This window comes from Ranitomeya variabilis, chromosome 5, assembly GCF_051348905.1.
Source record: "Ranitomeya variabilis isolate aRanVar5 chromosome 5, aRanVar5.hap1, whole genome shotgun sequence".
Taxonomy (NCBI): Eukaryota; Metazoa; Chordata; class Amphibia; order Anura; family Dendrobatidae; genus Ranitomeya; species Ranitomeya variabilis.
In genome coordinates, this window is record NC_135236.1 from 681,344,530 (window position 1) to 681,488,708 (window position 144,179).

Consider the following 144,179-nt stretch of genomic DNA (forward strand, 5'->3'; position numbering starts at 1 on the left):
ATATTGTGGGAGTTAATGGTGTCGGGATGTACACCACCACCAATGTCATCAATAACTCAGTCTGTCCTCTGCTCACACCTCGTCCCCCACCTGGGTGTTCACTTTCTGTTACCGCACCCTTCCGAATTTGCGACGTTTTCGCTCTTTCTTTAGTCTGTATTCTTCTGTTGTCAGATAACGACACAATATCCGGATGGTTCTAAATGAGATATTTTATTGCTACAATGAATCAGTTGTATTTTCCGTTTTTCTATGATACACAACGCAGAAGTCTAGGAACATTTATACATTTCCCTCAGTGTCTCCTGATCCCCAGGTGATGTGTTTCCATCATTAATCCCCTTGTTGTCCGGTAGCTGCGGATATTTCCCGGAGGTCGCACATCTCCTTTATTAATGATTGTCCCATCGTTTACACCTTGTGTAGCTGCATTAATCTGCCCGGAATCACAATCATCGGGACCTCGATCCATCTCTGAACGCTTCATGTCCTATACAGGTCCTTCTCAAAAAATTAGCATATAGTGTTAAATGTCATTATTTACCATAATGTAATGATTACAATTAAACTTTCATATATTATAGATTCATTATCCACCAACTGAAATTTGTCAGGTCTTTTATTGTTTTAATACTGATGATTTTGGCATACAACTCCTGATAACCCAAAAAACCTGTCTCAATAAATTAGCATATTTCACCCGTCCAATCAAATAAAAGTGTTTTTTAATAACAAACAAAAAAACATCAAATAATAATGTTCAGTTATGCACTCAATACTTGGTCGGGAATCCTTTGGCAGAAATGACTGCTTCAATGCGGCGTGGCATGGAGGCAATCAGCCTGTGACACTGCTGAGATGTTATGGAGGCCCAGGATGCTTCAATAGCGGCCTTAAGCTCATCCAGAGTGTTGGGTCTTGCGTCTCTCAACTTTCTCTTCACAATATCCCACAGATTCTCTATGGGGTTCAGGTCAGGAGAGTTGGCAGGCCAATTGAGCACAGTAATACCATGGTCAGTAAACCATTTACCAGTGGTTTTGGCACTGTGAGCAGGTGCCAGGTCGTGCTGAAAAATGAAATCTTCATCTCCATAAAGCATTTCAGCCGAGGGAAGCATGAAGTGCTCCAAAATCTCCTGATAGCTAGCTGCATTGACCCTGCCCTTGATGAAACACAGTGGACCAACACCAGCAGCTGACATGGCACCCCACACCATCACTGACTGTGGGTACTTGACACTGGACTTCAGGCATTTTGGCATTTCCTTCTCCCCAGTCTTCCTCCAGACTCTGGCACCTTGATTTCCGAATGACATGCAAAATTTGCTTTCATCAGAAGAAAGTACTTGGGACCACTTAGCAACAGTCCAGTGCTGCTTCTCTGTAGCCCAGGTCAGGCGCTTCTGCCGCTGTTTACCTGGGGAATGCGGCACCTGTAGCCCATTTCCTGCACACGCCTGTGCACGGTGGCTCTGGATGTTTCCACACCAGACTCAGTCCACTGCTTCCTCAGGTTCCCCAAGGTCTGGAATCGGTCCTTCTCCACAATCTTCCTCAGGGTCCGGTCACCTCTTCTCGTTGTACAGCGTTTTCTGCCACATTGTTTCCTTCCAACAGACTAACCATTGAGGTGCCTTGATACAGCACTCTGGGAACAGCCTATTTGTTGAGAAATTTCTTTCTGGGTCTTACCCTCTTGCTTGAGGGTGTCAATGATGGCCTTCTTGACATCTGTCAGGTCGCTAGTCTTACCCATGATGGGGGTTTTGAGTAATGAACCAGGCAGGGAGTTTTTAAAAGCCTCAGGTATCTTTTGCATGTGTTTAGAGTTAATTAGTTGATTCAGAAGATTAGGGTAATAGGTCATTTAGAGAACCTTTTCTTGATATGCTAATTTATTGAGACAGGTTTTTTGGGTTATCAGGAGTTGTAGGCCAAAATCATCAGTATTAAAACAATAAAAGACCTGACAAATTTCAGTTGGTGGATAATGAATCTATAATATATGAAAGTTTAATTGTAATCATTACATTATGGTAAATAATGAAATTTAACACTATATGCTAATTTTTTGAGAAGGACCTGTATATAATGGAAAACTAAGGGCAGAACCAGACACAGTGTAATAATGTTTGCTCCATCATCACTCAGCGCTCATTATTCTTTTATTATTGGTGGATTTTACTGATAATTTGCTGCTCGTGTGACGGTCAGCGGCGCCCGGTGGATTCTCGTTGTTTCGGATCTCCGGAGTTACAAGTCGCCTTCCGCGTTCCGTCCGTTTTAGTGTCTCTGATGCTCAATGATTGGAAACCGGATACGATTCTATAACTGATGTGTGATTGATTCTTTATACCTGATGGATCCGAGATAAAGCCCGGACACCGCAAGGACGGGTCACAGCGACGTGTGAACAGCGACGTGCACAATCAGCTTCATAGACTTGTTCTGGTGGAAACATCGATTCCATCATTTCCCTCAGATCTGGGCAGAGATTAACACCTTAATGCCCTTCCCTATTTCTTTCCCTTTTTGTTCTTTTTTCCCTTTCCATAGATACAATATTACACAAATACATATACAACACATACTATTAATACGGCTACAGTCGCCCCCGGATACTGAAGCCCCTCGTCCGCACCAGAGGGGGATCCGTTTTTATTTGCGGTTTTCTTCGTGATCCTTTGTGATTGCTGCTTTGTAACGATCGGATTTTGCTGTTTTTCGGAGACCCCCGGTGACATTTTCCATCTTAATGAGGGAAATTCTACAGAAAAGATTTTGCTTCTATTTATTTTTTTTAATTCACTTCTGACGTAACATAAATAAATACATAACAGTCATCTACTCCCCCCCCCCCGAGGGTCCGCATGTGTCTGCTCGTACCCCCGGACTTCGCGTCTCAACTTTATTTTGCACTTTCCAATGTTTTTTTCACATCTGAACGGCGACTCGAGAGAAGTGACGGAAGGTGAAACCTTTATTCACACTAATAATGACACAAACGATAAATACAATGTAAACATCCGTTATAAGTCGCGGCTATAATACTGCGGACAGGGGACCGCTGCGGGGGCCGTTCTACACCATGATCCTCCAGCTGGAGAAGGGGGTGCAAGGCTCCGTTATAATCAGGCCGGACCCCACTGTGAGACTGAGCCCCCCACACCCACGGACTGTGCTGTTATCCCCCATAAAATCCCAGAGATTCCACCTTTCATCCAGATAGATACAACGTAGACTGACGGTTCGTTACAATGTGTCAGTGCAGTGCACAGAATCTCAATCTCTTACCCGCACTGATACATTGTAACAAACCCTCAGCTGCGAGCAGGATAAAGTTAGGGCAGGTTTTAGCCTCAATAGACGCTGACAGCAAGCAGAGATCTTGTGATAGAAAGTGGCGGAACGTTTCTATAAACATTTGTTATCCGGACCCTCCTTACTCCATCCTCCTCCTTCTCACCTTCAGGCCTCCTCTCGCGCTGCCCCTGTTCTCTGGGATCTGCTACCTCACTGCCGCAGACTCATACTGGCACCGTGTGACGGGCCTAAGCTGCAGACCGTGGTTTTACGATATCGCTTCCGTGTGCGCTGATAACATTTGGCACAATATTGAAATACCGCCACATAGTGACATTCACCCTAATACGTCCTATGGCCGCACATCTGACTGTAGCGCAGTCCCCCAGTAATGGGCTAGATGACCCCCAGTAATGGGCTAGATGTTACCATAGTACTGCCGTGCTCCTGCAGCGCTGCTTGTGGCTGATGTGCTAATTACTGCTGCTCGTACTGTCTGCAGATAGATATGTAATTACAAGGTAAATCAGAAATAATAATAATAATAATAATAATATTATAAGTCATATAATAATATCAGGTGACACCGATCCTATAAGTTATTAATGACTGACCCCCCCACCCAAATCCTAAGGATGAGCCAGTCCTGTAAGTGTGCAAATATCTGAGTGACCACTGCTCCACCTGCTGGTGATAAGGTGGAACTGCTACACCAAGACATTGGAGCGGAGAACGCCCCAAATTACAGTAAAATTGTGCAAAACCGCACAGCCATATCCTCTAGTCACATCCAAAGCTGCGCATAAAAGTCTGTAAGATCCCCGGGCCTGAAGTTTCACTGCTGGATAATGGGAAATGTAGTGATTCCCCTTATAAACACCCCTTCACTCCCACATCAGGTGCACACGGTGTATGCGATAACGGATTGGGATTATGGCGGAGCCCCGGAGCCCGAGGTCACAGGGTCCACGTCTGAATGCACATAAATGAGCAGGCTGGCCGTGCTCCCCCTGAAATACAAGAACGGTGGCACAATCCAGAATGGCTTCATAACACGCAATCAGCTGCTGCAGAACCTCTTTACATCAGTTCCTCACAGCCCTAGATACTCACCAGTGAAAAGCTGTGTTTCCGTATGTAGATTTTACATCATCCCAGGACACCTAGAATACAGAGATCACATGTAATACTGCCACACAGTGCACACGGAAGATACGGAGGAAAGGCTGCTGGGCACAGCTCACCTTACACACATAATACCGCCACATAGTGCACAGTGATGATACGGAGGACAGGCTGCGGGCAGAGCTCACCTTACACACATAATACCGCCACATAGTGCACACTGATGATACGGAGGACTGGCTGCTGGCACAGCTCACCTTACACACATAATACCGCTAAATAGTGCACAGTGATGATACAGAGGACAGGCTGCGGGCACAGCTCACCTTACACACATAACACCACCACATAGTGCACACTGATGATACGGAGGACAGGCTGCTGGGCACAGCTCACCTTACACACATAATACCACCACATAGTGCACACTGATGATACGGAGGACAGGCTGCGGGCAGAGCTCACCTTACACACATAATACCACCACATAGTGCACAGTGATGATACAGAGGACAGGCTGCTGGGCACAGCTCACTTTACACACATAATACCGCTACATAGTGCACAGTGATGATACAGAGGACTGGCTGCGGGCACAGCTCACCTTACACACATAATATCAACACATAGTGCACACGGAAGATATGGAGGACAGGCTGCTGGGCACAGCTCATTTTACACACATAATACCACCACATAGTGCACAGTGATGATATAGAGGACAGGCTGCAGGAACAGCTCACCTTACACACATAATACCGCCACATAGTGCACACTGATGATATGGAGGACAGGCTGCGGGCAGAACTCACCTTACACACATAATACCACCACATAGTGCACACGGAAGATACGGAGGACAGGCTGCGGGCAGAACTCACCTTACACACATAATACCACCACATAGTGCACACTGATGATACGGAGGACAGGCTGCTGGGCACAGCTCACCTTACACACATAATACCGCCACATAGTGCACAGTGATGATATGGAGGACAGGCTGCGGGCAGAACTCACCTTACACACATAATACCGCCACATAGTGCACACTGATGATATGGAGGACTGGCTGCTGGGCACAGCTCACCTTACACACATAATACCAAGACATAGTGCACACTGATGATATGGAGGACAGGCTGCGGGCAAAGCTCACCTTACACACATAATACCGCCACATAGTGCACACTGATGATACGGAGGACAGGCTGCGGGAACAGCTCACCTTACACACATAATACTGCCACATAGTGCACACTGATGATACGGAGGAAGGCTGCGGGCAGAGCTCACCTTACACACATAATACCGCCACATAGTGCACACTGATGATATGGAGGACAGGCTGCGGGCAGAGCTCACCTTACACGCATAATACCGCCGCATAGTGCACACTGATGATACGGAGGACAGGCTGCGGGAACAGCTCACCTTACACACATAATACCGCCACATAGTGCACAGTGATGATATGGAGGACAGGCTGCGGGAACAGCTCACCTTACACACACAATACCGCCACATAGTGCACAGTGATGATATGGAGGACAGGCTGCGGGCACAGCTCACCTTACCCACATAATACCGCCACATAGTGCACACTGATGATATGGAGGACAGGCTGCGGGAACAGCTCACCTTACACACATAATACTGCCACATAGTGCACACTGATGATATGGAGGACAGGCTGCGGGAACAGCTCACCTTACACACATAATACCGCCACATAGTGCACACTGATGATATGGAGGACAGGCTGCAGGAACAGCTCACCTTACACACACAATACCGCCACATAGTGCACAGTGATGATATGGAGGACAGGCTGCGGGCACAGCTCACCTTACCCACATAATACCGCCACATAGTGCACACTGATGATATGGAGGACAGGCTGCGGGAACAGCTCACCTTACACACATAATACTGCCACATAGTGCACACTGATGATATGGAGGACAGGCTGCGGGAACAGCTCACCTTACACACATAATACCGCCACATAGTGCACACTGATGATATGGAGGACAGGCTGCAGGAACAGCTCACCTTACACACATAATACCGCCACATAGTGCACACTAATGATACGGAGGACAGGCTGCGGGAACAGCTCACCTTACACACACAGGAATCATTGAAGAAATACCATCCTCCGTCCCTGCAGCTCCGAATGTAAGAACTGAAGTGACCGAAAGTCGCCGTCCCGGAGTGTGAGATCACCGCGAAGAGGCGATAGGTATAGTGTGTCTGCGAGAGGAAACCGGAGAGTAGGTATCACACAGGAGGGGATTAGATACCACGGCTCAGCAGTCAGTATCACACAGGAGGGGATTAGATACACGGCTCAGCAGTCAGTATCACACAGGAGAGGATTAGATACACGGCTCAGCAGTCAGTATCACACAGGATAGGATTAGATACATGGCTCAGCAGAGAGTATCACACAGGATAGGATTAGATACACGGCTCAGCAGACAGTATCACACAGGAGACGATTAGATACACGGCTCAGCAGTCAGTATCACACAGGAGAGGATTAGATACACGGCTCAGCAGTCAGTATCACACAGGATAGGATTAGATACATGGCTCAGCAGAGAGTATCACACAGGATAGGATTAGATACACGGCTCAGCAGACAGTATCACACAGGAGAGGATTAGATACACGGCTCAGCAGACAGTATCACACAGGAGAGGATTAGATACACGGCTCAGCAGTCAGTATCACACAGGAGAGGATTAGATACACGGCTCAGCAGACAGTATCACACAGGAGAGGATTAGATACACGGCTCTGCAGTCAGTATCACACAGGATAGGATTAGATACACGGCTCAGCAGACAGTATCACACAGGAGAAGATTAGATACACGGCTCAGCAGACAGTATCACACAGGAGAGGATTAGATACACGGCTTTGCAGTCAGTATCACACAGGATAGGATTAGATACATGGCTCAGCAGACAGTATCACACAGGAGAGGATTAGATACACGGCTCAGCAGTCAGTATCACACAGGAGAGGATTAGATACATGGCTCAGCAGTCAGTATCACACAGGATAGGATTAGATACACGGCTCAGCAGACAGTGTCACACGGGATAGGATTAGATACACGGCTCAGCAGTATCACATAGGAGAGGATTAGATACACGGCTCAACAGTCAGTATCACACAGGAGAGGATTAGATACATGGCTCAGCAGTCAGTATCACACAGGATAGGATTAGATACACGGCTCAGCAGACAGTATCACACAGGAGGGGATTAGATACACGGCTCAACAGACAGTATCACACAGGAGAGGATTAGATACACGGCTCAGCAGACAGTATCACACAGGAGAGGATTAGATACACGGCTCTGCAGTCAGTATCACACAGGATAGGATTAGATACACGGCTCAGCAGACAGTATCACACAGGAGAAGATTAGATACACGGCTCAGCAGTATCACATAGGAGAGGATTAGATACACGGCTCAACAGTCAGTATCACACAGGAGAGGATTAGATACATGGCTCAGCAGTCAGTATCACACAGGATAGGATTAGATACACGGCTCAGCAGACAGTATCACACAGGAGGGGATTAGATACACGGCTCAACAGACAGTATCACACAGGATTAGATAAAGTTGAGCGCAGTCAGTATTACACAGGATTAGATACAGCTCAGCAGTCAGTATCACACAGGATTAGATACAGCTGAGCAGTCAGTATCACACATGATTAGAAACAGATCAGCAGTCATTATCACACAGGATTAGATACAGCTCAGCAGCCAGTATCATACTTAGATTAGATACAGCTCAGCAGTCAGCATCACACAGGATTAGATACAGCTCAGCAGTTAGTATCACAGTTAGATTAGATACAGCTCAGCAGTCAGTATCACACAGGATTATATACAGCTCAGCAGTCAGTATCACACTGGATTAGATACAGCTCAACAGTCAGTATCACACTGAGATTAGATACACGGCTCAGCAGTCAGTATCACACATGATTAGATACAGCTCAGCAGTCAGTATCACACAGGATTAGATACAGCTCAGCAGTTAGTATCACAGTTAGATTAGATACAGCTCAGCAGTCAGTATCACACAGGATTAGATACAGCTCAGCAGTTAGTATCACACTTAGATTAGATACAGCTCAGCAGTCAGTATCACACAGGATTAGATACAGCTCAGCAGTTAGTATCACACTTAGATTAGATACAGCTCAGCAGTCAGTATCACACTGGATTAGATACAGCTCAACAGTCAGTATCACACTTAGATTAGATACACGGCTCAGCAGTCGGTATCACACATGATTAGATACAGCTCAGCAGTCAGTATCACACAGGATTAGATACAGCTCAGCAGCCAGTATCACACAGTATTAGATACAGCTCAGCAGTTAGTATCACAGTTAGATTAAATACAGCTCAGCAGTCAGTATCACACAGGATTAGATACAGCTCAGCAGTCAGTATCACACAGGATTAGATACAGCTCAGCAGTCAGTATCACACTGGATTAGATACAGCTCAACAGTCAGTATCACACTGAGATTAGATACACGGCTCAGCAGTCAGTATCACACAGGATTAGATACAGCTCAGCAGTCAGTATCACACTTAGATTAGATACATGGCTCAGCAGTCAGTATCACACTGAGATTAGATATACAGCTCAGCAGTCAGTATCACACAGGATTAGATACAGCTCAGCAGTCAGTATCACACAGGATAGGATTAGATACCGCTGAGCAGTCAGTATCACACAGGATAGGATTAGATGCAGCTCAGCAGTCAGTATCACACTTAGATTAGATACACGGCTCAGCAGTCAGTATCACAGAGGATTAGATACAGCTCAGCAGTCAGTATCACACTTAGATTAGATACACGGCTCAGCAGACAGTATCACAGAGGATTAGATACAGCTCAGCAGTCAGTATCACACTTAGATTAGATACACGGCTCAGCAGACAGTATCACATAGGATAGGATTAGATACCGCTGAGCAGTCAGTATCACACTTAGATTAGATACATGGCTCAGCAGACAGTATCACATAGGATAGGATTAGATGCCGCTCAGCAGTCAGTATCACATTGGATTAGATACAGCTCAGCAGTCAGTATCACACTTAGATTAGATACACGGCTCAGCAGTCAGTATCACAGAGGATTAGATACAGCTGAGCAGTCAGTATCACACTTAGATTAGATACACGGCTCAGCAGACAGTATCACATAGGATAATATTAGATACCGCTGAGCAGTCAGTATCACAGTTAGATTAGATACAGCTCAGCAGTCAGTAACACACTTAGATTAGATACACGGCTCAGCAGTCAGTATCACAGAGGATTAGATACAGCTCAGCAGTCAGTATCACACTTAGATTAGACACACGGCTCAGAAGACAGTATCACATAGGATAGGATTAGATACGGCTGAGCAGTCAGTATCATACTGGATTAGATGCCACTCAGCAGTCAGTATCACACTTAGATTAGATACACGGCTCAGCAGTCAGTATCACACTGGATTAGATGCCGATCAGCAGTCAGTATCACACTGGATTAGATACCGCTCAGCAGTCAGTATCACACTGGATTAGATGCTGATCAGCAGTCAGTATCACACTGGATTAGATACCGCTCAGCAGTCAGTATCACACTTAGATTAGATACAGCTGAGCAGTCAGTATCACACTTAGATTAGATACACGGCTCAGCAGACAGTATCACACTGGATTAGATACAGCTGAGCAGTCAGTATCACACTGGATTAGATACAGCTGAGCAGTCAGTATCACACTTAGATTAGATACAGCTGAGCAGTCAGTATCACACGTAGATTAGATACACTGGTGTGTCGCCGTCCGGCTGTACTATGGCTGTCTGCTGGCGGTCGCTGTGGCCCCTCACCGTTGGCTGCTCATCTTCGGGGAGATGTTCGGGGCCCAGGATCTCCATCAGATCTAGTGTCGGGGGGAAGGTGACCGTCCTGTTGATCTTCTGGATCCGGGATCTGGTCTTACAGAGCCGCGTCAGGTGGACGGTGAAGGTGCGCGGCAGAGAGCGGAGGAGGGTGACCTGCCGAACAATGAGACAATTGTCGTGGCACTACAACTCCCAGCACGTCCTGACAGCTGCAGACATCTCGCGGTTACCTTTGTCGCCCGGCTGTCCTTTCCGCACTTCGGGCAGACGTTCTCTTCTTCATACGAGTCCTGGTAGCGGAAATATCTCCAGAGCGCTCGCTCCTGACAACACGGAGACAGAAGGACGGGGAGAGCGTCACTGTCACACAGCGGGGGCCACAGTGCCAACCCCGAAGACGGCAGGGGCTTATAGGTTGCTATTGGCAACTGCTCCACTTCTGTCCGGCGCCATTTACAGCGGATTTTACGTCTCACTCACCAGAGTCAACGTTCTGTGACATTTGGAGTGAGAAACTCGGAGTGGGAGGGACAAGAGGTCGCGGTGGGCGGAGCTTCGGCGGTGGCACCTGTCACAGGTGAGACGCTCCTCCAGCGAGATGGTAAACAGCGAGCGCAGCGCCTCCTCCTGGACAAACACCGAAGGACAGAAGTGAACACATCTAGTCACAAGGCGCGAGGATGTGGGGGGATCGGGCTGGTTTGGGGGGGACTGATTATGTGAAATTATCAGGGTATGATTACACACTTTAGTTCATCACAAATGTCTCTGCTGCTGGTAACAACCAATCACTGCGCAGCTTTCATTTCACCAGAGCGGTTTTAAAAATGAAAGCTGCGTTCTGATTGGTTGCTACGGACAACCAAGACTGTTGTGGGAAATGAGGCCTAGTGTGTGTGAGTTCTGGGGTGTCTGTGATCTCGGGGGGCTGCAATGAGGAGACGTGGCTGGATATAGGGGGGCTCATGTTATGGGGAAGCAATGGAGCATCTAATGGGATTCAGTCCACAGACCCCCATATCAAAGCCGCAGCCCAAAACTGAGGGTTTACCAGGGGACGATCCGGCATGTTCTGGAGAAGATGGTTCCAGACGGAGGAGAAGACGTCGGCCACATCGACCTCGGCGAATACTGAGGAGACAAAACCACAGCGTATAACCCTAAACTGTGCACCTCCCGTACCCCTCTATAGTGCTGTGTACTCCCCTGTAATACAGGGACCCCTCTATAGTGCTGTGTACTCCCCTATAATACAGGGACCCCTCTATAGTGCTGTGTACTCCCCTATAATACAGGGACCCCTCTATAGTGCTGTGCACTCCCCTATAATACAGGGACCCCTCTATAGTGCTGTGTACTCCCCTGTAATACAGGGACCCCTCTATAGTGCTGTGTACTCCCCTGTAATACAGGGACCCCTCTATAGTGCTGTGTACTCCCCTATAATACAGGGACCCCTCTATAGTGCTGTGTACTCCCCTATAATACAGGGACCCCTCTATAGTGCTGTGTACTCCCCTATAATACAGGGGCCCCTCTATAGTGCTGTGTACTCCCCTATAATACAGGGACCCCTCTATAGTGCTGTGTACTCCCCTGTAATACAGGGACCCCTCTATAGTGCTGTGTACTCCCCTATAATACAGGGACCCCTCTATAGTGCTGTGTACTCCCCTATAATACAGGGACCCCTCTATAGTGCTGTGCACTCCCCCATAATACAAGGACTGCTCTATAGTGCTGTGCACTCCCCTATAATACAGGGACCCCTCTATAGTGCTGTGTACTCCCCTATAATACAGGGACCCCTCTATAGTGCTGTGTACTCCCCTGTAATACAGGGACCCCTCTATAGTGCTGTGTACTCCCCTATAATACAGGGACCCCTCTATAGTGCTGTGTACTCCCCTATAATACATGGACCCCTCTATAGTGCTGTGTACTCCCCTGTAATACAGGGACCCCTCTATAGTGCTGTGTACTCCCCTATAATACAGGGACCCCTCTATAGTGCTGTGTACTCCTCTATAATACAGGGACCCCTCTATAGTGCTGTGTACTCCCTTATAATACAGGGACCCCTCTATAGTGCTGTGTACTCCCATAATACAGGGACCCCTCTATAGTAATGTGTACTCCCCTGTAATACAGGGACCCCTCTATAGTGCTGTGTACTCCCCTGTAATACAGGGACCCCTCTATAGTGCTGTGTACTCCCCTGTAATACAGGGACCCCTCTATAGTGCTGTGTACTCCCCTATAATACAGGGACCCCTCTATAGTGCTGTGTACTCCCCTGTAATACAGGGACCCCTCTATAGTGCTGTGTACTCCCCTATAATACAGGGACCCCTCTATAGTGCTGTGTACTCCCCTGTAATACAGGGACCCCTCTATAGTGCTGTGTACTCCCCTATAATACAGGGACCCCTCTATAGTGCTGTGTACTCCCCTGTAATACAGGGACCCCTCTATAGTGCTGTGTACTCCCCTATAATACAGGGACCCCTCTATAGTGCTGTGTACTCCTCTATAATACAGGGACCCCTCTATAGTGCTGTGTACTCCCCTATAATACAGGGACCCCTCTATAGTGCTGTGTACTCCCATAATACAGGGACCCCTATATAGTAATGTGTACTCCCCTGTAATACAGGGACCCCTCTATAGTGCTGTGTACTCCCCTGTAATACAGGGACCCCTCTATAGTGCTGTGTACTCCCCTGTAATACAGGGACCCCTCTATAGTGCTGTGTACTCCCCTATAATAAAGGGACCCCTCTATAGTGCTGTGTACCCCCTATAATACAGGGACCCCTCTATAGTGCTGTGTACTCCCCTATAATACAGGGACCCCTCTATAGTGCTGTGTACTCCCCTATAATACAGGGACCCCTCTATAGTGCTGTGTACTCCCATAATACAGGGACCCCTCTATAGTGCTGTGTACCCAAATAATACAGGGACCCCTCTATAGTGCTGTGTACCCCCATAATACAGAGACCCCTCTATAGTGCTGTGTACCCCCATAATACAGGGACCCCTCTATAGTAATGTGTACCCCCCATAATACAGGGACCCCTCTATAGTGCTGTGTACCCCCATAATACAGGGACCCCTCTAAAGTAATGTGTACCCCCATAATACAGGGACCCCTCTATAGTGCTGTGTACAACATGGGTGTCTTGAGAACACGGATTCTGTTAACAACGTAGCAGACAAGGTAGCCCACGACCAGAGAGGCCCTTCTGGCATTTGCCAGAATTGTCAGATGGCCAGTCCGGCTCTGCCCATAATACAGGGACCCCTCTATAGTGCTGTGTACTCCCCTATAATACAGGGACCCCTCTATAGTGCTGTGTACTCCCCTATAATACAGGGACCCCTCTATAGTGCTGTGTACTCCCCTATAATACAGGGACCCCTCTATAGTGCTGTGTACTCCCATGATACAGGGACCCCTCTATAGTGCTGTGTACTCCCCTATAATACAGGGACCCCCCCCCCTCTATAGTGCTGTGTACCTCATTTTTAGCCCAATTGTTATTTTTATTAATTTTCTCTAAATTTCTGTTACCAGAACACTCACAGGTCAGTTTGGCCATCAGGAGACATCGGAGGAGGCGGTGAGGGGGCACAGCGTCACCTCTGCTGTCCTGCATGTCCATAAAGAGAGCAACAAGCTCATAGGGAAACTTCCTCTCTGTGGGAACATTGTCATCTGCCTCCCCGATCCTGCAGGAGACATGAGGTCATCATCCTGTACCCTGAGCATCAGTGTCATCATCCTGTACCCCGAGTATCAGTGTCACCATCCTGTACCCCGAGCATCAGTGTCATCATCCTGTACCCCGAGTATCAGTGTCACCATCCTGTACCCCGAGCATCATGTCATCATCCTGTACCCCGAGTATCAGTGTCACCATCCTGTACCCCGAGCATCAGTGTCATCATCCTGTATCCCAAGCTTCAGTGTCATCATCCTGTATCCCAAGCTTCAGTGTCATCATCCTGTACCCCCAAGCTTCAGTGTCATCATCCTGTACCCCGAGCATCAGTGTCATCATCCTATACCCCGAGCATCAGTGTCATCATCCTGTACCCCGAGCATCAGTGTCATCATCCTGTACCCCGAGCATCAGTGTCATTATCCTGTACGAGCGTCAGTGTCATCATCCTGTACCCTGAGCATCAGTGCCATCATCCTGTACCCTGAGCATCAGTCACCAGCCTGTACCCCGAGCATCAGTGTCATCATCCTGTACCCCGAGCATCATTGTCACCATCCTGTACCCTGAGCATCAGTGTCATCATCCTGTACCCCGAGCGTCAGTGTCACCATCCTGTACCCCGAGCATCAGTGTCATTTTTATTATTATTATTATAGATTATTATAGCGCCATTTATTCCATGGCGCTTTACATGTGAATACGGGGCAAATATAGACAAATACACTAAACATGAGCAAAAAAAACAAGGCACGCGGGTACATAAGGATCGAGGACCCTGCCCGCGAGGGCTCATCAGCGTAGAGATGGTACTGCATACCGTGGGATTCTATGAGCTGTCCCAGACCGAAGGTGTAGATGGAGAAGAGAAGGGGTCCTAGAACAGAGCCTTGAGGAACACCGACTGACAAGGGTCGAGGTGAGGAGGTGGTGTGGGGGAGGGAGACACTGAATGTCCGGTCTGTTAGATATGATGAGATCCAGGATAGGGCCAAGTCTGTGATGCCAAGGGATGAGAGGGTCTGTAATAATAGGGAATGGTCCACTGTGTCAAAGGCAGCCGACAGGTCCAGGAGAAGGAGGACAGAGTAGTGTTGCTTGCTCCTGGCAGTTAGTAGGTCATTGGTGACCTTAGTTAGGGCAGTTTCAGTTGAGTGATGGGAACGGAAGCCAGATTGTAACCAATCAAAGAGGGAGCAGGAGGAGAGATGGGAGGACAGTTCAAGATGGACGTGTTGCTCCAGCAATTTGGAGGCATAAGGAAGAAGAGATATCGGGCGATAGCTAGACACAGAGGATGGGTCGAGGGAGGGCTTTTTGAGGATGGGTGTGATCTTGGCATGCTTGAAGGATGAGGGGAAGACACCTGTTGTGAGTGAGAGGTTGAAGAGGTGTGTTAGGGTTGGGATGAAGACCGTGGAAAGGTTAGGGATGAGGTGGGATGGGAGCGGGTCGAGCGTGCAGGTGGTGAGGTGTGATCTTGACAGGAGGGTGGAGAGCTGATCTTCTGTCATGGTGGAGAAGCTGGTTTTGGAGGAGCAGGGCTGAGCAGCTAACAAGGGCAGTGGGCGCTGTGGGCCAAAGCTTTCGTCATCATCCTATACCCTGAGCATCAGTGTCACCATCCTGTACCCCGAGTGTCAGTGTCATTCTCCTGTACCCCGAGCATCAGTGTCATCATCCTGTACCCCGAGTATCAGTGTCATTATCCTGTACCCCCAGTGTCAGTGTCATTATCCTGTACCCCGAGCGTCAGTGTCATCATCCTGTACCCCGAGCATCAGTGTCATCATCCTGTACCCCGAGCATCAGTGTCATCATCCTGTACCCTGAGCGTCAGTGTCATCATCCTGTACCTCGAGCGTCAGTGTCATCATCCTGTACCCCGAGCGTCAGTGTCATCATCCTGTACCCCGAGCATCAGTGTCATCATCCTGTACCCCGAGCATCAGTGTCATCATCCTGTACCCCGAGCATCAGTGTCATCATCCTGTACCCCGAACGTCAGTGTCACCATCCTGTACCCTGAGTGTCAGTGTCATTCTCCTGAGTTTTTTCTATGTTAGCTGTTTTTTTATATTAGTGGTAGGACCCGCAATATAATGAGGACCCTTGACGTTGGGTTGCGGGCTTACTTTATTTTGGCCAAAATATTAAACCAATACCTCATATAGTGTATGTGTTTATCATATGCATACATTTTTTTGCACTATATCTCATATCCTTTTTTGCAGGATGTGGCCAGGCCTCTTTATGTTGGTTAGGTTTTTCTGGGGCGTCTGTCACTGTGTGCTGCATATTATAGTGCTGGGCAGCCCGCCTGTTAATACAAAGGGCATCATTAATAGGTTGCATACCAGACACTGTGCACCACACTTATCAGTGTGACTGGCGTCCTATGTGAGTTATATCAATGTGCATTTTTTTCTACTAGGCAGGCAACCCCTGCAATGTTTGGAGGGTGGGGGTGGTTGTTTTCATCAAGTACGGTAGTTTGCACCTGTGCCGCTCCTAGCCTTTATCAGTGGAGGCCTGCTGCATCCTGCTAAGTGTGCATTTGTCATCAGACAGGGTTTTGGGAAGGCCGTGTCTCACTGTATGTATTTTTTGTCATTCTCCTGAATCCCAAGCATCAGTGTCATCATCCTGTACCCCGAGCATCAGTGTCATCATCCTGTACCCCGAGCGTCAGTGCCATCATCCTGTACCCCCAGTGTCAGTGTCATTATCCTGTACCCCCAGTGTGTGTCATTATCCTGTACCCCCAGTGTCAGTGTCATTATCCTGTACCCCCAGTGTCAGTGTCATTATCCTGTACCCCGAGCGTCAGTGTCATCATCCTGTACCCCGAGCATCAGTGTCATTATCCTGTACCCCGAGCGTCAGTGTCATCATCCTGTACCCCGAGTGCCAGTGTCATTATCCTGTACCCCGAGCGTCAGTGTCATCATCCTGTACCCCGAGCATCAGTGTCATTATCCTGTACCCCGAGTATCAGTGTCCTCATCCCATCTTGACTCATAAAAAAAGAAATGTAGACATTTTTGCAAATATATTAAAAAAGAAGAACCGAAATATCACATGGTCCCAAGTCTTCAGATCCTTTGCTCAGATGCTCATATGTAAGTCCCATGCTGTCCATTTCCTTGTGATCCTCCTTGAGATGGTTCTACTCTTTCACTGGAGTCCAGCTGTGTGTAATTATACTGATAGGACTAGATTTGGAAAGGCGCACACCTGTCTATATAAGACCTCACAGCTCACAGTGCATGTCAGACCAAACGAGAATCATGAGGCCAAAGGAACTGGCCAAGGAGCTCAGAGACAGAATTGTGGCACAGATCTGGCCAAGGTTACAGCAGAATTTCTGCAGGACTCAAGGTTCCTAAGAGCACAATGGTCTCCATAATCCTTAAATGAAAGAAGTTTGGGACCACCAGAAGTCTTCCTAGACCTGGCCATCCAGCCAAACTGAGCAAGCGTGGGAGAAGAGCCTTGGTAAGAGGTAAAGAAGAACCCCAAGATCACTGTGGCTGAGCTCCAGAGATGCAGTAGGGAGATGGGAGAAAGTTCCACAAAGTCAACTATCACTGCAGCCTCCACCAGTCAGGCCTTTATGGCAGAGTGGCCCGACGGAAGCCTCTGCTCAGTGCAAGACATATGAAAGCCGCATAGAGTTTGTTATAAAAACACATGAAGGACTCCCAGACTATGAGAAATAAGATTCTCTGGTCTGATGAGATGAAGATAGACCTTTCCGGTGATAATTCTAAGCGGTATGTGTGGAGAAAACCAGGCACTGCTCATCACCTGCCCAATACAATCCCCACAGTCAAACATGGTGGTGGCAGCATCATGCTGTGGGGTATTCTTCAGCTGCAGGGACAGGACGACTGAGTACAGAGATATCCTGGATGAAAACCTCTTCCAGAGTGCTCTGGACCTCAGACTTGGCCGAAGGTTCACCTTCCAACAAGACAATGACCCTAAGCACACAGCTAAAATAACAAAGGCTTCAGAACAACTCTGTGACCATTCCTGACCGGCCCAGCTAGAGCCCTGACCTAAACCCAATGGAGCATCTCTGGAGAGACCTGAAGATGACGTCCACCAACGTTCACCGTCCAACCTGACGGAACTGGAGAGGATCTGCAAAGAAGAATGGCCGAGGATCCCCAAATCCAGGGGGGAAAAACTTGTTCCATCATTCCTAAGAAGACTCATGGCTGTACGAGCTCACAGGGGCTTCTCCTCAATACTGAGCAAAGGGACTGAAGACTTATGACCATGGGAGATTTCAGTTTTTCTTTAATAAATTTGCAAAAATTACTACATTTCTGTTTTTTTCAGTCACGATGTGGTGCAGAGTGCACATTAATGAGAAAAAATGAACTTTTCTGAATTTACCAGATGGCTGGAAACAAACAAAGAGTGAAAAATGTAAAGGGGTCTGAATACTTTCCGCACCCACTGTATATAGTGTATGCACAGTAATACGCGCTGTTCTCGCCTGTGGTTCGATAAGGGATCTGGGGGCGCACGACAATGATCCCTTCATTGCTAGAATAATGGGGGAGCAGGAAGTGGGGGGTAAGAATGTATCCGAGCGGAGGAGACATTCCTGAACATCGCTCTCTAGAAACCGTTCTCCTATAATACAGGGGGGCACATACTTTCCTGCATGCTGTGCCTGATATATAGGAGATATGTAGGTGAGCACGCTCCGTGCAGACACTGAACAAGCAGGGAACACTGGGGGACTTTAGTTGCAGAACTGTCAGCACTTGTTTCTCACCGGCACAGTAAGTCAGTGAATTCCTTGTACATGTAAAGTGTCTGTAGCAGCGGATTCAGGCAGCTCGTCACTCCGACACTACAGAGTCCAACCGCCCCTGAGGAACAGAGAACAACAGAAAATGTCAGGCAGAGAACAGACGACTCAGAAGAAGGAAAAGTGTTCATGTTCACAGTCACAACACACGTGAGCAACAAAGATGGAGACTTCACCTGCATGTAAAGTGGCACCATAAAGGATATATATCTGCCCTATGTAATAACACATCTCATTCAATCCTCTCCTAAGTGAGATGTGAAGTCTGAGCCAAGAAAAACCTGGAGAAATTGTGAATGCAGCTCTGAAGGTAAAGAAAAGACCAAAGGCAGCAAAATATGGTAAATTGTTTTTAGTATACCAACATTAAATGTAAAGATAAAATTGTAAAATGGAATTTAAGGGTTAATATATTAGATCATTAAAAATCAAAGAAACCTAAAAAAGAGCAAAAATATCACCAGGACTAAAACTCACCATTTTTAAATTTTCCTGTGGAGTACGATAAACTTTTTAGGGGCTGAGCCGCACTGACACCCGGAGAAGCATCACCTTCCAGTAGTTGTATATCTGCATAACCGTCATCGAACATCCTGCCTCAAAAGTCATTGTAAGAGCAACCTACAACATATAACACGACATCAAAACACCCCCTGTATACAATAATTACTATAATACTGCCCCTATGTACAAGAATATAACTACTATAATACTGCCCCTATGTACAAGAATATAACTACTATAATACTGCCCCTATGTACAAGAATATAACTACTATAATACTGCTCCTATGTACAGGAATATAACTACTATAATACTGCTCCTATGTACAAGAATATAACTACTATAATACTGCCCCTATGTACAAGAATATAACTACTATAATACTGCTCCTATGTACAAGAATATAACTACTATAATACTGCCCCTATGTACAAGAATATAACTACTATAATACTGCTCCTATGTACAAGAATATAACTACTATAATACTGCCCCTATGTACAAGAATATAACTACTATAATACTGCTCCTATGTACAAGAATATAACTACTATAATACTGCCCCCTATGTACAAGAATATAACTACTATAATACTGCCCCTATGTACAAGAATATAACTACTATAATACTGCTCCTATGTACAGGAATATAACTACTATAATACTGCCCCTATGTACAAGAATATAACTACTATAATACTGCCCCCTATGTACAAGAACATAACTACTATAATACTGTCCCTATATACAAGAATATAACTACTATAATACTGCCCCTATGTACAAGAATATAATTACTATAATACTGCTCCTATGTACAAGAATATAACTACTATAATACTGCCCCCTATGTACAAGAATATAACTACTATAATACTGCCCCTATGTACAAGAATATAACTACTATAATACTGCCCCCTATGTACAAGAATATAACTACTATAATACTGCCCCTATGTACAAGAATATAACTACTATAATACTGCTCCTATGTACAGGAATATAACTACTATAATACTGCCCCTATGTACAAGAATATAACTACTATAATACTGCCCCCTATGTACAAGAACATAACTACTATAATACTGTCCCTATATACAAGAATATAACTACTATAATACTGCCCCTATGTACAAGAATATAATTACTATAATACTGCTCCTATGTACAAGAATATAACTACTATAATACTGCCCCTATGTACAGGAATATAACTACTATAATACTGCTCCTATATACAAGAATATAACTACTATAATACTGCCACTATGTACAAGAATATAACTACTATAATACTGCCCCTATGTACAGGAATATAACTACTATAATACTGCCCCTATGTACAGGAATATAACTACTATAATACTGCTCCTATATACAAGAACATAACTACTATAATACTGTCCCTATATACAAGAATATAACTACTATAATACTGCCACTATGTACAAGAATATAACTACTATAATACTGCCCCCTATGTACAAGAACATAACTACTATAATACTGTCCCTATATACAAGAATATAACTACTATAATACTGCCCCTATGTACAAGAATATAATTACTATAATACTGCTCCTATGTACAAGAATATAACTACTATAATACTGCTCCTATGTACAAGAATATAACTACTATAATACTGCCCCTATGTACAAGAATATAACTACTATAATACTGCTCCTATGTACAAGAATATAACTACTATAATACTGCTCCTATGTACAAGAATATAACTACTATAATACTGCTCCTATGTAAAAGAATATAACTACTATAATACTGCCCCCTATGTACAAGAATATAACTACTATAATACTGCTCCTATGTACAAGAATATAACTACTATAATACTGCTCCTATATACAGGAATATAACCACTTAAATACTGCTCCCTATGTACAAGAATATAACTACTATAATAATGCCCCTATGTACAAGAATATAACTACTATAATACTGCTCCTATGTACAAGAATATAACTACTATAATACTGCCCCTATGTACAAGAACATAACTACTATAATACTGCCCCCTATGTACAAGTATATAACTACTATAATACTGCTCCTATGTACATGAATATAACTACTATAATACTGCTCCTATGTACAAGAATATAACTACTATAATATTGCTCCTATGTACAAGAATATAACTACTATAATACTTCCCCTATGTAGAAGAATATAACTACTATAATACTGCTCCTATGTACAAGAATATATCTACTATAATACTGCCCCTATGTAGAAGAATATAACTACTATAATACTGCCCCTATGTACAAGAATATAACTACTATAATACTGCCCCTATGTACAAGACTATAACTACTATAATACTGCTCCTATGTACAAGAATATAACTACTATAATACTGCTCCTATATACAAGAATATAACTACTATAATACTTCCCCTATGTACAAGAATATAACTACTATAATACTGCCCCCTATGTACAAGAATATAACTACTATAATACTGCTCCTATGTACAAGAATATAACTACTATAATACTTCCCCTATGTACAAGAATATAACTACTATAATACTGCCCCCTATGTACAAGAATATAACTACTATAATACTGCTCCTATGTACAAGAATATAACTACTATAATACTGCTCCTATATACAAGAATATAACTACTATAATACTGCCCTTATGTACAAGAATATAACTACTATAATACTGCCCCTATGTACAAGAATATAACTGCTATAATACTGCTCCTATGTACAAGAATATATCTACTATAATACTGCCCCTATGTACAAGAATATAACTACTATAATACTGCCCCTATGTACAAGAATATAACTACTATAATACTGCCCCTATGTACAAGAATATAACTACTATAATACTGCTCCTGTATACAAGAATATACCTACTATAATACTGCCCCTATATACAAGAATATAACTACTATAATACTGCTCCTATGTACAAGAATATAACTACTATAATACTGCTCCTATGTACAAGAATATAACTACTATAATACTGCCACTATGTACAAGAATATAACTACTATAATACTGCTCCCTGTGAGCAAGAATATAACTACTATAATACTGCTCCTATGTACAAGAATATAACTACTATAATACTGCCCCCTATGTACAAGAATATACCTACTATAATACTGCCCCTATGTACAAGAATATAACTACTATAATACTGCCCCTATGTACAAGAATATAACTACTATAATACTGCCCCTATGTACAAGAATATAACTACTATAATACTGCTCCTATGTACAAGAATATAACTACTATAATACTGCTCCTATATACAAGAGTATACCTACTATAATACTGCCCCTATGTACAAGAATATAACTACTATAATACTGCTCCTATATACAAGAATATAACTACTATACTGCTCCTATGTACAAGAATATAACTACTATAATACTGCCCCTATGTACAAGAATATAACTACTATAATACTGCCCCTATGTACAAGAATATAACTACTATAATACTGCCCCTATGTACAAGAATATAACTACTATAATACTGCTCCTGTATACAAGAATATACCTACTATAATACTGCCCCTATGTACAAGAATATAACTACTATAATACTGCTCCTATATACAAGAATATAACTACTATAATACTACCCCCTATGTACAAGAATATAACTACTATAATACTGCTCCTATGTACAAGAATATAACTACTATAATACTGCTCCTATGTACAAGAATATAACTACTATAATACTGCTCCTATGTACAAGAATATAACTACTATAATACTGCCCCCTATGTACAAGAATATAACTACTATAATACTGCCACTATGTACAAGAATATAACTACTATAATACTGCCCCTATGTACAAGAATATAACTACTATAATACTGCTCCTATGTACAAGAATATAACTACTATAATACTGCCCCCATGTACAAGAATATACCTACTATAATACTGCCCCTATGTACAAGAATATAACTACTATAATACTGCCCCCTATGTACAAGAATATAACTACTATAATACTGCTCCTATGTACAAGAATATAACTACTATAATACTTCCCCTATGTACAAGAATATAACTACTATAATACTGCCCCCTATGTACAAGAATATAACTACTATAATACTGCTCCTATGTACAAGAATATAACTACTATAATACTGCTCCTATATACAAGAATATAACTACTATAATACTGCCCTTATGTACAAGAATATAACTACTATAATACTGCCCCTATGTACAAGAATATAACTGCTATAATACTGCTCCTATGTACAAGAATATAACTACTATAATACTGCCACTATGTACAAGAATATAACTGCTATAATACTGCTCCTATGTACAAGAATATAATTACTATACTACTGCCCCTATGTACAACAATATAACTACTATAATACTGCTCCTATGTACAAGAATATAACTATTATAATACTGCCCCTATGTACAAGAATATAACTACTATAATACTGCTCCTATGTACAAGAATATAACTACTATAATACTGCCCCTATGTACAAGAATATAACTACTATAATACTGCCCCTATGTACAAGAATATAACTACTATAATACTGCCCCTATGTACAAGAATATAACTACTATAATACTGCTCCTGTATACAAGAATATACCTACTATAATACTGCCCCTATATACAAGAATATAACTACTATAATACTGCTCCTATGTACAAGAATATAACTACTATAATACTGCTCCTATGTACAAGAATATAACTACTATAATACTGCCACTATGTACAAGAATATAACTACTATAATACTGCTCCCTGTGAGCAAGAATATAACTACTATAATACTGCTCCTATGTACAAGAATATAACTACTATAATACTGCCCCCTATGTACAAGAATATACCTACTATAATACTGCCCCTATGTACAAGAATATAACTACTATAATACTGCCCCTATGTACAAGAATATAACTACTATAATACTGCCCCTATGTACAAGAATATAACTACTATAATACTGCTCCTATGTACAAGAATATAACTACTATAATACTGCTCCTATATACAAGAGTATACCTACTATAATACTGCCCCTATGTACAAGAATATAACTACTATAATACTGCTCCTATATACAAGAATATAACTACTATAATACTGCTCCTATGTACAAGAATATAACTACTATAATACTGCCCCTATGTACAAGAATATAACTACTATAATACTGCCCCTATGTACAAGAATATAACTACTATAATACTGGCCCTATGTACAAGAATATAACTACTATAATACTGCTCCTGTATACAAGAATATACCTACTATAATACTGCCCCTATGTACAAGAATATAACTACTATAATACTGCTCCTATATACAAGAATATAACTACTATAATACTGCCCCCTATGTACAAGAATATAACTACTATAATACTGCTCCTATGTACAAGAATATAACTACTATAATACTGCTCCTATGTACAAGAATATAACTACTATAATACTGCTCCTATGTACAAGAATATAACTACTATAATACTGCCCCCTATGTACAAGAATATAACTACTATAATACTGCCACTATGTACAAGAATATAACTACTATAATACTGCCCCTATGTACAAGAATATAACTACTATAATACTGCTCCTATGTACAAGAATATAACTACTATAATACTGCCCCCATGTACAAGAATATACCTACTATAATACTGCCCCTATGTACAAGAATATAACTACTATAATACTGCCCCTATGTACAAGAATATAACTACTATAATACTGCCCCTATGTACAAGAATATAACTACTATAATACTGCTCCTATGTACAAGAATATAACTACTATAATACTGCTCCTATATACAAGAATATACCTACTATAATACTGCCCCTATGTACAAGAATATAACTACTATAATACTGCTCCTATATACAAGAATATAACTACTATAATACTGCTCCTATGTACAAGAATATAACTACTATAATACTGCCCCTATGTACAAGAATATAACTACTATAATACTGCCCCTATGTACAAGAATATAACTACTATAATACTGCTCCTATGTACAAGAATATAACTACTATAATACTGCTCCTGTATACAAGAATATACCTACTATAATACTGCCCCTATGTACAAGAATATAACTACTATAATACTGCTCCTATATACAAGAATATAACTACTATAATACTGCCCCTATGTACAAGAATATAACTACTATAATACTGCTCCTATGTACAAGAATATAACTACTATAATACTGCTCCTATGTACAAGAATATAACTACTATAATACTGCCCCCTATGTACAAGAATATAACTACTATAATACTGCCACTATGTACAAGAATATAACTACTATAATACTGCTCCTATGTACAAGAATATAACTACTATAATACTGCTCCCTATGTACAAGAATATAACTACTATAATACTGCCCCTATGTACAGGAATATACCTACTATAATACTGCTCCTATATACAAGAATATAACTACTATAATACTGCCCCCTATGTACAAGAATATAACTACTATAATACTGCTCCTATGTACAAGAATATAACTACTATAATACTGCTCCTATGTACAAGAATATAACTACTATAATACTGCTCCTATGTACAAGAATATAACTACTATAATACTGCCCCCTATGTACAAGAATATAACTACTATAATACTGCCACTATGTACAAGAATATAACTACTATAATACTGCTCCCTGTGTGCAAGAATATAACTACTATAATAATGCCCCTATGTACAAGAATATAACTACTATAATACTGCTCCTATTTACAAGAATATAACTACTATAATATTGCTCCTATATACAAGAATATAACTACTATAATACTGCCCCTATGTACAAGAATATAACTGCTATAATACTGCTCCTATGTACAAGAATATAACTGTCATGGTTCTCAATGGCAAGAGAACGTAATAAAGCATACAAAAGGACTAGCTCTTGGAAGATGGGAACTCGAGCTGACCATGAGCTAAACCTACCGCACAACTAACAGTGGCCGGGTAGCGTGCCTACGTTTTATCCCTAGACGCCCAGCGCCAGCCGGAGAACTGACTGACCCTAGCAGAGGAAAATACAGACCTGGCTTACCTCTAGAGAAATTTTCCCCAAAAGGCAGACAGTAGCCCCCACATATATTGGCGGTGATTTTAGAGGAAATTGACATACGAAGTATGAAGATAGGTTTAGCAAATTGAGGTCCGCTTACTAGATAGTAGGAAGACAGAAAAGGGAACTTCACGGTCAGCTGAAAACCCTTTCAAAATACCATCCTGAAATTACTTTAAGACTCTAATATCAACTCATGACACCAGAGTGGCAATTTCAGCTCACAAGAGCTTCCAGCCTCAGAAATATTCAATCACAGAGAACTGGAACAAAAATGCAAAACAAACTTAGGACAACAAGTCCAACTTAGCTGATAGTTGTCTAGGAGCAGGAACATGCAACAGAAAGGCTTCTGGTAACATTGTTGGCCGGCATAGAAATGACTGAGGAGCAAGGCTAAATAGAAAACTCCCACATCCAGATGGAAAACAGGTGAACAGAGGAGATGAAGCACACAAGTGCAGTACCACCAGAAACCACCGGGGGAGCCCAGAAACCAAATTCACAACAGTACCCCCCCCTCAAGGAGGGGGCACCGAACCCTCACCAGAACCACCAGGGCGATCAGGATGAGCCCTATGAAAGGCACGGACCAAATCGGAGGCATGAACATCAGAGGCTGTCACCCAAGAGTTATCCTCCTGACCGTAGCCCTTCCACTTGACCAGATACTGAAGTCTCCGTCTGGAAACACGGGAGTCCAAGATCTTCTCGACAACGTACTCCAACTCACCCTCAACCAACACCGGAGCAGGAGGCTCCACGGAAGGCACAACCGGTACCTCATACCTGCGCAACAATGACCGATGGAAGACATTATGAATAGAAAAAGATGCAGGGAGGTCCAAACGAAAGGACACAGGGTTAAGAATCTCCAATATCTTGTACGGGCCGATGAACCGAGGCTTAAACTTAGGAGAAGAAACCTTCATAGGGACAAAACGAGAAGATAACCACACCAAGTCCCCAACACAAAGACGAGGACCAACACGACGACGGCGGATGGCAAACTGCTGAGTCTTCTCCTGGGACAACTTCAAATTGTCCACCACATGCCCCCAAATCTGATGCAACCTCTCCACCACAGCATCCACTCCAGGACAATCCGAAGACTCCACCTGACCGGAAGAGAAACGAGGATGAAACCCCGAATTACAGAAGAAAGGAGAAACCAAGGTGGCAGAACTAGCCCGATTATTGAGGGCAAACTCCGCCAAGGGCAAAAAGGCAACCCAATCATCCTGATCCGCAGACACAAAACACCTCAAATAAGTCTCCAAGGTCTGATTAGTTCACTCGGTCTGGCCATTAGTCTGAGGATGGAAAGCAGACGAAAAAGACAAATCAATGCCCATCCTAGCACAGAACGCTCGCCAAAATCTAGACACGAATTGGGTTCCCCTGTCAGAAACGATATTCTCCGGAATACCATGCAAGCGCACCACATTTTGAAAAAACAGAGGAACCAGCTCGGATGAGGAAGGCAATTTGGGCAAGGGAACCAAATGGACCATCTTAGAGAAACGGTCACACACCACCCAGATGACAGACATCTTCTGAGAAACAGGGAGATCAGAAATAAAATCCATGGAGATGTGAGTCCAAGGCCTCTTCGGAATAGGCAAGGGTAACAACAATCCACTAGCCCGAGAACAACAAGGCTTGGCCCGAGCACAAACATCACAAGACTGCACAAAACCTCGCACATCTCGCGACAGGGAAGGCCACCAGAAGGACCTAGCCACCAAATCCCTGGTACCAAAGATTCCAGGATGACCTGCTAACGCAGAAGAATGGACCTCCGAGATGACTCTACTGGTCCAATCATCAGGAACAAACATTCTACCAGGCGGGCAACGATCAGGTCTATTCGCCTGAAACTCCTGCAAGACCCGTCGCAAGTCTGGGGAAACAGCAGATAATATCACTCCATCCTTAAGGATACCTGTAGGTTCAGAATTACCAGGGGAATCAGGCTCAAAACTCCTAGAAAGGGCATCCGCCTTCACATTTTTAGAACCTGGTAGGTAAGAAACCACAAAATTAAACCGAGAGAAAAATAACGACCAGCGCGCCTGTCTAGGATTCAGGCGCCTGGCAGACTCAAGATAAATCAAATTCTTGTGGTCGGTCAATACCACCACCTGATGTCTAGCCCCCTCAAGCCAATGACGCCACTCCTCAAAAGCCCACTTCATAGCCAAGAGCTCCCGATTACCAACATCATAATTTCGCTCAGCGGGCGAAAATTTACGAGAAAAGAACGCACAAGGTCTCATCACGGAGCAGTCGGAACTTTTCTGCGACAAAACCGCCCCAGCTCCGATTTCTGAAGCGTCAACCTCAACCTGAAAAGGAAGAGTAACATCAGGCTGACGCAATACAGGGGCGGAAGAAAAGCGGCGCTTAAGCTCCCGAAAGGCCTCCACAGCAGCAGGGGACCAATCAGCAACATCAGCACCCTTCTTAGTCAAATCAGTCAACGGTTTAGCAACATCAGAAAAACCAGTTATAAATCGACGATAAAAATTAGCAAAGCCCAAAAACTTCTGAAGACTGTTAAGAGAAGAGGGTTGCGTCCAATCGCAAATAGCCTGAACCTTGACAGGGTCCATCTCAATGGAAGAGGGGGAAAAAATGTACCCCAAAAACGAAATCTTTTGAACCCCAAAAACGCACTTAGAACCCTTTACACACAAGGAATTAGAGCGCAAAACCTGAAAAACCCTCCTGACCTGTTGGACATGAGAGTCCCAGTCATCCGAAAAAATCAAAATATCATCAAGATACACAATCAAAAAATTATCCAAATAATCACGGAAAATGTCATGCATAAAGGACTGAAAGACTGAAGGGGCATTTGAAAGACCAAAAGGCATTACTAAATACTCAAAATGGCCCTCAGGCGTATTAAATGCGGTTTTCCACTCATCCCCCTGCTTAATTCGCACCAAGTTATACGCCCCACGGAGATCTATCTTAGAGAACCACTTGGCCCCCTTTATGCGAGCAAACAAATCAGTAAGCAGTGGCAAAGGATACTGATATTTAACCGTGATTTTATTCAAAAGCCGATAATCAATACACGGCCTCAAAGAGCCATCTTTTTTAGCTACAAAGAAAAAACCGGCTCCTAAGGGAGATGACGAAGGACGAATATGTCCCTTTTCCAAGGACTCCTTAATGTATTCCCGCATAGCAGCATGTTCAGGCACAGATAGATTAAATAAACGACCCTTTGGAAACTTACTGCCCGGAATCAGATCTATTGTACAATCGCAATCTCTGTGCGGAGGTAGTGAACCAAGTTTAGGCTCCTCAAAAACGTCACGATAATCAGATAAAAATTCCGGAATCTCAGAGGGAATAGATGACGAAATGGAAACCAAAGGTACGTCCCCATGAGTCCCCTGACATCCCCAGCTTAACACAGACATTGCTTTCCAGTCGAGGACTGGGTTATGAGATTGCAGCCATGGCAATCCAAGCACCAACACATCATGTAGATTATACAACACAAGGAAGCGAATAATCTCCTGGTGATCCGGATTAATACGCATATTTACTTGTGTCCAGTATTGTGGTTTGTTACTAGCCAATGGCGTGGAGTCAATACCCTTCAGAGGTATAGGAACTTCCAGAGGCTCTAAATCAAACCCACAGCGTTTGGCAAAGGACCAATCCATAAGACTCAAAGCGTCGCCAGAGTCGACATAGGCGTCCGCGGTAATAGACGATAAAGAGCAAATCAGGGTCACAGATAGAATAAACTTAGACTGTAAAATGCCAATTGAAACAGACTTATCAACCTTCTTAGTACGTTTAGAGCATGCTGATATAACATGAGTTGAATCACCACAATAGAAGCATAACCCATTTTTTCGCCTAAAATTCTGTCGTTCGCTTCTGGACAGAATTCTATCACATTGCATAATCTCTGGCGTCTTCTCAGTAGACACCGCCAAATGGTGCACAGGTTTGCGCTCCCGCAAACGCCGATCAATCTGAATAGCCATTGTCATGGACTCATTCAGACCTGTAGGCACAGGGAACCCCACCATAACATCTTTAATGGCATCAGAGAGACCCTCTCTGAATTTCGCCGCCAGGGCGCACTCATTCCACTGAGTAAGCACAGACCACTTACGAAATTTTTGGCAGTATATTTCAGCCTCATCTTGCCCTTGAGACAGGGCCATTAAGGCTTTTTCAGCCTGAATTTCTAAATGAGGTTCCTCATAAAGCAACCCCAAAGCCAGGAAAAACGCATCCACACTGAGCAACGCAGGATCCCCTGGTGCCAAAGCAAATGCCCAATCCTGAGGGTCGCCCCGGAGCAAGGAAATTACAATCCTGACCTGCTGTGCAGGATCTCCAGCGGAGCGAGATCTCAGAGACAAAAATAATTTACAATTATGTTTGAAATTCTGGAAGCGAGATCTATCCCCAGAGAAAAATTCAGGTAAAGGAATTCTAGGTTCAGATGTAGGAACATGAATAACGAAATCCTGTAAGCTTTGAACCTTCATAGCGAGATTATTCAAACCTGTAGCTAAACTCTGAGGATCCATCTTAATCAGGTGAAATCAGAACCATTCAAGGATTAGAAGGAGAGAGAGACGAAGGCTGCAGTAAGCAGAGATGCTAGTGAATCAACTAATGAGCAAACTCAGGAAAAAAAAAAAAAAAAAATCTCTGCAGACTTCTTTTCTCTCCTTTCTTCTGCCAATTATTTTAACTCTTGGCCGGCCAAACTGTCATGGTTCTCAATGGCAAGAGAACGTAATAAAGCATACAAAAGGACTAGCTCTTGGAAGATGGGAACTCGAGCTGACCATGAGCTAAACCTACCGCACAACTAACAGTGGCCGGGTAGCGTGCCTACGTTTTATCCCTAGACGCCCAGCGCCAGCCGGAGAACTGACTGACCCTAGCAGAGGAAAATACAGACCTGGCTTACCTCTAGAGAAATTTTCCCCAAAAGGCAGACAGTAGCCCCCACATATATTGGCGGTGATTTTAGAGGAAATTGACATACGAAGTATGAAGATAGGTTTAGCAAATTGAGGTCCGCTTACTAGATAGTAGGAAGACAGAAAAGGGAACTTCACGGTCAGCTGAAAACCCTTTCAAAATACCATCCTGAAATTACTTTAAGACTCTAATATCAACTCATGACACCAGAGTGGCAATTTCAGCTCACAAGAGCTTCCAGCCTCAGAAATATTCAATCACAGAGAACTGGAACAAAAATGCAAAACAAACTTAGGACAACAAGTCCAACTTAGCTGATAGTTGTCTAGGAGCAGGAACATGCAACAGAAAGGCTTCTGGTAACATTGTTGGCCGGCATAGAAATGACTGAGGAGCAAGGCTAAATAGAAAACTCCCACATCCAGATGGAAAACAGGTGAACAGAGGAGATGAAGCACACAAGTGCAGTACCACCAGTGACCACCGGGGGAGCCCAGAAACCAAATTCACAACATATAACTACTATAATACTGCCACTATGTACAAGAATATAACTGCTATAATACTGCTCCTATGTACAAGAATATAATTACTATAATACTGCCCCTATGTACAACAATATAACTACTATAATACTGCTCCTATGTACAAGAATATAACTACTATAATACTGCCCCTATGTACAAGAATATAACTACTATAATACTGCTCCTATATACAAGAATATAACTACTATAATACTGCCACTATGTACAAGAATATAACTACTATAATACTGCCACTATGTACAAGAATATAACTACTATAATACTGCTCCTATGTACAAGAATATAACTACTATAATACTGCCACTATGTACAAGAATATAACTACTATAATACTGCTCCTATGTACAAGAATATAACTACTATAATACTGCCACTATGTACAAGAATATAACTACTATAATACTGCTCCCTGTGTGCAAGAATATAACTACTATAATACTGCTCCTATGTACAAGAATATAACTACTATAATACTGCCCCCTATGTACAAGAATATACCTACTATAATACTGCCCCTATGTACAAGAATATAACTACTATAATACTGCCCCTATGTACAATAATATAACTACTATAATACTGCCCCTATGTACAAGAATATAACTACTATAATACTGCTCCTATGTACAAGAATATAACTACTATAATACTGCTCCTATGTACAAGAATATAACTACTATAATACTGCTCCTATGTACAATATAACTACTATAATACTGCCCCTATGTACAAGAATATAACTACTATAATACTGCTCCTATGTACAAGAATATAACTACTATAATACTGCTCCTATATACAAGAGTATACCTACTATAATACTGCCCCTATGTACAAGAATATAACTACTATAATACTGCCCCCTATGTACAAGAATATAACTACTATAATACTGCTCCTATGTACAAGAATATAAGTACTATAATACTGCTCCCTATGTACAAGAATATAACTACTATAATACTGTTCCTATGTACAAGAATATAACTACTATAATACTGCCCCTATGTACAAGAATATAACTACTATAATACTGCCCCTATGTACAAGAATATAACTACTATAATACTGCTCCTATGTACAAGAATATAACTACTATAATACTGCCCCTATGTACAAGAATATAACTACTATAATACTGCTCCTATATACAAGAATATAACTACTATATTACTGCTCCTATGTACAAGAATATAACTACTATAATACTCCTCCTATGTACAAGAATATAACTACTATAATACTGCTCCTATGTACAAGAATATAACTACTATAATACTGCCCCTATGTACAAGAATATAACTATTATAATACTGCCCCTATGTACAAGAATATAACTACTATAATATTGCCCCTATGTACAAGAATATAACTACTATAATACTGCCCCTATGTACAAGAATATAACTACTATAATACTGCCCCTATGTACAAGAATATAACTACTATAATACTGCCCCCTATGTACAAGAATATAACTACTATAATACTGCTCCTATATACAAGAATATAACTACTATAATACTGCCCCTATGTACAAGAATATAACTACTATAATACTGCCCCTATGTACAAGAATATAACTACTATAATACTGCCCCTATGTACAAGAATATAACTACTATAATACTGCCCCTATGTACAAGAATATAACTACTATAATACAGCAGGGACACTATGTGATGGCTCTTGCAGTGTCCTGAGTGCAGGCAGTGCTGTCAATTTAGAAATTACAGTAATCAGTATGCAAATTAAGGCAGTGTGAGAAAAGTCTTCCTTATTTGCATATCAAATAAATTGTTTTTTGCTGCTTTGATGGAGGATAGAGCAGTGACGTGTAGTACAGGTGATTTCCTGGCATCCTTAGTGACTGGATTGCAGGGCTGGAGGGGACACACATTTCTCTGAGATTTGCTACTTTAGTTTGCACAGATGATGGGAGTGATAGTGAGAACCTGTTTATTTGCCGTCTGATAGACTCTGTACATATAGAAATATTTCGGTGTTTTCCACTCTGGGTTCCTGAGTGACGAGAGCAGGTCACACCGGTGGGAGCGGTAGAATCTGACGCCCGTCCCTGGGTCGTGTGTCCGTCTATATATTCATCTGTCGTCAGCAGAACTATAGATACTTTATTCTTTAATACTTTGGTGGAAATTTACTCGTCTCAAATTTTCTTGGTGTCTAATATCTGATGTCTTGTTGTGTCAAAGGACGCAAATATCTACACTGGAAAAATAGGAGCAGCACAAGCGAAGAGTGTTGGGTGCTGAGCAAGAAGCAATCTATTATCTATCTATTATCTACAGTATGTATTATATATCTATTATCTATTAATCAACTATTATCTATCTATTATCTAAATGTATCTATTATCTATCTAGTATCTATATATTATCTATGTATTATATATCTATCTATTATCTATTAATCATCTATTATCTATCATCTATCTATTATTTATATATCTAGTATCTATCTATTATCTACATGGATCTATCATCTATCTAATATCTATCTATTATCTATCTAATATCTATCTATTATCTATCTATTATCTATCATCTATTACACAGGCCAACAAAAAACAACTTTTTTTATGTTTCTTTGATGAAAATAGGCAAATATTACTAATTTTGGGTCGAGAAACTCAAATATACCCACAGAATTGTTTAATTAGCTCTCGTTTTTTAGATACACGCCATGGAAGTATGTGCTGTAGGTAGCGAGAAGAATTCATTACAAGAGTATAAATTGCACAGTACAGTACACATATTTAGTATCGCCGCGTCCGTAACGACCCAACCTATAAAACTGTCCCACTAGTTAACCCCTTCAGTAAACACCGTAAGAAAAAAAAAAAAAAAACGAGGCAAAAAACAACGCTTTATTACCATACCGCCGAACAAAAAGTGGAATAACACGCGATCAAAAAGATGGATATAAATAACCATGGTACCGCTGAAAACGTCATCTTGTCCCGCAAAAAACAAGCCGCCATACAGCATCATCAGCAAAAAAATAAAAAAGTTATAGTCCTCAGAATAAAGCGATGCCAAAATAATTATTTTTTCTATAAAATAGTTTTTATCGTATAAAAGCGCCAAAACATTAAAAAATGATATAAATGAGGTATCGCTGTAATCGTACTGACCCGACGAATAAAACTGCTTTATCAATTTTACCAAACGCAGAACGGTATAAAGAAATTCATGAATAGCTGGTTTTTGGTTATTCTGCCTCACAAAAAACGGAATAAAAAGTGATAAAAAATGGTCACGTGTCCGAAAATGTTACCAATAAAAACGTCAACTCGTCCCGCAAAAAACAAGACCTCACATGACTCTGTGGACCAAAATGTGGAAAAATTATAGGTCTCAAAATGCCACGTATATAAGTGCCACGTATTTAAGTGCCACGTATAAGTGCCACGTATTTAAGTGCCACGTATAAGCAAAGTAATGATGGTAAGCAGTCTTCACAAGTGGAGTAATTGGTCTTCTTTGGTTGGCAAATGTCACATAACCACACACGTAACAAAAATTGTTAACAATATTTGCACATTTACGAGGCATTTTCAAAGTGTAAATTCTCTCCACAAAATTACTGCAACAAGAGAAAGAGACTTCAATTAGTACAAACTATGCAGACACAATGAATAAAATGGCTGACATTGGTTCAACAGGTCTGTAATCAGGTTTACCAATACACATTTGTTGAAAATTCAAAATTTCCCTATTTTCCTGCATAATAATCTTAAATGACCTGTATCTCAGCAACAAGAGCTAATAATGATTTTTAAGTAACATATTCGTTTTTAGGATGCTAAAATTATTACAAACCAGCTATTTTCATTTCAGAAACATTTTCACTGTTGGCCAGTGTTATCTATCTATTATGTATTATCTACAGTATGTATTATATATCTATTATCTATTAATCAACTATTATCTATCTATTATTTATATATCTATCATCTATCTATTATCTACATGTATCTATCATCTATTATCTATCTATCTATCTATTATCTATCTATCTATTATCTATCTATCTATTATCTATTAATCATCTATTATCTGTCTATTATCTATCATCTATAATCTATTATCTATTATCTATATATCATCTAATATCTATTATGTATCTATTATCTATCATCTGTATATCTATTATGTATCTATTATCTATCTATTTATCATCTATCTATCTATCTATCTATCTATCTATCTATCTATCTATCTATCTGTTTCTCCGTCTGACTTTTGTCTGCTTTCTCTGCCCGGTCTCCAGGTCATGCTCCAGTTTAAAAGGGAAAAGAGCAAAAACTATGAGGTGAAAAATTTTCAGCTGTACAAAGTTCTATATATTTGTATATGTAAAGAATCTCTCCAGTCTACAGTATACGGTGCACAGAGACGTATAGAGCTGCAGTGTCGTCCGCCGTCCTGTGTGACTGATGGGATTCTGCCTATTCTGTGTCCTGTGTATAATTCTATACATCGCTCTCACTTCTCCTCACACTGATATCGTTCATTTCCTCCAATAAAGAATTAAAGTGAAACCATTGTAGAGAGAAAAGAAGGGAAATGTGTAAGAAGAAGAGTCCGCGGTGACCCCGAGATATACACACTATATACACAGACACACATATATATACTATATATACACATATATATCTATATACACACTATATACACAGACTATACACACATATATATATATATATATACACATAGACACTATATACACACTATATACACACACGTATATCTATATACACACTATATACACAGACTATATACACACATATATATATACACATAGACACTATATACACACACATATATATATACACATACACTATATGCACACACACACATATATACACTATATATACACATATATATATCTATATACACACTATATACACAGACTATACACACACATATATATATATACACACAGACACTATAGACACTATATACACACACTATAGACACACATATACACTATATATACACATATATATCTATATACACACTATATACACAGATATATACATATATATGTGTGATCCCTCGCGGGCAGGGTCCTCGCTCCTCCTGGACCAGCGGTGACTTGTATTGTTGATGATTACGGTCCTGGTTATTTATTATGTACTCCCCTCCTCACATGTAAAGTGCTATGGAATAAATGGCGCTATAACAATAAATAATAATAATAATAATAATAATAATATACACACACACAGCTATAGACAGATACTTACCGAGCAGGGTCTGTGCACAGGACCGCGCCGTGCGCCCGGCCTCCTATATAGCCGCCGTGGCCCTCATGCACGCTCTCACCCCCTCACGTGCACGCTCTCACCCCCTCACGTGCACGCTCGCTCACATCCAGGCTCCGCTCCCTCTAGTTTCATTTCTCTGTCTTCAGTCAGGAAAATGAAACTAGAAAACTGCAGCTGAGAGAGAGGGGCCCTGAGGAAACCGGGAGCCTTAACCCCTGCCTGCCCGGGGGCCCTGAGGAAACCGGGAGCCTTACCCCCTGCCTGCCCGGGGGCCCTGAGGAAACCGGGAGCCTTAACCCCTGCCTGCCCGGGGGCCCTGAGGAAACCGGGAGCCTTAACCCCTGCCTGCCCGGGGGCCCTGAGGAAACCGGGAGCCTTAACCCCTGCCTGCCCAGGGGCCCTGAGGAAACCGGGAGCCTTAACCCCTGCCTGCCCGGGGGCCCTGAGGAAACCGGGAGCCTTAACCCCTGCCTGCCCGGGGGCCCTGAGGAAACCGGGAGCCTTACCCCCTGCCTGCCCGGGGGCCCTGAGGAAACCGGGAGCCTTAACCCCTGCCTGCCCGGGGGCCCTGAGGAAACCGGGAGCCTTAACCCCTGCCTGCCCGGGGGCCCTGAGGAAACCGGGAGCCTTAACCCCTGCCTGCCCAGGGGCCCTGAGGAAACCGGGAGCCTTAACCCCTGCCTGCCCGGGGGCCCTGAGGAAACCGGGAGCCTTAACCCCTGCCTGCCCAGGGGCCCTGAGGAAACCGGGAGCCTTAACCCCTGCCTGCCCGGGGGCCCTGAGGAAACCGGGAGCCTTAACCCCTGCCTGCCCGGGGGCCCTGAGGAAACCGGGAGCCTTAACCCCTGCCTGCCCGGGGGCCCTGAGGAAACCGGGAGCCTTAACCCCTGCCTGCCCGGGGGCCCTGAGGAAACCGGGAGCCTTAACCCCTGCCTGCCCGGGGGCCCTGAGGAAACCGGGAGCCTTAACCCCTGCCTGCCCGGGGGCCCTGAGGAAACCGGGAGCCTTAACCCCTGCCTGCCCGGGGGCCCTGAGGAAACCGGGAGCCTTAACCCCTGCCTGCCCGGGGGCCCTGAGGAAACCGGGAGCCTTAACCCCTGCCTGCCCGGGGGCCCTGAGGAAACCGGGAGCCTTAACCCCTGCCTGCCCGGGGGCCCTGAGGAAACCGGGAGCCTTAACCCCTGCCTGCCCGGGGGCCCTGAGGAAACCGGGAGCCTTAACCCCTGCCTGCCCGGGGGCCCTGAGGAAACCGGGAGCCTTAACCCCTGCCTGCCCGGGGGCCCTGAGGAAACCGGGAGCCTTAACCCCTGCCTGCCCGGGGGCCCTGAGGAAACCGGGAGCCTTAACCCCTGCCTGCCCGGGGGCCCTGAGGAAACCGGGAGCCTTAACCCCTGCCTGCCCGGGGGCCCTGAGGAAACCGGGAGCCTTAACCCCTGCCTGCCCGGGGGCCCTGAGGAAACCGGGAGCCTTAACCCCTGCCTGCCCGGGGGCCCTGAGGAAACCGGGAGCCTTAACCCCTGCCTGCCCGGGGGCCCTGAGGAAACCGGGAGCCTTAACCCCTGCCTGCCCGGGGGCCCTGAGGAAACCGGGAGCCTTAACCCCTGCCTGCCCGGGGGCCCTGAGGAAACCGGGAGCCTTAACCCCTGCCTGCCCGGGGGCCCTGAGGAAACCGGGAGCCTTAACCCCTGCCTGCCCGGGGGCCCTGAGGAAACCGGGAGCCTTAACCCCTGCCTGCCCGGGGGCCCTGAGGAAACCGGGAGCCTTAACCCCTGCCTGCCCGGGGGCCCTGAGGAAACCGGGAGCCTTAACCCCTGCCTGCCCGGGGGCCCTGAGGAAACCGGGAGCCTTAACCGCTGCCTGCCCGGGGGCCCTGAGGAAACCGGGAGCCTTAACCCCTGCCTGCCCGGGGGCCCTGAGGAAACCGGGAGCCTTAACCCCTGCCTGCCCGGGGGCCCTGAGGAAACCGGGAGCCTTAACCCCTGCCTGCCCGGGGGCCCTGAGGAAACCGGGAGCCTTAACCCCTGCCTGCCCGGGGGCCCTGAGGAAACCGGGAGCCTTAACCCCTGCCTGCCCGGGGGCCCTGAGGAAACCGGGAGCCTTAACCCCTGCCTGCCCAGGGGCCCTGAGGAAACCGGGAGCCTTAACCCCTGCCTGCCCAGGGGCCCTGAGGAAACCGGGAGCCTTAACCCCTGCCTGCCCAGGGGCCCTGAGGAAACCGGGAGCCTTAACCCCTGCCTGCCCAGGGGCCCTGAGGAAACCGGGAGCCTTAACCCCTGCCTGCCCAGTGGCACTGTTAACCCCTGCCTGCCCAGGAGCCCGGTGGCGCTGTTAACCCCTGCCAGCCCAGGAGCTCGGCCCGGGCGGGCAGTAACCCCCTGCCTTCTTGCGCCCCTCTGCGGCTGCACAGGTTGCACCAATGATATTTCTGCCCCTGATTTAACCCCTTAATGAGGCGCCCTCCATCTTCGGCACGTCACGCAGTTTTATGTCGCTGAGATGAGGGAGAAATTGCACAGGATTCACAGATTCAGCAATGAAGAATAACTGTGTGTCAGGGGTCCGTGTCGTCAGGGCAGCTGGATGGACGGAGGGATGGTGGGATTATTGCCGGGGGCAAAGTGGAGGGCATCGTCCTCTTCCATGCTATTTGCAGGGTGACGTTACGTTATCTGGACGCCCGACATCTGCGCTGCTGGGAGGAGAGCGATGGAGAAGCCGCAGATCACTGGTTTCTTTTCTTCATATCAGTGACTCTTTTTTTTTTTTTTGTTGTGATGATCATTTATTTATTCAGGTCATCCAGCCACAAAGTGGAGACCCCGTAACGTTACAGAGCGGGGGGCCGAGTGCTGAGGGCAGAAATATCCCCACCACTCTACTGACCCCATAACTGCAGAGTCCGCACCATAAACACTGCGCTGCCGTACATCACCAAGCACATTGCCAAGTGTCGGATGGAGTGGTGTAAAGCCGCCACCTCTGGACTCTGGAGGAGACGCGTTCCGTGCAGTGACCGATCGCCAGAGGGTGCGACTAACTGGGCAGGAAGGGACCCGCTGACCCCTGTGCTTCCTGCAGCTGCGGGTGCGTCTGAGGACCCACATTCAGCTGAAGTGTATTCCTGTGCAGGAGCCTGCAATTCACACCACCAGTCAATCAGAGGCCGGCAGGTTACGTCAGCGTGCCAGGCATTGGCGTCTCATGGCAGGACATTAGGCATCACCATAGCAGGCACAACAAGGTCAGCTGCCTCTGATTGGCCGAAGGTGGCGATTGCCAGATGGTCCCTGCACCGCAATATACTGCAGCTCAATGGACCCAGGATGGTGTACATATATACCAGGATGGGGACATATACAGTGGGGCAAAAAAGTATTTAGTCAGTCAGCAATAGTGCAAGTTCCACCACTTAAAAGATGAGAGGCGTCTGTAATTAACATCATAGGTAGACCTCAACTATGGGAGACAAACTGAGAAAAAAAAATCCAGAAAATCACATTTTCTGTTTTTTTTATCATTTTATTTGCATATTATGGTGGAAAATAAGTATTTGGTCAGAAAAAAACAATCAAGATTTCTGGCTCTCGCAGACCTGTAACTTCTTCTTTAAGAGTCTCCTCTTTCCTCCACTCATTACCTGTAGTAATGGCTCCTGTTTAAACTTGTTATCAGTATAAAAAGACACCTGTGCACACCCTCAAACAGTCTGACTCCAAACTCCACTATGGTGAAGACCAAAGAGCTGTCAAAGGACACCAGAAACAAAATTGTAGCCCTGCACCAGGCTGGGAAGACTGAATCTGCAATAGCCAACCAGCTTGGAGTGAAGAAATCAACAGTGGGAGCAATAATTAGAAAATGGAAGACATTCAAGACCACTGATAATCTCCCTCGATCTGGGGCTCCACGCAAAATCCCACCCCGTGGGGTCAGAATGATCACAAGAACGGTGAGCAAAAATCCCAGAACCACGCGGGGGGACCTAGTGAATGAACTGCAGAGAGCTGGGACCAATGTAACAAGGCCTACCATAAGTAACACACTACGCCACCATGGACTCAGATCCTGCAGTGCCAGACGTGTCCCACTGCTTAAGCCAGTACATGTCCGGGCCCGTCTGAAGTTTGCTAGAGAGCATTTGGATGATCCAGAGGAGTTTTGGGAGAATGTCCTATGGTCTGATGAAACCAAACTGGAACTGTTTGGTAGAAACACAACTTGTCGTGTTTGGAGGAAAAAGAATACTGAGTTGCATCCATCCAACACCATACCTACTGTAAAGCATGGTGGTGGAAACATCATGCTTTGGGTCTGTTTCTCTGCAAAGGGGCCAGGACGACTGATCCGGGTACATGAAAGAATGAATGGGGCCATGTATCGTGAGATTTTGAGTGCAAACCTCCTTTCATCAGCAAGGGCATTGAAGATGAAACGTGGCTGGGTCTTTCAACATGACAATGATCCAAAGCACACCACCAGGGCAACGAAGGAGTGGCTTCGTAAGAAGCATTTCAAGGTCCTGGAGTGGCCTAGCCAGTCTCCAGATCTCAACCCTATAGAAAACCTTTTGAGGGAGTTGAAAGTCCATGTTGCCAAGCGAAAAGCCAAAAACATCACTGCTCTAGAGGAGATCTGCATGGAGGAATGGGCCAACATACCAACAACAGTGTGTGGCAACCTTGTGAAGACTTACAGAAAACGTCTGACCTCTGTCATTGCCAACAAAGGATATATTACAAAGTATTGAGATGAAATTTTGTTTCTGACCAAATACTTATTTTCCACCATAATATGCAAATAAAATGATAAAAAAACAGAAAATGTGATTTTCTGGATTTTTTTTTCTCAGTTTGTCTCCCATAGTTGAGGTCTACCTATGATGTAAATTACAGACGCCTCTCATCTTTTTAAGTGGTGGAACTTGCACTATTGCTGACTGACTAAATACTTTTTTGCCCCACTGTATACCAGGATGAGCTACATACATACCAGGATGGGGGACATATATACCAGGATGAGCTACATATACAGTATACCAGGATGGGGGACGTATATGTAGCGCCCCCCACTGCCGCAGGGCCGAGGGGTACCCGGTACCGGGCCTCTGAGTCTCTGCTCTGGGGTTGTCACGGTGGCTAGGCCCGGTCCGTGACCCTGCTGAGGGGCGTACAGTGAAAGATAGGATGGATGATGATGATGATGGTGACGCTGTAGTGGTGCGGTGCAGTAAATAACGAGGACACCAGGTTGCAGTCTCTTTACCTCTTTACTGAAGAGTGAAGATCTCTGGGTCCTCAGTCCGGATAACCAGGCTGCGCAAGTCCGGCCGGTCCAATGGCACCTCCAGAGTTCTCTTAGCGCTAGAAGGAAGGCACAGATTTCCACCTGCTATGTGTTGCGGTCCTTCCCTGCTGTGCTTACAGAAAGTCCCCACAACTGTTGTGTCTGTTTCTTAAGTTCCCTCACAACTCAATTAGATGATGTTCTCCGTCCCTCCCTGATGTTGCGGTTAGAACGGCACCCGTTTGACGGGTAGGCTCGGAGCTCTTCCGGGACCCTAGAGTCGCCCCTCTCCACAAGTTGCCCCCCAAGACTGCATAGGTGATTTAAGTGAGACAGCCCGCCTTAGACTGACTGTCCTGCCGCTGTTTAGAGTATTGCTTGAAGCTGAATATTGTAATACTCCCTCGGCGTTCCGGCCGCCGGTTGTGCGCCTCAGTAGAATGTTGCCTCGATCTTGCAGCACGACCCCTACTGGTATTCTCCTTGTCGCTTTGATCTCGTTTCTCACTCAGCACAATCTATCTCGCCTCCAATCCCCTCTTGGGCACCGCCGCTATACTGAGCAGGCACGGTCCCGTTGCTTTCTCTCTAGTTACCAAGTCTCCGTCAGGATCCCACTCCTGACAGCGACCCTACCGAATCTTCTCCCGCAACACCCTCTGCCACAAGGTGTTGCCTGGTTCCAACCCAGTCAGCTTTCTGACTAACTTCCTGCCTGACCCCCAGTTTTACCAGTGTGTGAGGAGTGGCCTAATGAATAGAACCCTTAGCTCCCCCTGGAGGCCCGGCGGTGAAATGTATTGGTGTCTGTGATACCTGATCAGATGAACTCCTTCAGTTCCATCAGACGTACCATAGCTCCCCTTAGTGGCGGAGCCACAGTACTGCAACGACCAGGACTCTGGGGCGCTGCACTCCCCCCTGGTTAAATCCAGTACTCCGGGACTGGGAAGAAAACAACAATACAAGTTAGCAAAAAGACATACAGTTTTGTTGAGTGCAATAACAATAAGTATATTTGAACAGAGCTTCCCTTTATGGGAGGTGAGGACACTTGAACGTTACAAACATGGTTAAATATCATAGCAACATGCTATAAGTAACTTTTCTTACCCAACCGGGTATTCTACTTAGTACAAATTCTTGAACAATAATTTAACATTGCCTTTAAGGACGTACACTCTGAATCCGCTAAAGACCTTCTCATAATCACATTATAAGGCAATTTAACTTTTACATTCTCCTTCTTTAAATCTGCAGGACCGCCTGTCCTAACGGCACCAGACCTACTGCCTCTCCTTTCTTACAGGACCTTCTGTCTTTTCAACTACTATACACAGTATAGAACATAACATTACTTTCAGTTTAAGAGCACTGAGCCATCTCTATATGGCTCCCAGGAGGACTCAGGGTTCACCTTCTGTCCTCGTTGTCTATCAACACTATCAAACATTTTCTGTATAACATTAAACCTTCTCATTATTTTCTTACTGACATGTATGCTGGACACTACGTCTACCCCTACGGGCCCACTGCATCCCTCTTCTAGCTTTCACTTTCTTTCAGGGAACATTATCAGCATTTCTTCACAATTAACTAGTTGGATACACATAACTTTCTCATGCAAGCATTATCATCACTTTCTTTCGTCAAAACATTATTGCTACCTGTCTTAAAGCAATATCACCATTTAAGTGCAACAAATGAACATCCCCTTTAAGAGGGGACCAAGTCTCTATGAGGTAGAATATCTTCGCAAGCTACCAGTCCATACTCAGCAAAGGTTCCAGTGTGGTATCTTCACAAAGAGTCCTTTTTGAAGTAAAACCAGTAGGGAGCACCTTTAAGAAGGTGCAAACTATTTACAAAAAGTTTGTATCATGCACTGTTCATGATTGCGGCAGTTCTGGAAACTTTGTGCAAAAACTTAGAAAAACAAACAAAACAATAGGGATCCCGGGTCAACAAAGGGATCCCTTTAAGAGTTTACCCTGAACGGGTTTAGCAGCAAAACAGGAGAACAGTAACTATATACATACTCATGGTATCGAGGTTTATCCTCATAGTAAATCGCAAGACATCAGCCGAAAGTGGGCACCTTCCGACTGTGCAGACTTTGATCCTAGGTCAGCAGCTGATGCCGCACCAGTATCACTGGTGGATTTCCCTGGTGCAGTCAGACCACCCGATGTCTGGACCCGAAGGCGGACTCTAGCCGCCAGCTCAGTTGCTGCAATGAGACGTACGGCGGCAATATTGGTCAGATCTGTCACGTCTGGTTCCATCATGGTTGAAGTAGCAGATGACGTTCCCCCAAGCTCACAGCGACGCACATCCCGGGCATACCACCCGTATGCATTCCGATGACGGGTGTAAGTCACCGGATCCCCCCTCTGCAATGGATCACCACTTCGGCCGCAGCAGGGAGTCTTCACGTTGCAACTGGCAACAAAGACGTCGGTTAGTAGCCCCGGTTCCTGTATGGAGCCCCATCCTCTCCTCGGGTGGAAAGCCAACACAGTGCCCCGCTTTACCATGTCCCTGTCATCACATGCAAGAGGTGGTTGTTGCACCCTTGGTGGGTCAGTCAGCTCTGCCTCTTTTTGCCGTTTCCAATGTAGGATCAAGCATTGTTTGTATTGTTCCCAAGTAAGTACAGCAAGAGTGAATCCTTCTTCCCGAACTCCATCTGGCCCAACACGGGGGGTATCCCACTGGAGGGTCACCCCATCTGGGCCCACGTCTACGGGTTCCCCCATCCTAGTCGGCAGCGGTGGTACCAGCTTCCCCATTGCATCGGGGGGTAACACCACTAGCTCTGCCGAGAGGAGACGGCTTTTACTGGGGTGAGGGCCGGTTGCGGGAGCGGGATCGAGCAGGGGAGCAGGGGCGTCTTCCATACCTGCGTCCGATGTGATTCCACCGATGTCGATCCGGTCCGTTGACGAGGACACTGGAATCGGCCGCAGCCCGGACCGCGGCTCCTCCACCGTGGTCCCTAGATGCGGCTCCGCCCTCCATGGTTCCTCCTCCGCTGGCTTCGAGGACGGGATGGATAGGCTCAGTTCCGCGGCCGGTTCCAAGGAATTCAGATCCTTCCGCTGCAGTGGGCGTGGGTCCGCCTCTGGTGGATGAGGGCAAGCCGGGATTGCTCCTTCCTCGTTCAGGCACTTGCTGTTCGTCATCGCTGTCTGATAGTCGGTGGCAGTGCATGCACCTGGCTCCGCCATTTCTCCAGGGTCGGGCTCCTTCTTCACCTCGTTCCCGCCGTTGCAGATCAGGGGGCGGTTCTCCTCTGCTGCTGGGTAGGTCGTCCTCTCGCAGCAGGAGTCGAAGGGGGCGGTCGCTACCTCTGGCGCCACTTTGGTAATCTCCTCCCATGGCACGCCCTTCTTCTCCCTCTGCGCTCCCCGTGGCGCTGCAATGGCGGCGACTTTTGGCGGGAGTTTTGGCGGTAAATGACGCAGCACAGCCTTTACAATAAAGTACAGTCCAAGCGCAATAAATCACAGTTCCAAGGCACACATGACCTGATTTTTCAGGCTTAAGTAGATCCTGTTCGTGACGCCAAGTTGTAGCGCCCCCCACTGCCGCAGGGCCGAGGGGTACCCGGTACCGGGCCTCTGAGTCTCTGCTCTGGGGTTGTCACGGTGGCTAGGCCCCGGTCCGTGACCGTGCTGAGGGGCGTACAGTGAAAGATAGGATGGATGATGATGATGATGGTGACGCTGTAGTGGTGCGGTGCAGTAAATAACGAGGACACCAGGTTGCAGTCTCTTTACCTCTTTACTGAAGGTCTCTGGGTCCTCAGTCCAGAACACGGTTCACCAGGCTGCACAAGTCCGGCCGGTCCAATGGCACCTCCAGAGTTCTCCTCACAGGTGGAAATCGGTGCCTTCCCCCTAGCGCTATGTGTTGCGGTCCTTCCCTGCTGTGCTTACGGAAAGTCCCCACAACTGTTGTGTCCGTTTCTTAAGTTCCCTCACAACTCAATTAGATGATGTTCTGCTAATCCTCCGTCCCTCCCTGGTGTTCTGGTTGGGACGGCACCCGTTTGACGGGTAGGCTCGGAGCTCTTCCGGGACCCTAGAGTCGCCCCTCTCCACAAGTTGCCCCCCAAGACTGCATAGGTGATATAAGTGAAGACAGCCCGCCTTAGACTGACTGTCCTGCCGCTGTTTAGAGTATTGCTTGAAGCTGAATATTGTAATACTTCCTCGGCGTTCCGGCCACCGGTAGTGCGCCTCAGTAGGATGTTGCCTCGGTCTTACAGCACGACTCCTACTGGTATTCTCCTTTTAAACACAATATGTCCTTAACCAATATAGAACAAATGGTACTTCCGACAAATATAGTAAACAACCACAAGATGGCAGCACAATGCCTGACACCCAGAAAGAAGCCAACCATGAATAGATAAAAATGAAAGTTTATTCCAAGAAAAAACAAAATAATACAGAATGAGAACATGCATAAAAAACTACAGAATTAACTCAGGATAGTACCCCATGGGAGGTTGAAGGAAGTACACCCGCTAATGGCCACAGTTAAAGTGCATAATAAAACAGGACTCCCAAGACTACTACAGATAGTACACAGGAATATAAAGTGCAAAAAGCATCCCCCATGAATCTGTGTACCTATTATGCAGAGTCGCCCTAATGGATCCTGTAATCCTACCTAAACCATGATGCTGCCACCACCATGCTTGACTGTAGGGATGGTATTCTTGGGGTCGTATGCAGTGCCATCCAGTCTCCAAACGTCACGTGTGTGGTTGGCACCAAAGATCTCGATCTTGGTCTCATCAGACCAGAGAACCTTGAACCAGTCAGTCTCAGAGTCCTCCAAGTGATCATGAGCAAACTGTAGACGAGCCTTGACATGACGCTTTGAAAGTAAAGGTACCTTACGGGCTCGTCTGGAACGGAGACTATTGCGGTGGAGTACGTTACTTATGGTATTGACTGAAACCAATGTCCCCACTGCCATGAGATCTTCCCGGAGCTCCTTCCTTGTTGTCCTTGGGTTAGCCTTGACTCTTCGGACAAGCCTGGCCTCGGCACGGGAGGAAACTTTCAAAGGCTGTCCAGGCCATGGAAGGCTAACAGTAGTTCCATAAGCCTTCCACTTCCGGATGATGCTCCCAACAGTGGAGACAGGTAGGCCTAACTCCTTGGAAAGGGTTTTGTACCCCTTGCCAGCCTTGTGACCCTCCACGATCTTGTCTCTGATGGCCTTGGAATGCTCCTTTGTCTTTCCCATGTTGACCATGTATGAGTGCTGTTCACAAGTTTGGGGAGGGTCTTAAATAGTCAGAAAAGGCTGGAAAAAGAGATAATTAATCCAAACATGTGAAGCTCATTGTTCTTTGTGCCTGAACTACTTCTTAATACTTTAGGGGAACCAAACAGAATTCTGGGGGGTTGAGGGGTTGAATAATAAATGACCCTCTGAAAGAACTTTTCACAATTAAAAAAAAAATAAACAAAGAAATAACATTCTTTTTTGCTGCAGTGCATTTCACACTTCCAGGCTGATCTACAGTCCAAATGTCACAATGCCAAGTTAATTCCAAATGTGTAAACCTGCTAAATCTGCAGGGGGTTGAATACTACTTGTAGGCACTGTATACCAGGATGGTGGACATATATACCAGGATAAGCTACATATATACCAGGATGGGGGACATATATACCAGGATGGGGGACATATATACTAGGATGTGGGACATATATACCAGGATGGGGGACAGATATACCAGGATGGGGGCATATATACCAGGATGGGGAACATATATACCAGGATGGTGGACATATATACCAGGATAAGCTACATATATACCAGGATGGGGGACATATATACCAGGATGGGGGACAGATATACCAGGATGGGGGACGTATATACCAGGATGGGGGCATATATACCAGGATGGGGGACAGATATACCAGGATGGGGGACAGATATACCAGGATGGGGGACGTATATACCAGGATGGGGGCATATATACCAGGATGGGGGACATATATACCAGGATGGGGGACAGATATACCAGGATGGGGGACGTATATACCAGGATGGGGACAGATATACCAGGATGGGGGACAGATATACCAGGATGGGGCATATATACCAGGATGGGGGACATATATACCAGGATGGGGGACATATATACCAGGATGGGGGACATATATACCAGGATGGGGACAGATATACCAGGATGGGGGACATATATACCAGGATGGGGGATGTATATATCAGGATGGGGGATGTATATACCAGGATGGGGGACGTATATACCAGGATGGGGGACGTATATACCAGGATGGGGGAGAGATATACCAGGATGGGGGACGTATATACCAGGATGGAGGACAGATATACCAGGATGGGGGACATATATACCAGGATGGGGGACAGATATACCAGGATGGGGCATATATACCAGGATGGGGGCATATATACCAGGATGGGGAACATATATACCAGGATGGGGAACATATATACCAGGATGGTGGACATATATACCAGGATAAGCTACATATATACCAGGATGGGGGACATATATACCAGGATGGGGGACAGATATACCAGGATGGGGGACGTATATACCAGGATGGGGGACGTATATACCAGGATGGGGGAGAGATATACCAGGATGGGGGACGTATATACCAGGATGGGGGACATGTATACCAGGACGGGGGACATGTATACCAGGATGGGGGAGAGATATACCAGGATGGGGCATATATACCAGGATGGGGGACATATATACCAGGATGGGGGACAGATATACCAGGATGGGGGACAGATATACCAGGATGGGGGCATATATACCAGGATGGGGGACAGATATACCAGGATGGGGGACAGATATACCAGGATGGGGGACGTATATACCAGGATGGGGGACGTATATACCAGGTTGGGGGACATATATACCAGGATGGGGCATATATACCAGGATGGGGAACATATATACAAGGATGGGGGCATATATACCAGGATGGGGGACATATATACCAGGATGGGGGACATATATACCAGGATGGGGGACGTATATACCAGGACGGGGGACGTATATACCAGGATGGGGCATATATACCAGGATAAGGGACATATATACAAGGATGGGGGACATATATACCAGGATGGGGGACATATATACCAGGATGGGGGGCGTATATACCAGGATGGGAGATATATGCACCAGGATGGGAGACACATATACCAGGATAGTGGACATATACACCAGGGTGGGGGACGTATATAACTGGATGGGGTACATATGCACCAGGATGGGGGACATATACACCAGGGTGGGGGACGTATACACCAGGATGGGGGACATATATACCAGGATTGCTATAAGCCAAGAACAGAGAGACATACATACAGAGCAGGGATCACCGTAAATAACACATTTTTATTATTACACTTAACACCACATATAAAAATTAAAACCATTTAAAATGGCAGACTATATGCCTTGTAAAGCGCAGGAGCCACGGTATACCAGCCAACACCTGTAGATAGTTTATATGACTGTAATATTACAAAATATTAAACATCTGAAATGCTACAGGGGGTTCATGAAGGAGATCATTTACAAACAATATTGTGGTTCGGGGGTCGGGAACTGTGTTACGTCTCATCAAATAAAGTAGGGAAACAGTGATTGGCACCAAATGCAAAGAAAAGATAAACGATATCAATCATCTCCATATATCTTAACCTGCTAAACAGACGATCTAACAATCTGCCATTAGCCTCCGAGGCTACAGAGATGCCACAGAACCAGATCCCATGTAGATCCCCACAGATCTCGCCGAGCTCTAAGTGTCTTTAGTCAAACAAGTAACATAAATATCATCATGAGCTGCTAAAAGCTTGAACCATACCATGGAGCCAAACCCACTGTGTGGCAGTAATGGTGCAGAGGCAGTGAGCGGCGGATGCCAGCCCGACGCGCGTTGCCACCACTGTGACCTCATCCCACCATTACTACCATTCATGCCCAGTGCCGCCATTGCTGCTCCCTCTCGGCTGCTTTCTTCCATCTCTTTGCATTGTTTCCTCTATCTCTTCCGTCCTTATAATGAAGCGTCTCACCGGAGTTTTGTTATGTTTATTCTTGAAGCTGTAACTTTTTTCCGACCACATCGCCGTAGAGGGGAAGCGCTTCTTGTACGCAGAGCTGACATTTTTATTGATACCATTTTGGGGAACATACCACATTTAAATCCTTTTTTTTATTGCAGTTTTTTAGGGAAGTGTCAGTTTCGGCATTTTGATTTATTATTCTAGCACTCATCCAATATATGACCAATATGACCAATGAAGGACATAGCACATCATGAGAAGGTTCCGGCAGCGTGACGTGCTATGTCCATAATGACAGTGACAGTTCCGTGCCGACAACCTGACTGATTGATCACTGTGATCGGCCGGGATGTGCTGAAATATCATCAGATCCCAGCATGATCACCGTCGGAGCTCAGCACAGCGGACGTCATGTAAATACGTAAACGGCATCTTCTCCCGTAAAAACAATCCACCATACAGCTCCATCAGCGAAAAAATAAAATAATAGCTATAGCTCTCAGGATAAAGCAATGCAAAAACTATATATTAAAGAGTTTTTTGTGTGTGACAGCAGCGGAAACATAAAAAAAGATAAATCTGGTATCACTGTTATCCCTCCTACCCGAAGAATAAAGTCACCTAATCACTTATGCCACACAAGGAACGGCATAAAAAATAAAAACAATTCTTCACCTGCTGTTGATTTGTTCATTCTTCCTCCCAAAGATCCCAGTAAGGCTCGTTGCACATTTATCCTGTGCTCTTCACTGAGGGCTTACATCAGGGTTTCCATGTAAATCTCTGAAATACGTGATTCAGACGGAACCTCTGGCGGAAGATTCCCTATAGTGAGGCAGATGGAGGCACTGTGGACTCCGTCTGACCTGTGATCCAGCGGTGTCCATCTTTTTAGGATTGCATAAAAGCACAGTCTGCCGCAATTTTTTCCACTGAAAAAAAGGGCAATGCTGAACAGAGGCCAGACGGAGTCCACAGTAACTCTGCTGCCTCCTTATGGTGAATGGATCCCTCAGGGGTTTCATCTAAATCACGTCACTCAGAGATTTAGACAGAAACCCCAAAGTGCTCAGCGTAGAGAGCCGGATAATTGTGATCCAAAACGCTATGTAAAATGTTCCCAATAAAAGCTTCAACTCAATCCTCAAAAGAAGCAAGTCCCCACTCAGGTCCATCATCTGTTAACTGAAATATAGGGGGCTTCCACATTTCCACAAGTTTGGAAATTGCGAAATTTTCTAATGTTTTTGTCAAATTTTCGATATTTTCATAAATGATATAGATCAAAATGTATCACTATCACAGAGTACAATATGTCACGAATAAACAATGTCAGAATCATCGAGATCCGGTGAAGCTCCAGAGTTATAACCACAGTGACAGTGGTCAGAATTGTGAAAGGAGGCTCGGTCCTTAAGGGGTTAAACATTCTTATGTTGCTGGATGGGACTTGTCTGACACAATGATGGCATGCAGGTTGATTGGACGGACTTTCTTAAGATGTCGCTGGCAGTGATTGTTACAGGTCATTAAGGAGTTAACATCTCCATCAGCCGGGAGGAAGCGGAGAAAACATTTGTCATTTTTGTTTGAAATTGAAATAATTATTTTTGTAGCATTTTTTACATGTGATGAAACCCTGCAAACACATGAGCCACAGGAGATGCCCTATATGACGGTAATATTGTGCCACTGCCACATGGTACTGCATCACCCGGATCACTGTGCTCTGCTACATGGCGCTGCATCACCCGGATCACTGTGCTCTGCTACATGGCGCTGCATCACCCGGATCACTGTGCTCTGCTACATGGGGCTGCATCACCCGGATCACTGTGCCCTGCTACATGGGGCTGCATCACCCGGATCACTGTGCCCTGCTACATGGCGCTGCATCACCCGGATCACTGTGCCCTGCTACATGGCGCTGCATCACCCGGATCACTGTACTCTGCTACATGGCGCTGCATCACCCGGATCACTGTGCCCTGCTATATGGCGCTGCATCACCCGGATCACTGTGCCCTGCTACATGGGGCTGCATCACCCGGATCACTGTGCCCTGCTACATGGGGCTGCATCACCCGGATCACTGTGCCCTGCTACATGGGGCTGCATCACCCGGATCACTGTGCCCTGCTACATGGCGCTGCATCACCCGGATCACTGTACTCTGCTACATGGCGCTGCATCACCCGGATCACTGTACTCTGCTACATGGGGCTGCATCACCCGGATCACTGTGCCCTGCTACATGGCGCTGCATCACCCGGATCACTGTACTCTGCTACATGGCGCTGCATCACCCGGATCACTGTGCCCTGCTACATGGGGCTGCATCACCCGGATCACTGTGCCCTGCTACATGGGGCTGCATCACCCGGATCACTGTACTCTGCTACATGGGGCTGCATCACCCGGATCACTGTGTCCTGCTACATGGCGCTGCATCACCCGGATCACTGTGCCCTGCTACATGGGGCTGCATCACCCGGATCACTGTGCCCTGCTACATGGGGCTGCATCACCCGGATCACTGTGCCCTGCTACATGGGGCTGCATCACCCGGATCACTGTGCCCTGCTACATGGCGCTGCATCACCCGGATCACTGTACTCTGCTACATGGCGCTGCATCACCCGGATCACTGTGCCCTGCTACATGGGGCTGCATCACCCGGATCACTGTGCCCTGCTACATGGGGCTGCATCACCCGGATCACTGTGCCCTGCTACATGGTGCTGCATCACCCGGATCACTGTGCCCTGCTACATGGCGCTGCATCACCCGGATCACTGTGCCCTGCTACATGGCGCTGCATCACCCGGATCACTGTGCCCTGCTACATGGGGCTGCATCACCCGGATCACTGTGCCCTGCTACATGGGGCTGCATCACCCGGATCACTGTGCCCTGCTACATGGGGCTGCATCACCCGGATCACTGTGCCCTGCTACATGGCGCTGCATCACCCGGATCACTGTACTCTGCTACATGGCGCTGCATCACCCGGATCACTGTGCCCTGCTACATGGGGCTGCATCACCCGGATCACTGTGCCCTGCTACATGGGGCTGCATCACCCGGATCACTGTGCCCTGCTACATGGTGCTGCATCACCCAGATCACTGTGCCCTGCTACATGGAGCTGCATCGCCCGGATCACTGTGCTCTGCTACATGGCGCTGCATCACCCGGATCACTGTGCCCTGCTACATGGCGCTGCATCACCCGGATCACTGTGCTCTGCTACATGGCGCTGCATCACCCGGATCACTGTTCCCTGCTACATGGGGCTGCATCACCCAGATCACTGTGCCCTGCTACATGGCGCTGCATCACCCGGATCACTGTGCCCTGCTACATGGCGCTGCATCACCCGGATCACTGTGCTCTGCTACATGGCGCTGCATCACCCGGATCACTGTGCCCTGCTACATGGGGCTGCATCACCCGGATCACTGTGCCCTGCTACATGGCGCTGCATCACCCGGATCACTGTGCCCTGCTACATGGCGCTGCATCACCCGGATCACTGTGCCCTGCTACATGGGGCTGCATCACCCGGATCACTGTGCCCTGCTACATGGCGCTGCATCACCCGGATCACTGTGCTCTGCTACATGGGGCTGCATCACCCGGATCACTGTGCCCTGCTACATGGGGCTGCATCACCCGGATCACTGTGCCCTGCTACATGGCGCTGCATCACCCGGATCACTGTGCCCTGCTACATGGGGCTGCATCACCCGGATCACTGTGCCCTGCTACATGGCGCTGCATCACCCGGATCACTGTGCTCTGCTACATGGGGCTGCATCACCCGGATCACTGTGCTCTGCTACATGGCGCTGCATCACCCGGATCACTGTGCCCTGCTACATGGCGCTGCATCACCCGGATCACTGTGCCCTGCTACATGGCGCTGCATCACCCGGATCACTGTGCTCTGCTACATGGCGCTGCATCACTGTGCCCTGCTACATGGCGCTGCATCACCCGGATCACTGTGCCCTGCTACATGGCGCTGCATCACCCGGATCACTGTGCTCTGCTACATGGCGCTGCATCACCCGGATCACTGTACCCTGCTACATGGCGCTGCATCACCCGGATCACTGTGCCCTGCTACATGGCGCTGCATCACCCGGATCACTGTGCCCTGCTACATGGCGCTGCATCACCCGGATCACTGTGCTCTGCTACATGGCGCTGCATCACGTAGATCACTGTGCTCTGCCACATGGCGCTGCATCACCCGGATCACTGTGCCCTGCTACATGGCGCTGCATCACCCGGATCACTGTACTCTGCTACATGGTGCTGCATCACCCGGATCACTGTGCCCTGCTACATGGCGCTGCATCACCCGGATCACTGTGCTCTGCTACATGGCGCTGCATCACTGTGCCCTGCTACATGGTGCTGCATCACCCGGATCACTGTGCCCTGCTACATGGCGCTGCATCACCCGGATCACTGTGCCCTGCTACATGGCGCTGCATCACCCGGATCACTGTGCTCTGCTACATGGCGCTGCATCACCCGGATCACTGTGCTCTGCTACATGGCGCTGCATCACCCGGATCACTGTGCCCTGCTACATGGCGCTGCATCACCCGGATCACTGTGCCCTGCTACATGGCGCTGCATCACCCGGATCACTGTGCCCTGCTACATGGCGCTGCATCACCTGGATCACTGTGCTCTGCTACATGGCGCTGCATCACCCGGATCACTGTGCTCTGCTACATGGCGCTCCATCACCTGGATCACTGTGCCCTGCTACATGGGGCTGCATCACCCGGATCACTGTGCTCTGCTACATGGCGCTGCATCACCCGGATCACTGTGCCCTGCTACATGGCGCTGCATCACCCGGATCACTGTGCCCTGCTACATTGCGCTGCATCACCCGGATCACTGTGCCCTGCTACATGGGGCTGCATCACCCGGATCACTGTGCTCTGCTACATGGGGCTGCATCACCCGGATCACTGTGCCCTGCTACATGGCGCTGCATCACCCGGATCACTGTACTCTGCTACATGGCGCTCCATCACCGGGATCACTGTGCCCTGCTACATGGCGCTGCATCACCCGGATCACTGTGCCCTGCTACATGGCGCTGCATCACCCGGATCACTGTGCTCTGCTACATGGCGCTGCATCACCCGGATCACTGTGCTCTGCTACATGGCGCTGCATCACCCGGATCACTGTGCCCTGCTACATGGCGCTGCATCACCCGGATCACTGTGCCCTGCTACATTGCGCTGCATCACCCGGATCACTGTGCCGCTACATGGAGCTGCATCACCCGGATCACTGTGCTCTGCTACATGGGGCTGCATCACCCGGATCACTGTGCCCTGCTACATGGGGCTGCATCACCCGGATCACTGTGCTCTGCTACATGGGGCTGCATCACCCGGATCACTGTGCCCTGCTACATGGAGCTGCATCACCCGGATCACTGTGCTCTGCTACATGGCGCTCCATCACCGGGATCACTGTGCCCTGCTACATGGGGCTGCATCACCCGGATCACTGTGCTCTGCTACATGGCGCTCCATCACCGGGATCACTGTGCCCTGCTACATGGGGCTGCATCACCCGGATCACTGTACTCTGCTACATGGCGCTGCATCACCCGGATCACTGTGCCCTGCTACATGGGGCTGCATCACCCGGATCACTGTGCCCTGCTACATGGCGCTCCATCACCTGGATCACTGTGCCCTGCTACATGGGGCTGCATCACCCGGATCACTGTGCCCTGCTACATGGCGCTGCATCACCCGGATCACTGTGCCCTGCTACATGGCGCTGCATCACCCGGATCACTGTGCCCTGCTACATTGCGCTGCATCACCCGGATCACTGTGCCCTGCTACATGGGGCTGCATCACCCGGATCACTGTGCAGCTACATGGAGCTGCATCACCCGGATCACTGTGCTCTGCTACATGGCGCTCCATCACCGGGATCACTGTGCCCTGCTACATGGGGCTGCATCACCCGGATCACTGTACCTTGCTACATGGCGCTGCATCACCCGGATCACTGTGCTCTGCTACATGGGGCTGCATCACCCGGATCACTGTGCCCTGCTACATGGCGCTGCATCACCCGGATCACTGTACTCTGCTACATGGCGCTCCATCACCGGGATCACTGTGCCCTGCTACATGGCGCTGCATCACCCGGATCACTGTGCCCTGCTACATGGCGCTGCATCACCCGGATCACTGTGCTCTGCTACATGGCGCTGCATCACCCGGATCACTGTGCTCTGCTACATGGCGCTGCATCACCCGGATCACTGTGCCCTGCTACATGGCGCTGCATCACCCGGATCACTGTGCCCTGCTACATTGCGCTGCATCACCCGGATCACTGTGCCCTGCTACATGGGGCTGCATCACCCGGATCACTGTGCTCTGCTACATGGGGCTGCATCACCCGGATCACTGTGCCCTGCTACATGGAGCTGCATCACCCGGATCACTGTGCTCTGCTACATGGCGCTCCATCACCGGGATCACTGTGCCCTGCTACATGGGGCTGCATCACCCGGATCACTGTGCTCTGCTACATGGCGCTCCATCACCGGGATCACTGTGCCCTGCTACATGGGGCTGCATCACCCGGATCACTGTACTCTGCTACATGGCGCTGCATCACCCGGATCACTGTGCCCTGCTACATGGGGCTGCATCACCCGGATCACTGTGCCCTGCTACATGGCGCTCCATCACCTGGATCACTGTGCCCTGCTACATGGGGCTGCATCACCCGGATCACTGTGCCCTGCTACATGGCGCTGCATCACCCGGATCACTGTGCCCTGCTACATGGCGCTGCATCACCCGGATCACTGTGCCCTGCTACATTGCGCTGCATCACCCGGATCACTGTGCCCTGCTACATGGGGCTGCATCACCCGGATCACTGTGCAGCTACATGGAGCTGCATCACCCGGATCACTGTGCTCTGCTACATGGCGCTCCATCACCGGGATCACTGTGCCCTGCTACATGGGGCTGCATCACCCGGATCACTGTACCTTGCTACATGGCGCTGCATCACCCGGATCACTGTGCTCTGCTACATGGCGCTGCATCACCCGGATCACTGTGCCCTGCTACATGGGGCTGCATCACCCGGATCACTGTGCCCTGCTACACGGCGCTGCATCACCCGGATCACTGTACCCTGCTACATGGGGCAGCATCACCCGGATCACTGTGCCCTGCTACATGGCGCTGCATCACCCGGATCACTGTGCTCTGCTACATGGGGCTGCATCACCCGGATCACTGTGCTCTGCTACATGGCGCTGCATCTCCTGGGTCACTGTGTCCTGCCACATGGCGCTGCATCACCCGGATCACTGTGCCCTGCTACATGGGGCTGCATCACCCGGATCACTGTACCCTGCTACATGGCGCTGCATCTCCTGGGTCACTGTGTCCTGCCACATGGCGCTGCATCACCCGGATCACTGTACTCTGCTACATGGCGCTGCATCACCCGGATCACTGTGCCCTGCTACATGGAGCTGCATCACCCGGATCACTGTACTCTGCTACATGGGGCTGCATCACCCGGATCACTGTGCCCTGCTATATGGCGCTGCATCACCCGGATCACTGTGTCCTGCTACATGGCGCTGCATCACCCGGATCACTGTGCCCTGCTACATGGGGCAGCATCACCCGGATCACTGTGCCCTGCTACATGGCGCTGCATCACCCGGATCACTGTGCTCTGCTACATGGGGCTGCATCACCCGGATCACTGTGCCCTGCTATATGGCGCTGCATCACCCGGATCACTGTGTCCTGCTACATGGCGCTGCATCACCCGGATCACTGTGCCCTGCTACATGGCGCTGCATCACCCGGATCACTGTGCTCTGCTACATGGTGCTGCATCACCCGGATCACTGTGCCCTGCTACATGGCGCTGCATCTCCTGGGTCACGGTGTCCTGCCACATGGCGCTGCATCACCCGGATCACTGTGCCCTGCTACATGGAGCTGCATCACCCGGATCACTGTGCTCTGCTACATGGCGCTGCATCACCCGGATCACTGTGCTCTGCTACATGGCGCTGCATCACCCGGATCACTGTGCTCTGCTACATGGCGCTGCATCACCCGGATCACTGTGCCCTGCTACATGGCGCTGCATCACCCGGATCACTGTGCTCTGCTACATGGCGCTGCATCACCCGGATCACTGTGCCCTGCTACATGGGGCAGCATCACCCGGATCACTGTGCCCTGCTATATGGCGCTGCATCACCCGGATCACTGTGTCCTGCTACATGGCGCTGCATCACCCGGATCACTGTGCTCTGCTACATGGCGCTGCATCACCCGGATCACTGTGCCCTGCTACATGGCGCTGCATCTCCTGGGTCACTGTGTCCTGCCACATGGCGCTGCATCACCTGGATCACTGTGCCCTGCTACATGGCGCTGCATCACCCGGATCACTGTGCTCTGCTACATGGCGCTGCATCACCCGGATCACTGTGCCCTGCTACATGGCGCTGCATCACCCGGATCACTGTACTCTGCTACATGGCGCTGCATCACCCGGATCACTGTGCCCTGCTACATGGGGCAGCATCACCCGGATCACTGTGCCCTGCTATATGGCGCTGCATCACCCGGATCACTGTGTCCTGCTACATGGCGCTGCATCACCCGGATCACTGTGCTCTGCTACATGGCGCTGCATCACCCGGATCACTGTGCCCTGCTACATGGCGCTGCATCTCCTGGGTCACTGTGTCCTGCCACATGGCGCTGCATCACCTGGATCACTGTGCCCTGCTACATGGCGCTGCATCACCCGGATCACTGTGCTCTGCTACATGGCGCTGCATCACCCGGATCACTGTGCCCTGCTACATGGCGCTGCATCACCCGGATCACTGTGCTCTGCTACATGGGGCTGCATCACCCAGATCACTGTGCCGCTACATGGAGCTGCATCACCCGGATCACTGTGCCCTGCTACATGGCGCTGCATCACCCGGATCACTGTGCCCTGCTACATGGCGCTGCATCTCCTGGGTCACTGTGTCCTGCCACATGGCGCTGCATCACCCGGATCACTGTGCCCTGCTACATGGAGCTGCATCACCCGGATCACTGTGCCCTGCGACATGGCGCTATATAATCTGGATCTTTGTCCTGGGAAGGGTCCGGTTGGCGCAGACGGTGGCGCAGCTTTCCGCCCTCTCCTCACACAATACTGACACTGAATTCTTTGCATAGGTTTATTCTGGATTTACTCCTCTCCATCCTCCTCCTCCACATAAGAATCCAGTCCAACCTCCTCGTAATCCTTCTCCAGCGCGGCTAGGTCTTCCCGAGCCTCGGAGAACTCGCCCTCCTCCATGCCCTCGCCCACATACCAGTGCACGAACGCCCGCTTGGCGTACATCAGGTCGAACTTGTGGTCCAGCCGGGCCCAGGCCTCAGCAATGGCGGTGGTGTTACTGAGCATGCAGACCGCCCGCTGCACCTTGGCCATACTGCTGCTCGGGACCACGGTGGGCGGCTGGTAATTAATGCCAACCTGGGGAAGGAGAAAGACGGAGCTCAGCATTGTATCCAGTACGACAGAAGCATTGTCCTCTGTATAACGGGAACGTATGCTCTAGTTATAGCCAAAGCTGCACTCAGAACTCTTCTTAAGGGTACTGTGAATAATGCCCTTAAAGGGGTAGTACAGGATTAGAAAAACATGGCCACTTTCTTTCTGCAGCAGCACACCACTTCAGGGGTTGAGTCTGGTACTATAGCTCAGCTCCATGAAAGTACAGAAAGCAGCCATGTTTTCTAATCTCCCGTACCACGTCTTTAACCCCTTCATGACTACAGAATAAAAAGCAATGTTCGCTCCAGCAGCCGAATTGCTGACACACAATACAGAGTTCAGCTGGCATTTCCGGATGTGACTAGAGCAGGGCACAATGTAAACCAGACACCCACTGTATAGGACCATCTTACCTTGAACCCCGTAGGGCACCAGTCCACAAACTGGATGGCTTTCTTGGTTTTGATATTGGCGATGGCCACGTTGACGTCTTTGGGCACCACGTCGCCCCGGTAGAGCATGCAGCAGGCCATATACTTGCCGTGGCGGGGGTCACACTTCACCATTTGGTTAAAGGGGTCAAAGCAGGCGTTGGTAATGTCGGCCACAGACAGCTGCTCGTGGTGCGCCTTCTCGGACGAGATGATGGGCGCGTAGGTGACCAGGGGGAAGTGGATGCGGGGGTACGGTACCAGGTTAGTCTGGAACTCGGTCAGGTCCACGTTGAGGGCGCCATCGAACCTCAGAGACGCGGTGATGGACGACACGATCTGGCTGATGAGCCGGTTCAGGTCTATGTAGGTAGGACGCTCGATGTCAAGGTTCCGGCGGCAGATGTCGTAGATGGCCTCGTTGTCCACCATGAAGGCGCAGTCAGAGTGCTCCAGGGTGGTGTGGGTGGTCAGGATAGAGTTGTACGGTTCTACCACAGCAGTGGAGATCTGAGGCGCCGGGTAGATGGCAAACTCCAGCTTGGACTTCTTGCCGTAGTCGACGGAGAGTCGCTCCATGAGGAGGGAGGTGAATCCAGAGCCAGTGCCCCCTCCGAAGCTGTGGAAGATGAGGAAGCCCTGGAGGCCGGAGCAGGCGTCACTCTGCAAGAAAATGAATATGAGAGAAATCGGCCAACCTGGGGGCATCACCTGCTCGCTTCGTGAGGCATCACTTTCTCGTTCTGGAGGGCATCACCAGCTCACTCTGGGGGGGGGCATCTCCTGCTCGCTCGGGGGGGGGGTTCTCCTGCACGCTCTGGGGGGCATCACCCTATCGCTCTGGGGACTTCACCCTCTCGCTCCGAGGGGCATCACCCGCTCGCTCCGAAAGGCATCACCAGCTAGTCCAGCGAGGTATCACCAGCTCGCTCCGTGAGGCATCACTATCTCGTTCTTGAGGGCATCACCCGCTCACTCAGGGGGGCATCACCAGCTCACTCAGGGGGGCATCACTCACTCGCTCCATGAGGCATCACCATCTCATTCTGGAGGGCATCACCTGCTTGATCTTAGGGGTATCACCAGCTCACTCTGGGGGGACATCATCCGCTCACTCAGGGAGGCATCACCCGCTCATTCCGGGGGGCAAAACCCGCTCGATCTTTGGGGCATCACCCGCTCACTCCGAGGGGCATCACTCTCTCGCACTGGGGGCATCATCCGCTTGATCTTCGGGGCATCACCAGCTCACTCCGGGGAATATCACTCTCTCACTCTGAGGGCATCACCCGCTTGATCTTCGGGGCATCACCCGCTCACTCCGACCACCCTGAACACTCACCAGTTTCCGGATGCGATCCAGCACCAGGTCGATGCTTTCCTTGCCGACGGTGTAGTGCCCCCGCGCATAGTTGTTCGCTGCATCCTCCTTCCCGGTAATCAGCTGCTCCGGGTGGAAGAGGTGGCGGTACGGTCCAGCACGGATCTCATCTGTAAGGGGAGCAAAGGGTTAATTAGGCCTTTGTGCTGCTGCTCACTGACACTGGTCTCCTGAAATGCTCTATGCTGTCAGAGGTCCTGCTTCTTCTATCATGTCATTCATTGCCTGTAACTTCCCTCAAATCCAGCAAATACTCTGTGCTGCTGGGGGACCCGGGCCCTTCCCCTATATAATTGTCATTTTCTCATTCTCCCCTTGGAAAAGTAGCTCCTGAAATACTCTGTGCTGCAAAGGACCCAGCTCATTTCATTAACTAACTTCAAACTCTCCTGTGAGATCTGCACACTCCTCTCCTGAAATACTATGAGCTCCTGTGTGATCATGCACCCACCATATACCACTCTCAGGACCAGCACACTCCTCTCCTGAAATACTCTGTGCTGCTGTGTGATCATGTACCCTCCATATAACACTCTCAGGACCAGCACACTTCTCTCCTGAAATACTCTGTGCTGCTGTGAGGCCATGCACCCTTCATGTATAACTCTCAGGATCAGCACACTCCTCTCCTGAAATACTCTGTGCTGCTGTGTGATCATGTACCCTCCATATATAACTCTCAGGACCAACACACTCCTCTCCTGAAATACTCTGTGCTGCTGTGTGATCATGCACTCTCCCCATATAACTCTCAGGACCAGTACACTCCTCTCCTTCTGTTACTATGAGCTCCTGTGTGATCATGTACCCTCCATATACCACTCTCAGGACCAGCACACTCCTCTCCTGAAATACTCTGTGCTGCTGTGTGATCATGTACCCTCCATGTATAAATCTCAGGACCAGCACACTCCTCTCCTGAAATACTATGTGCTGCTGTGTGATCATGCACCCTTCATATATAACTCTCAGGACCAGCACACTCCTCTCCTGAAATACTCTGTGCTGCTGTGTGATCATGTACCCTCCATATATATCTCTCAGGACCAGCACACTCCTCTCCTGAAATACTCTGTGCTGCTGTGTGATCATGTACCCTCCATATATAACTCTCAGGACCAGCACACTCCTCTCCTGAAATAATCTGTGCTGCTGTGTGATCATGTACCTCTATATATAACTCTCAGGACCAGCACACTCCTCTCCTGAAATACTCTGTGCTGCTGTGTGATCATGTACCTCCATATATAACTCTCAGGACCAGCACACTCCTCTCCTGAAATACTCTGTGCTGCTGTGTGATCATGCACCCTCCCCATATGTCAGGACCAGCACACTCCTCTCCTGAAATTCTCTGTACTGCTGAGGGAACCTGCTCTTTCCACATCATTCTCAGTTCAGTAAGTCATCACATTGCTCTCCTGAAATACTCTGTGCTGCTGGGATACCCACTTACCGACTACAGAGGGCTCCAGATCTACGAGGACGGCTCGGGGGACGCGCTTGCCATTTCCACTTTCGCTGAAGAAGGTGGTGAAGGATTCGTCATAGGAGCTGGGGCTGGAGCGCTCATCCAGGACGGAGCCATCGGGCTCGATATTGTGCTCAAGGCAGAAGAGCTCCCAGCAGGCACTGCCGATCTGCACCCCGGCCTGGCCCACGTGCACCGAAATACACTCCCTCTGTACGGACACAAAGCAACATGTCACAAGATGGCGACACACCGTGTCAGCAGGTCACCGGCCACCCCCCGGAGGGAAGACCCCGCACCATAGCTCCTAGGACACTGCAGGAGCCCATAATATCCACCGCCCCTGTAAGTGACCCCCACCCACTGCAAGAAGCACATAATTCCCTTTTATAGCACTGACCCCGACCCCTGTAAGTGCCCCCCACCCACTGCAGGAAGCCCATTATACCCCCCATTCCAGCTCTGCCCCCGCCCACATACAGATTTGGTCTTGATCCCCCACATGCTGCGTCTCCTGGATCCCCGCAGAGCGTCTCCTGGATCCCCGCAGAGCGTCTCCTGGATCCCCGCAGAGCGTCTCCTGGATCCCCGCAGAGCGTCTCCTGGATCCCCGCAGAGCGTCTCCCGGATCCCCGCAGAGCGTCTCCCGGATCCCCGCAGAGTGTCTCGTCTCCAGTCCTGGGAGTCGGAGTTCAGTTTCAGGACTGAGGGCTATAAACAGCCACCAATGAGGGGCCGGGCGCACGCTGCCCATCACACACTACTCCTGGGGGGCGTCACATGTATGTACACATTACAGGGGCCGGGACCTTTATATTAGAACGCGCCCTAAAGTCGGGGTTACACCTGGTGTTTAGGTGCTAGAGCAGCATGACAATTATCCAGGGACTACAACTCCCAGCAGATCCAGCCACGATCCTAGAGGAGTTGTAGGTGCCCGACCCTCACCCCGGGGTGTATCCGGTGCCCTTTGTACATACAAATACAATAACTGCACCCCATGTGTCAGAGGGAATGGACCGGGTGAGGCTGGTGCCAGGCGGCCATGTGACAGGCCGGCAATAAGTGGCTATTTCTGGACCGCCGCTGACATACCAGCCTGTTAACCCCTCGGAGACATGAGAAAGGCAGCAGCCACATAGAGTGGAGTAGAACCACAAGTCCCAGCCAGACAAAAACTGCTTATGGGACTCTATCATGAGGAGCGGAACACGCTTGAATTTAATTGGGGAGCAAAGGGTTAAAAATCTGATTAATCCAGGTGAATTAAAAAAAAGTGCACCCCCCCAATATGCTCTAAAGGAGTAAGGAAGAGGAAATCCCAAATGTGAAGGGGGTGTTGGGGGATCCTGAAACTGCGAGGCCGCAGGAACCTAGCATACTCGCTGCCGTCCGCTGCTCCGCGTCCTCGTCACTGTGCGGTAGAACGATGACACCACAAATGAGAACGCCGTGACATCACAGTGTGTGGCTGACCTCACCGTGACGGCCCCGCCCACTATCACCCCCAACATCACAACCACCAATCAGATTCCGTTTATTACAAAAAAAGAAGAGAGAAAATAAAATTGACATAAATTAACAATTTATTACTTTCATTTTATATATACATATGGCACCATCAGATCCACAGCGCAGTACAGACGTCACTGTAGTCAACGACTTCTCTAAAATGAAAAAAATCCAATGTTCTATGGGCTTCTAAAGGCTGAGACGCAGAGTCCCGCTCAGTGTGCCGCTCAGCGTCCCCGCTCAGTGTGCCGCTCAGCGTCCCCGCTCAGTGTGCCGCTCAGCGTCCCCGCTCAGTGTGCCGCTCAGCGTCCCCGCTCAGTGTGTCGCTCAGAAAGCAGGCACAGCATCCCCGCTCCGCGTGTCGCCCAGCGTCCCGCTCCGCGTGTCGCCCAGCGTGTCCTCGGCGTGTCGCTCAGCATCCCGCTCTGCGTGTCGCTCAGCGTGTCACTCAGAGTGCAGGCTCAGCGTCCCCGCTCAGTGTGTCGCTCAGCGTCCCCGCTCAGTGTGTCGCTCAGCGTCCCCGCTCAGTGTGTCGCTCAGCGTCCCCGCTCAGTGTGTCGCTCAGCGTCCCCGCTCAGTGTGTCGCTCAGCGTCCCCGCTCAGTGTGTCGCTCAGCGTCCCCGCTCAGTGTGTCGCTCAGCGTCCCCGCTCAGTGTGTCGCTCAGCGTCCCCGCTCAGTGTGTCGCTCAGCGTCCCCGCTCAGTGTGTCGCTCAGCGTCCCCGCTCAGTGTGTCGCTCAGCGTCCCCGCTCAGTGTGTCGCTCAGCGTCCCCGCTCAGTGTGTCGCTCAGCGTCCCCGCTCAGTGTGTCGCTCAGCGTCCCCGCTCAGTGTGTCGCTCAGCGTCCCCGCTCAGTGTGTCGCTCAGCGTCCCCGCTCAGTGTGTCGCTCAGCGTCCCCGCTCAGTGTGTCGCTCAGCGTCCCCGCTCAGTGTGTCGCTCAGCGTCCCCGCTCAGTGTCGCTCAGCGTCCCCGCTCAGTGTGTCGCACAGCATCCCCGCTCAGTGTGTCGCACAGCATCCCCGCTCAGTGTGTCGCACAGCGTCGGTTATTACTGCAGCAGTCGGATTCTATTTGCACTTCCAACAATCTAATAATCAGGTGAAGAGTAACGTCCGGAGCGAGTGCGATCAGCGATGGATGGATCAGGCAGAGAAGATCTGACGGAGCAGGAGCAGCAGCCGCGATAACGGACCCCGAGATACTGGAGAAGCTGCAGACAAGAGAGTGATGTGAGACGACAACAAGGCTCAGATGCTGCGGCCACTACTGACTGCGACATCTAAGGGGTTAACCCCCAAAAAGATACACATGTGTGACGGTCATTGCCGAGGGGTTAAAGGGGTCTTCCCATATGATATTTGTCAATGATCAGCTACCCGGACCCCCACTGCCCTGATGACAGGCGACTGTAGCACTGGCGGTCTCTAACCTGGATCCAGCCGCAGGAGAATGACAGAGAGAAGCAGCAGCGCCAGCAGCGCCGGCCGGAGGGGAACCCTGCGCATCCATGTCAGCGCTCCAGAGATCAGCCGGACCACCTGGGCGAACGTCACTCCGACATTTCCTCAAAGGAAAGAAAAGAGATTTACAAAAAGAACAGAAAAAAATAAAGCACAAAGGAGTGTTCCCTCTCTGGATTCCCCGACTCCATAGACCCCCCAACCGATCCTTCGCCCACCTGCCGGACTGACGGTCTGCTCCTGGCTCCGTCGCTCCCTCTCTTCTTCTAGGTCCTGCTCCTCCTCTCGCTCCAGGCGTCGCTTCTCCTCTCGCACAGCGTTTAGCGCCACTTCTTGCTGCTGTTGTGAGAAGACTCGGGGGTCCCGAGCCAGGTCCTCAGCCTCCGAGAAGTGTCCGAGAGGAAGGAGAATATTCAGGAGGTGCAGCTCGGCCACCCTCTTATAACGCAGAGAGGGACGAGAGACGTGCGCCCGAAGCCAATGTCTGCCCAGGTCCAGCATGACATGGGGCTGCAGCACCCGGCTGTACAGAAGGACGCTGAGAGAAGGAGAAGGCAACGTGTAACCGGATTTATCCTCACTATTCTGCTGGTGCAGTCACTGCGTACATACATTACATTACTGATCCTGAGTTACATCCTGTATTATACCCCAGAGCTGCACTCACTATTCTGCTGGTGCAGTCACTGTGTACATACATTACATTACTGATCCTGAGTTACCTCCTGTATTATACTCCAGAGCTGCACTCACTGTGTACATACATTACTGATACTGAGTTACCTCCTGTATTATACCCCAGAGCTGCACTCACTATTCTGCTGGTGCAGTCACTGTGTACATACATTACATTACTGATCCTGAGTTACATCCTGTATTATACCCCAGAGCTGCACTCTCTATTCTGCTGGTGCAGTCACTGTGTACATACATTACATTACTGATCCTGAGTTACATCCTGTATTATACTCCAGAGCTGCACTCACTATTCTGCTGGTGCAGTCACTGTGTACATACATTACATTACTGATCCTGAGTTACATCCTGTATTATACTCCAGAGCTGCACTCACTATTCTGCTGGTGCAGTCACTGCGTACATACATTACATTACTGATCCTGAGTTACATCCTGTATTATACCCCAGAGCTGCACTCACTATTCTGCTGGTGCAGTCACTGTGTACATACATTACATTACTGATCCTGAGTTACATCCTGTATTATACCCCAGAGCTGCACTCACTATTCTGCTGGTGCAGTCACTGTGTACATACATTACATTACTGATCCTGAGTTACATCCTGTATTATACCCCAGAGCTGCACTCACTATTCTGCTGGTGCAGTCACTGTGTACATACATTACATTACTGATCCTGAGTTACCTCCTGTATTATACTCCAGAGCTGCACTCACTGTGTACATACATTACTGATACTGAGTTACCTCCTGTATTATACTCCAGAGCTGCACTCACTGTGTACATACATTACTGATACTGAGTTACCTCCTGTATTATACCCCAGAGCTGCACTCGCTATTCTGCTGGTGCAGTCACTGTGTACATACATTACATTACTGATCCTGAGCTACATCCTGTATTATACACCAGAGCTGCACTCACTATTCTGCTGGTGCAGTCACTGTGTACATACATTACTGATCCTGAGTTACATCCTGTATTATACCCCAGAGCTGCACTCACTATTCTGCTGGTGCGGTCACTGTGTACATACATTACATTACTGATCCTGAGTTACCTCCTGTATTATACCCCAGAGCTGCACTCACTATTCTGCTGGTGCAGTCACTGTGTACATACACACATTACTGATCCTGAGTTACCTCCTGTATTATACTCCAGAGCTGCACTCACTATTCTGCTGGTGCAGTCACTGTGTACTTACATTACATTACTGATCCTGAGTTACATCCTGTATTATACCCCAGAGCTGCACTCACTATTCTGCTGGTGCAGTCACTGTGTACATACATTACTGATCCTGAGTTACATCATGTATTATACCCCGGAGCTGCACTCACTATTCTGCTGGTGCAGTCACTGTGTACAAACATTACATTACTGATCCTGAGTTACATCCTGTATTATACCCCAGAGCTGCACTCACTATTCTGCTGGTGCAGTCACTGTGTACATACATTACTGATCCTGAGTTACATCCTGTATTATACCCCAGAGCTGCACTCACTATTCTGCTGGTGCAGTCACTGTGTACATACATTACTGATCCTGAGTTACCTCCTGTATTATACCCCAGAGCTGCACTCGCTATTCTGCTGGTGCAGTCACTGTGTACATACATTACTGATCCTGAGTTACCTCCTGTATTATACCCCAGAGCTGCACTCACTATTCTGCTGGTGCAGTCACTGTGTACATACATTACTGATCCTGAGTTACCTCCTGTATTATACCCCAGAGCTGCACTCGCTATTCTGCTGGTACAGTCACTGTGTACATACATTACATTACTGATCCTGAGTTACATCCTGTATACCCCAGAGCTGCACTCACTATTCTGCTGGTGCAGTCACTGTGTACATACATTACATTACTGATCCTGAGTTACCTCCTGTATTATACCCCAGAGCTGCACTCACTATTCTGCTGGTGCAGTCACTGTGTACACACATTACTGATCCTGAGTTACATCCTGTATTATACTCCAGAGCTGCACTCACTATTCTGCTGGTGCAGTCACTGTGTACAAACATTACATTACTGATCCTGAGTTACATCCTGTATTATACCCCAGAGCTGCACTCACTATTCTGCTGGTGCAGTCACTGTGTACATACATTACTGATCCTGAGTTACATCCTGTATTATACCCCAGAGCTGCACTCACTATTCTGCTGGTGCAGTCACTGTGTACATACATTACTGATCCTGAGTTACCTCCTGTATTATACCCCAGAGCTGCACTCGCTATTCTGCTGGTGCAGTCACTGTGTACATACATTACATTACTGATCCTGAGTCACCTCCTGTACTATACCCCAGAGCTGCACTCACTATTCTGCTGGTGCAGTCACTGTGTACATACATTACATTACTGATCCTGAGTTACCTCCTGTATTATACCCCAGAGCTGCACTCACTATTCTGCTGGTGCAGTCACTGTGTACACACATTACTGATCCTGAGTTACATCCTGTATTATACTCCAGAGCTGCACTCACTATTCTGCTGGTGCGGTCACTGTGTACATACATTACATTACTGATCCTGAGTTACCTCCTGTATTATACCCCAGAGCTGCACTCACTATTCTGCTGGTGCAGTCACTGTGTACATACATTATATTACTGATCCTGAGTTACATCCTGTATTATACTCCAGAGCTGCACTCACTATTCTGCTGGTGCAGTCACTGTGTACATACATTACATTACTGATCCTGAGTTACCTCCTGTATTATACCCCAGAGCTGCACTCACTATTCTGCTGGTGCAGTCACTGTGTACACACATTACTGATCCTGAGTTACATCCTGTATTATACCCTAGAGCTGCACTCACTATTCTGCTGGTGCAGTCACTGTGTACATACATTACATTACTGATCCTGAGTTACATCCTGTATTATACTCCAGAGCTGCACTCACTATTCTGCTGGTGCAGTCACTGTGTACATACATTACATTACTGGTCCTGAGTTACATCCTGTATTATACTCCAGAGCTGCATTCACTATTCTGCTGGTGCAGTCACTGTGTACATACATTACATTACTGATCCTGAGTTACCTCCTGTATTATACCCCAGAGCTGCACTCACTATTCTGCTGGTGCAGTCACTGTGTACATACATTACATTACTGATCCTGAGTTACATCCTGTATTATACTCCAGAGCTGCACTCACTATTCTGCTGGTGCAGTCACTGTGTACATACATTACATTACTGATCCTGAGTTACCTCCTGTATTATACTCCAGAGCTGCACTCACTATTCTGCTGGTGCAGTCACTGTGTACATACATTACATTACTGATCCTGAGTTACATCCTGTATTATACCCCAGAGCTGCACTCACTATTCTGCTGGTGCAGTTACTGTGTACATACATTACATTACTGATCCTGAGTTCCATCCTGTATTATACTCCAGAGCTGCACTCACTATTCTGCTGGTGCAGTCACTGTGTACATACATTACATTACTGATCCTGAGTTCCATCCTGTATTATACTCCAGAGCTGCACTCACTATTCTGCTGGTGCAGTCACTGTGTACATACATTACATTACTGATCCTGAGTTACATCCTGTATTATACTCCAGAGCTGCACTCACTATTCTGCTGGTGCAGTCACTGTGTACATACATTACATTACTGATCCTGAGTTACATCCTGTATTATACCCCAGAGCTGCACTCACTATTCTGCTGGTGCAGTCACTGTGTACATACATTACTGATCCTGAGTTACATCCTGTATTATACTCCAGAGCTGCACTCACTATTCTGCTGGTGCAGTCACTGTGTACATACATTACTGATCCTGAGTTACATCCTGTATTATACTCCAGAGCTGCACTCACTATTCTGCTGGTGCAGTCACTGTGTACATACATTACATTACTGATCCTGAGTTACATCCTGTATTATACCCCAGAGCTGCACTCACTATTCTGCTGGTGCAGTCACTGTGTACATACATTACATTACTGATCCTGAGTTACCTGCTGTATATACCCCAGAGCTGCACTCATTATTCTGCTGGTGCAGTCACTGTGAACATACATTACATTACTGATCCTGAGTTACATCCTGTATTATACTCCAGAGCTGCACTCACTATTCTGCTGGTGCAGTCACTGTGTACATACATTACATTACTGATCCTGAGTTACATCCTGTATTATACCCCAGAGCTGCACTCACTATTCTGCTGGTGCAGTCACTGTGTACATACATTACATTACTGATCCTGAGTTCCATCCTGTATTATACTCCAGAGCTGCACTCACTATTCTGCTGGTGCCGTCACTGTGTACATACATTACATTACTGATCCTGAGTTACATCCTGTATTATACCCCAGAGCTGCACTCACTATTCTGCTGGTGCAGTCACTGTGTACATACATTACATTACTGATCCTGAGTTACATCCTGTATTATACCCCAGAGCTACGCTCACTATTCTGCTGGTGCAGTCACTGTGTACATACATTACATTACTGATCCTGAGTTACATCCTGTATTATACCCCAGAGCTGCACTCACTATTCTGCTGGTGCAGTCACTGTGTACATACATTACATTACTGATCCTGAGTTACATCCTGTATTATACTCCAGAGCTGCACTCACTATTCTGCTGGTGCAGTCACTGTGTACATACATTACATTACTGATCCTGAGTTACATCCTGTATTATACCCCAGAGCTGCACTCACTATTCTGCTGGTGCAGTCACTGTGTACATACATTACATTACTGATCCTGAGTTCCATCCTGTATTATACTCCAGAGCTGCACTCACTATTCTGCTGGTGCCGTCACTGTGTACATACATTACATTACTGATCCTGAGTTACATCCTGTATTATACCCCAGAGCTGCACTCACTATTCTGCTGGTGCAGTCACTGTGTACATACATTACATTACTGATCCTGAGTTCCATCCTGTATTATACTCCAGAGCTGCACTCACTATTCTGCTGGTGCCGTCACTGTGTACATACATTACATTACTGATCCTGAGTTACATCCTGTATTATACGCCAGAGCTGCACTCACTATTCTGCTGGTGCAGTCACTGTGTACATACATTACATTACTGATCCTGCGTTATATCCTGTATTATACCCCAGAGCTGCACTCACTATTCTGCTGGTGCAGTCACTGTGTACATACATTACATTACTGATCCTGAGTTACATCCTGTATTATACCCCAGAGCTACGCTCACTATTCTGCTGGTGCAGTCACTGTGTACATACATTACATTACTGATCCTGAGTTACATCCTGTATTATACCCCAGAGCTGCACTCACTATTCTGCTGGTGCAGTCACTGTGTACATACATTACATTACTGATCCTGAGTTACATCCTGTATTATACTCCAGAGCTGCACTCACTATTCTGCTGGTGCAGTCACTGTGTACATACATTACATTACTGATCCTGAGTTACATCCTGTATTATACCCCAGAGCTGCACTCACTATTCTGCTGGTGCAGTCACTGTGTACATACATTACATTACTGATCCTGAGTTCCATCCTGTATTATACTCCAGAGCTGCACTCACTATTCTGCTGGTGCAGTCACTGTGTACATACATTACATTACTGATCCTGAGTTACATCCTGTATTATACTCCAGAGCTGCACTCACTATTCTGCTGGTGCAGTCACTGTGTACATACATTACATTACTGATCCTGAGTTACATCCTGTATTATACCCCAGAGCTGCACTCACTATTCTGCTGGTGCAGTCACTGTGTACATACATTACTGATCCTGAGTTACATCCTGTATTATACTCCAGAGCTGCACTCACTATTCTGCTGGTGCAGTCACTGTGTACATACATTACTGATCCTGAGTTACATCCTGTATTATACTCCAGAGCTGCACTCACTATTCTGCTGGTGCAGTCACTGTGTACATACATTACATTACTGATCCTGAGTTACATCCTGTATTATACCCCAGAGCTGCACTCACTATTCTGCTGGTGCAGTCACTGTGTACATACATTACATTACTGATCCTGAGTTCCATCCTGTATTATACTCCAGAGCTGCACTCACTATTCTGTAGTAGCTGACACTGTGACATTACCACATCTCCATGACATTGGGCGGTATGTCCTCTGGGCTCTGGTAGTTCTGGATCAGCCAGGGCAGGACCTCGCGCCATCGCTCCATTTCTGCCAGGGCCTGGATGGCGATAGCTACCAGAGAAGCCTTCACCTGATCATTCCTGGGGCGACACAAAGGACGGGATTATCAGAAATCGTAGCTGTAAAATAAAAAATTCAGACTTTGCACTTCAGTACGTAACTTCTTCCAAGCTGCAGTCAGTGAGTGTGACCATTACTGCACACACCGTACATCCAACTATTACAGAGGAGATCACACGATTATCAGCCTCAGATCCAAGAGCGAAGCAGCTGAGGTCCTGTGTGCGGTCACCATATACACTAAACATGATAAAATTATCTCATGAGACCGAGAGGAGGAATCCCCCCCGATAATGTCGCACTGTTGGCATAGAAACAAGCACAGGTGTGAAATCGGGGGGCCGAACCGGCTACAAGGATGTTATACCAGAAGATACAACAGTGTAACGACTAAGCAGCACTGCAACATGCAGATATAACACAACCACAGCATAAATCATCATTATAATACTGCTCCTATGTACAAGAATATAACTACTACAATACTGCTCCTATGTACAAGAATATAACTACTATAATACTGCTCCTATGTACAAGAATATAACTACTATAATACTGCCCCCTATGTACAAGAATATAACTACTATAATACTGCCCCTATGTACAAGAATATAACTACTATAATACTGCCCCTATGTACAAGAATATAACTACTATAATACTGCCCCTATGTACAAGAATATACCTACTATAATACTGCCCCTATGTACTAGAATATAACTACTATAATACTGCCCCTATGTACAAGAATATAACTACTATAATACTGCTCCTATGTACAAGAATATAACTACTATAATACTGCTCCTATGTACAAGAATATAACTACTATAATACTGCCCCTATGTACAAGAATATAACTACTATAATACTGCTCCTATATACAAGAATATAACTACTATAATACTGCTCCTATATACAAGAATATAAATACTATAATACTGCCCCCTATGTACAAGAATAGAACTACTATAATACTGCCTCTATGTACAAGAATATAACTACTATAATACTGCTCCTATGTACAAGAATATAACTACTATAATACTGCTCCTATGTACAAGAATATAACTACTATAATACTGCTCCTATGTACAAGAATATAACTACTATAATACTGCCCCTATGTACAAGAATATAACTACTATAATACTGCTCCTATGTACAAGAATATAACTACTATAATACTGCTCCTATGTACAAGAATATAACTACTATAATACTGTCCCTATGTACAAGAATATAACTACTATAATACTGCTCCTATGTACAAGAATATAACTACTATAATACTGCCCCTATATACAAGAATATAACTACTATAATACTGCTCCTATGTACAAGAATATAACTACTATAATACTGCCCCTATGTACAAGAATATAACTACTATAATACTGCTCCCTATATACAGGAATATAACTACTATAATACTGCTCCTATGTACAAGAATATAACTACTATAATACTGCTCCTATGTACAAGAATATAACTACTATAATACTGCTCCTATGTACAAGAATATAACTACTATAATACTGCCCCTATGTACAAGAATATAACTACTATAATACTGCTCCCTATATACAGGAATATAACTACTATAATACTGCCCCTACGTACAAGAATATAACTACTATAATACTGCTCCTATGTACAAGAATATAACTACTATAATACTGCTCCTATGTACAAGAATATAACTACTATAATACTGCTCCCTATATACAGGAATATAACTACTATAATACTGCCCCTACATACAGGAATATAACTACTATAATACTGCTCCTATGTACAAGAATATAACTACTATAATACTGCTCCTATGTACAGGAATATAACTACTATAATACTGCCCCTATGTACAAGAATATAACTACTATAATACTGCTCCTATGTACAAGAATATAACTACTATAATACTGTCCCTATGTACAAGAATATAACTACTATAATACTGCTCCTATGTACAAGAATATAACTACTATAATACTGCCCCTATATACAAGAATATAACTACTATAATACTGCCCCTATGTACAAGAATATAACCACTATACTACTGCCCCCTATGTACAAGAATATAACTACTATAATACTGCCCCTATGTACAAGAATATAACTACTATAATACTGCCCCATGTACAAGAATATAACTACTATAATACTGCTCCTATATACAAGAATATAACTACTATAATACTGCCCCTATGTACAAGAATATAACTACTATAATACTGCCCCATGTACAAGAATATAACTACTATAATACTGCTCCTATATACAAGAATATAACTACTATAATAGTGCCCCTATGTACATGAATATAACTACTATAATACTGCCCCATGTACAAGAATATAACTACTATAATACTGCTCCTATATACAAGAATATAACTACTATAATAGTGCCCCTATGTACATGAATATAACTACTATAATACTGCTCCTATGTACAAGAATATAACTACTATAATACTGCTCCCTATGTACAAGAATATAACTACTATAATACTGCTCCTATGTACAAGAATATAACTACTATAATACTGCTCCTATGTACAAGAATATAACTACTATAATACTGCTCCTATGTACAAGAATATAACTACTATAATACTGCTCCTATGTACAAGAATATAACTACTATAATACGGCCTCCTATGTACAAGAATATAACCACTATACTACTGCCCCCTATGTACAAGAATATAACTACTATAATACTGCCCCTATGTACAAGAATATAACTACTATAATACTGCCCCATGTACAAGAATATAACTACTATAATACTGCTCCTATATACAAGAATATAACTACTATAATACTGCCCCTATGTACAAGAATATAACTACTATAATACTGCCCCATGTACAAGAATATAACTACTATAATACTGCTCCTATATACAAGAATATAACTACTATAATACTGCCCCATGTACAAGAATATAACTACTATAATACTGCTCCTATATACAAGAATATAACTACTATAATAGTGCCCCTATGTACATGAATATAACTACTATAATACTGCTCCTATGTACAAGAATATAACTACTATAATACTGCTCCCTATGTACAAGAATATAACTACTATAATACTGCTCCTATGTACAAGAATATAACTACTATAATACTGCTCCTATGTACAGGAATATAACTACTATAATACTGCTCCTATGTACAAGAATATAACTACTATAATACTGCTCCTATGTACAAGAATATAACTACTATAATACTGCTCCTATGTACAAGAATATAACTACTATAATACTGCCCCTATGTACAAGAATATAACTACTATAATAATGCTCCTATGTACAAGAATATAACTGCTATAATACTGCCCCCTATGTACAGGAATATAACTACTATAATACTGCTCCTATGTACAAGAATATAACTACTATAATACTGCTCCTATGTACAGGAATATAACTACTATAATACTGCTCCTATGTACAAGAATATAACTACTATAATACTGCTCCTATGTACAAGAATATAACTACTATAATACTGCCCCTATGTACAAGAATATAACTACTATAATACTGCCCCCTATGTACAAGAATATAACTACTATAATACTGCCCCTATGTGCAAGAATATAACTACTATAATACTGCTCCTATGTACAAGAATATAACTGCTATAATACTGCCCCCTATGTACAGGAATATAACTACTATAATACTGCTCCTATGTACAAGAATATAACTACTATAATACTGCTCCTATGTACAGGAATATAACTACTATAATACTGCTCCTATGTACAAGAATATAACTACTATAATACTGCTCCTATGTACAAGAATATAACTACTATAATACTGCCCCTATGTACAAGAATATAACTACTATAATACTGCCCCCTATGTACAAGAATATAACTACTATAATACTGCCCCTATGTGCAAGAATATAACTACTATAATACTGCTCCTATGTACAAGAATATAACTACTATAATACTGCCCCTATGTACAAGAATATAACTACTATAATACTGCTCCTATGTACAGGAATATAACTACTATAATACTGCCCCTATGTACAGGAATATAACTACTATAATACTGCTCCTATGGACAAGAATATAACTACTATAATACTGCCCCTATGTACAAGAATATAACTACTATAATACTGCCCCCTATGTACAAGAATATAACTACTATAATACTGCCCCTATGTGCAAGAATATAACTACTATAATACTGCTCCTATGTACAGGAATATAACTACTATAATACTGCCCCTATGTACAGGAATATAACTACTATAATACTGCTCCTATGTACAAGAATATAACTACTATAATACTGCCCCCTATGTACAGAATATAACTACTATAATACTGCCCCTATGTACAAGAATATAACTACTATAATACTGCCCCTATGTACAGGAATATAGCTACTATAATACTGCTCCTATGGACAAGAATATAACTACTATAATACTGCTCCTATGTACAAGAATATATCTACTATAATACTGCCCCTATGTACAAGAATATATCTACTATAATACTGCCCCTATGTACAAGAATATAACTACTATAATACTGCCCCTATGTACAAGAATATAACTACTATAACACTGCCCCTATGTACAAGAATATAACTACTATAATACTGTCCCTATGTACAAGAATATCACTACTATAATACTGCTCCTATGTACAAGAATATAACTACTATAATACTGCCCCTATGTACAAGAATATAACTACTATAATACTGCCCCTATGTACAGGAATATAACTACTATAATACTGCCCCTATGTACAAGAATATACCTACTATAATACTGCCACTATGTACAAGAATATAACTACTATAATACTGCTCCTATGTACAAGAATATAACTACTATAATACTGCCCCTATGTACAAGAATATAACTACTATAATACTGCCCCTATGTACAAGAATATAACTACTATAATACTGCCCCTATGTACAAGAATATAACTACTATAATACTGCCACTATGTACAAGAATATAACTACTATAATACTGCTCCTATGTACAAGAATATAACTACTATAATACTGCCCCTATGTACAAGAATATAACTACTATAATACTGCCACTATGTACAAGAATATAACTACTATAATACTGCTCCTATGTACAAGAATATAACTACTATAATACTGCCACTATGTACAAGAATATAACTACTATAATACTGCTCCTATGTACAAGAATATAACTACTATAATACTGCCCCTATGTACAAGAATATAACTACTATAATACTGCCCCTATGTACAGGAATATAACTACTATAATACCGCCCCTATGTACAGAATATATAATGTTGCCCCGTGTACAGGTGTCGCAGTAGTTCCCCGGTCGGTACGCTCGGCGGCTCTCACTTTCCGTCCCGGGGCTCGGTGCTGATGATCTGCAGTCCTCGCTCGCACAGCTCCAGGGCTCCGGTGAAGTTCCGGTGCAGCAGCAGCAGGTCAGTGGCCGCGTCCAGCAGGGATTCGGCCGGCGGGGTCCCGGACAGTGAGAGGTGTGACCAGTCCCACATGGCGCTCAGGGAGCAGCTGGACACGTTCTCGGTCACCGCCATGGTCACAAGTCTCCGGCACCTTACAGAGAAATATAATCCGGTTATTAGTTACACTGCAGATCCTGTCCCTTTAAGACTATGTCTGATCTTCAACCTCCAGCTGCAGGGAAGGGCATGCTGGGAAATGTAGTTTCTGCACAACTGGAGCGCTACAAGTTGAAGCCGACTGCCTAAAAATAGAACTACAATTCCCAGAAAGCATTTGTGCTTTCATCCCCCGTGTCCCGGCCACCTGACTCTCCCCAGGTCATTACCGTGTACGCAGAGCGGAGGAACGTCCAGCAGCTACTGGGACACCCGGAAGCAACGCCTAGCAGTAAGACTCCGCCCACCTCGAAGTTCATTGGCCACTAGCCGCTCAGCTTTTAAATTAATCCTTCAGCAGCAGAAGAGACGGTTGACGTGATTGGCTGGTAGGCAGAACAAGGGCGTGGCTATAGGGATTTATTTACTTTACTGGCTCCTCGCTGGACAGAACTGATACTAGAGGCTGACAATGACGTCATGACCCCATTTAAAGGCACAGTACACCTGTAGAATAATTAAAGTTACATATTTTATTAGATGACGTCATAAACATTTTTTGCAATGCACATTACTATTTTTTATTTTCTATTGAACGACTTCTATCACACGCCTTTATTCTGAATCCATGATGGATTATTTTTAGTTTTTTTTTTTTTGCATTTTATCTGTGGGAAAATGCATAGAAAACAATCTCCTCTGCTCTGTGCTATGGGCGTGTTTTATTTTTTTCCGTAATGATTTTCTGTGAGATTTTTCTTTACCTTTCTTACTTATTTGGTCACAGCAGGAGAATTTTTTTTTATTTATTTTTTATTCATTTTTTGATGCCAAAAAAAAAAAAAAAATAGATAAAAGCACATCCTGCAAATCGCTTGTAAAAACGGCAAGAAAATCATGTTGTGTCTTATGAAGTCCCACACAGGAAATATAAAAAAAATGGAATAAAATCGTAAAATAAATCTGCATGTAAAAAAAAAAAAACTAACAAACATTTGTAGTGGATTCTGCTGAGGATTTTATGAAAATTTACAGCAAGAATTGACACATTGTGGATTTATGGGGATCAATTTCTGCAGTGTCCTGGGAGGATTTTCCTGTCATTTTCTGGTCCATAAACAGCTGACAACACAGCAAAGGATCTCACTGAGGAAAGTTATCAGTCAGGAGGCGGGACAAAAACATTTCCCAGGCAATAGACGTATCATGAAGCACTGTGAAGACATCATCAAGAAGTGGCTTATATTTGGCACAACAGTGACGTTAGCGAGAACCGAACACCCCCAAAATATTGATGAAAAGACGAGAGGGAAATTATTTGGGAGGTACCAAGAGACCCAACAGCAACATTAAAGGAGCTGCAGGAACTTCTGGTCAGTCCTGGTAGTGTCCTTCATGTGACCACAATCTCCTGCATTCTTCATATGTTCGTCCTGTGGGGTCAGGTGGCAAGATGGAAGCCTTTTATTACACAGAAAAATATGCATGAAAACCTCCATCAAGTCTGACAAAAGCAGGAAACATGTTTTGCCTGATGAGAACAAGGTGGAAAGTTTTGGACATAATTCCAAATGTTGCAAAGCCGACACCGTATATCAGCAGATCATCATCCCCACAGTGAGGCATAGTGGAAGCAGCATTGTGCTAAGGAGCTGTTTTATTTACGGCAGCTGTAACTGCGGCTTTAGTCAAAGTGGAGGGAGTTATGAACACTACGAATATCAGTCACTTTTGCATCAAACCCTTCAGGCAGCAACAACTGCAATCCAGCCTTTGCGATAACTGGTTTTTAGTTTTTTACAACGCTCTGGAGGAATTTTGGCTGCTCATATTTGCAGAAATGTTGTAATTCAGCCACATTGGTGGGTTTCCGAGCATTAACCGCCTTTTTAAGGTCATGGCAGCATCTCAATCAGATTAAGGTCAGGACTTTGACTAGGCCGCTCCAAAGTCTTAATTTTGTTTTTCTTACACCATTCAGGGGTGGACTTGCTGGTGTGCTTTGGATCATTGTCCTGCTGCATAAACCAAGCGCGTTTCAGCTTGAGGACATGAACAGATGGCCGGACATTCTTCTGTAGAATTTTTTGTGAGATAGCAGAATTCATGGTTCCATTTACCACAGCAAGTCTTCCAGGTCCTGAAGATGCAAAACAGCTCCAAACCGTCACACCACCACCATATTTTACTGTTGGTATGATGTTTCTTTTCTGAAATGCTGTGTTGCTTCTATGCCAGATGTAGTGGGGCATATACCTTACAAAAATATCAACTTTTGTCTCATCAGTCCACAGAGTTTTTTTCTGGCAAAACTGAGACAATCCTTTATATTCTTAGAGCGCATCAGCTGTTTTCATCTTGGCTCTCTGCCATGCAGCCATTTGTGCCCAGCCTATTTCTTATGGTGGAGTCATGAACACCGACCTTAGCTGAGGCAAGTGCAGTCTGCAGTTCCTTGGTTGCTGTTGTGGGGTCTTTTGTGACCTCTTGGATTTGTTTGCGCTGTGCTCTTCGAGTGATTTTGGTCGGCCGGCCACTCCTGGGAACGCCCACCACTGTTCCATGTTTTTGCCATTTGTGGATAATGGCTCTCACTGTAGTTCGCTTGATTCCCAAAGCTTTAGAAATGGCTCTATAAGCTTTTCCAGACTGATAAATCTCAATTACTTGGTTTCTCATTTGCTCCAGGATTTCTTTGGATTGCGGCATGATGTCTAGCTTTTGAGGATCCTTTGGTCTACTTCACTTTGTCAGGCAGGTCCTATTTAAGTGATTTCTTGATTGAGAACAAGTGTGGCAGTAATCAGGCCTGGGTGGCTAGGGAGTGTGAACTTCTCTTCCCAAAGATGTGATAAACCACAGATAGTTTATGTTTTAAGGGGGGGAAGGGGGGCAATCACTTTCTCACACAGGGCCCTGAAGGTTTCGATTTATTTTTCCCTTACTAATAAAGGACCTTCATTTTATAAAACTGCATTTCGGGATTTCTATTGTTATCTCTGTCTAATATTTACATTTGTTTGGTGATTTGAAACATTAAAAGTGCCCCTGTCAGCAGGATTGTGCTCAGTGACTACAGACAATGTCAGGGGATTTATTTTTTCGATATATAGATATATTTATTATGTAAACTAGGGGGAGGGTCAGTGAGGGATCAGTGATCTGTCAGAAGCCATACACATGAATAGCTAATCAGAGCAGCACATGAAGACCCCCCACAGGCCGCCCCGCACCCCGAGCATATCATTAACTGAAAATAAAGATTACACAAGAACCACTAGACGGATTTCATCGCCAGGTATCAGTGTAATCAGTATAACTGTGCCAACCTGACACTGTCGAAACTGAGAACAATCCTGCTGACAGGGGCACTTTAGGTGTGACAAACATGCAGATCAGGAAGGGGCAAACACTTTTTCACACAACTTTAGATAGATAGTAGATATGTGATAGATAATTCATAGATAATGGATATATAGATGTATATATAATAGATTATAGATTGATAGAAAGATATATAATTGAGTGAGATATATAATTAGTTCCTTGAGTGTGCAGCTTTCTTTACATGTATTAACCTAATACATGAATGATTAAAAAAAAAAAAAAAATCAATGAAGGGTCCCCTTTTTTTTGGGCAACCAGCAAAGGTAAAGCAGACAGCTGGGGGCTGATATTATCAGGTTATTGGGCCCTTCCCAACTTATATTAACCCCAGGGCTTGATGTCAGCTGTGTTTTTGGACAAATTACAGCTGTCATTAACCCCAAGCCTCATTACCCCGATCGCCACTGCATCAGGGCAATTGGAAAGAGCTGAGGCAAAGCGCCAAACTTGGAGCATCTAATGTGATGGCCAATTCTAGGGATCCTATGAGCTGGTATTTTTAGGCTTGGAAGCACAAAATAACCATGGACCCGATTATATCAGCCCCCAGCTGTCTGCTTTACCTTTGCTGGTTACAAAAATGGGAGGCACTGCACGTCGTTCTATCCATGTATAGATCTATCTCTATCTTTGCGCATCTTTATCACCTGAGAATCTGTCATTTCTATCCTGCATTCTATTCCGGGACGTGTGTATTGTTCATCCGTGCTGCCGGGAAAAAAACGGACGTGTGCTCAGCCCTACAGATTATAATGTGTATGTGTCTCCGCTATGTGTGAAAAATGACGCCACACATACCGGAAACACGGACGTGTGAAAGAGGCCTAAGGGGGTGCAGATTTATGCAACCATAATATTTTACGTCTTTATTTTTCCCTTTTCCACCTGAAAATATTTCAGTTTGCTTGAAAATGGATTTGTACAGATTATGGGCGACATTAAAGGGGGAAAAGAATCCTGAAATGATTCTTCTTGATAGTATTATTTTACATGTCAAAAAACCTAGGATTTTACAGAGGTGTGAAGACTTTAATCTTCGCCCCTTGCCGACATCAACGCGTCGAAAACCATCTAATAAATGTGGGTTGAGGGCACTTTTTAATGAAAGTCCAGCCGGCGCCATCTACTCTGGGATCAGACCGGATCACACAATGATCTGCTCTTCGCGGTGTCGTCGGCTGCACCGCGCTCTCCCCGGGCGACTAATTTCACCCGACTCCGGGGGTCTGAAACTATTTTACACTTTCAGCTACAATTAATTAACCCTCTGGGAGAATTCACAATAAAAACAGGTGTGACTGCAGGGAACATGGATGCTCCCATCCCCCCACCCATAGGACGTTCACAGGGGTCTGTTGATCACAGAGCAATGCATTCACTAAACAGCTGCAAACATATCTTCTTTTGTTTCCCCCAAACTGCGCCTCCACCTGTCATCTGGCTCTATCTGGTATTGCAGATTAGCCATATTCTCTGCTGTCATACCAGACATAACTATTTTCCCATATGTTGTGTCATGTGATGCCTGCAGTCAGTCAGTGTGCATCCACTCTCTATCTGCAGCCATCAATATTCTGTCAGCTGACAAGCAGACGCTCATTGACTGCAGGTGGCATGTGACACAACAAAGTCATGTCTTTCTGTGGGAACAGTGGCACCGACATCATCGGAATGGCACCGCTACAGGAGGTGAATATACACGGCTTTTATTTTAATTTGGGCCCTGCAGTGATTACACAGGAGATTTGCCAGTAGTGGACAACCCCTTTAAGTTCATCTGGCTTAAGTATTGGGGGGACACAAAATACACAGTGAATAGGCACGCTAAACAAATAGGAATTTACCTTTCTTTACGTCCAGTCTTCATAAACGATCCCAGCGCCAGAGTGATATCAATGGTAAATGAAGGCGCAACGCTGCGTTATCCGCAGAGGAAAATATACAGAGTCCTGGAGTGTAAATGTCAGAGGAAATGATGGTAAATGTAAGATAAGAAGGTGGGGGGCTGCAGCTGGACCCCACTAGAAGGGAGATATCAAGGCAATTGGAGGTTTGGAAGAAGGCGGGCAACACTCTGCAGAAATACAAAATAGTAGGGTTTTTTTGTATGGTGTTCCCCTTTAAGAACAGATACAATGTTGCACATTTTTATGTCACAAAGTAGTGAGAAAACTTCTCCCGGGAGAGAGAGTAATAACGACATCAATGCAAAATCCGGGTAAAGTGAAGGAGACCGAGAACAAGAAAGAATCAAATTTATGAAAACTTTTATTCCAAGACGACAACAATGAACGATACAGGCGACAATGAAATGTCAGTCTCCGGAGAAACTGTGGGATGAAAGGAAAAAACAAGAACAATCACAGACGAGTCTGCTGTGGTCGGTCGTCTCCGCCAAGATGGCGGCAGCGGAGATGGGGCAAGATGTTACAAAGAATTCTGTCCAGACAATTCTGGGAAAGAAGGGTGACAACCGATATGATAACTATTCTGGCACCCACAGGAGACCCGGCATCACAGGAGACCGCAGGAGACCAGGTACCCGCAGGAGACCCAGCACCCACAGGAGACCCGGCACCAGCAGGAGACCCGGCACCCGCAGGAGACCCAGCACCCACAGGAGACCCGGCACCAGCAGGAGACCTGGTACGCGCAGGAGACCCGGCACCCGCAGGAGACCAGGTACCCGCTGGAGACCAGGTACCCGCTGGAGACCCAGCACCCACAGGAGACCCGGCATCGCAGGAGACCTCAGGAGACCAGGTACCCGCAGGAGACCCAGCACCCACAGGAGACCTGGCGCCAGCAGGAGACCCGGCACCCGCAGGAGACCCGATACCCGCAGGAGACCCGGCACCCGCAGGAGACCTGGTACCCGCAGGAGACCCAACACCCGCAGGAGACCCGGCACCCGCAGGAGACCCGGCACCCGCAGGAGACCCCGGCACCCGCAGGAGACCCAACACCCGCAGGAGACCAGGCACCCGCAGGAGACCCGGCGCCCGCAGGAGACCTGGCATCCGCAGGAGACCCAACACCCGCAGGAGACCCAACACCCGCAGGAGACCCCGGCACCCGCAGGAGACCCAACACCCGCAGGAGACCCGGCACCCGCAGGAGACCCCGGCACCCGCAGGAGACCCCGACACCCGCAGGAGACCCAACACCCGCAGGAGACCCAACACCCGCAGGAGACCCGATACCCGCAGGAGACCCGATACCCGCAGGAGACCCAGCACCCACAGGAGACCCGGCACCAGCAGGAGACCTGGTACGCGCAGGAGACCCGGCACCCGCAGGAGACCAGGTACCCGCTGGAGACCAGGTACCCGCTGGAGACCCAGCACCCACAGGAGACCCGGCATCGCAGGAGACCTCAGGAGACCAGGTACCCGCAGGAGACCCAGCACCCACAGGAGACCTGGCGCCAGCAGGAGACCCGGCACCCGCAGGAGACCCGATACCCGCAGGAGACCCGGCACCCGCAGGAGACCTGGTACCCGCAGGAGACCCAACACCCGCAGGAGACCCGGCACCCGCAGGAGACCCGGCACCCGCAGGAGACCCCGGCACCCGCAGGAGACCCAACACCCGCAGGAGACCAGGCACCCGCAGGAGACCCGGCGCCCGCAGGAGACCTGGCATCCGCAGGAGACCCAACACCCGCAGGAGACCCAACACCCGCAGGAGACCCCGGCACCCGCAGGAGACCCAACACCCGCAGGAGACCCGGCACCCGCAGGAGACCCCGGCACCCGCAGGAGACCCCGACACCCGCAGGAGACCCAACACCCGCAGGAGACCCAACACCCGCAGGAGACCCGGCACCCGCAGGAGACCCGGTGGCCGCAGGAGACCCGGCACCCGCAGCGCAGGAGTCTCGGCAAGCGGAGAAACTACCCCAGCTAGAAATGAGCAGTGGAGAAAAGCTGTAGATTTATTGGTGACATCCACATGGGGCGCTATCTCCAGCATCTGGAAATTGTGGACAGAAAATCCGGTGGTTGGATGTGTTGTCACCCGTCTTTCCCCCAGAAACAGATGGTCTGAACTAATAACCTGTCAATGGAAGACATAATATCAATCTGCCCTTTACTGTTTGTTATTAGAGGATCTCTGAAATATGGCCAGTGGTTCCAGGCTGAAGACCAGAGCCACCAGGGCGGATGAGCGAGCAGACGTATGTGAAGGTGTGATCTTCGCCCGCACCACTTACCAATGGGCAGAAAACACCAGACGGGTGAAAATGTGCAACGACAAACAAAGAAATAACAATCAATTTTTAACCATCTATTAGAAAACCACATCGGCTTCTCGGCCGCCCGAAACAAAACCGCCCGACGTTCTGCAGAGACGTAAGTGAAGGTTATTGCAACGTCGGGAAGCTTTAGTTCTATCAATTTGTATAATAAATAATCTAACCAATCACCATCTATAAAGCCCCCCGGCGTGATGACCGCCCTAACACCAACTAGAAGGAGAAGCTCTGGGATCCTACAGATGGAGAAGCTATAGGGGTCCTATAGACGGAGAAGCTATAGAGGTCCTACAGAGGGAGAAGCTATAGGGGTCCTATAGAGGGAGACGCTATAGGGGTCCTATAGAGGGAGAAGCTATAGGGGTCCTATAGACGGAGAAGCTATAGGGGTCCTACAGAGGGAGAAGCTATAGGGGTCCTATAGAGGGAGAAGCTATAGGGGTCCTATAGACGGAGAAGCTATAGAGGACCTATAGAGGGAGAAGCTATAGGGGTCCTACAGAGGGAGAAGCTATATGGGTCCTATAGAGGGAGAAGCTATATGGGTCCTATAGAGGGAGACGCTATAGGGGTCCTATAGACGGAGAAGCTATAGGGGTCCTATAGAGGGAGAAGCTATAGGGGCGCTATAGAGGGAGAAGCTACAGGGGTCCTAGAGATGGAGAAGCTATAGGGATCCTATAGACGGAGAAGCTATAGGGGTCATACAGAGGAAGAAGCTATAGGGGTCCTATAGAGGGAGACGCTATAGGGGTCCTATAGAGGAAGAAGCTATAGGGGTCCTATAGAGGGAGAAGCTATAGGGGCCCTATAGACGGAGAAGCTATAGGGGTCCTATAGAGGGAGATGCTATAAGGGTCATACAGAGGGAGAAGCTATAGGGGTCCTATAGAGGGAGAAGCTATAGGGGTCCTATAGACGGAGAAGCTATAAGTGTCCTATAGAGGGAGAAGCTATAAGGGTCCTATAGATGGAGAAGCTATAGGGGTTCTATAGAGGGAAAAACTATAGGGGTCCTATAGAGGGAGAAGCTACAGTGGTCCTATAGACGGTTAAGCTATAGGGGTTCTATAGAGGTGAAACTATAGGGGGTCCTATAGAGGGAGAAGCTATAAGGGTTTATATAGAGGGATACGTTATATGTATTGTCCTATAGAGGAGAAGTTACAGGGGGTCATATAAAGGTATAAGTTATAGTGGTCCTATAAAGGGGGAAGATATTCACCAACACCCGGTAATGTCCGGCATAGATGAAGGGGCTCGTACTATACGGTGTGTGCTGGCCGGGCCCCATAGGGTGGTCCGGATGACAGCATGCACCTCTCTCTCCCATATATCAGATGAGACCACACAAGATTCCCGGATCATCCGCACTGCGTCCCATTTTTGCGCCTTATTAACCTCAGGAACCGTATGTGACCAGGCACCTATTAAATACAGATGCCGCACGGACGTGACATACGGACACATAATAGTCACCGACTGTTCAGGACGCTTTATCTTACTCTCGTCTGAACCCGGCACCTCCGGGGTCATGGCTGATAACAGGAAGCAATAGATTGCACTTACCAGGTGGATAATTAAGGCTGCCCCTAGAGACTGTTCGGACCCCCATACACGGTGTTCCAAATTATTATGCAAATTGGATTTAAGTGTCATAAAGATTTAATTGTTTTGTTTTTCCAATAAACTTGTGGATGGTATTGTGTCTCAGGGCTCAATGGATCACTGAAATCAATCTTCAACACATGTGATAATTAGTTTTCCAGGTGATTCTAATTAAAGGAAAACTACTTAAAAATGATGTTCCACATTATTAAGCAGGTCACAGGTTTCAAGCAATATTTGATAGAAAAAGGATCTCTCTGCTGCTGAAAAGCATCAAATAGTGCAATGCCTTGTCCAAAGAGAAAAAGTAGAACGGCACAAGATGTGGCGATACCTGATGGACCGTGAACACAATATCATTCAGGCAGATATCTCTTATGACCATATAGCGGTGGTGGTTTCATCTCACCAAGTGGTGCTCAACAAAAAAGTAATCCATGATAAAAATTGTAGAAGAAAGGAAAATGTGGCACTCACCACCGAAGGTGCAGGGAAAAAACAGGACGAAGGACATTTCGCCGTTTCGGGTCCTGGACCCGTTGAAGCGCAGTCGGCGCAAAACGGTAGTCATCCTGTTTTTTCCTGCACCCTCGTGTATACCAGCCGCCCTTGAGGCATGTCCTCACCCCACTAAATGTGAGAATAAAAGGACTTTTAACGCATCATTTGGGGAGTGCCACATTTTCTTTTCTTCTACAATTTTTATAGTGCAATGCCTTGGTCAAGGGATGAAAACATTAGATATTTCCCGAAATCTTAAGCGTGATCATCATACTGTGAAGAGATTTGAGACTGAAACAGAGCACAGACAGAGTTCATGCAGATAAAGGCATAATGAGGAAGTTTTCTGCCAGACAAATTCATCGGATTAAGAGAGCAGCTGCCAAAATACCATTACAAAACAGCAAACAGATATTTGAAGCTGCTGGTGCCTCTGGAGTCCCTCGAACCTCAAGTTGTAGGATCCTTCAAAGGCTTGCTGTGGTGCATAAACCTACTATTCGGCCAACCCTAAACAGTGTTCACAAGCAGAAACGGTTGCAGTGGGCCCAGACATACATGAAGACTAATTTCCAAACAGTCTTGTTTACTGATGAGTGTCGGGCAACCCTGGATGGTCCAGATGGATGGAGTAGTGGATAGTTGGTGGATGGCTGCCATGTCCCAACAAGGCTGCGACATTAGCAAGGAGGTGGAGGAGTCATGTTTTGGGCCGGAATCATGGGGAAACAGCTGGTAGGGCCCTTTAAGGTTCCTGAAGGTGTGAAAATGACCTCTGCAAAGTATGTAGAGCTTCTGACTGACAACTTTCTTCCATGGTCTAAAAAGCAGATACATGCCTTCAGGAGCAAAATCATCTTCATGCTGTCAGACACACAGCCGGACCAGGACTTGAGGCAGTAATCTAGATGAGAAAATACGACCGCTATAGAGTGAATTCTCCGCTACCCAAGGCCTCACAACGCTTCCCACATATCCCCTCCATTTCCCGGCACAACAGCTTCATGTCTTGTGACAGAGGGAATGAGGCCCGAACCTTCTAGAATCGAGACCTGCCTCCTCCAAGGCGAAAGACAGCACCCTGCTGAACTGGAACTGGGTCAGCAGCGTCCCATTCTCATGGATGAAAAAGTTTCTGCCCCCCTCGGGCCTGACCTCCAGGAATTTCTTCATTCTGTTGAGAGGACATAAGAACTTGTCGTCCCGCTTCTTCACCTCCACCCATTGGCTTTTGTTGGATCGGACTTTCTGCGTCTTGCAATATATAGAGTTGCGCTCCACGATGACATCTTTGAACGCCAGTCCCGAGCCGTCTTCATCTTTGGTTCTGGCCACCAGTTCCTCCATGTCAAAGGACCCGTAAAATGCCAAGGTGAAGGCTGCGGAAAACAGCCGGCTCTCGTTGTTGTCGAAGCAAACCTTCTTGGTGGCGTAGAGCACGGAGGCGAGCATCTCGGGGGTCAGGAGCTCACCGTAGTCGCCATTGCTCTCCGTCTCCACGTTGTCCTCCATCTCCTTGCTTCTCCAGCTCGTCAGCATCTGCTGGATCAGAAACTGCTTGGTGACGTCTTTCTTTTCCATGATCTGCAAGCAAAACGAGATCCCGGCCAGGGTGCCCACCACTTTGCCCCGAGTGTACCCGTTGGATATTAGTTGTTCAAAGAAATCCACCATAATTTTCTCCGCCCGGCACCAACCTCTTTGACGAGCTGCTTTCTTGAACTGCATCCAGGATTTCCAGGAGGCCAGATACTTCTCCCAGGTCCGTGGGGAAAGTATGGAGTTGACCAGATCTTGGGCAGCCTGGTTACATCCCGGCCTGAAGTTCAACGTTCCCTCATCAGATATGGTAACGAGGTCTGGAAGCGCCCCAACGTCGTTGTCACATTCCCGGGACGTCCGGAGGTAACTAGAGGTAGAGGCTTCCGAGCAGGACATGTCTGGGGTATCGCTGGACACAAGATCTGGCCGCTGTCACAACTTGCAAAAGGTCTCACACCCCCGCCTCTTCACCTATGGGCTCCCATGAGAAGTGAAGTCCCTAAAACAGAAGGACGGAGAGTTTACTCATTGTCTGCGGTAATCTCTTAATGACAGTGTAAGATTAGACGGCGCGACAGTGATGCAGACGGCGGTGACACCAAATAGTATTTTACGTTAAAGCCTCGTAGAGACCTGTCAAATGCAACGTGGATTTTGGCGCAAGCTCCACTACGCAATCCATTTCAGATATCACGCATGTGAGCAGGGTTTTCCACAACTTCACTCACAGGCTACAACACGGAAAATGCAGCAGGAATAAGTACGGTAGCATAAATACGAGGGTCTGCGGCACAAATACGAGGGTCTGCAGCACAAATACGAGGGTCTGCAGCACAAATACGAGGGTCTGCGGCACAAATACGAAGGTCTGCAGCACAAATACGAGGTTCTGCGGCACAAATACGAGGGTCTGCGACACAAAAACGAGGGTCTGTGGCACAAATACAAGAGTCTGTGTCACAAATACGAGGGTCTGCGGCACAAAGACGAGGGTCTGCGGCACAAAGACGAGGGTCTGCTGTGAATCTGGTATAATCTGACCAGTGTGACCGTATTCTAATGTTGGGAATTTGTTTTAGTGTTTCCCGTAGAATTTTTAGTTATATTTTTTTATATTTCTCATGTCTGGCAGGTAAAAAAAAACGAGCGTGCTGCAATAAAATAAAAAGCTGAAATAAAAGACGCAATAAGGCCAAGAAAAAGTCTGAAAAAATGAGCCATAAAAGACGCTGCAAAGTGCAGTAAGTGAAACTGGCGTAAAGTCTTGCAGCAGTGCCAGAAATAGCGTTATCAGGCAGATATGGATGTGACGGAGATGTGACGTGTCGGGCGCCGAGCTTTCTATACTATCAGTCACTCATCACAAGCGACCGTCTCTACCAGACTTGAATTGGCTGATAACAGAGAGCAATACATACGCTACGTCATGGCTAACAACAGTATGCAGGAGACTTTCTCCAGGCACAGACTATATATATATGGAGACGCTACTCACATTATTTGGTGACCTGTTGCATCAGTGTTCTGGGAGGTGTCGGCAGCTCGCGCCCCGGATGACCCCTTTTAGTGTCAGGAGTAAATTCAGCGACGAGCGAGAGCGTCCACAACCTGACGCCGTCCACACAATGCCGGAGTATTGTTCGTGCAGAATCCCCCAGATGCGTGCGGCGCCCCCCGGGGGGAAGAGGCGACACGACCAATCATCTAACAAGTCGCTGACATCCGGGAATTAAAAAGAGGACTTAACCCTCGCAGCGCCGCGCGGCAGGACGCTATACGCGAGCGGCATAGTGACGCCGTCACCGCAATCCGAAAAACCTGCTGGAATCTTTTCCTCTATTGACTTTTTTTTTTTTTTTTTAGAAAAAGTGGAGCAGCTGCGAGGGGCTCGTGTAATTAGGGGACGCGTGTAATTAGGGAGCGCTCTCCCGAGAAGGGCGCGGGGCGTGCCTTCACCATGGAGAAACACCAGACCTGGAATTAAAGGGGTGGTGCCGGTAGTCACACCTAGGCTCCAGATCTGCACGGGACTTTATCGCTTCCATCAAGAATTTACCACGACGTTGTTACCTTTAGTTTTCTTTTTTTTTTCTCTGACCCTCGTCCTCCCCGTCTCGGTGGCCTTATATACACCCTGTTATACGGTTAATGGCGCCATTAGCAGGAAGCACAAACAGCACAGCCTTATTTGCCCAGGAGACAATCGTGTCAGAGCAGCACCGTGATCTCTCGGGAAGGTTTAGTGCTGATGATGATTGGCTGCAGTGGTCACATGTCTGCCTGATTCCAGGAAGAAGTATAATAAACCCGCCTTACCCATCCGTCCCCACTCCCACACCTGTCTCCATGCTTCCTCTTACGGCTGGATAGTCAGGCGATTTCAGCAGCCCAAGATTGTCTGCAGAGGTCACATGTCCATACTACACCATGGTTGTATGGACATGTGGCCACTTCAGCCAATCACTTGCCTCTGTCCCGATCACCACTAGTGTCCATGCATCCTCTTTGGCAGTATGGGCGTGTGACCGCTGCAGTCAATCACTTGCCTCTGTCCCGATCACTACTAGTGTCCATGCTTCCTCTTTGGCAGTATGGGCGTGTGACCGCTGCAGTCAATCACTTGCCTCTGTCCCGATCACCACTAGTGTCCATGCATCCTCTTTGGCAGTATGGGCGTGTGACCGCTGCAGTCAATCACTTGCCTCTGTCCCGATCACTACTGTCCATGCTTCCTCTTTGGCAGTATGGGCGTGTGACCGCTGCAGTCAATCACTGCAGTGTCACATGACCGTCCAGTTGTAAACACAAGCACAGACCATCGTCCACGCCCGTCTTGCGATGGGTTGTGTAACCCAGGCATCCAATAAAGGCTCCCGTCACCGCCATCTTTGTGCTCCTATGAAGCCCGTCGTTAGATTCACTATGTACTGCACTACGGAGATATTTTAGTTTACAACAAAATAAAGCGATGAAAAGTCTAAAGGCGCTAAAGAATAAAGTTAAAAAAAAAACAAAAAAAATAAAAAAATCACAAAAGTTGGAATCAATTTTTTCCAATACCAAAAAATAAAAAAAATGCAATAAAAAGTGCTGAAGACATCGGTGCCCCAGAGTGGTACCAATAACATCGTCAGCTCGCCGCGCAAAAGAACAAGTCGCTGCCCAGCTGGATGGACGGAAACGCAAAACAGTAATGGCTCCGGGAAGAAGGCAAGGAAAAAACGGAAGCGCAGAAATGAGGTGTGGACGGCGTCCGTGATGTGACCCTGGCGCATGGGACCACGGTCGGACCCCTGGGCGCCGCCATATGCTGACGGTAACGTGTGCGATCCGCCACCATGCGACTAGGTGCGACGCCACTGGGACGAACCCTCAGCCGTGCGAGCAGGATTAGGACAAAACTGGATTTTAGCCTCAAAAACAATTTTATTCAATGACAGCGGAGTTATCGAAAGCTGGAGAAATATCATGAGGGGAAATAAAAAAGCAACGTGTCAGAGAAATGTGATGGCGCTTTCAGCAGCGAATAATAATGGTGACATTTATACATTCATGATGCTGAAAGCTGACGAACATCAACTACGTAATCTGAGGAGAATGGCTCCTTAGCTACAGGGGAACTACAAGCCCCAGCAGTCACTCATATTATGCGCTCCACCCTCTCCGAGTCCTCATCATCACGCCTAGAATTGATCCCGCAATGATTTCTGGGATTTGTAGTGTAACTGTCCCTTTCTAGAACTTGTTACAGCATTTTCTGGACTACAGTTCCCAGAAACCAATTGCGGCGCATGGGATTCTGGGAACTGTAGTTCACGTCTGCTGTTATGTAATGCTCAGAAGTGATTATTAAACTACGACTCCCAGCGATCAGTGCGGAAACTGCCGGCTTTCCTCAGCTTCTGCACTGTTCCTAGGCGGGAAATGCTCCTGAGGTGAATGGTGACACAGGTAGTTCTCCTTGTGGTGAATGGTGCTGATATTAATGGTTTCTGAGGTAAATGTCACCTTTATTGGTCTTTATTCCTGTAATCTGCCTTGAAATGTGAAAACACAACTGATATCATATGTTCTACCTGTGCTGTGAGGTGTCTGTTTCCCTGTCTGGTGGGCGGCTGAGTGTTCTCTTAAACCCCCCACAAATGCATCTCACAGCCCCCAATGCTGGAGCGCCCCCATTAACCCCTTCCCAGCGCAGCCATGTTTAATATTTGTCAATTCTACTATAAAATCTGAAAAAAAGGAAAAATAATTCACTGAGCAATGAAATGATAAAAACCACAATTTCACCATTTTTTTTTCTATCTATGACGTTCATTCTGTGGTAAAAATCACCTGGTGACGCGATTCTCTGGGTCGGTACACTTAACAAGTTTTTTCTTTTGTGGTAAAAAAAAAATACATTTGTAAAAAAATAAATAAAAATAAAAATGCAATTTTCTGAGACCTGAATTTTTTTTATATTGTTTTGGGGATGGAGCCGTGTGAGGGCTTGGGTTTTTCTTTTTTTCTTTGATCTGTAGTTTTTATTGATACCATTTTGGGGTAAATACGACGTTCTGATGACTTTTTACAGCAGCTTTTCAGGTGGGAGCAGCAACCAAAAAACAGCGGAAGACCATGGAAATCATGTGGGTGTCTTGTCCTGTGTTGGCCATGTGGGGGCGCTGTTGGACTAGTTTTCTCCTCTCTGCTGCCCTATGTATCAATAAGATGTGTATGGGGGGGACCCCAATGAGGACATCACTACATGGAGACCCCCAGTGCGTCATTACCGTAGTATTTTCCATTTACACCATTCACTGTATATGTATATGTTTACTGTATATGTAACATAAATCTGTTTGTTAGTAAAATTTACATATTTGATAATACACAATTTAGATTTATTGATGCTAGCTGCCCTGAGTACAGTACATATAGCCCCGTATTACTCTGCTAGCGGCCCTGAGTACAGTACATATAGCCCCGTATTACTCTGCTAGCTGCCCTGAGTACAGTACATATAGCCCCGTATTACTCTGCTAGCTGCCCTGAGTACAGTACATATAGCCCCGTATTACTCTGCTAGCGGCCCTGAGTACAGTACATATAGCCCCGTATTACTCTGCTAGCTGCCCTGAGTACAGTACATATAGCCCCGTATTACTCTGCTAGAGGCCCTGAGTACAGTACATATAGCCCCGTATTACTCTGCTAGCTGCCCTGAGTACAGTACATATAGCCCCGTATTACTCTGCTAGCTGCCCTGAGTACAGTACATATAGCCCCGTATTACTCTGCTAGCGGCCCTGAGTACAGTACATATAGCCCCGTATTACTCTGCTAGCTGCCCTGAGTACAGTACATATAGCCCCGTATTACTCTGCTAGCTGCCCTGAGTACAGTACATATAGCCCCGTATTACTCTGCTACCTGCCCTGAGTACAGTACATATAGCCCCGTATTACTCTGCTACCTGCCCTGAGTACAGTACATATAGCCCAGTATTACTCTGCTAGCTGCCCTGAGTACAGTACATATAGCCCCGTATTACTCTGCTAGTGGCCCTGAGTACAGTACATATAGCCCCGTATTACTCTGCTAGTGGCCCTGAGTACAGTACATATAGCCCCGTATTACTCTGCTAGCTGCCCTGAGTACAGTACATATAGCCCCGTATTACTCTGCTAGTGGCCCTGAGTACAGTACATATAGCCCCGTATCACTCTGCTAGCTGCCCTGAGTACAGTACATATAGCCCCGTATTACTCTGCTAGCTGCCCTGAGTACAGTACACATAGCCCCGTATTACTCTGCTAGCTGCCCTGAGTACAGTACATATAGCCCCGTATTACTCTGCTAGTGGCCCTGAGTACAGTACATATAGCCCCGTATTACTCTGCTAGAGACCCTGAGTACAGTACATATAGCCCCGTATTACTCTGCTAGCGGCCCTGAGTACAGTACATATAGCCCCGTATTACTCTGCTAGCGGCCCTGAGTACAGTACATATAGCCCCGTATTACTCTGCTAGCTGCCCTGAGTACAGTACATATAGCCCCGTATTACTCTGCTAGCGGCCCTGAGTACAGTACATATAGCCCCGTATTACTCTGCTAGCGGCCCTGAGTACAGTACATATAGCCCCGTATTACTCTGCTAGCTGCCCTGAGTACAGTACATATAGCCCCGTATTACTCTGCTAGCGGCCCTGAGTACAGTACATATAGCCCCGTATTACTCTGCTAGCGGCCCTGAGTACAGTACATATAGCCCCGTATTACTCTGCTAGCGGCCCTGAGTACAGTACATATAGCCCCGTATTACTCTGCTAGTGGCCCTGAGTACAGTACATATAGCCCCGTATTACTCTGCTAGCGGCCCTGAGTACAGTACATATAGCCCCGTATTACTCTGCTAGTGGCCCTGAGTACAGTACATATAGCCCCGTATTACTCTGCTAGTGGCCCTGAGTACAGTGCATATAGCCCCGTATTACTCTGCTAGTGGCCCCGAGTACAGTACATATAGCCCCGTATTACTCTGCTAGCCGCCCTGAGTACAGTACATATAGCCCCCCATATTACTCTGCTAGTGGCCCTGAGTACAGTACATATAGCCCCGTATTACTCTGCTAGCGGCCCTGAGTACAGTACATATAGCCCCGTATTACTCTGCTAGAGGCCCTGAGTACAGTACATATATCCCCGTATTACTCTGCTAGCGGCCCTGAGTACAGTACATATAGCCCCATATTACTCTGCTAGCGGCCCTGAGTACAGTACATATAGCCCTGTATTACTCTGCTAGCGGCCCTAAGTACAGTACATATAGCTCCGTATTACTCTGCTAGCTGCCCTGAGTACAGTACATATAGCCCCGTATTACTCTGCTAGCGGCCCTGAGTACAGTACATATAGCCCCGTATTACTCTGCTAGCTGCCCTGAGTACAGTACATATAGCCCCATATTACTCTGCTAGTGGCCCTGAGTACAGTACATATAGCCCCGTATTACTCTGCTAGCTGCCCTGAGTACAGTACATATAGCCCCGTATTACTCTGCTAGTAGCCCTGAGTACAGTACATATAGCCCCGTATTATTCTGCTAGCGGCCCTGAGTACAGTACATATAGCCCCGTATTACTCTGCTAGCTGCCCTGAGTACAGTACATATAGCCCCGTATTACTCTGCTAGTAGCCCTGAGTACAGTACATATAGCCCCGTATTACTCTGCTAGCTGCCCTTAGTACAGTACATATAGCCCCGTATTACTCTGCTAGCTGCCCTGAGTACAGTACATATAGCCCCGTATTACTCTGCTAGCTGCCCTGAGTACAGTACATATAGCCCCGTATTACTCTGCTAGTGGCCCTGAGTACAGTACATATAGCCCCGTATTACTCTGCTAGCTGCCCTGAGTACAGTACATATAGCCCCGCATTACTCTGCTAGCTGCCCTGAGTACAGTACTTATAGCCCCGTATTACTCTATCTGCCCTGAGTACAGTACATATAGCCCCGTATTACTCTGCTAGCTGCCCTGAGTACAGTACATATAGCCCCGTATTACTCTGCTAGCTGCCCTGAGTACAGTACATATAGCCCCGTATTACTCTGCTAGAGGCCCTGAGTACAGTACATATAGCCCCGTATTACACTGCTAGCTGCCCTGAGTACAGTACATATAGCCCAGTATTACTCTGCTAGCTGCCCTGAGTACAGTACATATAGCCCCCCGTATTACTCTGCTAGTGGCCCTGAGTACAGTACATATAGCCCCGTATTACTCTGCTAGCTGCCCTGAGTACAGTACATATAGCCCCGTATTACTCTGCTAGCTGCCCTGAGTACAGTACATATAGCCCCGTATTACTCTGCTAGCTGCCCTGAGTGCAGTGCATATAGCCCCGTATTACACTGCTAGCGGCCCTGAGTACAGTACATATAGCCCCGTATTACTCTGCTAGTGGCCCTGAGTACAGTACATATAGCCCCGTATTACACTGCTAGTGGCCCTGAGTACAGTACATATAGCCCCGTATTACTCTGCTAGTGGCCCTGAGTACAGTACATATAGCCCCGTATTACACTGCTAGTGGCCCTGAGTACAGTACATATAGCCCCGTATTACACTGCTAGTGGCCCTGAGTACAGTACATATAGCCCCGTATTACTCTGCTAGCGGCCCTGAGTACAGTACATATAGCTCCGTATTACTCTACTAGCTGCCCTGAGTACAGTACATATAGCCCCGTATTACACTGCTAGCTGCCCTGAGTACAGTACATATAGCCCTGTATTACTCTGCTAGCGGCCCTGAGTACAGTACATATAGCCCCGTATTACTCTGCTAGCTGCCCTGAGTACAGTACATATAGCCCCGTATTACACTGCTAGAGGCCCTGAGTACAGTACATATAGCCCCGTATTACTCTGCTAGCTGCCCTGAGTACAGTACATATAGCCCCGTATTACACTGCTAGTGGCCCTGAGTACAGTACATATAGCCCCGTATTACTCTGCTAGAGACCCTGAGTACAGTACATATAGCCCCGTATTACTCTGCTAGTGGCCCTGAGTACAGTACATATAGCCCAGTATTACTCTGCTAGCTCCCCTGAGTACAGTACGTATAGCCCCGTATTACACTGCTAGCTGCCCTGAGTACAGTACGTATAGCCCCGTATTACTCTGCTAGCGGCCCTGAGTACAGTACATATAGCCCCGTATTACTCTGCTAGTGGCCCTGAGTACAGTGCATATAGCCCCGTATTACTCTGCTAGCTGCCCTGAGTACAGTACATATAGCCCCGTATTACTCTGCTAGCTGCCCCGAGTACAGTACATATAGCCCCGTATTACTCTGCTAGCTGCCCTGAGTACAGTACATATAGCCCCGTATTACTCTGCTAGCGGCCCTGAGTACAGTGCATATAGCCCCGTATTACTCTGCTAGCTGCCCTGAGTACAGTACATATAGCCCCGTATTACTCTGCTAGCTGCCCTGAGTACAGTACATATAGCCCCGTATTACTCTGCTAGAGGCCCTGAGTACTGTACATATAGCCCCGTATTACTCTGCTAGCTGCCCTGAGTACAGTACATATAGCCCCGTATTACTCTGCTAGCTGCCCCGAGTACAGTACATATAGCCCCGTATTACTCTGCTAGCTGCCCTGAGTACAGTACATATAGCCCCGTATTACTCTGCTAGCGGCCCTGAGTACAGTGCATATAGCCCCGTATTACTCTGCTAGCTGCCCTGAGTACAGTACATATAGCCCCGTATTACTCTGCTAGCTGCCCTGAGTACAGTACATATAGCCCCGTATTACTCTGCTAGAGGCCCTGAGTACTGTACATATAGCCCCGTATTACTCTGCTAGCGGCCCTGAGTACAGTACATATAGCCCCGTATTACTCTGCTAGCTGCCCTGAGTACAGTACATATAGCCCCGTATTACTCTGCTAGCTGCCCTGAGTACAGTACATATAGCCCCGTATTACTCTGCTAGCTGCCCTGAGTACAGTACATATAGCCCCGTATTACTCTGCTAGAGGCCCTGAGTACAGTACATATAGCCCCGTATTACTCTGCTAGTGGCCCTGAGTACAGTACATATAGCCCCGTATTACTCTGCTAGTGGCCCTGAGTACAGTACATATAGCCCCGTATTACTCTGCTAGAGGCCCTGAGTACAGTACATATAGCCCCGTATTACTCTGCTAGCTGCCCTGAGTACAGTACATATAGCCCCGTATTACTCTGCTAGCTGCCCTGAGTACAGTACATATAGCCCCGTATTACTCTGCTAGAGGCCCTGAGTACAGTACATATAGCCCCGTATTACTCTGCTAGCTGCCCTGAGTACAGTACATATAGCCCCGTATTACTCTGCTAGCTGCCCTGAGTACAGTACATATAGCTCCGTATTACTCTGCTAGCTGCCCTGAGTACAGTACATATAGCCCCGTATTACTCTGCTAGCTGCCCTGAGTACAGTACATATAGCTCCGTATTACTCTGCTCGCTGCCCTGAGTACAGTACATATAGCCCCATATTACTCTGCTAGCGGCCCTGAGTACAGTACATATAGCCCCGTATTACTCTGCTAGAGGCCCTGAGTACAGTACATATAGCCCCGTATTACTCTGCTAGCTGCCCTGAGTACAGTACATATAGCCCCGTATTACTCTGCTAGCGGCCCTGAGTACAGTACATATAGCCCCGTATTACTCTGCTAGCGGCCCTGAGTACAGTGCATATAGCCCCGTATTACTCTGCTAGCTGCCCTGAGTACAGTACATATAGCCCCGTATTACTCTGCTAGCTGCCCTGAGTACAGTACATATAGCCCCGTATTACTCTGCTAGAGGCCCTGAGTACTGTACATATAGCCCCGTATTACTCTGCTAGCGGCCCTGAGTACAGTACATATAGCCCCGTATTACTCTGCTAGCTGCCCTGAGTACAGTACATATAGCCCCGTATTACTCTGCTAGCTGCCCTGAGTACAGTACATATAGCCCCGTATTACTCTGCTAGCTGCCCTGAGTACAGTACATATAGCCCCGTATTACTCTGCTAGAGGCCCTGAGTACAGTACATATAGCCCCGTATTACTCTGCTAGTGGCCCTGAGTACAGTACATATAGCCCCGTATTACTCTGCTAGTGGCCCTGAGTACAGTACATATAGCCCCGTATTACTCTGCTAGAGGCCCTGAGTACAGTACATATAGCCCCGTATTACTCTGCTAGCTGCCCTGAGTACAGTACATATAGCCCCGTATTACTCTGCTAGCTGCCCTGAGTACAGTACATATAGCCCCGTATTACTCTGCTAGAGGCCCTGAGTACAGTACATATAGCCCCGTATTACTCTGCTAGCTGCCCTGAGTACAGTACATATAGCCCCGTATTACTCTGCTAGCTGCCCTGAGTACAGTACATATAGCTCCGTATTACTCTGCTAGCTGCCCTGAGTACAGTACATATAGCCCCGTATTACTCTGCTAGCTGCCCTGAGTACAGTACATATAGCTCCGTATTACTCTGCTCGCTGCCCTGAGTACAGTACATATAGCCCCATATTACTCTGCTAGCGGCCCTGAGTACAGTACATATAGCCCCGTATTACTCTGCTAGAGGCCCTGAGTACAGTACATATAGCCCCGTATTACTCTGCTAGCTGCCCTGAGTACAGTACATATAGCCCCGTATTACTCTGCTAGCGGCCCTGAGTACAGTACATATAGCCCCGTATTACTCTGCTAGTAGCCCTGAGTACAGTACATATAGCCCCGTATTACACTGCTAGAGGCCCTGAGTACAGTGCATATAGCCCCGTATTACTCTGCTAGCTGCCCTGAGTACAGTGCATATAGCCCCGTATTACTCTGCTAGCTGCCCTGAGTACAGTACATATAGCCCCGTATTACACTGCTAGCTGCCCTGAGTACAGTACATATAGCCCCGTATTACTCTGCTAGCTGCCCTGAGTACAGTACATATAGCCCCGTATTACACTGCTAGCTGCCCTGAGTACAGTACATATAGCCCCGTATTACTCTGCTAGTAGCCCTGAGTACAGTACATATAGCCCCGTATTACACTGCTAGAGGCCCTGAGTACAGTGCATATAGCCCCGTATTACTCTGCTAGCTGCCCTGAGTACAGTACATATAGCCCCGTATTACTCTGCTAGCTGCCCTGAGTACAGTACATATAGCCCCGTATTACTCTGCTAGAGGCCCTGAGTACAGTACATATAGCCCCGTATTACTCTGCTAGAGGCCCTGAGTACAGTACATATAGCCCCGTATTACTCTGCTAGAGGCCCTGAGTACAGTACATATAGCCCCGTATTACTCTGCTAGAGGCCCTGAGTACAGTACATATAGCCCCGTATTACTCTGCTAGTGGCCCTGAGTACAGTACATATAGCCCCGTATTACTCTGCTAGTGGCCCTGAGTACAGTACATATAGCCCCGTATTACTCTGCTAGAGGCCCTGAGTACAGTACATATAGCCCCGTATTACTCTGCTAGTGGCCCTGAGTACAGTACATATAGCCCCGTATTACTCTGCTAGCTGCCCTGAGTACAGTACATATAGCCCCGTATTACTCTGCTAGTAGCCCTGAGTACAGTACATATAGCCCTGTATTACTCTGCTAGTGGCCCTGAGTACAGTACATATAGCCCCGTATTACACTGCTAGAGGCCCTGAGTACAGTACATATAGCCCCGTATTACTCTGCTAGTAGCCCTGAGTACAGTACATATAGCCCCGTATTACTCTGCTAGCTGCCCTGAGTACAGTGCATATAGCCCCGTATTACTCTGCTAGAGGCCCTGAGTACAGTACATATAGCCCCGTATTACTCTGCTAGCTGCCCTGAGTACAGTACATATAGCCCCGTATTACTCTGCTAGAGGCCCTGAGTACAGTACATATAGCTCCGTATTACTCTGCTAGCTGCCCTGAGTACAGTACATATAGCCCCGTATTACACTGCTAGAGGCCCTGAGTACAGTGCATATAGCCCCGTATTACTCTGCTAGCTGCCGTGAGTACAGCACATATAGCCCCGTATTACTCTGCTAGTAGCCCTGAGTACAGTACATATAGCCCCGTATTACTCTGCTAGCTGCCCTGAGTACAGTACATATAGCCCCGTATTACTCTGCTAGCTGCCCTGAGTACAGTACATATAGCTCCGTATTACTCTGCTCGCTGCCCTGAGTACAGTACATATAGCCCCATATTACTCTGCTAGCGGCCCTGAGTACAGTACATATAGCCCCGTATTACTCTGCTAGAGGCCCTGAGTACAGTACATATAGCCCCGTATTACTCTGCTAGCTGCCCTGAGTACAGTACATATAGCCCCGTATTACTCTGCTAGCGGCCCTGAGTACAGTACATATAGCCCCGTATTACTCTGCTAGTAGCCCTGAGTACAGTACATATAGCCCCGTATTACACTGCTAGAGGCCCTGAGTACAGTGCATATAGCCCCGTATTACTCTGCTAGCTGCCCTGAGTACAGTACATATAGCCCCGTATTACACTGCTAGCTGCCCTGAGTACAGTACATATAGCCCCGTATTACTCTGCCAGTAGCCCTGAGTACAGTACATATAGCCCCGTATTACACTGCTAGAGGCCCTGAGTACAGTGCATATAGCCCCGTATTACTCTGCTAGCTGCTCTGAGTACAGTACATATAGCCCCGTATTACTCTGCTAGCTGCCCTGAGTACAGTACATATAGCCCCGTATTACTCTGCTAGAGGCCCTGAGTACAGTACATATAGCCCCGTATTACTCTGCTAGAGGCCCTGAGTACAGTACATATAGCCCCGTATTACTCTGCTAGAGGCCCTGAGTACAGTACATATAGCCCCGTATTACTCTGCTAGAGGCCCTGAGTACAGTACATATAGCCCCGTATTACTCTGCTAGAGGCCCTGAGTACAGTACATATAGCCCCGTATTACTCTGCTAGTGGCCCTGAGTACAGTACATATAGCCCCGTATTACTCTGCTAGTGGCCCTGAGTACAGTACATATAGCCCCGTATTACTCTGCTAGCTGCCCTGAGTACAGTACATATAGCCCCGTATTACTCTGCTAGTGGCCCTGAGTACAGTACATATAGCCCCGTATTACTCTGCTAGCTGCCCTGAGTACAGTACATATAGCCCCGTATTACTCTGCTAGCGGCCCTGAGTACAGTACATATAGCCCCGTATTACTCTGCTCGCTGCCCTGAGTACAGTACATATAGCCCCGTATTACTCTGCTAGCTGCCCTGAGTACAGTACATATAGCCCCGTATTACTCTGCTAGCTGCCCTGAGTACAGTGCATATAGCCCCGTATTACTCTGCTAGCTGCCCTGAGTACAGTACATATAGCCCCGTATTACTCTGCTAGTAGCCCTGAGTACAGTACATATAGCCCCGTATTACTCTGCTATTGGCCCTGAGTACAGTACATATAGCCCCGTATTACACTGCTAGAGGCCCTGAGTACAGTACATATAGCCCCGTATTACTCTGCTAGTAGCCCTGAGTACAGTACATATAGCCCCGTATTACTCTGCTAGCTGCCCTGAGTACAGTGCATATAGCCCCGTATTACTCTGCTAGAGGCCCTGAGTACAGTACATATAGCCCCGTATTACTCTGCTAGCTGCCCTGAGTACAGTACATATAGCCCCGTATTACTCTGCTAGAGGCCCTGAGTACAGTACATATAGCCCCGTATTACTCTGCTAGCTGCCCTGAGTACAGTACATATAGCCCCGTATTACACTGCTAGCTGCCCTGAGTACAGTACATATAGCCCCGTATTACTCTGCTAGCTGCCCTGAGTACAGTACATATAGCCCCGTATTACTCTGCTAGAGGCCCTGAGTACAGTACATATAGCCCCGTATTACACTGCTAGCTGCCCTGAGTACAGTACATATAGCCCCGTATTACTCTGCTAGCGGCCCTGAGTACAGTACATATAGCTCCGTATTACTCTGCTAGCTGCCCTGAGTACAGTACATATAGCCCCGTATTACTCTGCTAGAGGCCCTGAGTACAGTACATATAGCCCCGTATTACTCTGCTAGCTGCCCTGAGTACAGTACATATAGCCCCGGATTACTCTGCTAGAGGCCCTGAGTACAGTACATATAGCCCCGTATTACTCTGCTAGTGGCCCTGAGTACAGTGCATATAGCCCCGTATTACTCTGCTAGCTGCCCTGAGTACAGTACATATAGCCCAGTATTACTCTGCTAGCTGCCCTGAGTACAGTACATATAGCCCAGTATTACTCTGCTAGCTGCCCTGAGTACAGTACATATAGCCCCGTATTACTCTGCTAGAGGCCCTGAGTACAGTACATATAGCCCCGTATTACTCTGCTAGAGGCCCTGAGTACAGTACATATAGCCCAGTATTACTCTGCTAGAGGCCCTGAGTACAGTGTATATAGCCCCGTATTACTCTGCTAGCTGCCCTGAGTACAGTACATATAGCCCAGTATTACTCTGCTAGAGGCCCTGAGTACAGTGCATATAGCCCCGTATTACTCTGCTAGCTGCCCTGAGTACAGTACATATAGCCCAGTATTACTCTGCTAGAGGCCCTGAGTACAGTGCATATAGCCCCGTATTACTCTGCTAGAGACCCTGAGTACAGTACATATAGCTCCGTATTACTTTACTAGCTGCCCTGAGTACAGTACATATAGCCCCGTATTACTCTGCTAGCTGCCCTGAGTACAGTGCATATATCCCCGTATTACTCTGCTAGCTGCCCTGAGTACAGTACATATAGCTCCGTATTACTCTGCTAGAGGCCCTGAGTACAGTACATCTAGCCCCGTATTACTCTGCTAGCTGCCCTGAGTACAGTACATATAGCCCAGTATTACTCTGCTAGTGGCCCTGAGTACAGTACATATAGCCCCGTATTACTCTGCTAGCTGCCCTGAGTACAGTACATATAGCCCCGTATTACTCTGCTAGCTGCCCTGAGTACAGTACATATAGCCCAGTATTACTCTGCTAGCTGCCCTGAGTACAGTACATATAGCCCCGTATTACTCTGCTAGCTGCCCTGAGTACAGTACATATAGCCCCGTATTACTCTGCTAGAGGCCCTTAGTACAGTACATATAGCCCCGTATTACTCTGCTAGCTGCCCTGAGTACAGTACATATAGCCCCGTATTACTCTGCTAGCGGCCCTGAGTACAGTACATATAGCCCCGTATTACTCTGCTAGCTGCCCCGAGTACAGTACATATAACCCCGTATTACACTGCTAGCGGCCCTGAGTACAGTACATATAGCCCCGTATTACTCTGCTAGAGGCCCTGAGTACAGTGCATATATCCCCGTATTACTCTTCTAGCTGCCCTGAGTACAGTACATATAGTCCCGTATTACTCTGCTAGCTGCCCCGAGTACAGTACATATAGCCCCGTATTACACTGCTAGCGGCCCTGAGTACAGTACATATAGCCCCGTATTACTCTGCTAGTGGCCCTGAGTACAGTGCATATAGCCCCGTATTACTCTGCTAGCTGCCCTGAGTACAGTACATATAGCCCCGTATTACTCTGCTAGCTGCCCTGAGTACAGTACATATAGCCCAGTATTACTCTGCTAGCTGCCCTGAGTACAGTACATATAGCCCAGTATTACACTGCTAGCTGCCCTGAGTACAGTACATATAGCCCCGTATTACTCTGCTAGCGGCCCTGAGTACAGTACATATAGCCCCGTATTACTCTGCTAGCTGCCCTGAGTACAGTACATATAGCCCCGTATTACTCTGCTAGCTGCCCTGAGTACAGTACATATAGCCCAGTATTACTCTGCTAGCTGCCCTGAGTACAGTACATATAGCCCCGTATTACTCTGCTAGCTGCCCTGAGTACAGTACATATAGCCCCGTATTACTCTGCTAGCTGCCCTGAGTACAGTACATGTAGCCCCGTATTACTCTGCTAGCTGCCCTGAGTGCAGTACATATAGCCCCGTATTACTCTGCTAGAGGCCCTGAGTACAGTACATATAGCCCCGTATTACTCTGCTAGCTGCCCTGAGTACAGTACATGTAGCCCCGTATTACTCTGCTAGCTGCCCTGAGTACAGTACATATAGCCCCGTATTACTCTGCTAGCTGCCCTGAGTACAGTACATATAGCCCCGTATTACTCTGCTAGCTGCCCTGAGTACAGTACATATAGCCCCGTATTACTCTGCTAGAGGCCCTGAGTACAGTACATATAGCCCCGTATTACTCTGCTAGCGGCCCTGAGTACAGTACATATAGCCCCGTATTACTCTGCTAGCTGCCCTGAGTACAGTACATATAGCCCCGTATTACTCTGCTAGTGGCCCTGAGTACAGTACATATAGCCCCGTATTACTCTGCTAGAGGCCCTGAGTACAGTACCTACAGCCCCGTATTACTCTGCTAAAGCCCTGAGTACAGTACATATAGCCCCGTATTACTCTGCTAGCTGCCCTGAGTACAGTACATATAGCCCCGTATTACTCTGCTAGCTGCCCTGAGTACAGTACTTATAGCCCCGTATTACTCTGCTAGAGGCCCTGAGTACAGTACATACAGCCCGTATTACTCTGCTAGCTGCCCTGAGTACAGTACATATAGCCCCGTATTACACTGCTAAAGGCCCTGAGTACAGTGCATATAGCCCCGTATTACTCTGCTAGCTGCCCTGAGTACAGTACATATAGCCCCGTATTACTCTGCTAGCTGCCCTGAGTACAGTACATATAGCCCCGTATTACTCTGCTAGCTGCCCTGAGTACAGTACATATAGCTCCGTATTACTCTGCTAGCTGCCCTGAGTACAGTACATATAGCCCCGTATTACTCTGCTAGCTGCCCTGAGTACAGTACATATAGCCCCGTATTACTCTGCTAGCTGCCCTGAGTACAGTACATATAGCCCCGTATTACTCTGCTAGCTGCCCTGAGTACAGTACATATAGCCCCGTATTACTCTGCTAGCTGCCCTGAGTACAGTACATATAGCCCCGTATTACTCTGCTAGTGGCCCTGAGTACAGTACATATAGCCCCGTATTACTCTGCTAGCTGCCCTGAGTACAGTACATATAGCCCCGTATTACTCTGCTAGTGGCCCTGAGTACAGTACATATAGCCCCGTATTACTCGGCTAGTGGCCCTGAGTACAGTGCATATAGCCCCGTATTACTCTGCTAGCTGCCCTGAGTACAGTACATATAGCCCCGTATTACTCTGCTAGCTGCCCTGAGTACAGTACATATAGCCCCGTATTACTCTGCTAGCTGCCCTGAGTACAGTACATATAGCCCCGTATTACTCTGCTAGCTGCCCTGAGTACAGTACATATAGCCCCGTATTACTCTGCTAGCTGCCCTGAGTACAGTACATATAGCCCCGTATTACTCTGCTAGTGGCCCTGAGTACAGTACATATAGCCCCATATTACTCTGCTAGTGGCCCTGAGTACAGTACATATAGCCCCGTATTACTCTGCTAGCTGCCCTGAGTACAGTACATATAGCCCCGTATTACTCTGCTAGTGGCCCTGAGTACAATACATATAGCCCCGTATTACTCTGCTAGTGGCCCTGAGTACAGTGCATATAGCCCCGTATTACTCTGCTAGCTGCCCTGAGTACAGTACATATAGCCCCGTATTACTCTGCTAGCTGCCCTGAGTACAGTACATATAGCCCCGTATTACTCTGCTAGCTGCCCTGAGTACAGTACATATAGCCCCGTATTACTCTGCTAGCTGCCCTGAGTACAGTACATATAGCCCCGTATTACTCTGCTAGCTGCCCTGAGTACTGTACATATAGCCCCGTATTACTCTGCTAGTGGCCCTGAGTACAGTACATATAGCCCCGTATTACTCTGCTAGTGGCCCTGAGTACAGTGCATATAGCCCCGTATTACTCTGCTAGCTGCCCTGAGTACAGTACATATAGCCCCGTATTACTCTGCTAGCTGCCCTGAGTACAGTACATATAGCCCCGTATTACTCTGCTAGCTGCCCTGAGTACAGTACATATAGCCCCGTATTACTCTGCTAGCTGCCCTGAGTACAGTACATATAGCCCCGTATTACACTGCTAGCGGCCCTGAGTACAGTACATATAGCCCAGTATTACTCTGCTAGAGGCCCTGAGTACAGTACATATAGCCCCGTATTACTCTGCTAGCTGCCCTGAGTACCGTACATATAGCCCCGTATTACTCTGCTAGCTGCCCTGAGTACAGTACATATAGCCCCGTATTACTCTGCTAGCTGCCCTGAGTACAGTACATATAGCCCCGTATTACTCTGCTAGCTGCCCTGAGTACAGTACATATAGCCCCGTATTACTCTGCTAGCTGCCCTGAGTACAGTACATATAGCCCCGTATTACTCTGCTAGAGGCCCTGAGTACTGTACATATAGCCCCGTATTACTCTGCTAGCTGCCCTGAGTACAGTACATATAGCCCCGTATTACTCTGCTAGCGGCCCTGAGTACAGTACATATAGCCCCGTATTACTCTGCTAGCGGCCCTGAGTACAGTACATATAGCCCCGTATTACTCTGCTAGCGGCCCTGAGTACAGTACATATAGCCCCGTATTACTCTGCTAGAGACCCTGAGTACAGTACATATAGCCCCGTATTACTCTGCTAGCTGCCCTGAGTACAGTACATATAGCCCCGTATTACTCTGCTAGCTGCCCTGAGTACAGTACATATAGCCCCGTATTACTCTGCTAGCAGCCCTGAGTACAGTACATATAGCCCCGTATTACTCTGCTAGCTGCCCTGAGTACAGTACATATAGCCCCGTATTACTCTGCTAGAGGCCCTGAGTACTGTACATATAGCCCCGTATTACTCTGCTAGCTGCCCTGAGTACAGTACATATAGCCCCGTATTACTCTGCTAGCTGCCCTGAGTACAGTACATATAGCCCCGTATTACTCTGCTAGCTGCCCTGAGTACAGTACATATAGCCCTGTATTACTCTGCTAGCTGCCCTGAGTACAGTACATATAGCCCCGTATTACTCTGCTAGCTGCCCTGAGTACAGTACATATAGCCCCGTATTACTCTGCTAGAGGCCCTGAGTACTGTACATATAGCCCCATATTACTCTGCTAGCTGCCCTGAGTACAGTACATATAGCCCCGTATTACTCTGCTAGCTGCCCTGAGTACAGTACATATAGCCCCGTATTACTCTGCTAGCGGCCCTGAGTACAGTACATATAGCCCCGTATTACTCTGCTAGCTGCCCTGAGTACAGTACATATAGCCCCGTATTACTCTGCTAGCTGCCCTGAGTACAGTACATATAGCCCCGTATTACTCTGCTACCTGCCCTGAGTACAGTACATATAGCCCCGTATTACTCTGCTAGAGGCCCTGAGTACAGTACATATAGCCCCGTATTACTCTGCTAGCTGCCCTGAGTACAGTACATATAGCCCCGTATTACTCTGCTAGCTGCCCTGAGTACAGTACATATAGCCCCGTATTACTCTGCTAGGTGCCCTGAGTACAGTACATATAGCCCCGTATTACTCTGCTAGCTGCCCTGAGTACAGTACATATAGCCCCGTATTACTCTGCTAGCGGCCCTGAGTACAGTACATATAGCCCCGTATTACTCTGCTAGTGGCCCTGAGTACAGTACATATAGCCCCGTATTACACTGCTAGAGGCCCTGAGTACAGTACATATAGCCCCGTATTACTCTGCTAGCTGCCCTGAGTACAGTACATATAGCCCTGTATTACTCTGCTAGAGGCCCTGAGTACAGTACATATAGCCCCGTATTACTCTGCTAGAGGCCCTGAGTACAGTACATATAGCCCCGTATTACTCTGCTAGAGACCCTGAGTACAGTACATATAGCCCCGTATTTCTCTGCTAGCTGCCCTAAGTACAGTACATATAGCCCCGTATTACTCTGCTAGAGGCCCTGAGTACAGTACATATAGCCCCGTATTACTCTGCTAGCTGCCCTGAGTACAGTACATATAGCCCCGTATTACACTGCTAGCTGCCCTGAGTACAATACATATAGCCCCGTATTACTCTGCTAGCGGCCCTGAGTACAGTACATATAGCCCCGTATTACTCTGCTAGCTGCCCTGAGTACAGTACATATAGCCCCGTATTACACTGCTAGAGGCCCTGAGTACAGTACATATAGCCCCGTATTACTCTGCTAGCTGCCCTGAGTACAGTACATATAGCTCCGTATTACTCTGCTAGCTGCCCTGAGTACAGTACATATAGCCCCGTATTACACTGCTAGCGGCCCTGAGTACAGTACATATAGCCCCGTATTACTCGGCTAGCTGCCCTGAGTACAGTACATATAGCCCCGTATTACTCTGCTAGCTGCCCTGAGTACAGTACATATAGCCCCGTATTACTCTGCTAGCTGCCCTGAGTACAGTACATATAGCCCCGTATTACTCTGCTAGAGGCCCTGAGTACAGTACATATATAGCCCCGTATTACACTGCTAGCTGCCCTGAGTACAGTACATATAGCCCCGTATTACTCTGCTAGCTGCCCTGAGTACAGTACATATAGCCCCGTATTACACTGCTAGCTGCCCTGAGTACAGTACATATAGCCCCGTATTACTCTGCTAGCTGCCCTGAGTACAGTACATATAGCCCCGTATTACTCTGCTAGCTGCCCTGAGTACAGTACATATAGCCCCGTATTACTCTGCTAGCTGCCCTGAGTACAGTACATATAGCCCCGTATTACTCTGCTAGCTGCCCTGAGTACAGTACATATAGCCCCGTATTACTCTGCTAGCTGCCCTGAGTACAGTACATATAGCCCCGTATTACACTGCTAGCTGCCCTGAGTACAGTACATATAGCCCCGTATTACACTGCTAGCTGCCCTGAGTACAGTACATATAGCCCCGTATTACTCTGCTAGCTGCCCTGAGTACAGTACATATAGCCCCGTATTACTCTGCTAGCTGCCCTGAGTACAGTACATATAGCCCCGTATTACTCTGCTAGCTGCCCTGAGTACAGTACATATAGCCCCGTATTACTCTGCTAGAGGCCCTGAGTACAGTACATATAGCCCCGTATTACTCTGCTAGCTGCCCTGAGTACAGTACATATAGCCCAGTATTACACTGCTAGCGGCCCTGAGTACAGTACATATAGCCCAGTATTACACTGCTAGCTGCCCTGAGTACAGTACATATAGCCCCGTATTACACTGCTAGCTGCCCTGAGTACAGTACATATAGCCCCGTATTACTCTGCTAGTAGCCCTGAGTACAGTACATATAGCCCCGTATTACTCTGCTAGCTGCCCTGAGTACAGTACATATAGCCCCTTATTACTCTGCTAGCTGCCCTGAGTAAAGTACATATAGCCCCGTATTACTCTGCTAGCTGCCCTGAGTACAGTACATATAGCCCCGTATTACTCTGCTAGCGGCCCTGAGTACAGTACATATAGCCCCGTATTACTCTGCTAGAGACCCTGAGTACAGTACATATAGCCCCGTATTACTCTGCTAGCTGCCCTGAGTACAGTACATATAGCCCCGTATTACTCTGCTAGCTGCCCTGAGTACAGTACATATAGCCCCGTATTACTCTGCTACCTGCCCTGAGTACAGTACATATAGCCCCGTATTACTCTGCTAGCTGCCCTGAGTACAGTACATATAGCCCCGTATTACACTGCTAGCTGCCCTGAGTACAGTACATATAGCCCCGTATTACTCTGCTAGAGGCCCTTAGTACAGTACATATAGCCCCGTATTACTCTGCTAGCTGCCCTGAGTACAGTACATATAGCCCCGTATTACTCTGCTAGCTGCCCCGAGTACAGTACATATAACCCCGTATTACACTGCTAGCGGCCCTGAGTACAGTACATATAGCCCCGTATTACTCTGCTAGAGGCCCTGAGTACAGTGCATATATCCCCGTATTACTCTGCTAGCTGCCCTGAGTACAGTACATATAGTCCCGTATTACTCTGCTAGCTGCCCCGAGTACAGTACATATAGCCCCGTATTACACTGCTAGCGGCCCTGAGTACAGTACATATAGCCCCGTATTACTCTGCTAGTGGCCCTGAGTACAGTGCATATAGCCCCGTATTACTCTGCTAGCTGCCCTGAGTACAGTACATATAGCCCCGTATTACTCTGCTAGCTGCCCCGAGTACAGTACATATAGCCCCGTATTACTCTGCTAGGTGCCCTGAGTACAGTACATATAGCCCCGTATTACTCTGCTAGCTGCCCCGAGTACAGTACATATAGCCCCGTATTACTCTGCTAGCTGCCCCGAGTACAGTACATATAGCCCCGTATTACTCTGCTAGCTGCCCTGAGTACAGTACATATAGCCCAGTATTACTCTGCTAGCTGCCCTGAGTACAGTACATATAGCCCAGTATTACTGTGCTAGCTGCCCTGAGTACAGTACATATAGCCCCGTATTACTCTGCTAGTGGCCCTGAGTACAGTACATATAGCCCCGTATTACTCTGCTAGTGGCCCTGAGTACAGTGCATATAGCCCCGTATTACTCTGCTAGCTGCCCTGAGTACAGTACATATAGCCCCGTATTACTCTGCTAGCTGCCCTGAGTACAGTACATATAGCCCCGTATTACTCTGCTAGCTGCCCTGAGTACAGTACATATAGCCCCGTATTACTCTGCTAGCTGCCCTGAGTACAGTACATATAGCCCCGTATTACACTGCTAGCGGCCCTGAGTACAGTACATATAGCCCAGTATTACTCTGCTAGAGGCCCTGAGTACAGTACATATAGCCCCGTATTACTCTGCTAGCTGCCCTGAGTACCGTACATATAGCCCCGTATTACTCTGCTAGCTGCCCTGAGTACAGTACATATAGCCCTGTATTACTCTGCTAGCTGCCCTGAGTACAGTACATATAGCCCCGTATTACTCTGCTAGCTGCCCTGAGTACAGTACATATAGCCCCGTATTACTCTGCTAGCTGCCCTGAGTACAGTACATATAGCCCCGTATTACTCTGCTAGCTGCCCTGAGTACAGTACATATAGCCCCGTATTACTCTGCTAGAGGCCCTGAGTACTGTACATATAGCCCCGTATTACTCTGCTAGCTGCCCTGAGTACAGTACATATAGCCCCGTATTACTCTGCTACCTGCCCTGAGTACAGTACATATAGCCCCGTATTACTCTGCTAGAGGCCCTGAGTACAGTACATATAGCCCCGTATTACTCTGCTAGCTGCCCTGAGTACAGTACATATAGCCCCGTATTACTCTGCTAGCTGCCCTGAGTACAGTACATATAGCCCCGTATTACTCTGCTAGGTGCCCTGAGTACAGTACATATAGCCCCGTATTACTCTGCTAGCTGCCCTGAGTACAGTACATATAGCCCCGTATTACTCTGCTAGCGGCCCTGAGTACAGTACATATAGCCCCGTATTACTCTGCTAGTGGCCCTGAGTACAGTACATATAGCCCCGTTTTACACTGCTAGAGGCCCTGAGTACAGTACATATAGCCCTGTATTACTCTGCTAGAGGCCCTGAGTACAGTACATATAGCCCCGTATTACTCTGCTAGAGGCCCTGAGTACAGTACATATAGCCCCGTATTACTCTGCTAGAGACCCTGAGTACAGTACATATAGCCCCGTATTTCTCTGCTAGCTGCCCTAAGTACAGTACATATAGCCCCGTATTACTCTGCTAGAGGCCCTGAGTACAGTACATATAGCCCCGTATTACTCTGCTAGCTGCCCTGAGTACAGTACATATAGCCCCGTATTACACTGCTAGCTGCCCTGAGTACAATACATATAGCCCCGTATTACTCTGCTAGCGGCCCTGAGTACAGTACATATAGCCCCGTATTACTCTGCTAGAGGCCCTGAGTACAGTACATATAGCCCCGTATTACTCTGCTAGCTGCCCTGAGTACAGTACATATAGCTCCGTATTACTCTGCTAGCTGCCCTGAGTACAGTACATATAGCCCCGTATTACACTGCTAGCGGCCCTGAGTACAGTACATATAGCCCCGTATTACTCTGCTAGCTGCCCTGAGTACAGTACATATAGCCCCGTATTACTCTGCTAGCTGCCCTGAGTACAGTACATATAGCCCCGTATTACTCTGCTAGCTGCCCTGAGTACAGTACATATAGCCCCGTATTACTCTGCTAGAGGCCCTGAGTACAGTACATATATAGCCCCGTATTACACTGCTAGCTGCCCTGAGTACAGTACATATAGCCCCGTATTACTCTGCTAGCTGCCCTGAGTACAGTACATATAGCCCCGTATTACACTGCTAGCTGCCCTGAGTACAGTACATATAGCCCCGTATTACTCTGCTAGCTGCCCTGAGTACAGTACATATAGCCCCGTATTACTCTGCTAGCTGCCCTGAGTACAGTACATATAGCCCCGTATTACTCTGCTAGCTGCCCTGAGTACAGTACATATAGCCCCGTATTACTCTGCTAGCTGCCCTGAGTACAGTACATATAGCCCCGTATTACTCTGCTAGCTGCCCTGAGTACAGTACATATAGCCCCGTATTACTCTGCTAGCTCCCCTGAGTACAGTACATATAGCCCCGTATTACTCTGCTAGCTGCCCTGAGTACAGTACATATAGCCCCGTATTACACTGCTAGCTGCCCTGAGTACAGTACATATAGCCCCGTATTACACTGCTAGCTGCCCTGAGTACAGTACATATAGCCCCGTATTACTCTGCTAGCTGCCCTGAGTACAGTACATATAGCCCCGTATTACTCTGCTAGCTGCCCTGAGTACAGTACATATAGCCCCGTATTACTCTGCTAGCTGCCCTGAGTACAGTACATATAGCCCCGTATTACTCTGCTAGAGGCCCTGAGTACAGTACATATAGCCCCGTATTACTCTGCTAGCTGCCCTGAGTACAGTACATATAGCCCCTTATTACTCTGCTAGCTGCCCTGAGTACAGTACATATAGCCCCGTATTACTCTGCTAGCTGCCCTGAGTACAGTACATATAGCCCCGTATTACTCTGCTAGCGGCCCTGAGTACAGTACATATAGCCCCGTATTACTCTGCTAGAGACCCTGAGTACAGTACATATAGCCCCGTATTACTCTGCTAGCTGCCCTGAGTACAGTACATATAGCCCCGTATTACTCTGCTACCTGCCCTGAGTACAGTACATATAGCCCCGTATTACTCTGCTAGCTGCCCTGAGTACAGTACATATAGCCCCGTATTACACTGCTAGCTGCCCTGAGTACAGTACATATAGCCCCGTATTACTCTGCTAGAGGCCCTTAGTACAGTACATATAGCCCCGTATTACTCTGCTAGCTGCCCTGAGTACAGTACATATAGCCCCGTATTACTCTGCTAGCTGCCCTGAGTACAGTACATATAGCCCCGTATTACTCTGCTAGCTGCCCCGAGTACAGTACATATAACCCCGTATTACTCTGCTAGAGGCCCTGAGTACAGTACATATAGCCCCGTATTACTCTGCTAGAGGCCCTGAGTACAGTGCATATATCCCCGTATTACTCTGCTAGCTGCCCTGAGTACAGTACATATAGTCCCGTATTACTCTGCTAGCTGCCCCGAGTACAGTACATATAGCCCCGTATTACACTGCTAGCGGCCCTGAGTACAGTACATATAGCCCCGTATTACTCTGCTAGTGGCCCTGAGTACAGTGCATATAGCCCCGTATTACTCTGCTAGCTGCCCTGAGTACAGTACATATAGCCCCGTATTACTCTGCTAGCTGCCCCGAGTACAGTACATATAGCCCCGTATTACTCTGCTAGGTGCCCTGAGTACAGTACATATAGCCCCGTATTACTCTGCTAGCTGCCCCGAGTACAGTACATATAGCCCCGTATTACTCTGCTAGCTGCCCCGAGTACAGTACATATAGCCCCGTATTACTCTGCTAGAGGCCCTGAGTACAGTACATATAGCCCCGTATTACTCTGCTAGTGGCCCTGAGTACAGTGCATATAGCCCCGTATTACTCTGCTAGCTGCCCTGAGTACAGTACATATAGCCCAGTATTACTCTGCTAGCTGCCCTGAGTACAGTACATATAGCCCAGTATTACTGTGCTAGAGGCCCTGAGTACAGTACATATAGCCCCGTATTACTCTGCTAGAGGCCCTGAGTACAGTACATATAGCCCAGTATTACTCTGCTAGAGGCCCTGAGTACAGTGTATATAGCCCCGTATTACTCTGCTAGCTGCCCTGAGTACAGTACATATAGCCCAGTATTACTCTGCTAGAGGCCCTGAGTACAGTGCATATAGCCCCGTATTACTCTGCTAGCTGCCCTGAGTACAGTACATATAGCCCAGTATTACTCTGCTAGAGGCCCTGAGTACAGTGCATATAGCCCCGTATTACTCTGCTAGAGACCCTGAGTACAGTACATATAGCTCCGTATTACTCTACTAGCTGCCCTGAGTACAGTACATATAGCCCCGTATTACACTGCTAGAGGCCCTGAGTACAGTACATCTAGCCCCGTATTACTCTGCTAGCTGCCCTGAGTACAGTACATATAGCCCAGTATTACTCTGCTAGTGGCCCTGAGTACAGTACATATAGCCCCGTATTACTCTGCTAGCTGCCCTGAGTACAGTACACATAGCCCCGTATTACTCTGCTAGCTGCACTGAGTACAGTAAATATAGCTCCGTATTACTCTGCTAGCTCCCCTGAGTACAGTAAATATAGCTCCGTATTACTCTGCTAGCTGCCCTGAGTACAGTACATATAGCCCCGTATTACACTGCTAGCGGCCCTGAGTACAGTACATATAGCCCCGTATTACTCTGCTAGCTGCCCTGAGTACAGTACATATAGCCCCGTATTACACTGCTAGCTCCCCTGAGTACAGTACGTATAGCCCCGTATTACTCTGCTAGCTGCCCTGAGTACAGTACATATAGCCCCGTATTACTCTGCTAGCTGCCCCGAGTACAGTACATATAACCCCGTATTACACTGCTAGCGGCCCTGAGTACAGTACATATAGCCCCGTATTACTCTGCTAGAGGCCCTGAGTACAGTGCATATATCCCCGTATTACTCTGCTAGCTGCCCTGAGTACAGTACATATAGTCCCGTATTACTCTGCTAGCTGCCCCGAGTACAGTACATATAGCCCCGTATTACACTGCTAGCGGCCCTGAGTACAGTACATATAGCCCCGTATTACTCTGCTAGTGGCCCTGAGTACAGTGCATATAGCCCCGTATTACTCTGCTAGCTGCCCTGAGTACAGTACATATAGCCCCGTATTACTCTGCTAGCTGCCCTGAGTACAGTACATATAGCCCAGTATTACTCTGCTAGCTGCCCTGAGTACAGTACATATAGCCCAGTATTACACTGCTAGCTGCCCTGAGTACAGTACATATAGCCCCGTATTACTCTGCTAGCGGCCCTGAGTACAGTACATATAGCCCCGTATTACTCTGCTAGCTGCCCTGAGTACAGTACATATAGCCCCGTATTACTCTGCTAGCTGCCCTGAGTACAGTACATATAGCCCAGTATTACTCTGCTAGCTGCCCTGAGTACAGTACATATAGCCCCGTATTACTCTGCTAGCTGCCCTGAGTACAGTACATATAGCCCCGTATTACTCTGCTAGCTGCCCTGAGTACAGTACATGTAGCCCCATATTACTCTGCTAGCTGCCCTGAGTGCAGTACATATAGCCCCGTATTACTCTGCTAGAGGCCCTGAGTACAGTACATATAGCCCCGTATTACTCTGCTAGCTGCCCTGAGTACAGTACATGTAGCCCCGTATTACTCTGCTAGCTGCCCTGAGTACAGTACATATAGCCCCGTATTACTCTGCTAGTGGCCCTGAGTACAGTACATATAGCCCCGTATTACTCTGCTAGCTGCCCTGAGTACAGTACATATAGCCCCGTATTACTCTGCTAGCTGCCCTGAGTACAGTACATATAGCCCCGTATTACTCTGGTAGAGGCCCTGAGTACAGTACATATAGCCCCGTATTACTCTGCTAGCGGCCCTGAGTACAGTACATATAGCCCCGTATTACTCTGCTAGCTGCCCTGAGTACAGTACATATAGCCCCGTATTACTCTGCTAGTGGCCCTGAGTACAGTACATATAGCCCCGTATTACTCTGCTAGAGGCCCTGAGTACAGTACCTACAGCCCCGTATTACTCTGCTAAAGCCCTGAGTACAGTACATATAGCCCCGTATTACTCTGCTAGCTGCCCTGAGTACAGTATATATAGCCCCGTATTACTCTGCTAGCTGCCCTGAGTACAGTACTTATAGCCCCGTATTACTCTGCTAGAGGCCCTGAGTACAGTACATATAGCCCGTATTACTCTGCTAGCTGCCCTGAGTACAGTACATATAGCCCCGTATTACACTGCTAAAGGCCCTGAGTACAGTGCATATAGCCCCGTATTACTCTGCTAGCTGCCCTGAGTACAGTACATATAGCCCCGTATTACTCTGCTAGCTGCCCTGAGTACAGTACATATAGCCCCGTATTACTCTGCTAGCTGCCCTGAGTACAGTACATATAGCTCCGTATTACTCTGCTAGCTGCCCTGAGTACAGTACATATAGCCCCGTATTACTCTGCTAGTGGCCCTGAGTACAGTACATATAGCCCCGTATTACTCTGCTAGCTGCCCTGAGTACAGTACATATAGCCCCGTATTACTCTGCTAGTGGCCCTGAGTACAGTACATATAGCCCCGTATTACTCGGCTAGTGGCCCTGAGTACAGTGCATATAGCCCCGTATTACTCTGCTAGCTGCCCTGAGTACAGTACATATAGCCCCGTATTACTCTGCTAGCTGCCCTGAGTACAGTACATATAGCCCCGTATTACTCTGCTAGCTGCCCTGAGTACAGTACATATAGCCCCGTATTACTCTGCTAGCTGCCCTGAGTACAGTACATATAGCCCCGTATTACTCTGCTAGCTGCCCTGAGTACAGTACATATAGCCCCGTATTACTCTGCTAGTGGCCCTGAGTACAGTACATATAGCCCCGTATTACTCTGCTAGTGGCCCTGAGTACAGTACATATAGCCCCGTATTACTCTGCTAGCTGCCCTGAGTACAGTACATATAGCCCCGTATTACTCTGCTAGTGGCCCTGAGTACAATACATATAGCCCCGTATTACTCTGCTAGTGGCCCTGAGTACAGTGCATATAGCCCCGTATTACTCTGCTAGCTGCCCTGAGTACAGTACATATAGCCCCGTATTACTCTGCTAGCTGCCCTGAGTACAGTACATATAGCCCCGTATTACTCTGCTAGCTGCCCTGAGTACAGTACATATAGCCCCGTATTACTCTGCTAGCTGCCCTGAGTACAGTACATATAGCCCCGTATTACTCTGCTAGCTGCCCTGAGTACAGTACATATAGCCCCGTATTACTCTGCTAGTGGCCCTGAGTACAGTACATATAGCCCCGTATTACTCTGCTAGCGGCCCTGAGTACAGTGCATATAGCCCCGTATTACTCTGCTAGCGGCCCTGAGTACAGTACATATAGCCCCGTATTACTCTGCTAGCTGCCCTGAGTACAGTACATATAGCCCCGTATTACTCTGCTAGCTGCCCTGAGTACAGTACATATAGCCCCGTATTACTCTGCTAGCTGCCCTGAGTACAGTACATATAGCCCCGTATTACTCTGCTAGCTGCCCTGAGTACAGTACATATAGCCCCGTATTACACTGCTAGCGGCCCTGAGTACAGTACATATAGCCCAGTATTACTCTGCTAGAGGCCCTGAGTACAGTACATATAGCCCCGTATTACTCTGCTAGCTGCCCTGAGTACCGTACATATAGCCCCGTATTACTCTGCTAGCTGCCCTGAGTACAGTACATATAGCCCCGTATTACTCTGCTAGCTGCCCTGAGTACAGTACATATAGCCCCGTATTACTCTGCTAGCTGCCCTGAGTACAGTACATATAGCCCCGTATTACTCTGCTAGCTGCCCTGAGTACAGTACATATAGCCCCGTATTACTCTGCTAGCTGCCCTGAGTACAGTACATATAGCCCCGTATTACTCTGCTAGCTGCCCTGAGTACAGTACATATAGCCCCGTATTACTCTGCTAGCTGCCCTGAGTACAGTACATATAGCCCCGTATTACTCTGCTAGAGGCCCTGAGTACAGTACATATAGCCCCGTATTACTCTGCTAGCGGCCCTGAGTACAGTACATATAGCCCCGTATTACTCTGCTAGCGGCCCTGAGTACAGTACATATAGCCCCGTATTACTCTGCTAGAGACCCTGAGTACAGTACATATAGCCCCGTATTACTCTGCTAGCTGCCCTGAGTACAGTACATATAGCCCCGTATTACTCTGCTAGCTGCCCTGAGTACAGTACATATAGCCCCGTATTACTCTGCTAGCAGCCCTGAGTACAGTACATATAGCCCCGTATTACTCTGCTAGCTGCCCTGAGTACAGTACATATAGCCCCGTATTACTCTGCTAGAGGCCCTGAGTACTGTACATATAGCCCCGTATTACTCTGCTAGCTGCCCTGAGTACAGTACATATAGCCCCGTATTACTCTGCTAGCTGCCCTGAGTACAGTACATATAGCCCCGTATTACTCTGCTAGCGGCCCTGAGTACAGTACATATAGCCCCGTATTACTCTGCTAGCAGCCCTGAGTACAGTACATATAGCCCCGTATTACTCTGCTAGCTGCCCTGAGTACAGTACATATAGCCCCGTATTACTCTGCTAGAGGCCCTGAGTACTGTACATATAGCCCCGTATTACTCTGCTAGCTGCCCTGAGTACAGTACATATAGCCCCGTATTACTCTGCTAGCGGCCCTGAGTACAGTACATATAGCCCCGTATTACTCTGCTAGCGGCCCTGAGTACAGTACATATAGCCCCGTATTACTCTGCTAGAGACCCTGAGTACAGTACATATAGCCCCGTATTACTCTGCTAGCTGCCCTGAGTACAGTACATATAGCCCCGTATTACTCTGCTAGCTGCCCTGAGTACAGTACATATAGCCCCGTATTACTCTGCTAGCAGCCCTGAGTACAGTACATATAGCCCCGTATTACTCTGCTAGCTGCCCTGAGTACAGTACATATAGCCCCGTATTACTCTGCTAGAGGCCCTGAGTACTGTACATATAGCCCCGTATTACTCTGCTAGCTGCCCTGAGTACAGTACATATAGCCCCGTATTACTCTGCTAGCTGCCCTGAGTACAGTACACATAGCCCCGTATTACTCTGCTAGCTGCCCTGAGTACAGTACATATAGCCCCGTATTACTCTGCTAGCTGCCCTGAGTACAGTACATATAGCCCCGTATTACTCTGCTAGCTGCCCTGAGTACAGTACATATAGCCCCGTATTACTCTGCTAGAGGCCCTGAGTACTGTACATATAGCCCCGTATTACTCTGCTTGCTGCCCTGAGTACAGTACATATAGCCCCGTATTACTCTGCTAGAGACCCTGAGTACAGTACATATAGCCCCGTATTACTCTGCTAGCTGCCCTGAGTACAGTACATATAGCCCCGTATTACTCTGCTAGCTGCCCTGAGTACAGTACATATAGCCCCGTATTACTCTGCTAGAGGCCCTGAGTACTGTACATATAGCCCCGTATTACTCTGCTAGCTGCCCTGAGTACAGTACATATAGCCCCGTATTACTCTGCTAGCTGCCCTGAGTACAGTACATATAGCCCCGTATTACTCTGCTAGCGGCCCTGAGTACAGTACATATAGCCCCGTATTACTCTGCTAGCTGCCCTGAGTACAGTACATATAGCCCCGTATTACTCTGCTAGAGGCCCTGAGTACAGTACATATAGCCCCGTATTACTCTGCTAGCTGCCCTGAGTACAGTACATATAGCCCCGTATTACTCTGCTAGCTGCCCTGAGTACAGTACATATAGCCCCGTATTACTCTGCTAGCTGCCCTGAGTACAGTACATATAGCCCCGTATTACTCTGCTAGCGGCCCTGAGTACAGTACATATAGCCCCGTATTACTCTGCTAGTGGCCCTGAGTACAATACATATAGCCCCGTATTACACTGCTAGAGGCCCTGAGTACAGTACATATAGCCCCGTATTACTCTGCTAGAGGCCCTGAGTACAGTACATATAGCCCCGTATTACTCTGCTAGAGGCCCTGAGTACAGTACATATAGCCCCGTATTACTCTGCTAGAGACCCTGAGTACAGTACATATAGCCCCGTATTACTCTGCTAGAGGCCCTGAGTACAGTACATATAGCCCCGTATTACTCTGCTAGAGGCCCTGAGTACAGTACATATAGCCCCGTATTACACTGCTAGAGGCCCTGAGTACAGTACATATAGCCCCGTATTACTCTGCTAGAGGCCCTGAGTACAGTACATATAGCCCCGTATTACTCTGCTAGAGGCCCTGAGTACAGTACATATAGCCCCGTATTACTCTGCTAGAGACCCTGAGTACAGTACATATAGCCCCGTATTACACTGCTAGAGGCCCTGAGTACAGTACATATAGCCCCTTATTACTCTGCTAGCTGCCCTGAGTACAGTACATATAGCCCCGTATTACTCTGCTAGAGGCCCTGAGTACAGTACATATAGCCCCGTATTACTCTGCTAGAGGCCCTGAGTACAGTACATATAGCCCCGTATTACTCTGCTAGCTGCCCTGAGTACAGTACATATAGCCCCGTATTACTCTGCTAGCTGCCCTGAGTACAGTACATATAGCCCCATATTACTCTGCTAGCTGCCCTGAGTACAGTACATATAGCCCAGTATTACTCTGCTAGCTGCCCTGAGTACAGTACATATAGCCCCGTATTACTCTGCTAGCTCCCCTGAGTACAGTACATATAGCCCCGTATTACTCTGCTAGAGGCCCTGAGTACAGTACATATAGCCCCGTATTACTCTGCTAGAGGCCCTGAGTACAGTACATATAGCCCCGTATTACTCTGCTAGCGGCCCTGAGTACAGTACATATAGCCCCGTATTACTCTGCTAGCTGCCCTGAGTACAGTACATATAGCCCCGTATTATTCTGCTAGCTGCCCTGAGTACTGTACATATAGCCCCGTATTACTCTGCTAGCTCCCCTGAGTACAGTACATATAGCCCCGTATTACTCTGCTAGCTCCCCTGAGTACAGTACATATAGCCCCGTATTACTCTGCTAGAGGCCCTGAGTACAGTACATATAGCCCCGTATTACTCTGCTAGAGGCCCTGAGTACAGTACATATAGCCCCGTATTACTCTGCTAGCGGCCCTGAGTACAGTACATATAGCCCCGTATTACTCTGCTAGCTGCCCTGAGTACAGTACATATAGCCCCGTATTATTCTGCTAGCTGCCCTGAGTACTGTACATATAGCCCCGTATTACTCTGCTAGCGGCCCTGAGTTCAGTACATATAGCCCCGTATTACTCTGCTAGCTGCCCTGAGTACAGTACATATAGCCCCGTATTACTCTGCTAGAGGCCCTGAGTACAGTACATATAGCCCCGTATTACTCTGCTAGCTGCCCTGAGTACAGTACATATAGCCCCGTATTACTCTGCTAGCTGCCCTGAGTACAGTACATATAGCCCCGTATTACTCTGCTAGCTGCCCTGAGTACAGTACATATAGCCCCGTATTACTCTGCTAGCGGCCCTGAGTACAGTACATATAGCCCCGTATTACTCTGCTAGTGGCCCTGAGTACAATACATATAGCCCCGTATTACACTGCTAGAGGCCCTGAGTACAGTACATATAGCCCCGTATTACTCTGCTAGAGGCCCTGAGTACAGTACATATAGCCCCGTATTACTCTGCTAGAGGCCCTGAGTACAGTACATATAGCCCCGTATTACTCTGCTAGAGACCCTGAGTACAGTACATATAGCCCCGTATTACTCTGCTAGCTGCCCTGAGTACAGTACATATAGCCCCGTATTACTCTGCTAGCGGCCCTGAGTACAGTACATATAGCCCCGTATTTCTCTGCTAGCTGCCCTAAGTACAGTACATATAGCCCCGTATTACTCTGCTAGAGGCCCTGAGTACAGTACATATAGCCCCGTATTACTCTGCTAGCTGCCCTGAGTACAGTACATATAGCCCCGTATTACTCTGCTAGCTGCCCTGAGTACAGTACATATAGCCCCGTATTACACTGCTAGCTGCCCTGAGTACAATACATATAGCCCCGTATTACTCTGCTAGCGGCCCTGAGTACAGTACATATAGCCCCGTATTACTCTGCTAGCTGCCCTGAGTACAGTACATATAGCCCCGTATTACACTGCTAGAGGCCCTGAGTACAGTACATATAGCCCCGTATTACTCTGCTAGCTGCCCTGAGTACAGTACATATAGCTCCGTATTACTCTGCTAGCTGCCCTGAGTACAGTACATATAGCCCCGTATTACACTGCTAGCGGCCCTGAGTACAGTACATATAGCCCCGTATTACTCTGCTAGCTGCCCTGAGTACAGTGCATATAGCCCCGTATTACTCTGCTAGCGGCCCTGAGTACAGTACATATAGCCCCGTATTACACTGCTAGCTGCCCTGAGTACAGTACATATAGCCCCGTATTACTCTGCTAGCTGCCCTGAGTACAGTACATATAGCCCCGTATTACACTGCTAGCTGCCCTGAGTACAGTACATATAGCCCCGTATTACTCTGCTAGCTGCCCTGAGTACAGTACATATAGCCCCGTATTACTCTGCTAGCTGCCCTGAGTACAGTACATATAGCCCCGTATTACTCTGCTAGCTGCCCTGAGTACAGTACATATAGCCCCGTATTACACTGCTAGCTGCCCTGAGTACAATACATATAGCCCCGTATTACTCTGCTAGCGGCCCTGAGTACAGTACATATAGCCCCGTATTACTCTGCTAGCTGCCCTGAGTACAGTACATATAGCCCCGTATTACACTGCTAGAGGCCCTGAGTACAGTACATATAGCCCCGTATTACTCTGCTAGCTGCCCTGAGTACAGTACATATAGCTCCGTATTACTCTGCTAGCTGCCCTGAGTACAGTACATATAGCCCCGTATTACACTGCTAGCGGCCCTGAGTACAGTACATATAGCCCCGTATTACTCTGCTAACTGCCCTGAGTACAGTACATATAGCCCCGTATTACTCTGCTAGCTGCCCTGAGTACAGTACATGTAGCCCCGTATTACTCTGCTAGCTGCCCTGAGTACAGTACATATAGCCCCGTTTTACTCTGCTAGAGGCCCTGAGTACAGTACATATAGCCCCGTATTACACTGCTAGCTGCCCTGAGTACAGTACATATAGCCCCGTATTACTCTGCTAGCTGCCCTGAGTACAGTACATATAGCCCCGTATTACACTGCTAGCTGCCCTGAGTACAGTACATATAGCCCCGTATTACTCTGCTAGCTGCCCTGAGTACAGTACATATAGCCCCGTATTACTCTGCTAGCTGCCCTGAGTACAGTACATATAGCCCCGTATTACTCTGCTAGCTGCCCTGAGTACAGTACATATAGCCCCGTATTACTCTGCTAGCTGCCCTGAGTACAGTACATATAGCCCCGTATTACTCTGCTAGCTGCCCTGAGTACAGTACATATAGCCCCGTATTACTCTGCTAGCTGCCCTGAGTACAGTACATATAGCCCCGTATTACTCTGCTAGAGGCCCTGAGTACAGTACATATAGCCCCGTATTACTCTGCTAGCTGCCCTGAGTACAGTACATATAGCCCAGTATTACACTGCTAGCGGCCCTGAGTACAGTACATATAGCCCCGTATTACTCTGCTAGCTGCCCTGAGTACAGTACATATAGCTCCGTATTACTCTGCTAGCTGCCCTGAGTACAGTACATATAGCTCCGTATTACTCTGCTACCTGCCCTGAGTACAGTACATATAGCCCCGTATTACACTGCTAGAGGCCCTGAGTACAGTACATATAGCCCCTTATTACTCTACTAGCTGCCCTGAGTACAGTACATATAGCCCCGTATTACTCTGCTAGCTGCCCTGAGTACAGTACATATAGCCCCGTATTACTCTGCTAGCTGCCCTGAGTACAGTACATATAGCCCCGTATTACACTGCTAGCTGCCCTGAGTACAGTACATATAGCCCCGTATTACTCTGCTAGCTGCCCTGAGTACAGTACATATAGCTCCGTATTACTCTGCTACCTGCCCTGAGTACAGTACATATAGCCCCGTATTACACTGCTAGAGGCCCTGAGTACAGTACATATAGCCCCTTATTACTCTGCTAGCTGCCCTGAGTACAGTACATATAGCCCCGTATTACTCTGCTAGAGGCCCTGAGTACAGTACATATAGCCCCGTATTACTCTGCTAGAGGCCCTGAGTACAGTACATATAGCCCCGTATTACTCTGCTAGCTGCCCTGAGTACAGTACATATAGCCCCGTATTACTCTGCTAGCTGCCCTGAGTACAGTACATATAGCCCCATATTACTCTGCTAGCTGCCCTGAGTACAGTACATATAGCCCAGTATTACTCTGCTAGCTGCCCTGAGTACAGTACATATAGCCCCGTATTACTCTGCTAGCTCCCCTGAGTACAGTACATATAGCCCCGTATTACTCTGCTAGAGGCCCTGAGTACAGTACATATAGCCCCGTATTACTCTGCTAGAGGCCCTGAGTACAGTACATATAGCCCCGTATTACTCTGCTAGCGGCCCTGAGTACAGTACATATAGCCCCGTATTACTCTGCTAGCTGCCCTGAGTACAGTACATATAGCCCCGTATTATTCTGCTAGCTGCCCTGAGTACAGTACATATAGCCCCGTATTACTCTGCTAGCTCCCCTGAGTACAGTACATATAGCCCCGTATTACTCTGCTAGAGGCCCTGAGTACAGTACATATAGCCCCGTATTACTCTGCTACCTGCCCTGAGTACAGTACATATAGCCCCGTATTACTCTGCTAGAGGCCCTGAGTACAGTACATATAGCCCCGTATTACTCTGCTAGCGGCCCTGAGTACAGTACATATAGCCCCGTATTACTCTGCTAGCTCCCCTGAGTACAGTACATATAGCCCCGTATTACTCTGCTAGCTGCCCTGAGTACAGTACATATAGCCCCGTATTACTCTGCTAGCTGCCCTGAGTACAGTACATATAGCCCCGTATTACTCTGCTAGCTGCCCTGAGTACAGTACATATAGCCCCTTATTACTCTGCTAGAGACCCTGAGTACAGTACATATAGCCCCGTATTACTCTGCTAGCTGCCCTGAGTACAGTACATATAGCCCCTTATTACTCTGCTAGAGACCCTGAGTACAGTACATATAGCCCCGTATTACTCTGCTAGCTGCCCTGAGTACAGTACATATAGCCCCGTATTACACTGCTAGCTGCCCTGAGTACAGTACATATAGCCCCGTATTACTCTGCTAGCTGCCCTGAGTACAGTACATATAGCCCCGTATTACTCTGCTAGCTGCCCTGAGTACAGTACATATAGCCCCGTATTACTCTGCTAGAGGCCCTGAGTACAGTACATATAGCCCCGTATTACTCTGCTAGCTGCCCTGAGTACAGTACATATAGCCCCGTATTACTCTGCTAGCTGCCCTGAGTACAGTACATATAGCCCCGTATTACTCTGCTAGCTGCCCTGAGTACAGTACATATAGCCCCGTATTACTCTGCTAGCTGCCCTGAGTACAGTACATATAGCCCCGTATTACACTGCTAGCTGCCCAGAGTACAGTACATATAGCCCCGTATTACTCTGCTAGCGGCCCTGAGTACAGTACATATAGCCCCGTATTACTCTGCTAGAGGCCCTGAGTACAGTACATATAGCCCCGTATTACTCTGCTAGCTGCCCTGAGTACAGTACATATAGCCCCGTATTACTCTGCTAGCGGCCCTGAGTACAGTACATATAGCCCCGTATTACACTGCTAGCTGCCCTGAGTACAGTACATATAGCCCCGTATTACTCTGCTAGAGGCCCTGAGTACAGTACATATAGCCCCGTATTACTCTGCTAGCTGCCCTGAGTACAGTACATATAGCCCCGTATTACTCTGCTAGCTGCCCTGAGTACAGTACATATAGCCCCGTATTACTCTGCTAGCGGCCCTGAGTACAGTACATATAGCCCCGTATTACTCTGCTATCTGCCCTGAGTACAGTACATATAGCCCCGTATTACACTGCTAGCTGCCCTGAGTACAGTACATATAGCCCCGTATTACTCTGCTAGAGGCCCTGAGTACAGTACATATAGCCCCGTATTACTCTGCTAGCTGCCCTGAGTACAGTACATATAGCCCCGTATTACTCTGCTAGCTGCCCTGAGTACAGTACATATAGCCCCGTATTACTCTGCTAGCTGCCCTGAGTACAGTACATATAGCCCCGTATTACTCTGCTAGCTGCCCTGAGTACAGTACATATAGCCCCGTATTACTCTGCTAGCTGCCCTGAGTACAGTACATATAGCCCCGTATTACTCTGCTAGCTGCCCTGAGTACAATACATATAGCCCCGTATTACTCTGCTAGCTGCCCTGAGTACAGTACATATAGCCCCGTATTACTCTGCTAGCGGCCCTGAGTACAGTACATATAGCCCCGTATTACTCTGCTAGCTGCCCTGAGTACAGTACATATAGCCCCGTATTACTCTGCTAGCGGCCCTGAGTACAGTACATATAGCCCCGTATTACTCTGCTATCTGCCCTGAGTACAGTACATATAGCCCCGTATTACTCTGCTATCTGCCCTGAGTACAGTACATATAGCCCCGTATTACACTGTTAGCGGCCCTGAGTACAGTACATATAGCCCCGTATTACTCTGCTAGCTGCCCTGAGTACAGTACATATAGCCCCGTATTACTCTGCTAGCTGCCCTGAGTACAGTACATATAGCCCCGTATTACTCTGCTAGAGGCCCTGAGTACAGTACATATAGCCCCGTATTACTCTGCTAGCTGCCCTGAGTACAGTACATATAGCCCAGTATTACTCTGCTAGTGGCCCTGAGTACAGTACATATAGCCCCGTATTACTCTGCTAGCTGCCCTGAGTGCAGTACATATAGCCCAGTATTACACTGCTAGCTGCCCTGAGTACAGTACATATAGCCCCGTATTACTCTGCTACCTGCCCTGAGTACAGTACATATAGCCCCGTATTACTCTGCTACCTGCCCTGAGTACAGTACATATAGCCCCGTATTACACTGCTAGCTGCCCTGAGTACAGTACATATAGCCCCGTATTACTCTGCTAGCTGCCCTGAGTACAGTACATATAGCCCCGTATTACTCTGCTACCTGCCCTGAGTACAGTACATATAGCCCCGTATTACACTGCTAGCTGCCCTGAGTACAGTACATATAGCCCCGTATTACACTGCTAGCTGCCCTGAGTACAGTACATATAGCCCCATATCATTCTGCTAGGTGCCCTGAGTACAGTACATATAGCCCCGTATTACTCTGCTACCTGCCCTGAGTACAGTACATATAGCCCCGTATTACACTGCTAGCTGCCCTGAGTACAGTACATATAGCCCCGTATCACTCTGCTAGGTGCCCTGAGTACAGTACATATAGCCCCGTATTACACTGCTAGCTGCCCTGAGTACAGTACATATAGCCCCGTATTACTCTGCTAGCTGCCCTGAGTACAGTACATATAGCCCCGTATCACTCTGCTAGGTGCCCTGAGTACAGTACATATAGCCCCGTATTACTCTGCTAGAGACCCTGAGTACAGTACATATAGCCCCGTATTACTCTGCTACCTGCCCTGAGTACAGTACATATAGCCCCGTATTACTCTGCTAGCGGCCCTGAGTACAGTACATATAGCCCCTTATTACTCTGCTAGCTGCCCTGAGTACAGTACATATAGCCCCGTATTACTCTGCTAGCTGCCCTGAGTACAGTACATATAGCCCCGTATTACTCTGCTAGCTGCCCTGAGTACAGTACATATAGCCCCTTATTACTCTGCTAGCTGCCCTGAGTACAGTACATATAGCCCTGTATTACTCTGCTAGCTGCCCTGAGTACAGTACATATAGCCCTGTATTACTCTGCTAGCTGCCCTGAGTACAGTACATATAGCCCCGTATTACTCTGCTAGCTGCTGAAGTGGAGAATAAGTCTATAAAGGATAATTTGTGACACCACCCATGGTATTCGGCCAGGGATGGTCGACGCTTCTTAAAGGGTCCACTGGGACTGATGGAGATGCAGCAGAGTTGGTATAGCTCCCCACAGGTAGAGCTTAGTCCCCAGGGCTACCGGTACAGTTGGTAAGAGGGATGATTGACGGTGGGGTGCAGGACTGAGGCTGCAGGAAATAATTGAAGGACACAGGTATATCAGTTTCCTTTACCTTTTACTGATGAAATGCAGGTACAGTCCGGGGTACAGGTAGCAGTTAGTGATGGGGTCCGGGCAGCCTGGAAACAGCTTGGGATCCACCTAACCAGGTGCGTTTGGAGGCCTTCCTTCTGCACTTTGTACTCTGACCCTTGCTTCCTGAAGCTCTGCACAAGTCCTCTCAGTGTCTGTACTTTCAACCCGTATGACTGACAGCCTGAGCCTGTCTTGGGCACTGCCTTCTCACTGGCAGCCCCAGGCTCCTGACCTGCTGTGTTTCCTTCGGATGTCAGTTGGGGACAGGAGACTTTGAATCTCCTGTGGAACGCCCGCCAGGGCCGTGGGGTACTCGGTACCGGGTCCGTTACTTAAAGGGATGTGTCACGATGGCGGCGACTCGGTCCGTGGCCCTGGGCGCCCATGTTAAAGGGACAGTCTTTAAAGGGGTTTTTGAAATAAAGGAATGTTCGTGACGCCTCCTGTGGTATTCGGTCAGGGGTGACTGACGCTGCTTAAAGGGGTCCTCTGGGGTGATGTTATGGCAGCCAGATGGTATAACTTCCCACAGGTGAAGTAGGTCCCCAGGGCTCCCGTGTAGTAGATGAAGATGGTGAGTGGTGCGATGAAGAATGGAGGACACAGGTTTGCAGTCTCTTTACCTGGTTTACTGATGGTAGCAGGTAGCCACAGTCCAGGGCACCAGGTCACAGGTACAGGCAGGGTCCGTCCGGCTTGGAAGCGAGTTCAGAATCCAGCTTTATTAGGTGGAGTTAAAAGCCTTCCTTCTAGCGCTGTGTTGTTATAGTCCCTTACTGCCTATGGCTTTGTAGCAAGGTCCTCTCTTATCTCTGTCCTTTGTTGAACTGGGACACAAACCCGTATGACAGGTTATTCGAGCCTTTTTACAGGGTCCCTATCACGACCTGGGCTCTATGTGTCACTGTGTCTCCTGGGTGTTAAGGCTGAGTCACACATAACGATATCATTAACGATATCGTTGCAACGTCACGCTTTTGGTGACGTAGCAAAGATCCCGCTAACGATCTCGTTATGTGTGACAGCGACCAACGATCAGGCCCCTGCTGGGAGATCGTTGGTTGTTGGGGAATGATCAGGACCTTTTTTTGGTCGCTGATCACCCGCTGTCATCGCTGGATCGGCGTGTGTGACGCCGATCCAGCGATGTGTTCACCTGTAACCAGGGTAAATATCGGGTTACTAAGCGCAGAGCCGCGCTTAGTAACCCGATATTTACCCTGGTTACCATTGTAAAAGTTAAAAAAAAACAGTACATACTCACATTCTGATGTCTGTCACGTCCCCCGGCGTCCACAGGGTTAAAACTTCTTTCTGCAGGAGCGCTGCTATGCACGCGCTGCTGCCGAGAGCTTCCTGCACTGACTGTGTCAGCGCCGGCCGTAAAGCAGAGCACAGCGGTGACGTCACTGCTGTTACTGCCGGCGCTGACACATTCAGTGCAGGGAAGCTCTCGGCAGCAGCGCGTGCATGTTAGCAGCGCTCTTGCCAAAAGCAGTTTTAACCCTGTGGACGCCGGCGGGGGACATGACAGACATCAGAATGTGAGTATGTAGTGTTTTTTTTTTCTACTTTTACAATGGTAACCAGGGTAAATATCGGGTTACTAAGCGCGGCCCTTCGCTTAGTAACTCGATGTTTACCCTGGTTACCCGGGTGCTGCAGGGGGCTTCGGCATCGTTGAAGACAGTTTCAACGATGCCGAAGTCGTTCACCTGATCGTTGGTCGCTGGAGAGAGCTGTCTGAGTGACAGCTCCCCAGCGACCACACAACGACTTACCAACGATCACGGCCAGGTCGTATCGCTGGTCGTGATCGTTGGTAAGTCGTTTAGTGTGACTCCAGCTTTAGGGCGAACAGGTGATGTATAATCCACCTGTCCTGCCCATTTCTGCTATGTGTCTTAGAGTCCGACAAAAGCCTCAGTCTTCCGGCTACCGTTATCTGCGCTCAATCAGGGATGTAGCCCAGTCCCAGCTATTCTTCCCTGTTGTCACACTTCTGTGCTTCGCTCTTCGGCATGTTAGCTAAAGGCTGTTCTTCTTTCTATAGCTCGCTATCTAGGAGCTACAGCACCTCAGGCTGTACGGCCCCTCACCCGTCCTTCTGCCTAAGACTGCTCCAGTCTGCTGTCCGGCACCAACTGTCTAAATCTTCCCAACTGCCTAGCAACTGCCTAGCAACTAACTCCTCCCGACCAGAGTGAGCAGCTCCCCTGAAGTCGGGTGTAGAGCTTCCCCTTCTGGCCTGGAGTCAGAACGGTGTTGTATGTGCTGATTACCTGTCAAAAAGGAATCCTCCATCGCTTCCAAGCATGACAACACTTTGCCTGTGAGGAAAGCAATGCCACTGTGACAACCAGGTCCCTGGGGCATCATACCTGCCCTCCAGATTTGGTGGCTGAGTATGTAATCCTCTCACCACCACGGACCCCGGTGTCCGGTCTCTTTGCGCTTTATCTTGGTGTGAGCCCAATCGCAGCTCCAGACCCCAGGCTCCTCTCTTGCTTCCTTTCCCTTCAATGTTTCACACTAAGCTCACCAACCCCGCCTCCAGACCAGAACTTATAGGGAAGCTACCCTGAAACCGAGTTTAGAGCTCCCCCTTCTGGTCTGGAGTTAAAAAGGTGTTCTATGTTTGTATTACCTGATTAGGGAATTCCTCCTTGCATCCAGGCATGACTTCACCACCCCAGAGAGGAAGGCAATGCCATTGTGGCAACCAGACTCTTGGGGTGCTACATTCCCCCCTAATACATTTCAGTACTCCTGGACTGAGGAAACAAAAAGAAAACATTATAACAGGTGAACAATTATTAAAGTTTACAGGTTTTTCAAAAATATTAAAAATTACAAAAACCAAAACAGAGTCAGAATTGGCCAATTAAGTTCCTGGGGCAACACTGGTCCTCTTGTCAATAAATATAAACCCAGACTCATAATAACCAGTATCCAAATACCATGTCCTGGACACCATAAATTACTGCTCCAAAGCGTAATCTAATAAATCAGGAGAAAATAGGAGCATTACAAGCACCTTATTAAAAATGTACAAACTTTATTAAGACAATGAAACGACAAATACAGAACATACATATAAAATAAGGACACAAGAGGCCCATCCCTTTAACCCACGTTACATGGCAAAAAAAAAAAAACCCTGCCTAAACACTGGAAGAGGTTACCTAGAGGTCACTACTGAGTCCCAGTATATCCAAGTCACACACATACAGTCTGACATATGAACCGGCTTACAGCCTATAAGTAGTACTGGTACAATTGGACTCAGGCCTCCGGAATGCTATGCAAAGGACCCGCCATGTTGACAGTAACATAAATACAAATAGCGTAAAGCAGAATATAGCAAAGGCGGTATCCAAAAGTTCTTGAGAAAGCTAATAGACCGCTGGAGCGAAACGTGCGTCGGGGGTGTCGCCCAACTTAATCCATCTCCTGCACCTACATCTGGGTAAGAGGAACTTTTGGATACCGCCTTTGCTATATTCTTTTTTTTTTTTTTGCCATGTAACGTGGGTTAAAGGGATGGGCCTTTTGTGTCCTTATTTTATATGTATGTTCTGTATTTGTCGTTTCATTGTCTTAATAAAGTTTGTACATTTTTAATACGGTGCTTGTAATGCTCCTATTTTCTCCTGATTTACTGGTCCTCTTGTGTTCCCTCCAGACTTTTGAGTTGCCTAGGTGGGAACCTCCGCATTCCACCTGTCACGATTCACGGGGAGGATACCTTTATCATCCCCGTCACTCACACCAATTTGTCATGAATCGGAATTGTTTGGTTGCCCCAGTCCTTTTTCTGAAGGGGATTTATCTATATCCCACTCTCAGTTCTGGTTTGGAACGTACAGCTCTCTGGCGCCCCCTTTACCCTCAGGTCAGACTGGGTACTGCACCTATGATAATTAGTCGCCAGAAAGTCTGCCTTACTTTGTACTGGCTAATGGGCACACTGCAGCAAGGGCGATATAACTACTCCCACTCAGGCAGGAACAATAATTATCAATGCCGCTGTCGCTACAAAGCCTTCCAAACAGACAGGACAAATCCGCTGCTACCAGCTCTGATTTCACAATTAATATTGGGCCCGGAGCCGACCCAAATTAGGCTACTTTCACACTTGCGTTTTCTGGTTTCCGTCGTCGTGCAGTGAAATGACGTATCGACGGACGTCATGAAAATAGTGGAAAACGTGTGCGACGGTTCCAGTGAAATGACAGATGCGTTGTTTGTGTTATCTGTAGTTGTGAATGGCGAAATTTCCTGAATTCAAATGTCCGGGGACACGAGAGAGAGAGAGAGAGAGACACTTTTTCCCGTGCCTGAAAAATCCTTCCAGGCATGCTCAGAAGGGAAACACTGGATCCGTCGCTGGATTCCTGTGTGTGACGGTCAGCGACGAATCCTGCGTCCATAGGCTTCCATTGTAGCCAACGATGGGCAGCACAGGATGTGTCGCTGACCGATTTTCCAACGTGCACAAAAAACGTTCCTATGAACATTTTCTCTGCACGACGGACCGCTATTTTACGACAGATCCAGTGCACGACGGATGAAACGGATGGCCATCCGTCACAATCTGTCGCTAATACAAGTCTATGGGAAAATGCAGGATCCTACAAATTTTTTTGCAGGATCCTACATTCACAAAAAATGACGGATTGTGACGGATTAAAAAAAACGCAAGTGTGAAAGTAGCCTTAGTAGCGTAATTCACTTCAGAGGACGTGACAATTTGTTATAGAGCAAGGAGTAACAAAGCTAGTAATTTTATATAATTCACTCCGAAAAATGTAGGCATTGTTTACACAAAGGTAAAAAGATATTATAAAAGTAGACCAGTCGCGTATGTACAGTACAATTACAAATAAAATGGGATTAAAGTTGAAAACACCTTCATTAAGTTGGCTGATCGCGTGCTGTGGAGGAGGGGCACACATCTGTCTCGCAGCTAGACTCGGGACAAAGTCGCGTGAACACTGAGGGCTCACTTAGTTTTAGGCTACTTTCACACTAGCGTCGTGCACTGCACGTCGCTATGCGTCATTTTGTAGGAAAACCGCATCCTGCAAAAGTGCTTGCAGGATGCGTTTTTTCTACATAGACTTGCATTAGCGACGCATTGCCACACGTCGCAACGTCGTTGCGTCGTGTTGTCGGACCGTCGCCACCAAAAAACGTTGCATGTAACGTTTTTTGGTGCGTCGTGCCCATCTTTTCCGACAGCGCATGCGTGGCCGGAACTCCGCCCCCGCCTCTCCGCAACTCACAATGGGGCAGCGGATGCGTTGAAAAACAGCATTCGCTGCCCCTGTTGTGCATCGCTTTCACTGCTAGCGTCGGTACGTCGCAACGACGCAATTTGTCGTGCGTCGTACGATGCTAGTGTGAAAGTAGCCATATCCGTTCCCAAAACCAAGATACTCCCCCTGTGGTAACCTCACTCAGAGGCTGAATCCTCCTCTTTCTTAGAGCTATGACAAGCAATTTCTATACATAACTCGCTGTATGAACCTCGGACATGAACGACACAATGATCATGTCAGGGGGATTCGTTTAAGTATAAACACGGCGTATATACATGGCCCGCTTACGGAGAAATCCGTTCCTTGCATTCCGTTAGGTATAGCTTCTAGCGATTTTAGTGAGTTATAGATCTCTCGGTGGACATCCGGAATATATAATCCTTATATTTCTAGCCCGGATAGGTGCCAGCATACATAACTGTAAAAGAACACTAGAGTCCCATGCCTTCTGGAACATGCTGTACCAGTTTTGGCTGTTATTAGGCAGGAGGGAGGAATGAGGGATTTAGGGAGAGACGGGCTTTCACAGCATAGGGCCATATAAATTCTTCAGTGAAGCTGGCAGGCTTGTCACACATTACGGCTATATAGCAGGGAGGAGGGAGAAAGAGTGGCTTAGAATTCCAGCCTGTGCTGGCAGGCAGAGGAAACTGCAGCTCTGTATGTGTAATTGAAGTAATCAGAACTTCTTTCTATTTCCTGGCACCACCTTTGCTTTGTTCCCAGGCGTAGTGTCGGGACACTCAGTTGGTGGGCCTGATCTTCGGCCACGCCGGTGGTTTATTTCCTAGGCCAAACCAGGGTAACTATGTACAAACAAAGGGTCCTGGACACACATATTCCTGTGGCCCAAATGTCCTTTACCAGGTTATGATGCATTTTTAGAAGTTCATACAGTAGTCTCTGTAGGTACTGATGCTTTAACGGTTGCTAACTTATTTATTTTAACGTATTAACACATTTTCAATACATTCGCATTTTAGTCACATTTTAATCCTTATACAAGGCTGGAATCTGACCTCTTGTACTACGGATAAATATTTGCAGTACAGGTGTTGATAGCGTTCTGGCCAGATTCACTATACTTGCTACAACTGGTGTAGTGTGCTCACTATTAGTTACGCTACTGGTGATTCTACGTAGCACAGATATACCTGATCTTCTATGACTGCTCCTGCTCACAGTGGGTATGACAGATTCACAGCTGGCAGGTGGAGGATTCCCTTGCTCCACTGCTGGTGTGCCCCCAAATCCCCCCCCCCCAAGAGGAAGGCAATGCCATTGTGGCAACCGGACTCCTGGGGTGCCACATTCATGCATTACATTACTGATCCTGAGTTACCTCCTGTATTATACTCCAGAGCTGCACTCACTATTCTGCTGGTGCAGTCACTGTGTACATACATTACATTACTGATCCTGAGTTACATCCTGTATTATACTCCAGAGCTGCACTCACTATTCTGCTGGTGTAGTCACTGTGTTCATACATTACATATCCTGAGTTACATCCTGTATTATTCTCCAGAGCTGCACTCACTATTCTGCTGGTGCAGTCACTGTGTACATACATTACATTACTGATCCTGAGTTACATCCTGTATTATACTCCAGAGCTGCACTCACTATTCTGCTGGTGTAGTCACTGTGTTCATACATTACATATCCTGAGTTACATCCTGTATTATTCTCCAGAGCTGCACTCACTGTTCTGCTGGTGCAGTCACTGTGTACATACATTACATTACTGATCCTGAGTTACATCCTGTATTATACTCCAGAGCTGCACTCACCATTCTGCTGGTGCAGTCACTGTGTACATACATTACATTACTGATCCAGAGTTAGGTCCTGTATTATACCCCAGAGCTGCACTCACTATTCTGCTGGTGCAGTCACTGTGTACATACATTACATTACTGATCCAGAGTTACATCCTGTATTATACCCCAGAGCTGCACTCACTATTCTGCTGGTGCAGTCACTGTGTACATACATTACATTACTGATCCTGAGTTAGGTCCTGTATTATACCCCAGAGCTGCACTCACTATTCTGCTGGTGCAGTCACTGTGTACATACATTACATTACTGATCCAGAGTTACATCCTGTATTATACTCCAGAGCCGCACTCACTATTCTGCTGGTGCAGTCACTGTGTACATACATTACATTACTGATCCAGAGTTACATCCTGTATTATACCCCAGAGCTGCACTCACTATTCTGCTGGTGCGGTCACTGTGTACATACATTACATTACTGATCCTGAGTTACCTCCTGTATTATACTCCAGAGCTGCACTCACTATTCTGCTGGTGCAGTCACTGTGTACATACATTACATTACTGATCCTGAGTTATATCCTGTATTATACCCCAGAGCTGCGCTCACTATTCTGCTGGTGCAGTCACTGTGTACATACATTACTGATCCTGAGTTACATCCTGTATTATACCCCAGAGCTGCACTCACTATTCTGCTGGTGCGGTCACTGTGTACATACATTACATTACTGATCCTGAGTTACCTCCTGTATTATACTCCAGAGCTGCACTCACTATTCTGCTGGTGCAGTCACTGTGTACATACATTACATTACTGATCCTGAGTTATATCCTGTATTATACCCCAGAGATGCGCTCACTATTCTGCTGGTGCAGTCACTGTGTACATACATTACATTACTGATCCTGAGTTACCTCCTGTATTATACCCCAGAGCTGCACTCACTATTCTGCTGGTGCAGTCACTGTGTACATACATTACATTACTGATCCAGAGTTACATCCTGTATTATACCCCAGAGCTGCACTCACCATTCTGCTGGTGCAGTCACTGTGTACATACATTACATTACTGATCCTGAGTTACATCCTGTATTATACCCCAGAGCTGCACTCACTATTCTGCTGGTGCAGTCACTGTGTACATACATTACATTACTGATCCAGAGTTACATCCTGTATTATACCCCAGAGCTGCACTCACCATTCTGCTGGTGCAGTCACTGTGTACATATATTACATTACTGATCCTGAGTTACATCCTGTATTATACCCCAGAGCTGCACTCACTATTCTGCTGGTGCAGTCACTGGGTACATACATTACATTACTGATCCTGAGTTACATCCTGTATTATACCCCAGAGCTGCACTCACTATTCTGCTGGTGCAGTCACTGTGTACATACATTCATTACTGATCCTGAGTTATATCCTGTATTATACCCCAGAGCTGCGCTCACTATTCTGCTGGTGCAGTCACTGTGTACATACATTACATTACTGATCCTGAGTTACCTCCTGTATTATACCCCAGAGCTGCACTCACTATTCTGCTGGTGCAGTCACTGTGTACATACATTACATTACTGATCCAGAGTTACATCCTGTATTATACCCCAGAGCTGCACTCACCATTCTGCTGGTGCAGTCACTGTGCACATACATTACATTACTGATCCTGAGTTACATCCTGTATTATACCCCAGAGCTGCACTCACTATTCTGCTGGTGCAGTCACTGTGCACATACATTACATTACTGATCCTGAGTTACATCCTGTATTATACCCCAGAGCTGCACTCACTATTCTGCTGGTGCAGTCACTGTGCACATACATTACATTACTGATCCTGAGTTACATCCTGTATTATACCCCAGAGCTGCACTCACTATTCTGCTGGTGCAGTCACTGTGTACACAGGACATGTCATGATCACAGTGCTATATCGCGATATGGTATAAATAGGCAGCTGTGCTGGAGGAGACCTCGGTGCGGTGAGGGGGGTGGGAGGCTGTGAATCGCCCCCTCTCCTCCCCCTCGGTGTGTGATCAGACTGGGGGAGGGTCGGTGCTGGGACGTCCCCGGTGCTTTGTTGCGGTTGTGCCCGTGTGTTTACTGCTGCCTCTCCCGGGGACAGGACAGAATGGCTGAGCTGTGAGGGGTGCAGCCCGGGGGTCCCTCCTCTCCCCCCGGCTGGAGGATGCTGAGTGACAGATTGCTGATACAGTGTAACAGGGAGGCATCGCAGCTGGAGCCCGGTATGTGAGCCTGTCTGTGGGGTATATGGGGGCATTACTGCGTCTGGTGGGCAGAATGGAGGCCAGGCTATGCGGCCATGCACATCACTGTACGCACCATCCTTTATAGAAGGCATGGTCTTACTGGGGTACACAGACCACCGGTCACTCTGATCCCCACCACTAGTGCAGCCCCCGAGATTCCACCTTGTAATACTGTGCACGTTACATGCCCGAGGGGCCTAGAATCAGGGAGGATGGGCCGCAGCTGGACCTCCATCACTGTGCACACTGCAGGCAGGGGATGGGGAGGCCGCGGGGTGCAGGATGGGTGATACAGGGGTGCAGTAGTTAATAATGAGGGGTGCAGGATGGGTGATACAGGGGTGCAGTAGTAAATGGAGTGCAGGATGGGTGATACAGGTGCAGTAGTAAATGGGGTGCAGGATGGGTGATACAGGAGTATAGTAGTTATTAATGAGGGGTTCAGGATGGGTGATACTAGGGTGCAGTAGTAAATGGGGTGCAGGATGGGTGATACAGGGGTGCAGTAGTAAATGGGGTGCAGGATGGGTGATACAGGGGTGCAGTACTTAATAATGAGGGGTGCAGGATGGGTGATACAGGGGTGCAGTAGTAAATAGGGTGCAGGATGGGTGATACAGGGGTATAATAGTTAAGAATGAGGGGTGCATGATGGATGATACTAGGGTGCAGAAGTAAATGGGGTGCAGGATGGGTGATACAGGGGTGCAGTAGTTAATGAGGGGTGCAGGATGGGTGATACTAGGGTGCAGTATTAAATGGGGTGCAGGATGGGTGATAAAGGGGTGCAGTAGTTAATGAGGGGTGCAGGATGGATGATACAGGGGTGCAGTAGTTAATGAGGAGTGCAGGTTGGATGATACAGGGGTATAGTAGTTATTAATGAGGGGTGCAGGATGGATGATACTAGGGTGCAGTAGTAAATGGAGTGCAGGATGGGTGATACAGGGGTATAGTAGTTATTAATGAGGGGTGCAGGATGGGTGATACTAGGGTGCAGTAGTAAATGGAGTGCAGGATGGGTGGTACAGGTGCAGTAGTAAATGGGGTGCAGGATGGGTGATACAGGGGTGCAGTAGTTAATGAGGGGTGCAGGATGGGTGATACAGGTGCAGTAGTAAATGAGGGGTGCAGGATGGGTGATACAGGGGTGCAGTAGTTAATAATGAGGGGTGCAGGATGGATGATACAGGGGTATAGTAGTTATTAATGAGGGGTGCAGGATGGGTGATACAGGGGTGCAGTACTTAATAATGAGGGGTGCCGGATTTATGATACAGGGGTTTAGTAATTAATAATGAGGGGTGCAGGATGGGTGATACTAGGGTGCAGTAGTAAATGGGGTGCAGGATGGGTGATACTAGGGTGCAGTAGTAAATGGGGTGCAGGATGGGTGATACAGGGGTGCAGTAGTTAATAATGAGGGGTGCAGGATGGGTGATACAGGGGTGCAGTAGTTAATGAGGGGTGCAGGATGGGTGATACAGGTGCAGTAGTAAATGAGGGGTGCAGGATGGATGATACAGGGGTGCAGTAGTAAATGGGGTGCAGGATGGGTGATACAGGGGTGCAGTAGTAAATGGGGTGCAGGATGGGTGATACAGGGGTGCAGTAGTAAATGGGGTGCAGGATGGGTGATACAGGGGTATAGTAGTTAATAATGAGGGGTGCAGGATGGATGATACTAGGGTGCAGTAGTAAATGGGGTGCAGGATGGGTGACGGGTGCAGTAGTAATTGGGGTGCAGGATGGGTGATACAGGGGTGCAGTAGTAGATGGGGTGCAGGATGGGTGATACAGGGGTATGGTAGTTAATGAGGGGTGAAGGATGGATGATACAGGGGTATAGTAGTTAATGAGGGGTGCAGGATGGTTGATACTGGGGTACATTAGTAAATATTAGAGGGTGTAGGATGGACGATACAGGGTTATAGTAGTAAATAGGGGGTGCAGGGATTGAAAGTTTGAAAGTACAGAGGTACAGTAGTAAATGGGGGGGTACAGGGATAGATAATACAGTAGTAAATAGAGGGTGTGCAGGATGGATAATACAGGGGTACAGTATTGAATAATAGGGGGTGCAGGATGGATAAGGGGTACAGTAGTAAATAATAGATGGGTGCAGTGATAGATAATACAGCGGTACAGTAGTAAATAGGGAGGTGCAGGATGGATGATACAGGGGTACAGTAGTAAATAGGGGGTGCAGAAATTCCTAATGCAGGGGCACAATAGTAAATTGGGGGTGCAGGAATGGAAAATACAAGGGTACATCTGTAAATAGGGTGGCACAGGATGGATAATAGAGAGGCACAGTAGTAAATATGGGGTGCAGGAGAGAATACAGAGGTTCAGTAGTAAATAATAGGGGGTGTCTGATAGATAATACAGGAGTACAGCAGAAATAGGGGTGCAGGATGGATAATACAGAGGTACAGTAGTAAATAATAGAGGGGGCAGGGACAGATAACAGAGGTACAGTAGTAGTGATGAGCGAGTGTGCTCGTTACTCGAGTTTTCCGAGCATGCTCGGGTGTTCTCCGAGTATCTGGGGCGTGATCGTAGGTTATGTTTAAATACCCGCAGCTGCATGATTTGTGGCTGCTAGACAGCCTGAACACATGTGGGGCTTCCCTAACAAACAGGCATCCCCCACATGTAGTCAGGCTGTCTAGCAGCCACAAATCATGCAGCTGTGGGGACACAAACATAATTTACGAGCACGCCCCAGATACTCGGAGAACACCCGAGCATGCCCGGAAACTCGAGTAACGAGCACACTCGCTCATCACTATACAGTAGTAAATAGGGGGTGCAGGAATGGGTAATGAATAATAGGCAATGTGTCATCTTTAACTTTAGGCCTTTTAGAAATCATTTCATATTTAGTTACTTTACTGTTCACACTAACAGTAAGTTTGAGCGGGGGTGCCCAAACTTTTACATGCCAGTGTTTAGGGGTGCGGTCCGGGTGCATAATGGTATTGATCCTCGGTTACACCGGAATCCTGGGCCTCCTTCTGGTACAGACTTGTTCCGCTCTCAGGTGATGCTGGAGGAGAGAATGAGGCTGAGAGATGCTGAAGACCTGTTACCTCAACGTGCAGTCTATTTTGCATTAATGCACGGAGTGTGCA

General features: G+C 47.2%; 5 protein-coding genes across 12 annotated transcripts in view; 1 reads left to right on the top strand and 4 right to left on the bottom strand.

Annotated features, from left to right (window-relative positions):
- Positions 1-2,967: 2,967 nt before the first annotated feature.
- USP18 (ubiquitin specific peptidase 18) lies at positions 2,968-37,549 on the bottom strand. Of its 2 annotated transcripts, XM_077267116.1 has the most exons (11): positions 37,405-37,549; positions 19,420-19,563; positions 18,907-19,003; positions 13,973-14,118; positions 11,435-11,514; positions 10,864-11,010; positions 10,614-10,706; positions 10,369-10,536; positions 6,555-6,686; positions 4,419-4,468; positions 2,968-4,315 (listed from the first exon to the last, which is right to left on the bottom strand). In XM_077267116.1, exons 2-11 carry the CDS (start codon positions 19,532-19,534, stop codon positions 4,237-4,239), a joined length of 1,107 nt encoding a protein of 368 aa, XP_077123231.1. In that variant the 5' UTR covers positions 19,535-19,563; positions 37,405-37,549; the 3' UTR covers positions 2,968-4,236. The 2 variants fall into 2 exon arrangements, with proteins under 2 accessions (XP_077123231.1, XP_077123232.1); XM_077267117.1 differs by lacking the exon at positions 19,420-19,563 and having other exon boundaries at positions 37,405-37,534.
- A 22,542-nt stretch (positions 37,550-60,091) lies between these two features.
- Positions 60,092-65,247, bottom strand: TUBA8 (tubulin alpha 8). Of its 2 annotated transcripts, none has more exons than XM_077267118.1 (5): positions 65,101-65,247; positions 63,704-63,929; positions 62,209-62,357; positions 60,849-61,529; positions 60,092-60,414 (listed from the first exon to the last, which is right to left on the bottom strand). In XM_077267118.1, exons 1-5 carry the CDS (start codon positions 65,230-65,232, stop codon positions 60,124-60,126), a joined length of 1,479 nt encoding a protein of 492 aa, XP_077123233.1. In that variant the 5' UTR covers positions 65,233-65,247; the 3' UTR covers positions 60,092-60,123. The 2 variants fall into 2 exon arrangements, with proteins under 2 accessions (XP_077123233.1, XP_077123234.1); XM_077267119.1 differs by lacking the exon at positions 65,101-65,247 and adding an exon at positions 64,199-65,024.
- A 39-nt stretch (positions 65,248-65,286) lies between these two features.
- PEX26 (peroxisomal biogenesis factor 26) lies at positions 65,287-80,028 on the bottom strand. Of its 2 annotated transcripts, XM_077267127.1 has the most exons (6): positions 79,498-80,028; positions 79,041-79,262; positions 73,511-73,651; positions 66,908-67,227; positions 66,659-66,793; positions 65,287-66,439 (listed from the first exon to the last, which is right to left on the bottom strand). In XM_077267127.1, the coding sequence occupies exons 2-6, from the start codon at positions 79,241-79,243 to the stop codon at positions 66,372-66,374; spliced, it is 867 nt and encodes a 288-aa protein (XP_077123242.1). In that variant the 5' UTR covers positions 79,244-79,262; positions 79,498-80,028; the 3' UTR covers positions 65,287-66,371. The 2 variants fall into 2 exon arrangements, with proteins under 2 accessions (XP_077123242.1, XP_077123241.1); XM_077267126.1 differs by lacking the exon at positions 79,498-80,028 and having other exon boundaries at positions 79,041-79,331.
- A 6,371-nt stretch (positions 80,029-86,399) lies between these two features.
- Positions 86,400-131,779, bottom strand: LOC143777102 (uncharacterized). Of its 3 annotated transcripts, none has more exons than XM_077267124.1 (2): positions 131,624-131,779; positions 86,400-91,062 (listed from the first exon to the last, which is right to left on the bottom strand). In XM_077267124.1, the coding sequence occupies exon 2, from the start codon at positions 90,957-90,959 to the stop codon at positions 90,024-90,026; it is 936 nt and encodes a 311-aa protein (XP_077123239.1). In that variant the 5' UTR covers positions 90,960-91,062; positions 131,624-131,779; the 3' UTR covers positions 86,400-90,023. The 3 variants fall into 3 exon arrangements, with proteins under 3 accessions (XP_077123239.1, XP_077123238.1, XP_077123240.1); XM_077267123.1 differs by lacking the exon at positions 131,624-131,779 and adding an exon at positions 92,634-92,860; XM_077267125.1 differs by lacking the exon at positions 131,624-131,779 and adding an exon at positions 92,059-92,595.
- The window catches only part of GPR19 (G protein-coupled receptor 19), a 61,429-nt gene continuing 11,689 nt past the window's right edge, over positions 94,440-144,179 (top strand). For 2 of the 3 annotated variants that reach the window (XM_077267120.1, XM_077267122.1), the window contains exon 1: positions 140,785-141,018. Coding sequence is in view for 1 of the 3 variants with exons in the window: in XM_077267121.1 (XP_077123236.1) it covers positions 94,534-94,560 (27 nt within the window). In the remaining 2 variants the exon portion in view is untranslated. Of the gene's footprint in view, positions 94,561-140,784; positions 141,019-144,179 lie in introns of those variants that run through there. The other variant, XM_077267121.1, reaches the window with a different exon arrangement.

Bases quoted from the DNA above. Each gene is read 5' to 3' on its own strand.
- TUBA8 (XM_077267118.1), bottom strand. From the start codon at position 65,232: ATGTTGGGGGTGATAGTGGGCGGGGCCGTCACGGTGAGGTCAGCCACA. The intron at 62,358-63,703 runs GTAAGTGGGTAT...CTCCCCTTACAG, and splicing joins TCTGGAGCCCTCTGTAGTCG to ATGAGATCCGTGCTGGACCG. The intron at 60,415-60,848 runs GTAAGATGGTCC...CTCCTTCCCCAG, and splicing joins GGTGCCCTACGGGGTTCAAG to GTTGGCATTAATTACCAGCC.
- USP18 (XM_077267116.1), bottom strand. From the start codon at position 19,534: ATGTTCGATGACGGTTATGCAGATATACAACTACTGGAAGGTGATGCT. The intron at 6,687-10,368 runs GTGAGGGGCCAC...TTCCTCTCGCAG, and splicing joins CCGAAGATGAGCAGCCAACG to ACACACTATACCTATCGCCT. The intron at 4,316-4,418 runs GTGAGTATCTAG...CTTGTATTTCAG, and splicing joins GGAAACACAGCTTTTCACTG to GGGGAGCACGGCCAGCCTGC.
- LOC143777102 (XM_077267124.1), bottom strand. From the start codon at position 90,959: ATGTCCTGCTCGGAAGCCTCTACCTCTAGTTACCTCCGGACGTCCCGG.
- PEX26 (XM_077267127.1), bottom strand. From the start codon at position 79,243: ATGGCGGTGACCGAGAACGTGTCCAGCTGCTCCCTGAGCGCCATGTGG. The intron at 67,228-73,510 runs GTAATGTCACAG...TCCTTCTCTCAG, and splicing joins CCCAATGTCATGGAGATGTG to CGTCCTTCTGTACAGCCGGG. The intron at 66,440-66,658 runs GTTAGAGACCGC...TCTTGTCTGCAG, and splicing joins TCTCCTGCGGCTGGATCCAG to CTTCTCCAGTATCTCGGGGT.